The sequence below is a fragment of the Mixophyes fleayi genome, chromosome 1 (genome assembly GCF_038048845.1).
Source record: "Mixophyes fleayi isolate aMixFle1 chromosome 1, aMixFle1.hap1, whole genome shotgun sequence".
Lineage (NCBI taxonomy): Eukaryota > Metazoa > Chordata > Amphibia > Anura > Limnodynastidae > Mixophyes > Mixophyes fleayi.
This window is the reverse complement of record NC_134402.1, coordinates 215,508,937-215,653,115: the sequence shown is the minus strand read 5'-3', so window position 1 is coordinate 215,653,115 and position 144,179 is coordinate 215,508,937. Positions and strand designations below refer to the sequence as shown.

Here is a 144,179-nt window from a genome sequence, read left to right as displayed (position 1 = left end):
ATAAGGAGTTTCGATGGTGTTTATTAAATAACAAAAAACTTTTTTTTTTTTTTTTTTTTTTTTTTTTTTTAATTGTAGGGATACAGCTGGACAGGAAAGGTTTCGTACAATCACAACTGCATATTACAGAGGAGCAATGGTGAGTAGCAAGTACATCTTAATGTAGTGATATTTCAAAACCTGTTTATGGCCGGGTCCTGTGTGGCGATGTTAAAGATGTTAAATCTCTCTGGATTGTTTCACGTGCAGGCTGCATGAATCGACCCAGATTGGTTATAGAGACAGGAGGACAGATTACCTCCTGCTGAAACTATTCTCCATATATGTATAAAAACAGCACTGTTTTTTTTATTAAAGTTTGTTCTTCTTGTTTCATCTGACCTGATCACTGGTACCTACAACCAGTGTGAGCAAATAAGTATCACTTGCTCCAAAGACCTGCTTGGAAACTACTCTATGCTGATTCCTGTGACCTATAGATTACACCCAACTCTAATCTGTTCCTGGCTCTTCTGAGATTTGGACACAGCAATCAGTACCACCGCTCTGCCTGCTACCCAGCAGCTCTGGCCAGTGTGATAGGCCAAGGGGGATGCATCCACAGCAACCCTGATCCCTCTACCCTGATAGGATGAGGTCAGGGGTACCAGCCCATGTGCACCATTAACGGGGTACACTATCTGTGTCAGTTACCCAGAAGAAACCCGGTTGTGGATGCCAGTAAGGAGTCCAGTGGTGGCAGCATTTGTAATCCTCTCCTACTGCTGTTAGAGGGCGCATTTGGGATTCCAAAAGGGAACGGTGGCAAAGTAAGCCCAGTCGGTTCCCAACAACAACAGACAGGATGACGTAGGCGGTCCATCCTGTCACACTATTATATTTTACATTCATTTTGATTGTTAGGATGACCTCTTGGCTTCCAAATTGGACTTATCAGGGTGCCTAGAATTTTTAAATTTTGGAAATTAAGTGTCAGTTAAAAGATTAACAGACTTAAAATCTTACTCCCCTGAACAATTTTTTTTTTTTTTTGTTCCCTTTGGTTTAAAAAAAAAAAAAAAATAATGCACTCACCAACCTCTATTTTCCTTTGATAGGGTCTGTTAAGTTGCACGCCCTGTATGCTAATCTCTAATAGGCAACACTCTGTTGCTGCCCTCCACATCTGTTTATACACATAACAAGTCATGTTAAATTGGACTAGTTCTCTCTAATAAACCAGCCTGCTCCTGGGCAAAAAAAGAAGGAAAACTGACATAATTATGGCTCTATGCAGAAGGCAAAGTGTGTACTACATTAATTTTGGGTTATTCACATTGTAACTATTGCCTAATATTGAACTTTATTTGTCTAAATAAAACTTTTAATCATTCTACTGTTAATTGTGGTTATATTTTATTTTACAACCATACTGATCTAGGAGACCAGTATTATTTTTGGACGTTTATAAATATCTAAAGGAAGGTCAAGTAATCGGATTATATTAGGAGCACAAATCTTCAGTTGTGTGTTTTTTTGTTTTTTAAATCTACTGCAGAGATATTTTGGGTTTAAAATGTTTTTGTCACATGGATTTGTCAACGCACCACTTTAACTCCTCTGGTATGTTTTAATAAAAATACATGTTTGTTCATGGCATTTGGTAAGTCCATTATTAAGGTTTGTTTTTTTTGTCATTTCAGGGTATTATGTTGGTATATGATATCACCAATGAAAAATCATTTGACAATATAAAAAACTGGATACGAAATATTGAAGAGGTATGTATACCAATATTCTGTGACTGAATGGAGTCAATAGAGTAATATACTCAACCACTAAAAACATTTTAGGGAAAACCACAATATCTGTAACCACTGAATATTAAAATACCTTTTTATGTACTGTATTTGCAAAATCCCAACTAATTAATATTGTTATAAAAACATTTAACCCTTTCGATGTTGAGGCTTTGTCTAACCCCTATGCTTCTGGAACATATAGCAGTTTCCAGAAGGCAGTGCAGTAAGGGAGAGGAAGAGGGGTTTATACATCTGCCAAATTAAACATTTTTCAAACTTTTTAGAACAGAGATTGCCCAAAAAGTTTTGTTTTGTTTTCTTTGTATGTATTGGCGCTTTATTTTCTTTAGTGGGGTATGGATAAAGTACACAGTAGGCTGTGAAGTCATTGTGCTGCCCATGGCAAACTAGTGCCAGTGGTCGAAGTGGGTTGTATACAGTGGTATGCCATACTGCCAATTCCACTGCCTTCATTGTAAAACTATTAACTTCCATTCCCTTACATACTCACCTGCCTGCTGCTGATTGACCAATGAATGTTTCTTTTAACGCTTGAACTCCATCAACTGCTGAGGACGAGTAGGGCTTGCCATAAGCAGTCATGCAGTATATCTGCATGGTGAGTGTCACTCACCCTTAGCAGTGAAAAAAAGTTAACGGACTGCTAAATTACGAAGAACAGTATTTCCATAATGCAGTAGTAACACAAAAATACCCATGTGCTTAATTTCATATATTAAAAGGACGCCATGCATTTAAACAGTTGTTTAATATGTCCGTTATATTTTCCTGTTGGTCACTTCTTTAGTTTAATTTCAGTCAACTATTTCTTTTGATAGCATACATTAAAGCAGGCCTGTCCAACCTGCGGCCCTCCAGGTGTTGTGAAACTACAAGCCCCAGCATGCTTTGCCAGTAGACAACCTGTTGATAGCTGGAAGGGCATGCTGGGACTTGTGAAACTACAACATCTGGAGGGCCGCAGGTTGGACAGGCCTGCATTAAAGCACTGTCTAGCCTGAAGATGGCGTGCGTTAATAATTGAAATATATCTGAAATGTTCATTTTGAAACTGCTTGGACAGGAGCTAGGACTCAACAATCCTACAGCAGTTTGCAATGCATACCACAGTATTTACCCACATTTGTTCCTGCAGCATTATCATGTAGTTTCTCTAAAATGCTAAATTTTAAATAGTGGTTAGTGGTTCCTAGGCAAAACTAAAGCAATAGAAAAGAAAGTTTCCATTCTTATATTGCATTGGTTTGTTTTTGGTTATTTATCAGTGTTTGTTAAGCTGGGTACACACTACACGGTTTTCGTCCAATAATCGGCTCCATCAGCCGACATACGACCGCTCGTTCAAAAGTCGGGTCAGTGTGTGCAGTGACACGATGGTCGAAAGTCTGCCCAAATGGATGATTGTCGCCTCATTTGGTTGGTCGTACCGTTAATATTTTCGTTACAATCTCGTTTCTGTTGTGTAGTGTGTATAAACTTCCGACCGATCCACAACAGTGAGTACAAAATTAGTCATTGCTCATGACAACATAGCTGTAAAAAGTCGCTAACGGGACAGCTGCTCTTCCCTTTATAGTCTAAAACAAGGCTAGTGTGTATGCAGTCCAAGGACCGAGCGATAGGACCATCGATCACATGTAAAATCGATCGGCATAAAAAGTTGGTGGAAAATTCTGTAGTGTGTACCCAGCTTTACATATGGGTAATGAAACTGCCATTTAATGCAGTTAACCAATCGAGAAAAACAAACAAACAAGCTACAGCAGCCTAGAAAATACCTCCATTTATTTTTTCTGCAACAGAGTTAATTGGCAGTAGCCTGCATAAGAATATTGCCTTATACATTACATACCCCAATAGCTCACACAGACTTGTTCAAGTGTTGCAGAGATCATATTAATTGTATTTTGCCTTATACTCTGCTTGCTGTTTGGGTAATGTGTGTTGGTGTGTGATCTTGCAGCATGCATCAGCAGACGTTGAAAAAATGATTCTTGGGAACAAATGTGATGTCAATGAAAAACGACAGGTTTCTAAGGAGAAAGGGGAAAAGGTAAGAAGCAGAGTGTTGCTTTAAAAAAAAAAAACCAAAACCACTAAATACTTACACTTGTAGTACAACAAATGTTATATATTTCCTTTTTTTTTAAATGACCGTATACAACAAAATAAATGTAAGTACATAGTCAATAAAGAGTACTTGTGCCACAGAATTATAGAAAGGAGTCTGTAATTTTATTATAAAAGTCTTCGCTTTTATAAGGGATAACAAATGGGGGGAGGAAGGGAAGTAGGAAGGAAAAACATGGGTAGCAAAACAGGAAAATAATGCTGAAAACAAATAGCCTAAAAAGTTAATTAAGTTTGGACCCACTGAGAACTTGATATTAAAATGCTTTAAAATGGTAGATTGTGGAGTAGAGAAATCTCTATATATAGAATGTTTTCCATTATAACGGTGAACCAGATTTTATTAACATTTCGAGGTGGTGGTAAGGAAGCGTACCTGTATGGTTTGAGCACGTTATAGTACAATTATGGGTGTTCATGAGTTTAGAGAGCTTCACTTTTGGGGTCACCTTTTGAAGTGTCACAGTCCCTGTAATCTCCCAGTATTAATCTAGTAATAGAGTAATTTGTGGGCTGTAGACTCCCAAATAGGAAATATTATATTAGGTGTATCTAATATACTCTGTAGGTGTACCACATATTTAAATGTATAAAATAATTGAACATCCCTGATTTTGTAAGATTCGTTCCCTCTAACTTCACTTTAACTTACACCAAATTTCAGCAGCAACCCTTGCAATCCACACATGCAAAGAAATCAAACCATAGATGTCCATAAATTAAGTTCTGTGTAATAATGTGAAATGACACAGGGAAAAAGTATTGAACACATGAAGAGAGATGCAAAAAGGCCTGGAAAGACAAGACACCAGCTGAAATCTATCAGTAATTAGCAATCCTGCCAGGTGGTTCAGCCACAGCTGATGGCCTATTAAAAAGTGTCTCATTAGGAAGGTGTCGTACAAGAAACATCTAATTATAGGTAAAAGCAAAGAGATCTCTCAAGAGCTTCGCTACATTGTTGTTGCAAAACATACTGATGGCATTGGTAACAGAAGGATCTCTAAACTGCTGAATGTTCCAGTGAGCACTGTTGGGACCATAATCCGGAAGTGGAAAGAACATACTTTCACCAAAACCGGCCATGACCAGGTGCATCTCGCAAGATTTCTGACAGAGGAGTGAAAAAAATTATCAGAAGAGTTGTCCAAGAACCAAGGACCACTTGTGGAGACCTTCAAAAAGACCTGGAATTAGCAGTTATAATCGTTTCAAAGAAAACGATGAGTAATTCACTCAACTGCCATGACCTGTCTGCACGCTCACCATACAAGACTCCTTTGCTGAAGAAAAAACTTGTTGAAGCTCGTTTAACGTTTGCTGCACAACATTTGGACATGCCTGTGAAATACTAGGAGAATATAGTGTGGTCACATGAGAGCAAAATTGAACACTTTGGATGCCATAATACACACCATGTTTGGAGGAGAAATGGCACTGCACATCTCCCAAAAAACACCATACCAATGCTGAAATTTGGACGTGGGAACATCATGGTGTGGGGCTGTTTTTCTGCAGACATTACTAGCATACTGCATATATTTAAAGGAAGGATGAATGGAAAAATGTACCAAGACATTCTTGATAAAAATCTGCTGCCATCTATTAGGATTCAAGATGAAACGAGGGTGGACATTTCAGCAAGACAATGATCCCAAACACACAGCCAAGGACAATCTCAATTGGTTTCAGAGAAAGAAAATAAAGCTGCTAGAATGGCCCAGCCAATCACCTGACTTAAATCCAATTGAAAATCTATGGAAAGAACAGAATTCATAGAAGAAGCCCACGGAACCTTCAAGATTTGAAGACTATTTGCGTTGAAGAATGGGTCAAATTCACACCTGAGCAATGCATGCGACTAGTTTCTCCATACAGAAGGCGTCTGGAAGCTGTCATTACGAAGAAAGGCTTTTGTTCAAAGTATGACATACATTTCAGGAAGCTTGTTCAATACTTTTCCCTGTTCGTGTAAATTTCACTACAATAGCCACATTAAATATATATATATTTACTGAGGAAAATATTAATGTGTTCAATACTTCATCCAATATATATGTGTATGTATGTATATATTTTTATGATTGGTGTGTGTGTGGTTTTTGTTTTTATATATTCTACTGTATCTAGGCTTACTGGCATTCAAAAGCCACACTCGGGTAATCCAGATTATGGTCTGGGAGCTTCCTGTTTGCTATTTATTCAGATTCCAGATCAGTTGACTGCACATATTGTGCAGACTGTAAAGTAACACATAGAAAAAATTACAAGTGATTTTTTTTTAGAAATCTACGAATTTTATGTCTGGCTCTTGAATTCTACTTTTGTTTAATAGTAATGAGGTTAGTAATTAAACAAGTGATGTCCACATCAAGCAAAAATTATATAAAATGTACTGTTATTTGTAACCAGCCCTCCAGGCTGCACACCATCTGCCTTCAGTCCAAGGTGTCTCAAAATATTCTAATTTGAAAACCCCTTACGTCCCTGATCGGTGTATGGTGATCGGCAGAACTTGGTCAGTTCACTAAACAGAATATTTGATGAGCACCTTGCAGGACACAGATAAGTCATTCACTGTCACCTGGAACTCTTGGTTATTACTTTTTGATTCAACCTCCCCTACCCTGAGTTGCACACTTGAGCTAAGAGTATGGTTGAATATCCTTCTCCCTTATTAATAAGACGTACACGACCACATCCATACTGTGACCAGTGGTGGTTGGGGTGGCATGCCCTCCTGCACTCACTTGCCCTTTCCTTCCCCCACTTTTATTTTGTTGATATTGGTTGCAATAAGTTTGTAGATTTTTCAATATCTGTCTTTCTTTGATATGGATGTTTTCTCTGTGAATGTTTAATTGATAAGGGATGTGCACCAGCTCCTGCTGCTGTGTAAAAATTGTCTCAGTGAAAAAATAGTGCTACAACTAACATAGTTGTTCTTCAATAGAACGGTTTTGTGCATCACCAATGAATGATGCTTATCTTGCAGAGCCATTTTAATTATATATGCTTAGACAGTGATCCATGCTGGCTCATAGAAAAAATACGTATTTGTCAAGAAGTTTCTGGTTATCCTATAAGGTTTAATGCTAAAATTCCTTTAAATATTTCACTTTTACTTCAGGACACAAACTGGGCTAACTGACTTTCCTGTCTGTTTTGTTTTTCCTTTTTAGCTGGCTCTTGAATATGGAATTAAGTTCATGGAGACTAGTGCAAAGGCCAATATCAATGTGGAAAATGTAAGTAGATGTGTGCAGTGCTCTGAGCCCTCCCCCCCCCCCCCCCTATATCTGTGCTTTAATTTGTGTAATACATAATTTTATATAATGTACAGTATATCATTATGTAATAATACCACCTTATGTCCCTGTTGTTTTTATGCACAGTCTTCACCACTGTCCGGCTATGTGGAATATTACAAATCAGCAACAGTTGGGGGAGAATAAATAAAAAAATGCTGCATTCACTCTGTGCTGTATATTTTTCAGCATTTACTGCACAATAAAGGCATGAGAAACACCTGACAGCATTGTTATAAAACAGTAAAATATGAACCTCCTCAGATGTATGCTAAATCTGAAATTAGTGTTTTGCCTGCTGCTACATGGAAGCCCATACTAGAACATTGCCCATAGATTGTAAGCTTGCGTGCAGGGCTTTCTCACCTTTTTGTCTGTTTTACCCAGTTTGTTTATTACGCAATATGTTGGCGCTATATAAATTGATGATGATGATTGCTACATAATATACAGGTGTTGTACACAGGCCCGGCGCTCCCATTAGGCAACCTTAGGCAGTTGCCTAGGGCACCGGGTCCTGCAGGGCGCCGCTGACTAGGTTTTCTAATCCTAGTCAGCGGCTTGGGAGAGAAGTGCAGCGGCGGCGGTGTGCCGCCGCTGTTTGTCTGTGTCCGCGGTCCTTTTCTTTCCGATGCGCCCGGGCCGCCCGGCTCATCTCACAATTCGGACGGGGTAGCGGAGGTCCCAGACATAACTTCGTCCAGTTCCTGACCGTAGTAAAACTTTTGTCACGCTTGGTTCCCATCCCATCCGGCTCAGATCAGACACCTGACTATTCTCTGGGCGGGGCATGACCCGGAAGTGTGTGCTGGGCAGAGAGACCCCTGATTCCCACAGCCACTACCATTATTTTATTTTGTGACGCTATTGCTTGAGAGCCTGAGGTTTACAGCGGTTACTTTGGGAGAAGGGGAGTGGAAGGTGAGTGTATTATTTCGGGTGGTATGAGTGAGGGAGACAGCATTGCACTTGGGACTTCCATGTTTCCTATTGACATCCAGTCTTATTGTCTCAGCCATTCATCCACCGGAAACGCTGTGCTCCACCGTAGCCGGCGCTGTCTCTCATTAAGGAGACTGGCTGTTAATTGCTGTAAAATCCACTTTGTCGTTTAGCTTACAGATAACAGGCTGTTTGTGTCCCTAAAGCGTTGTATGTGTCTCTGCCACTCATTATGTATAAATGATGCCCTTCCTTCTCTCCCACACTCACACTCTTATTGTGTGTAAGGCATGGTGCGCCCCCTCCCTCTCCACTGCATTTAAACCACAGTGCTCTGCCCTCCTGCTCCACTAGTATTTAATATGTGGTGCCCCGCCTCTCAGTGTAGGTAACATAGTGTCCCCTGGGACCTACCCATTCATATATTGTGCCTAAGAAGCTCTGTTCCCCTGTCCATTCATATATTGTGCATATTTAGCACTGATTGTGCATAATTAGCACTGATTGTGCATATGTTGTGGGTAAGATGCAGTGTCCCCCTGTTCGTTCATACGTTGTGGGTAAGATGCAGTGTCCCCCTGCCCGTTCATACGTTGTGGGTAAGATGCGGTGTCCCCCTGCCCGTTCATACATTGTGGGTAAGATGCTATGTGCCCCAGAAAATTCATATATTGAATTAAGACAGACTAGACATCTGATCCATGATTACTTGCTTTTATTTTAGTCCCTTTTATATTGTCTGATATTAAGGCTCCAACATGCATTTGTTATGTGTGTTTTATTGTGTTTCATGATTAGGTAGGGGTATCCCCACCCGTCATGATGTATTTAAAGTATATTATGACACAGTGGTGTTTATTTTTGCTGCCTTGGGATATTGCACAATTGTGTCTTTGGATACAATTGTAGATGTTTTGCTAATAGAACTTCTATTGAGGTAGTCTTACTGCAGTGAAATGCATAACCTTGACACCTCTGTCTGTGTTACCATCACTTTGTATGGTCCAGTCCACCTTGGCTCAAGTTAAGATTTTCTGACACACATTTTTTTATATATACTACCCTGGCATATGGTGCAAACTACTGATTAATAGCAGGAATCTACCCTCTTTTGCTTCCATGGTGCACACAAGCTAGATATAGAAGTATATAACTCATGAACCCACCAGGCAGCTGTCTGTTTGGAAGTTATTGCCAAAACATCTTGATGTAGCATTTTTTTTGGCTCAGAGGCTTCATTTATTTTTGGAGTGTATTTAGGTCTTCTAATAGGGCTAGTGGGCATTTGGGCTGTATTGCAAACAAGTTATGTGTGCTATCCTAAGAGATCCCATAAAGGGCCACTGTCTTAGCAGAATTGTCGTCAAATTATTTCCTTTAGCTACATCGTCAGTGAGAGAAGTGTGAGCTCACACTTCCTTCATTGAATAAAACCAAAGGCATACTTGCAGTCAGTAAAGTTATAGTGTATTGACTAATGCAAGCTCTCATCCAAATGTTAGGGCTATAAGATATACATACCTGTGCTAAGTAGTCAGAGAGTAAATAACTCTCAACTGCCTAGTGCTGGGAACATTACTAGAGACAAGAGTACCAGCTTTATTTCTTGTTGCAGTATACGCCGATCAGGCACAAACATTAAAACATCTGCCTAATATTGTGTAGGCTCTGGTGGACGCCACAGAATTAAAATTACTTTAAAACTGTGCGGCGACCGCTGACCATGCCTTCCACGACCGCCGCACAGCTTCAGATAGATCCACGGGGAGGGGCTATGGATCACCACCGCAGCCCTCCCCTCCAACAGCTGATGGGGCGCTCCGTCTCCTCCCCTCCACTCACTGACTGTCAGGCGTGACATCATCATCACGGCCCGACAGTGTCCAGTGAGGGACGGAACCCGGCAGAGAGGACCAGCTTTATGGAGCCAAGTTAAGGTAAGGAAAGAAGGAGGGGGGGATTTTGAAAGTGTGCCTAGGGCGCCAAGGACCCTAGCACCGGCCCTGGTTGTACACAAGCAAATAAGATGGCATATGTTAGGTTGCATCTTCCACTAGGGGGCAGGGTTGGGCATAGCAATACTTGGTGCTTGCCCTGGAAAAACAGAAATGCATACAGAGGATACACACATTGTACCCTTCATCTTTGTGGCTTTATAACTAGTAACTGTTTTGTTAAACCAATACTAGTAGTTTTTAGAGGCAAAACTGGGAAAAATATCCACACTGTATAAAATAAACATCTGTATTAAAGAGGTTATTCATGTTGTCAGCAAGGTAGAAGACACTCCCATGCAAAGTCAATAAATACTGATATTTTTGTTTACAAGTGCAAGCAACATAAATCATCCTGCTTTTTATGTTTTATTCAGAAGCCGTAAAAAACGCATGTTATATTGAAGTTAAAAAAAAAAACCTGTCATGTTTAAATTGAGAAAATGAAAAGCATCTCAGACATCACTCAAACTTATATTTATGTTTTAGTCTATTAGGTTTCCTTATAATGTATTTGTCTACCGCATAATATATGTATTGATTATACACAACTGTTTTTTCTTTAATGTTTCCTAATTGTCTCTACGCCTTCCAGAGAACTTTTTACAGTCGATCAAGGCACTTATCTGTAACTGATCGGAAAAATAAACTCTGTTTGGACTTTTTGAGTGTAAACTCCTGTTAGCACAACTGATTCTTGTGATCACATAACATAAACTGGGAAACAACTGTTATGGATGTCGCAGTAGAAGATTCTTTCCAAATAATTTTCTGCCTCTCGTGCAAGGGTGGGGTAATCTTATATGTTGCAGTGAGAGTTCTTTGCTGGCACCTAATAAAAATAATTTGTGGAGATGAAAACCATGCATTTCCCCCCTCCTTTTGTTTGAATCCTAGGCATTACCTGGTTTTGCACAGGGCTGGATTACACTTCTTCTATATGTTGCAGAGTGCTTGTTGTCTTGATTGAGTGCCTGTGTTTAAGATTTGGGTGTATGTGCATGAGACAGGCCAGGGGGTATATTTACTAAACTGCGGGTTTGAAAAAGTGGAGATGTTGCCTATAGGAACTAATCAGATTCTAGCTGTCATTTTGTAGAATGTACTAAACATATGACAGCTAAAATCTGATTGGTTGCTATAGGCGACATCTCCACTTTTTCAAACCCGCAGTTTAGTAAATCTAGCCATAGGTGTCAGACAGTTAACTAACATTGATATGCCAGGGTATGTAGTGTTTAATGATTAATGTGGCTACTTACGGTAGTTTGAGTGAGGACGTATAATATTTAAAATGCATGTATACCTAAATAGTGTTACTATTTGTTAGCATCATGCAGTGGTGATGCTTGTCTGTCCTGAGATGGCATGGGCAGTGTATGGTGAAATTCTGTCAGCAGCAGTAATATAGCATTGTTCTTGTCAGTATTGGCATAATGTAGTTTGGGACTTGGAAAATTAATGTGTGCAGGGATAATGTTCTCCCCAGAAAATTGTGCTAGCCAGGTGGCATTAAGAACTAGCTAGGTAGGGGCAGTGTAATACATTTGCAATGATAATGACAAATTTTGGAACTTATTGCCCACACCTGTCGGGACTAGGCAGATTTGTGGTCAGTGGTCTAACACATACACTGCTGGATGTAGTGCTAAGATAGTGCCTCTTCTAATAGGGGAAACAATGGTTTATTCTATGATGATAGGACTCTGGCGGGCTCCAAGAGCCAGATGGCAAGTGAAATACAGCCGGATGGAGCTCCCTAAACATAGGTGCTGGGGAGAACACTAGGGGGTAAATGTATCAATCTGCGGGTTCTTCAACACCCGCGTGTACAGCCTCTTCCGCGATTAAATTTAAAGCGGCGCTGCATTGTAAAGGGTTAACTTCCCTTTACAATGCAGCGCCGCTTGAAATTTAATCGCGGAAGAGGCTGAACACGCGGGTGTTGAAGAACCCGCAGATTGATACATTTACCCCTAGATGTGAATAGCAGAGTTCAGCACAGGGATGGGAGGAACGGAGGTTAGGCTCCAAGCATTACAAGTGGTAAATGGCTTCTGAACAGAAACCGATATGTATCTACAAGTACAACAAGCATATGAAGGTGTAGATTTAAATGACCAGATGCTGAATCCATAGCTGGCTACCTGCTGATCATAATATTGGTATATAAAAGTATTCATTATAAATGTTAAAACAGGCCATCTACACTTTGTATGTAATGTACAACTTTTCAGGAAAGACGGGCATTAGGGTGATTCCATCTCCAATGGGCAATATTTTTTTTTTATTTTTTTTTTTCATACTTCTCAAACCCATTATTCGGTTCCACTTGGTATACTGACATTTGAATCATAAATATTTTTTTACTCAATGAATATTTTCAACTTGCGCAAGATGGTCAAAGTTTGATGTTATACGATTTTCCACAATATTAGACGTAGTGACTTTGCCAATACACAATTTATGTTAAGAATATGCATTATAAATATTTCTATTAATGCTGTATAATTGCAGGAACAAATAGAAGTTAACATTAATAACCTAATGCACTACAGTCATGTCAATAAGTGATAATATGGGAGATATTCAGTATTCATGATGTTTCTAAATCTCCAAACATGGAGCTTTTGTCCACTACTGAGACTTTTGGCCTAGAATCGATCAAGCTTCATTCAGCACAGCAATTGAAGATGAGATATCCGCTGTGGGTTTCTCCCTGGGAAGATGACATCATTAAGTTTGCAGTTGCTCATTTGGAGAAATTCCAACCGCGAGATGATTACCGTGAGCTATTGGGACTCGTCATAATTTTCATGGGAGGCATTCCTCCATGTGGAGTACATTTCATGTTTCCTGGATCTATCCACCGGGCTCGCTGGATGGCCCAGGTCATTTGCTCCATCAAAATGTGGCTGTTCCGCAACCCTTACAATCCGCAGCAGTTAGGGTTCAGCGAGTTAAGGAAGACTCGCGGGATATCGTACTGTGACAAAGTTTGGCATCATCTGTAGGACGTCTCTGTTCATTGCTGCCATTTATGTGAGATACTGGTTCCAGAGTTCATCACCAACTGCAGCTTCAAGGAATGACCTTGCCTTGTTACATGCACTGTCTGTGTATCCAAACAAAGAAGTTGCAACGGTAGCCAAAAAGGCATTTAACAACCATCAATGGTATCGTTCAGAAATACTGATTGGTTTCAGTTTCTTTGATGATGACGTGTAAACAGAAAAAAAAACAACTTATGGCTGCTGCTATCAAGCATTCATATGGATCTGACAATGCACTGAAATGTATTCCACCAGTTCTTCAGGCAGCAACAAAGGGTTTACAAGATCAATGCTGAGTTTGTTCAAAATTCTTGGTCTGTCTGAGGAATTCTTGGAGTATGACCCTGTGAAATGGCAAAACCTTGAATCATACCAAAACAGTCAGAAGATTGCAGACTCAGTGAAGGTAGTAAATGATCTTGCTGAGAGGTGTGGCGCTAATCCAAGAATTAAATGCTTCAATAACACGAAACGAGGAACAGAAGCAGTTCCTTTTGCAGGTCGTGGAGGAGCATCGCAGTAAGTTCTGCACGCCAACAAAAACTGTTGCCATCAAGAGATCGTTGTCAAAATGACTAACGTAAACTTGGTGATTGTTTAAAATATTTCATGAAAAAAACATTAAAATTTAATATATTATGAAACAAATTATCGTTCTACATTATCGCAATGTAATTGTCATATTATAAACTTTGGTTGAGTTGTGCAAGTTCTAAATAGAATATGATTTCAAAATAAAAATTACTCATTTTTTTTCACAATGGCACATTTTGGTGGTTGTCATTTTCAAACAAAGATTTTTTGGAATCTCCCTAATGAGCATCTTCCTACATGGAATATGTAATGCTGTCTCTGAGAGAAGGATCAGATGCAGCAAGCAAACTGCACAAGTGGCATTTTCCAGGTCTACTCCTTTCCCACCCTCCACTATAAATACTACAAAACTTCTTGCAGCATTTGTTTCAAAATGCAGTAAGACAAGATTCAAGACACTATTGCCCCAACTGTCCTTCACATCCTGGCCTCTGCATAAAACAATTCTTCACACTTAATTGCACATCTTCACGTTAATGGTTTGGATTTTTTCCTCACGTCCCACAGAGATGCGAGGGGAATTTTTGCCTTTGACTGCTGTTGCACTTAATTAACGTCTGTCGTCTTCATCCGCACAAAACTATAAGCTATATATATATATATATATATATATATATATATATATATATATATATATATATATATATATATATATATATATATATATAATTTAATCATCTGCAGATACAGCTAAATTGGTTTCAATCTGAACGTCCTACCACTTATCTGTCACTTAAAAAACCCTCTAGTCCGGTGGTTCCCAAAGTGTGCGCCGCGGCGCTGTCACAGGGGTGCCGCATTGAAAAAACAAACACAAAAATTTACCAATCCGCGCGGTGCCAGGACCCAGCATCCACCACTGTGTGAGAGAGGAGGTGCCGTGTGGGTCCTCCTTGCTGCCTGCTCCCCTTTGCCGATTATCTACCCTCCATTGGAGCCAGACACAGTCGGTGGTGGTTGGGGTCTGTCCTCCAGGTACAGAAAGCATGCTGTCTACACATACTGTGTCTGGAGGGTTGGCAGCAGGTAAGTAAACTCTCTCTCAGCATAGTGCTGTGAGAGAGATATTACAAATCGCAGTTGGTTCCCTGAGCTGGCTGTTTTTTTCCTAAAATCAGTCTAGTTAATTGGTAGAGATAAGAGTTCTATTTATAGCTCAGGGAACAGGGTCAGGCAAGGGTCACTGTCTCAGTGAGCCCTGCTAGGCTGTGGATTGGTTGAGTTGTTTGTCTGTCTTAGATGTTATCTAGTCCAGAGCTGGGCCCTGGAGGGGGGGGGGGTGTTTTACTCCTTGGCACTTCCCCCATGGTAGTCCTTCACTCCTCGTGTGTGGATACCTGAATAGGCAGCCATATCTAAAGCTCCTGCTTCTCCCCTTTTCTATCCTGTATACTGTAAGGTAAAGGGTTGGGGGTGGTGTGTTAAACCTTTTGTACCTTTACACAGTTAGGAGCTTTTAGCTGTATTGCAGGCTCACTTTCTCTTGTAGTTTGTGTTCTGCTTGTTATCTGTATTGTGTGCATTTTACTGTACTGTTTTGTCCCATCTTTAAACATGTCTGAGAGGGAAAAATCTACACGTGGCAGGGCTGGTGCTACTATGTTAAGTTTCACCTGTGCTGTATGTCATGTTAAGTTACCGTCTGGGGAGTCAGGAACACAGGCTCTGTGTGTGTCCTGTCGGCCCACGGAGACTACTCCTGGTGAAACAGTGGCTGTCTGTTCAAACACGGAGGAGCCTGCTTGGGCTCGGTCTCTATTTAATACAGTGGAACTGCTTGCTCAGAAGGTACAGTCTCAGGCAGCTCAATCTTCTGATTCTGCTTCCTTAGTTCAAGCTTTGCCTGTTGCTGCTTCAGTGCAGTCTGGAGAACCAGCCTGGGTGCAGGGTCTTGCATCCTCAGTACAGGGTTTGGTAGCGGTCTCTTCCTCCTTGGAGAGGATGATGCAGTCGGTCACTCCGCCTTCCTCAAGTAAGCGAGGCGGGTGGCCGCCTCTTTTCCGGAACATGAATCTGTTTCTGATTGTGGTTCCCAGGAAGAGGGTGAGTTACCGCTGGGTTCTGACATAGATGCTGCTTCGTTGGTGGAGGTCCCAGCAGATCGTCAGAGTCTGGAAGAGTTGATTCAGGCGGTGCGTCAGGTACTTGAGATTCCTGAGGACCAAGTGCCTGAAGTTTCTGCATCCTCTCTTTTTGAAAGACGCAAAAAGAAGTAGGTGGTTTTTCCGGCTTCTCCCGAATTGGAGAAGTTGCTGTTGAAATCTTGGTCTTCTCCAGACAAAAAGTTTCAGGTGACTAAGCGACTACAGTCATGTTATCCATTTCCCCCTGAGGTTCTCGCTAAATGGGAGACGCTTCCTCAGGTGGATGCTGCTGTGGCGAGGTTGGCAAAGGTAACTACTATTCCTCTGCCTCACCAGGCCACTCTTAAGGATGGTGCAGACCGGAAGGTTGAAACCGTTCTTAAGTCCATTTTTTTGGCAGCGGGTGCTTCTTTGAGGCCTGCTTTAGCATCAGCTTGGGTTAACAAAGCTGTTGATCGCTGGTCGGAACAATTGACTGAGGGTTTGTTGGCCGGCAGGCCATCCTCTGAATTGATTCTTTTAGTAGAACAGATTCAGAGGGCTACAGATTATTTAGGTGAAGCTGCTATGGAAGCAGGGATGATGGCAGCGCGCATTTCTGCTTCGGCAGTGGTAGCGCGTCAGACTCTCTGGTTAAAGTCCTGGGAGGCGGACATAGTCCAAAAAGGCTCTGGAGTCCATTCCCTTTTCAGGAGGTGTTCTGTTTGGTCCTCAGCTGGATTCCTTTATCAGTCAGGCATCAGGAGGTAAGAGCACTTTCCTCCCGGTTAGTGTTCCCAAGCAGAGGATGTCTAGATTTCAGGGCTTTCGGTCCTCATGGTAGGTCTAGAGGACAGTATTCCTCAGGACAATCCTCCAGAGGTCAGACATCCAACCCTAGAGGTGCTTTGCAGCGGGGATGTCGGGCCTGGTCGGCGCGTCGTCCAGCTGCTAGGCCAGCAGACAAACAGTCTGCATGACGGGGATTTTGCTCCTCCATTGTCGTCAGTGGTGAGAGCCCGTCTTCTGCGGTTCAGGGATCGGTGGTGTCATTCCACCACCGATGTCTGGATTCGGGGTGTGGTGAGTCAGGGTTACAGGATCAATCTGCTCGGTCTCCCTCCCAGACGGTTTTTCACCACGGGGCTTTCATCGTGTCCAAGGAAACGGTTGGCTTTAACAGAAGCGATTCAATTCCTTCTGTCGGCCGGAGTGGTTATTCCGGTTCCTCATTCTCAAAAAGGTTTGGGGTTTTATTCCAGTCTTTTTCTTGTGACAAAACCCGACGGCTCCTTCAGACCGATTCTCAATCTAAAGGCTTTGAACACTCAGATAAGAGTGCCCAGCTTCAAGATGGAATCTTTACGCTCTGTAATTCTCGGCATGGAACAGGGAGAATTTATGGTGGCCCTAGACATCAAGGATGCATATCTCCATGTGCCCTTTTGGAGGGGTCATCAGTCCCTGCTGAGGTTTGCGGTTCAGTCAGAGCACTTCCAGTTTCAGGCTCTTCCATTCGGTCTCGCCACGGCTCCACGAGTCTTTACCAAGATCATGGCGGTGATGGCTGCTTTGCTAAGAGCCAAGGGGATTACAATCATCCCCTACCTGGATGATCTGCTTCTAAAGGCAGACTCTTCGCAGAAGCTTCTGTTACACATTCAGATAGCAATCCATACCCTAGAGTTGCACGGTTGGATTATCAACTTCAAGAAATCCAAGTTGATCCCATCACAGCAGATGGTATTTCTGGGTCTTCTATTCGATACCCGTCGGAGGCGGGTATTTTTTCCTCAGGACAAGGTTTTAGCCTTACAGGGGATGGTGAAATCCCTGTTGATGGCAAGGAGACCCTCCATTCATTTTGCGATGAGGCTTCTGGGCAAGATGGTATCGTCATTCGAGGCGATCCAGTTTGCTCAGTTTCATGCGCGGCAGTTTCAGTTGGACCTTCTGTCCCAATAGAACAAATATTATCGAAATCTGGTGAGTCAGGTGTTTCGCCTATCTCCACAGACGCGCCAGTCGCTGATCTGGTGGTTACACAGGCAGAATCTCTCCAGGGGTCTATGTTCTCCATTTGGGATTGGATTCTAATTACAACAGACGCCAGCCTTCGGGGTGGGGGGGGGGCTGTATGTCTTCAGGCTCAGTTTCAGGGGCTTTGGACTCAGAAGGAGTCCAAGCTTCCAATCAATGTCTTGGAACTGCGCGCAGTGTTTCACGCTCTAAAAGGTGCAGGTAAAGCCAGTAAAGATCCAATCAGACAATTTCACAACAGTGGCATATCTAAATCATCAGGGAGGCACCAGGAGTCCTCTGGCCACGAGGGAGACTCACAGGATATTTCTGTGGGCAGAAGCTCACGTTTCGGCAATCATGGCCGTGTTCATTCCCGGAATAGAAAATTGGGAGGCAGACTTTCTAAGTTGGCAGACTCTACACCCAGGGGAATGGTCTCTCCATCCGGAGGTGTTTCAACAGTTGTTGGTGATGAAATGGGGTCAACTGGATGTCGACATGATGGCATCTCGGTTGAATCACAAAGTTCTCCACTACTGTTCCCGTGCAAGAGATCCCGGGGCAGTCGCGGTAGGCGCTATGTTGGTTCCTTGGAAGTACCGCTTAGTGTACCTTTTTCCTCCGATAGCGATGCTTCCTCGAGTACTGCAAAAGGTGAAGAGAGAGGGTGTTCCAGTGCTTCTGGTAGCGTCGGATTGGCCGCGCAGAGCTTGGTACACCAACGTGCTCTTCATGGCAGGAGGTCGGTCGTGGCGGTTGCCAATTCGCCCAGATCTTCTTACTCAGGATCCCTTTTGTCATCAGGGTTTGCATCGTCTGGCTTTAACGGCGTGGTTGTTGAAGCCAGGATCTTAAGAGCTAAGGGTTTTTCGAGACGGGTGGTTCAGACCATGCTTCGTGCTCGAAAGCCGGCTTCAGCCAAAATATATCATCGGGTTTGGAGGACATATATTGGTTGGTGCGAAAAGAAGGGGTAGTATCCTACATCTTATTTTCGTCTGGCCAGGTTACTGAGGTTCCTGCAGGACGGCTTGGATGCAGGTTTGCGTCTTAGTTCTCTTAAGGGTCAGGTGTCAGCTCTTTCAGAGAAAACTTGCTGTCATACCTGATGTGCAGACTTTCATTCAGGGTGTTCTTCATGTTCAGCCTCCTTATATTCCTCTGGTTTCACCATGGGATTTGAATTTGGTGTTGAGGGCTTTACAGCATCCTCCATTTGAGCCTTTGAATTCAGTAGATTTCAAATTTCTTACTTTGAAAACGTTTTTTCTTTTAACCAATTCAACGGCACGCAGAGTTTCAGAGCTTGCAGCTTTGTCTTGTAAGTCTCCTCTGCTAGTTTTTCATGAGGATAGGGCAGTTCTTCGAACTAAGCCATCTTTCCTTCCAAAGGTTGTTTCTAAGTTTCATCTGAATCAGGATATTGTCATCCCGGCTCTAACTGATTCCTCGTCTTCTGATCAAGATGACTATATTGACTATATTCGTTATCTTGATGTGGTTCGTGCCTTGAGAATTTATGTCAAAAGATCGCAGAAGTTTCGTAAAACTGAGGATCTTTTTATTCTTTACGATGCTCACAAAAGAGGCTGGCCAGCTTCTAAGGTGACCATTGCTAGGTGGATTACGGCTGTTATCCGCCAGGCTTACAACGGGGCTGGGGAGCCTGTCCCTGCTAATCTGCGGGCGCATTCTACAAGATCTGTAAGTGCTTCCTGGGCGGCACGCCATGGTGCCTCCAGTGAACAGTTGTGTAAAGCGGCCACGTGGTCTTCTGTACACACTTTCACAAAGTTTTACAGATTTAATGTGTTTGCCTCTAGGGATGCAAGTTTCGGGAGAAAGGTGCTTCGGGACGTTTCTTCTGAGCGTTCCCTCCCGTGATACAGCTTTGGGATGTCCCCAAGGTCCCGGTGTCCCCCAAGGATGTCAGAGAAAATGGGATTTTTATACTTACGTAAAATCCGTTTCTCTTAATCCATTGGACACCGGGCGCCCACCCTTAACGCTCTGGTTTTTGCTTCTGTTTGACATGTTTGATTGTTAAGAGAATGTTATGTGTTAAGTTTATTCTCTTTTCTTTGGTTCTCTCTATCTCCCTTTCTGCGGGCTTGGTTAAACATAGACTGGCCTCTAGCAGGAGGTGGGGTATAGAGGGGGTAGAGCCAGAGTTTTAGTTAACTAAAAGTTAAAGTGCCAGCATTCGCCTGCTCTACCCTATACCCCAAGGTCCCGGTGTCCCCCAACGGATTAAGAGAAACGGAATTTACGTAAATATAAAAATCCCAATTTTTTTTTATTTATTTTTTTGGTGCCTAATACAATTGAATTTGTATGGCGGAAATTAAGGAAAGTTGTACTTTTTTTAAAAAAAAAAAAATTAAAATTAAAAAACAATCTCTATCATATGTAATGTTCGTATTGTCGCTACCAATAAATATTGTCTGACTCGATTAATGTAGTTCCAGCGCAAAAAGAGATTTAATAACAAAAGATAGCAGGACAACAGCAAACCATGATTATGCATAAAAGGTATAACAGTATACAGGAAAGTATATCTGAATATATTACGCAAGCGCCTCCTGGGCCCAGTTCCAGATTCTCATGTAGTCTGCAGTCAAAGATCTAATCCTGGCCCAGGAGCTTGCTTATATACAGTTTGAATTAACATAACCAGTGATGATGTCACAATGTTCACAAAGATAAACTTGGGTCTTTCTTCATTGGTCCAGGGGTCAAGTCAGTCCAGTACAATGCAGATCATAGGTCAAATCAAAGGATTACTCTGATAAGGTGGGGCACCTTACTCCAACAGCTGAGCACGTCTTGCCTGAGGGAACTGACCTAATATAGTTTAAACCAACATATAAACATGTGCTGCCTATAGTATTATAGAGTGTCAATCTTATTTTATTCATAGCTAGCGATCTCTAGGTGTGATCGCTACTCTCTTAACACCGTATTTTTACTGGTGAAATGAGGAATGCTATAAGACTAAACACTATACATTTCTTAGGACCTGAACCATAAATATCTGTAATGTAAATTTTATCTTTGCATAAATAACGTTTAAGTTTTGCAAATTAATGTAAGTTGTAACTTTATTAAATGTGTACTATTTACAAATGTAAGTGTGTGTTTTCCTGTGCGATTGAGTTATTTAACCGTAGCGTACTAATCACAATCGCACGGTAAAACAATATTAATCAATTTACCCTACTTTATTCGATTATTTGGCTTCCACACATATAATGGTAAAAACTGAATAGCCTGTTTATTAATATTTGCTACCATAATCATCAACATTTATTTATATAGCGCCAGCAAATTCCGTAGCTCTTTACAATTGGAAACAAACATTGATAAGACAATACTGGGTAATACATACATACAGACAGAGAGGTAAGAGAACCCTGATGCAAGCTTACAATCTATAGGACAATGGGAGTTAGACACACAAGGGCATGTGCTACATCATATTGCACAATGGACCAGCTAGAACGCAAAGGTAAAAGTATTGAGTGGGCTGTGTGTGTTGCAATGTTGGTAGAGAGTTGTTGTCTTGCGTTAGCAGTGTAGAGGATGGTAATAGGGTAATCTAGGGAAATTAAGATGATAGTGGAGGAATATCATAACCTTGTCTGAAGAGGTGGGTTTTCAGTGAACGCTTGAAGGTTTGAAGACTAGAGGAAAGTCTTATTGTGCGTGGGAGGGAATTCCACAAAGTGGGTGCAGGCCGGAAAAAATCCTGTAACCGAAAATGGGATGATGTGATGAGTGGACTAGAGACGTAGATCTTGTGCAGAACGGAGGTGTCGAGTAGGGAGATATTTCGAGACCAGTGAGGAAATGTATGTCGGTGCAATTTTGTTGATGGCCTTGTATGTTAGTAGAAGAATTTTATATTGGATTCGTTGAAATACAGGCAGCCAATGTAGAGACTGACAGAGTGGCTCAGCAGAGGAATAACGGTTAGTAAGGAAAATCAAAATAGATTGTAGGGGTTCAAGTCTGACTTTGGGAAGATCAGTAAGGAGGGAATTGCAATAGCCGATGCGGGAGATGGTGAGTACATGAATTAATGTTTTTGCAGTGTCTTGTGTCAGATATGTGCGTATTCTGGAAATGTTCTTTAGGTGTATGTAACATGATTTAGATATAGAGTTGATGTGGGGAATAAACGACAGTTGTGAATCAAGGATTACACCTAGGCAACGAGCTTGTGGGGTGGGATTCATGGTCATGTTATCAACAGATATAGAAATGTCAGGCAGGAAGCTTCTGTTTTTGGGTGGGAATATTATTAATTCAGTTATTGAAAGATTGAGTTTGAGTTGGCGAGAAGACATCCAAGATGAAATGGCAGAAAGACCGTCAGTAACGCGAGACAACACAGATGGTGAAAGATCAGGAGAGGATAGATAAATGTATCATCCGCATAGAGATGATACTGAAAACTGAAGGAGCTTATTAGTTTTCCAAGAGAAGTGGTGTAGATAGAGAATAGCAGAGGACCTAGGACTGAGCCTTGTGGTACTCCAACTGTTAAAGGAAGTGGAGCAGAGGTGGATCCAAAGAAATTAACACTGAATGAGCGATTAGATAGGTAGGATGAGAACCAGGATAGGACTGTGCCTTCAAGACCTAGGGATTGTAGCGTTTGTATGAGGAGAGAGTGGTCAGCAGTGTCAAATGCAGCAGAGAGATCCAGGAGAATTAGAAGAGCGTAATGGTTATTATTTTTTTGCTGTGATCAAATCATTGACAACCTTGGTCAGCGCAGTCTCTGTGGAGTGTTGAGAGCGAAAGCCTGACTGAAGAGGATCCAACAGCTTGTTTGCTGTAAGAAAGTGTGTGAGGCGAGTGTAGGCAATTCTCTAGAGAAGCTTGGAGGGGCATGGGAGCTGGGAGATGGGGCGGTAATTTACGAGAGAGTTAGGGTCAGAATTCTGTTTTTTTTTTCTAAAATGGGAGTAATCACTGCATGCTTGAATAGTGATGGAAAAACACCAGTAGAAAGAGAGAGATTACAGATTTTAGTTAAAGGGGGAATGAGCACAGGAGACAGGGACATACCAATTTGGGAGGGAATGGGATCAAGAGGACAGGAGGTAGAGTAGGAACTTCTTCTTCATTTGTGGGATCAAATGAAGAGAGAGTGTCAGAGGGTGATACAAAGGAAGTGAGCCGATTGCTTGTTAAGGGAGATGATACCATTTCAAGCCTGATCTTATCAATTTTGTCCTTGAAATAGGAAGTAATATCCTGTGCACTGATGTTGGTTGGAGGATTTGGGGCAGGAGGAGTCAGAAAAGAGTTAAATGTGTTTTAAAGAGGCGTTTGGGGTTAGAAGCCTGAGCATAGATGAGAGATTGGAAGTATGCTTGTTTTGCAGTGTCTAGAGCATTTCTATAGGAGTGGTAGATATCAGTATATGTGATGAAATCATTAGAGGCACAAGATTTACGCCAGTGACGTTCTGCTTTACGAGAGAGTTTTTGTAGAGTTTGTGTTACTGTAGTGTGCCACGGTTGGCAACGAATTCTACGCGCAGTATTTAGTGTCGCTGGAGCCACTTGATCCAGGGCAGTTGCTAGGGTTTGATGAAAATATGGTACTGCCCGATCAGGGGAGGAGAATGTAGAAATTGGGGAGAGGAGGTGGAAAACTGTTGAAAATCAATAGAGTTGAAATTCCTGCGATTGTGAGGAGGCTTGGAAGAGTTTGACACTAAAGAGAGTAAAGAACTGGGGGTGAGTGAGTAGCTAATAAGGTGATGATCCGAGAGGGGGAAAGGCGTGCTAAGGAAATGAGAAACTGAGCATAGTCTAGAGAAAACAAGATCAAGACAGTGGCCATCCTGATGAGTAGTGGATTCAATCCACTGGGAGAGGTCAAGTGAGGAGGTTAGAGAGAGTAGATGGGAAGCAGCATTGGAACGTGGATTAGAAATAGGGATGTTGAAATCACCCATGATGATGGTGGGGATATCAGTAGATGAGAAGTGAGGGAGCCATGCAGAGAAGTGTTCAAGAAATTGTTGGTGTGGACCAGGGGGGCGATAGATGGCAGCAACACGCATAGAGAATGGGTTAAAAATCCTAACAGCATGTACTCTAAAAGATGTGAACGTGATGATGGGGACATTTGGGAGAAATGTGAACTTGCACTGTGGGAAGAGAAGTAGTCCAACCCCCCCCTCCTTGTCTGCCTCCCGGTCTGGGGATGTGGGTAAAATGGAGACCACCATGTGAAAGGGCCGCAGGTGAGGCAGTGTTTGATTGCATGAGCCATGTTTCTGTTATTGCTAGAAGGTTGAGGTTGTTTGAGAGGAAGAGATCATGAATGGAGGCAAGTTTGTTACAAACAGAACGTGTATTCCAAAGGGCATATTTAAAGGGCTTTGGAAGAGAGGGAAGACAGGTGATGCGTTTAAGGTTTGCTGGATTTCTGTAGTGTTCAGATATATGCATGTGGGAGAATTGAGGGGGACCTGGATTAGTTGATATATCACCAGCTAATAGAAGCAGGGATGAAGAAAGGTAGGTAAGATGATTGTAAGATGTGTTTTTTTTAGTTTCTGGTGGCAGGGTGTGGCTGTTAAAGTGATTAAATTTAAATAGGAAAACAGTTCATGAGTGTTCACTAGAGGTGAGTGAAGTAATGAAGGGGCAATGTGGACAGAGGTGTGTGTTGTAGGATGGGTGAGGGATGATATAGTCATAAAGATAATGCCATGAAAAGAGAGAAAAATATTTTGGCAAGCATTGGGATTTATGAGTCAAATAGCAAAAATGAGGGGATTAAGGAATTACCTAATTGCAGTGTCCAGGCTGCAGCAAATGTAGTTTATCCATGGATGTCTGGATAGTATAGAGTAATGAGGTGGGAGTCATGTGGGGGAATGTGTGGAAGTGTTGAATGGAGAGTAATAAAGAACAAGTGATGGAGTAGCTGAGTTTTTGCAGAGTCATGAGAGTGGTTCAAAATCCGTATCAATTCTTCCTACTTGTGATGGCAGACAAAGCATTAGGTAGAACTGAGAGCACAGTGAAAAGATAGGGGGCTGAAATAACTGTAGCATGTTAGGGAGTGGTTGAGCAAGTAGTACAGCAGGCTGATTTTAAACAGTGGATTTTGCAGTGAAAACAAACAAAGATCAAGTAAACTTTCATGAGATGAGAAGAAAATAAGATCAGAGTCCAAAACAGTCCTCATGCTGCATGGAGCTTATAGCCAGGGTGAGTTGAAGACATCAGAGGTAGAATATGGAGTTTCAAGTGAATACTGACTGTAGTCCTTGTGTAGCTGAGTTAATAGGCAGAATGTTCTTCTCCTGTTTCCTCCGGTATAACTCCGAATTATGCTGTTTACATTTTTTTTGTTTTACACTTGTATCTATACACTTAGAGCTATACACACTAACTATGCAGCCATTCTACTCTGAATATATCTGGTTAACAGACACATGTGATCAGTGTTCTTCAATCAAGCCCACAATAAACTCCCCCAACCAACACTAGCCATAAAAGGTTTAAACCTTGCTACGAAGGTAAAGTATAGTTGCTCTTTTTAGAAATACAGTGACTCCAAATTGCAAAAGGAGAGATGTTCACTTGAAATATATTTGTTGGAAAGTTGATAGTGGATGGTTTCCTATAGTTAACAAAACAAAGCAAGAACCTAAAGCATATGTTTCCACGATGATGTCCCTTTACTTTAATATTAAAAAAACAAAACAAAACATTGCTTTACAAATACTTTCAAAGTGCAGGAAACATGCTCGTGTTTTCCGTTGCAAAGTGGAAACTATGAAGCTGACAGGTGGAGAAAACCGTTTAACCTCTTACGAAGCCTTTTATATTTAAGTAGCAAGACTTTCTGATGCACTTACTTTGCAGCATGTTTCTATGTATAAAAGTTTGTGTATATAATTATTGTGGTTTGGATTTAGTGGTGCTTCACTCAGATGATATGAGAATGGGTAGGGAATATTACTTTGATTTCTTTAATGAAATGGGGCAGTCAAAACTAAACATAATCATGAATAGTATGCTGTAATGTCAGTTGTGACCCTTATTTACTTTAAAAAACAAAACAACAAAAAAAACAACACTTATTGGAAGGTTTAAATTGGGACGTCATAAAATTTTTGCCTTGAATATTCTGCTAAATTGATCTATTTACGCACTGTAAGATAGGGATTCTAACGAGGTTAAAATAAATTGAGACTTTATTTGTTTTGCTTTGTATACTCTACTCTAATGCAAAATATAGAGGAAACATTGTCTAATTAATACAAAGCCACGTCTCCCCAGTATCTTAGTGTGTAGGAAGTACATTGCAGGATATTGTGTGATCAGTGGGAAAGTCCTAGCTTCTCCATTGAGCTGTACATAATGCTTACTCTAAGTAATCATCATTCATCATCATCATCATCCCGTAGGAACAAACAGTAATAAGACAAGTACACAAAAAATGGTGGCGTGCTGGAACCAGATAAAGTTAAATACGAGTTGTTTTAATTAAAATAATGATATAGCAAAACAAGATGAAAATTGAATATTGGAAAACGCTCAAAATACTGATAACAATGCTTAAAACATCAGACAAATACATATGGTGGTATAAAGTTCATCCGGTGTAGCTTATTTGTTAAATGAAAATTACTCATACAATATCTCCAAAGGTGAGAGCAGGATAAATCAGACCTATGGGATACGGAGCAATATCAGTCCGTTAGAGACATAAGCTGTGTTTTATAGAACCCTTCCGGAGTAAGGGAGCAATGCACAGCAACAGTCTAAAGAAGATGTAAAAGTTACTGATCCTTCATGTGCTGTCTGGTCCTTTAGGAGATTTAGAGGAGATGGAGGTCCTTAGGTTGATAATCACCATAAGCATTAGCATATAGACAAACCCCAGGTCTGTGATGAATTTGAACCCAATAAGAAGTCACCTGACAAGGTTTCTCAGCTGTTATGGGCTGTTTCATCACAGGCAAGTAATCACATTCATGTTCAGCATTGTTTATACACAAGAAAATGCGGTCATGTGACTCGAATGTAACCAATCATGCGGATGCAGAAGATGCGGTCATTTGATGTTAAAATGTCCATTCGGATGAATTGAAACAAAAAGCTATTGTGTCAGTATGTATAGCCCAGTGGAGCGAGAATACCAATATGTTAGGCGTACATGTGACCGCCAGGTATCCAATCAGAGAATATTATTACTAACAAAACAGAAGTTTAAAGACCTAGACAAAAAACAGAATATTATTAGCCCCCCTAAAAGAAGTGCTGCAAGGATATATTTTTTTACCCTTTGCAGTGAAAGAGTTAACTGTTTTTTGTGTTTTAGAATGGTTATGTTTTTCAGTTTTTATGTCAACTGTAAGAACTAATGTTATATCCCTCTTCTATTTAGTGGGGGGGATATTCCAGTGAATGAATAATTGACTATATGCTAACAACTACAACACTGTGGTTTATTTCACAGGCATTTTTTACTTTGGCACGAGACATCAAAGCGAAAATGGACAAGAAAATGGTAAGTAAAGTTCTGTTTTGAAACCTGAAATATCAGTTTCCTTTTATAAAAGCGCTATTAATATTCTTCACAAATATGTATAAACAATTCCTACATCTTGGCAGAATCTTGTTTCTGTGCATATAAAATTGTGAATATAATATTGTTTTGGATTTAGTGGTTCTTTAAGAAGTACTTTACTCAGATTATCTGAGAATGGGTTGAGAATATTACTTTGGGTTCCTGAATGGAATGGTGCCCCTAAAACTAAATGTAATCATCAATAGTATGCTGTCATGTCAATTATTCCATGGTTTAAATGGGGACAGTCATACAATTTTGCCTTGAATGTTGTTTTAAACTGATCTATTTATGCACTGTTTGATAGGGATTATAAAGATGATAAAATAAATCCTTTTTTGTACCCCTGACCAATCCCATGGAGTCCTTAGGTTGTTGTGTGCTGATATGTTTTTGTGATATAGCTTGGTTGAGAAGGTTTCAGCAGTAATTTGTTTTGCACTTTATATGAGCAATCAACAATGGTAGCAATAAACCTCTGATGCAACGACCCACAATCCAAAGGCATTGTCCAGCAGAAAGGGTTGATTTTTATAATTTGCATTAAAGGAAACTTGTATGATTTTCATGCTTTGCCAGTGCCAGATTATTCACCTCTGCCATTTCATCAAGGAGACCTGTTGGGGAAAACCCCATGATAATTCAGAGGCATTCTTCTGTATAGGTGACTCTGAAATTACCACCACCTCCCTTTTCTAGTTACTACATCATGGGTACCTATCATGCTGCAAAAGTGCTTTTTATGCTGTTGTGCTGTGTTCTAATAATCTCGCATAGCAATATCATGAAGCAGCAGGTGCATGTGTCCATACTGTGGCATACAAGAGAGCATAGTGGAAGGAATTTACATGCATTGTAGAGCTGCAGTTGATATCGCTAACATTTTTCTTTTAGTGAGTCTTATTTAGCTGATGGTATTGTCTGCGGTCTGTCCCTAAACATTTGTTTTTACAAGAGCCTTGTACAACAGGAACGTTTTAAAGGGCAGAGAGGACCTGCACGCACAGGGATTCCAGATAAATAAAATGAGGGCACTATTGCCGTAACATTAATTACAGAACACACAGCTTCTTTTCAGACCGTGTTTTTCCTTTGTGTCAATAACCATTTCACTAAATTACAGATGAGTAAAGGGACAATATATTATTTGTCACTGATTTGCTGGCATGAAAAAATTACTAACAGCACAGGGCATTAAAGTGCACCTGCTTTTTGAAGTTCTGATTAATATATGGAAACCTTTACACACATTTTAAATGTTGCAATGTTATGGTTTACACAGGCCCAGATGTATCTTAGCTAGACTTTCTCTTGCAGATTGAGACATCCCATTTAACATGCTACATCCTATTTAACATGCTTGTTTCTTTATTTCAGGAGGGTAACAGTTCCCAAGGCAGTAACCAAGGAGTGAAAATTACCCCAGAGCAGCAAAAGAAGAGCAGCTTCTTTCGATGTGCCCTCCTGTGAGGGACACGGCCTTAAAGGAGTACTTTGCTCCATCAAAGGGACTGTGCCTGTTTCTGAATTTCCATCATCACAGACCTAGAACCTTAAAGCACCAGCTCTGCCAAACTGGCTACCTGAATGAGAGAGTGACAAGCTCTGTCTACCTTAGTAACTGTTTCATCTAGCAGTACTGGAACATGTTCTAAGTTTGTACTTTTCTTCATTTTTTGTTTGTTTTGTTTTGCTTTTGCCAGCGATGGAAACCTGATATATATATATATATATATATATATATATATATATATATATATATATATATATATATATATAATTTTTTTTTTTATTTTGTTCCAGGCCCAGGGTTTATAATTCTAGGCACTCTTACAGAGCCATATCTCCTTTTATGTCTTGTTGACTAACCACAAGATCTGTTATTCCTTTAAATTTGGGTATATACATATGATATATATACACACTGACACAAGTGTGTGTTAAGTATAAACACACACATGCACATATGTGTATGTATAGATGTGCACCTTTGCCTTGCATTCCAAAACTAGTCTTCCATTTCAGATGTGATGGTGGAACCCAAATAAGTTAATTTGCTTTAATTTAAAGAGTTCTAGATTTGTGTAATATATGTAGGCGCTAAAGGAAATTGTAAGCCAATATTGGATATGTTTAGTTATGCTCTTTGAAGTCTCTAAATATACTCCTCTTTCTAATGCAGACATGCTGTGGTGAACACTTTAGCATGGCTATATCAGATGTTTCTGCATGCTATTCCATATTGGTTCATTCATACATATTCTTTATTTTAATGGAAGCATCATCTGTTGAGTTTATCTTTTTTTAAAAAAACAAAATAAACAGCTTTTTCTTAAGTTAGTCAAAACCAAGTAGTAGCTCTGTTTAAAACACCATTTTAATGTTATCTGGAGACTTTCAACAAGCCTTCCCTACTAAGCAAGCTATATATCCACCTAGAAACTTGCTTGTAGCACAGAACTGATCTACAGAATGGTTGTGAACCCGAGCTATTCCATTTCAAAATGTGATGCCTCCAAGTTAAGGGTGTTACCTCTGCAGCTGAAAGCACATTATTAATGACTACATACACTGAATATGGTGGGATTTTGTTATTGTGCAATATTTTCTGCTACAGTACCCACAATTCAATGTTTTTATTTATTGACATTGTTACTAAACAAAAGCTGCAAGGCATTCTGCTTCATTCCATAACTAATTTGAGGGAGTTTAATGTTCTTATAAAACAATTAGTGTAAAAAAGTTTTCACGTGTTTTTTTTGTTTTTTGTTTTTTTTTTTAGTTTCAGTCTGTAGTTCTCAGCCATGTTTTTATTTCATAAGGCAGAAGTGATTATTATATTTTGTTCCCTTGGAATGGACACATGGCTGCTGTTTGTATTGAGTCATGTCCACTGGAGAGAGCACAGCAGACCAACTGTACTAGACAACTCTGCCTAATATAAATGTATTTCTGGTTAGTACAAAACGAAGCTAGAAAGGCAAGGCTATTAATTTAGTCAAAATTTCAACAAAACCTGTACAAGCCATTGTATCATCTGAAGGTAATCATTTATATGTGGATAATTCTTGTCATTTCTGTCTTCGTGGATAGAGCTTGTAGAAAGCCAGTCAAAACAAACGATTAGTGATTTCCCTGTTCATATTGCATTTTACACTTGGCAAGCTACCTCTTTTTGAAGTCTGCCATTAAGGAAAATGGTTGATTCTTGCAGCTTATTTGGTGATTTTGGTAAAGCATTACAGAAAATTGCATTTGGTCACTTTGAAAATCAAGAAAAGTTCATCTGCGGTTTCCACTTTAAAAATCTATTTTTACTAAATCCCTTTATTTGCTGTATTTAGCAGTGTCCCAGCACTTACATATACTAAGTGTTGTTATTGAGGAGGCAGTGGATTTAGTGAAATTGAAATCTAAAGTTTAAAGCCCCTTTTAATTAGAATGGTATAAATTTCCCTTGTTTAAAAAAAAAAGTTTCATAATATAATGGTAATTTCTGCTGGACAGCTCCTATTTCTGACATATTCTTTCTGCTTGATTCTGAATTGTCAGCATTACATATTGGTGATTCCTCAAGAACAGTGATGGCTAACCTGTGACCCTCCAGGTGTTGTGAAACTACAAGCTCCAGCATGCTTTGCCAGTAGATAACTAGCTGATAGCTGGCAAAGCATGCTGGGGCTTGTAGTTTCACAACACCTGGAGTGTCACAGGTTAGCCATCACTGCTCTAGAACATAACCTAAAAAATGTTCTCTTCTATACTCTGGAATACTTACATGTTTTATTTGAAGAGTTGAGAGGCATCTTGCATGTATGAATCGCAGTAATTACCAATTTTATGACCGTGATAATACGGTATCCATTAGTCCTAAATAACCAATTTTAAAAGCTTTATATTTGTATTTAATTTTCAGAGATATAATAGTGGCTATTAAAATGAGTCATGTCTGACCATGAGTGAGATGTAAACCATGTCCAATTTCAGCCAGATTGATTAATTTCCGTGCATGAGACCTTTTAAGTCCTCTTCTGATTCCATTAAGTAATTTTGTTTAAATTTAATCTTGGCCTTGATAGACTGTAAGTGAATATTTTAGTATAATCCGCTGTTTTACAAAAAGCAAAAAAACTAAAGACAAAACTATAATACATTGTGTATGAATTATGCCAAATTATACTGTTTAAGTGTATTTGTTCTTTTCATAACCAAAAAATGAATTTGATGAATTTACAGCTTCATATGACATAATTTCTCTTATAATTCATGGACCAATTCCTGTGTTACGACTGAGCAAACCTAGCTAGAAGACAATACTCCCTTAGAGCATATATAACTAAATAATGCAAAGCATTCCACCCCCAGCTCAGAGAATCTCTTAGAAGTCTGTGCTTATAGGCTTGTTCACTTGGGCAATATTCACAGACTACAATGACTAAATTTCATTGTGACGTGTTGTTTTTTGTTTTGTTTTTTACTCTAGTAATAAAACTGAACTTGACACACATAATATCCCACTTTTGTTTTTTGAAGATGCAATTTTAGTTCCATAATGCTTTGTAAGCACAAAAATTCTGTTGACTGTTAGAATCATTTGTTTAAAATCAGAATGATGCTAGCTGCAATACATGCTGTGATTCTGCTAGCCAGGTAGGTTGGGTATTTTTGCCTGCAAATTGCATTATAAATAAGCCAAAATTATCACTGATCCCGATCAACATCTGTTGAAAAACTTTCTAATGTTGATCAGGGAAAATTTGGTCATGCGATGGCTGCTGTCAGTATCTGACCACGCTAAATGGTCCCTATATATCGCCCAAATGTCAAGCAATACAGCCTGTCCAACTTGACCACAAGTGTGTCAAAAAGAAATTACAGTAGTTGTAGTACCTGTAGCTTTGACCTCTTACTGGACACCAATATGAACAGATATCTTTAGCTATTAAAATCGTTCATCTATGGAAGATTCCTTTACACTTTTATGAAGGCTTTAATTACAACTGACAAGATTTGTTTACAACTAGTGCAACGTGACCTTTTTTCATTAAATGTAATCTACCATTAGGACTGAAGTAGATAAAATATCTTAATATAAATACATTCCTTTTATGTATGATTAAACAGGTATTCCTATGTGCAATCATTGCTTTCCTGTTATGTTCATCATAAAAGCAAAGCCGATCAAATGTTGGTTATGGTGCGCTTATTATAGCTTTTTGATATTTATGAGCTTACAGGGTTCCACAGCCAGTGGCTTATACACTTATCAGACTAGACTCTTTAACGTTTACAACTATAAGAAAACATTCTGTGAATAACTAGAGGGAATAGTTCAGACCAGCAGAGTAGGATGCCTTCTGTAATTATTATTTTTTTCCATTCAATAATGCAAACACATCAAACATGTCCTGCTGGGTATCTGTAATAACTTGCTTTGTTTACAATGACAACTGCACTTCAGGAAAAAATAAAAATTAAAGCTTATTTTAAAGTTAATTATGACTGTTTGTTTTTTTGTTGTATAAATTTAGTTTACTCACCCTCCTGTACTATGACCAACAATATGGCTTAGATTAATATTTCTACTAGATTGAGCTATAATTCTGTACGTGTCCCTCAGTCCCAACTATTTATCACTTTACAATGTGCTGCATTACACTATAGCTTATGCTGGCCACACGCCAATAACGGGATACTTTATAGTGTGTGGCCTAAAAACTTTTATCAGAGTGCAGCTATTACCGGCAAAATATAAATGAAGCCATGTTGTGGGCTGACATGAAATTGGGATCCTAACAATTTACTGCTCCATCCTGTGACATCACGTATGCTTTTATAGGTCATGTTCTCATAAATGATGGTACAAAATAACAAAACCATAACAAAATGGTTGTTTGGGCTCTCAATCTGCGCATCCCTCTCTCTGTTGTCCAATGCTTCCTTTTTAGGGGTTTGGGCATTTCTATCCCACTAATTAGGAATATTATGTTGGAGCCTAATACACAATAGATATTTATTTTGTATATATGTGGCAAGTATTAAGATGGTTGTCTGGAAGGTAAATGATCACATGTAAAAATCACAATCAGCAAGTTAACATTTATTTTCGTAAAATCAATATAAAAGGGGAATAAACTCCCTAAGCTTTTAAATTTGATTACCATAAGCAACATAATTATTACAACTCTGTAAAGTGTAGTTTTTTGTTTTGCTGAATGCTTTCATCATATATGGTATGTTTGTTTATTCATCATGCAAGCAAACAAAAGTATGTGGGAATTAGCGTTCTGTTGGTAAGTGTAATCGTTTATTGATTATATCATACCGTGGTACATAATACAATGCAATTGCACAACACATTAAGTGTCTCTGTATGTTTTAAACTTGTGCACTTGATGCAAGAAATGGTAAAATATGCACAAATTAAGATTAATCATGGCAAGTGCAATATTAGTTTTGTTGAATTTGTAACGTTTGCAGTGTTTGGCATTGCTGGACAGTGGGGAAACCAGTGCATATATAATATATACGGACACAAAAGGTAGAAAAAGTAAATGTAGACCTGAGAGTTTGCAACCTTGTAGGAAGAGGACACAGTTGCAACAGGGGAGAGAGATTGGTCAGAGTGGGAACATGGACCCTGTGAAGGAGTACTAGTGTGTGTAGTATAGATTGGAGCATGGTAGGTTTTGATAACGAGTTGAGTTTTCTGAGAGCAGTTAAAGATTTGAAGCCTGGGGAGGAGTCTGATTGGCCGTGATAGGGAATTCAATAAAAGGCTAGCCGCAACGGAAGCAGTTTTTTGTAGGCAGGAGTGAAAGGTTGTTATTAGAGACAAGGTGAGATGCAGGTCAGATATCTGACGAGAGGGAGAGTATTTAGAGATGATTGATATATATTAAGGGGTGATGTGGTTGAGAGTTTTGTAGGTGAGATTAAGTCCTTTTGAATTTTAGTCTGGAGAACATGGGGAGCCAGTATAGGAGTTATACAGAATGGTGCATCAGATGTGGAGCAGTGACAACGAAAGATTCGTTTTTCCACAGCATTTAGGATGGATTGAAGTGGGTTTCGATGGATGAAGAGAATGTTGGATAGGAGGTTGCAGTAATTGAAAAGGCAGAGGATGAGAGACTGGATGAGTTTTTGTTGCATCTTGTGTAAAGAGGGCATATTTTAGCAATATTTAGACAGAACTAGGGGATAGACTGGATATGGGGAGTAAAGTAAACAGCGGGGTCACTGTTGAAATTGTAAATTACTGCTGGTAAGAGATGTAAGGCAAGTTGTTGCAGATGAGCTCTATTTTAGACAGGTTGAGCTTTAGGTATGGCATGAATGTAGTGATGGCAGAGAGACCGTTGGTCATACAAGATAGTAGAAGTGAAATCGGGAAGAGAGGTAGACTTGGATGTTGGCATAGAGGTGGTATTATGCATTTTATTTTTATTTTTTTTCTTAATGCACGTAATTCGGACATATTCACGTCCATATTCAACTAGAAGCGAATCTGAGCAATGTGTCGTGTTAAATATGGATCTAGGTATTCTGTGCTCTGACAGACAATACACTACAGGATATGTACAATACAGATGTGGAATATAAAGTCCCAGCAGAATGCACAGAATCTCCATGAAATGCATTTATCATGATATTAATGTTCACTGCAAAAATGAACATTTAAAATGCATGTTTACATTTGCTCTTGATTTTAAACGCATGTTCTAGCATGTGTACGCGACTGTCATCACGGTCTCAGCACTTACACAAGACCTGTAGGGGGTGCAACTTATACGACAGAAAAACACGTACCCTAGAGGTGCCCAAAGCTTAAATTGGGCGCTGCTGCATGCGCTTTAGCTTGACACACCCTTACTGTAAATTGACTGTACATACACTCTCCTTGTTCTGCCCATGAAATTGTAGGCTGTCGTAAGTCTCCTTTGCCCCTCGAAAAATGGCATACTTGCGTTCACTGACGTATTCTTATTTTATGGTCGTGCACAGAGCAAATTAGAATGAGCAAATTAGTTCACCAAGAAAATAAGTAGCGGTTCAATAAATAAGAAGTGAAAGAACCATGTCCCAGTCAATGGCAGAAGAAAGATGGTGATCTACGGTGTCAAAAGCAGCAGACAATTTAAGGAGATCATTGATAAATTTTATGACGGCAGTCTCAGTGGAAACCCATAGGCTGGTGGTTATTAGGGTTAAAATGTTGAACTAGAGTGGCTGCTCTTGTGGCACTACAAGTGCCAGCATGCACTGGTGCACCATTGTATACTTGTACTTGTAGTGTCACAAGAGCAGGCAATAGATGTAAGCCTTCCTAGGAGAAAAAAATAAACACATTTAGTGTAATTCAACTAAAATTGTGCCCCGTTGTTATAATAGATATATGAATTGAAATAATGTTCTGTGCCCCTTATGATTGAAAATAGATGTGTTGCCTGTTCTTTTTTTTTTTTTTTTTTAAAGTAAAGATGTACAGCCGTGGTAAAAATTATTATGTCCCATTTTGTATTTATAATATTATAATGCCCATCATCTCTTCTGTAGTGTAATGGCCATTATAAATACCTGGAATCTTCTTCTGTTCTTGATCCAATGTAATCCATATGGAATGAAAATAAAAAGCTCAGGAGCTCTCGATGCAAATTAAGTTAAGCCTACTTACTTAATAGATATGCAGTCCAATTAGGAGTGGTCTCATTTTTTTCACGGATGATCTTGCGTCATACTGATAAAGGAATCTTCATTTGCATACTTGCAATTTTAGTGTCACAAGAGAGGACACTATGGGCCTGAGTCATTAAGGAGAAAAAGGAGTTAATGTTCTCTGGGACAAACTTATAATGCAAGGGGTGAAAATTAGTTTATTATTTTGCACATAAGTTAAAATACTGGCTGTTTTTTCATTGAGCACACAAATACTTGATGGCTTTATTTTTACACTGAAATGTAAATTTATTCTAGGACAATGCAATATGATTTTGCCCAGGTACAAAGTTACTCTTCCTTTTTTTTTTTTTTCTTTTTTTTTTCTTTTCATACTTTGCTCTCATTAATGACTCGGGGCCTACAAGTATTGGCCCCCTTAGAAATGACTCGGAGCCTATAAATATTGGTCCCCTTAGGAGAAACAAATGTTGCGCAAATGTCTATCTTCTCTTGCTGTTCCACATCACCACTTTGCAAATCCCTACACACACTCCCTGTGTCCTCCACTATCCAATTCAAATGATTCACCCTTACCTACAAAGCCCTCAACAAGATCACCCCTTCTCATATCAAAATACTCGCCCTTTACCTCTGATTTACACCTTGCCTCATCTCTGGTAACCACCTCTCACTTCCGTCTATAAAACGTCCCCCGTGCTGCTGCCCACTTATGGAATTCCCTACCACATGCAATCAGGCTTTCCCCATCTGTCACATCTTTAGACACACTCTGAAAACCCATCTCTTTATTAGAGATTACCCTACTCCCACCAAAACTACTCGCTCAAATGCACATTCACAACTGTCCAAATCTCCACTGATCCACATGCTCTCCTCTTGACTATTGCATTTCCCTCCTACTAGTCTTCCCTGAATTAGACTCTCACCCTTACAATCTATTTTGCACGCAGCGGCTAGATTGATTTTCCTTGCAAACCATTCTTCCTCTGCTCAGCCCCTCTGGTGGTCTCTACATTGGTTGCCTGTTTTTCACTGAATACAATCTAAAACACTTCTAATAACATACAAGGCCATCAACAAAACTGCACCAACCTACATCCTCTCACTTGTCTCAAAATATATCCCAACTAAACAACTCCGTTCTGCACAAGATCTGTGTCTTTCAGCCACTCTCAATACCTGCTCCCATTCCCACCTCTTTGGACAAGATGATAAAATTCCTCAACCACCCTCTTAATCTCCCTAGCTTACCCTGTTCCCACCCTTTACACAGTTAATGCAAATCAACAACCCTCTGACCAACATTGCTATGTGACTGGATCATATACCCCACTTTAGCACTTGCTATTTTTGAACCAATATACAATATGTAGTACTTGTCCTATAGATTGTAAACTTGCGGCAGGGCATTCTTACCTCTCTGTCTATATTACTCAGTATTGTTTTATTGCCGTTTGTTCCTAACGGAATTTGCTGGAACTATATAAACCACTGTTGATGATCTGATGCTCCTGAAGATCAATAAGGGTTTTTTTCTGCCCATATGGATTATCCATTTTAACACTGAATTACGTTCGACCAGTGGATCCCAAACTTTCTTAGTTCAAGGCACCTTTAGGATATCCATAATGTTTTCAAGGCACCCTTAAACCAAAATAATTACCAAGCAGTCCCCCGCCTTGCTTACCACCGGCCTTGGCCATGGCACCCTGGGGAGCCATGGCGTTAGACCAAGACTGAATGAAGAAGTTAGGCACATATTTATGGGCACAATTTATTTTTATTTATATTTTTTTGGTGGCAAAAAGTAAATTCTAATTATGGGGACATTAACGACCTACCTACAGGGCCATTAATCAATAAACATATGGGGGAATTATATACAATCAGGAGCAGTACTTATTTAATTTATATTGTTTATTAGTGGGGTAACACTTGTAGTGCACACTCTTCTGGCATACTACTGTATGAACTGTAGTTCCACAATTGTGTGCTCTCAGTAATGAGTATTGCCCTGGTAGCTACTGCCCAGGAGTACCACTTAATATTGGGACAGGACAAACTTAGGATGGCAGTTTCAAACTGCAGTTTCACAACAGTTTAGATTTTATATGCAGTTTGGTCTTTAGTAGATCTCACGGTTTGCAAACGGCACATAAAATCGCTAAAACCATTTTTTTTTAGCAAACTTACCCCTCTGGCTGTAATCTTTTGAACTATTTATTTTCGCCCATATTTTAAAATGTTGTTTTTTTGTGTTTTTTTTTTTACATATATCCCATGTATAGAGGCAATATCCCACTCCTCCACTGGGTGGCAGCATTGCTCACTGCTTGTGAGATATTTAAATGGAAAAAATCTAATCCAAGTAAAAGAACTATAATATGCAGGCAATTGAGTCTGAATATCCAACATGTCATACATCCTCACAAGCAGATGGAAAACCTTAAGAAATGTGAAAACCTCAAATATAAATAAAATTGAAATGTCTGCAGTATTAGACCCACTATTAAGTAAGAAACCAGCAGGCATTAAAGTTAATTGACACAATACTCATCTACCCCAGAAAATCACTACTTCAGAGCAAATGCTCTCCACAAATGAAGATGATCTTCAACTAGCCAGGCACACTCTTATACAACATGACCTATTAATAAGTTCACTATTCGCCTAATATGTTTCAAGGAACTGCAACATAAGTGAATTAGAGAGTACAAGAATTTGTGAATTCTGGGCCTCCATGAAAGCATCAAAGACCAAGTGCTATTAACACTTTTGGCTTAACAAGGAATGAGAGATCACATACAATTGGTGCTACAAGCAGTCAGACCAATCATTCCCCAGACTATGAAAATCATGAACTTTTATGACAAATCATCATCAAATATTTGCATTTGCTCTATAGCAGGTGCCAAAGATACATCTCGTAACAAGTATATATGCCTTTTTCTGCATGTCTTCATGAGCTGTATTTGTGTAAACACATCTTTACTGTACTCAGCCAATGTTAAAGCGCTCCTTCCCTCTCATGTCCCGTCTCTCCAGGTACAGGCAAGCTTAAGTGCCAGAACTGAGCAAGTCTGCATTGGCACATATGTGTGCTCCACTGTCTTGGCATGCTCAGAGCAATTTCACACAAGATAAGCTAAGCAAAATGGCAGGCAACCCAGTATGTATCAGCCCCAAGTCTCAAGCTCTGTTAATTTATGCTTGAGATGATGTGATTGAAGGGCAATATGTGCCACTGGCCTAAAATAGCTCCTAACGGGTAGCAGGTACATCTTTTAATTACAGCAATAATGAGAGTTAAGCTACCAGCTTGCTCCTCCTACTCCCTTCTACCATGTCCCTTGTTGGAAACACCCAGGCCTGGCACTACCATTAGGCAGCCTAAAGGTGCTGGGATTTAGTGAGCTTCACTTGGTCTCCTTCCCACTGTGATCAACATAAATATCGCACCACCGAGCCAGTTACTAAGGTGTTGATTGAAGGCTGCAGAGCAATGACAATACTTTCTGCTGCTCTGTCCCTCAGCATGAATGTCGTATGACAGCTGCAGTCACATGGTACAAAGTAGAGATGGCTACTGCAAATGTTCTTACTGAAAACAATGGAGGAGAATCAGGTAAGAAGAAGGAGCAACGTGGAACACACTAGTGAAAAGATGGGCATGTGAGGGAAAAGCTGGAGGGCAGCAGGAGGTATGTGAGGGAAAAGCTGGGGGCAGCAGGGGTCATGTGAGAGAAAAGCTTGTGAATAGCAGGGGAGCATGTACAGGGAAAGCTGTAGGTAAGAAGGGTAGTGAGGGGTATGTGAGAAAAACTGGTACGTAGGGGAGCACATGGGAGAAAAGCTGGTGGACAGGGTTACATTTCATGGGCAGAGGGGGCATGTGAGGAAAAAGCTGGTGGGCAACAAGGGACATGTGAGGGAAACATTGGTGGTAAGTAGGGGGCATGTAAGGGAAAAGCTGGTGGTCAGGGGGGCATGTGAGAGGAAGACTAATGGACAGATTAACCACGCCACACCCAAGTTCTGCATTTAACCCTGGACAGCATTCTGCATCAGACATTAGTGCATCTAGACTGCTAAAGCCATGTGTATGAGGAGCTGGGAAGTGGGTAATAGGGGAATAGAGTCAGTATGCTGAAGCTTTGCCTGGTAAGCTGAGACCTTTATCTGGCCCTGGGAAAACCTGAACACACATTTAAGCTCATAGGAAACATCCTAAACTCAGTCAAATGCCAATTTGCTGCCAATTATAAAACCACAGATCCATCCTCTCCCCTGTCTATTATCAATAGATTATGGCAATCCTATCATATTGAACATATTACATATATGAAGCATAACTCATGACACTCCTAATAAATTCATAAGCACTTGGGTGGACTGAACCGCATTTTAATTAAAAAATGTAACTCATAGGAATGCTCACAGGCACACACAAACATAGCCATCAAACTCAAAATAACACACTAGTTTACTCTAATATAACAGGCTGTAGCTACTTCTTTGTAGGCATATTTCAAAGTATAACAAATTCTGTGATGCATTCAATGTATTGTATGAAATGGGTACCCTGCTGCTGGACCCATCTCCACTTCCCCTTTCAAAACTGTACCCATATTAATATAATCCTGAAAGTTCAATAGAATGTTTAAAAAAAAAAAAAAGCATAGAAACGAAGAAGAGGTAAGCTGCTCTCTGGTGTTGAGAGCTATACTTTCATATTGCTAACGCCATCCATAGAGGTTTATTGAGACTGTGTTAAACTGCATAAAATGGATTAAAGCAGCGTTAACCCCTTGATAAATTAAGAAAAGAACTGTGATAGACCTGTTTACGCCAGATTTATTGCAGTTTTATAAATAGAGCCCTCTCTCTGTCAGCTCTTCTGTCAATTTCCTCACCTGATGTTAACATAATTTTCCTTGTATCCACCAAGAGGTGCCCAGTTCTATTCTGCATTTCGCAGTTCAGCCTTAGATGTGGGAAATTGATCGCTTGATTTCACTTATGCTGAGTGGCCTGGGCTGTTAGAGAAGAGGGTTTCCTTTTAAACTTTATTTTTTATTTCACTTTCTGACTGATTCTGGAATTCCAATAACTTTTAAGTTGTTTAATCTGCTACAGTTTTCCAAATCATCAGTGTTGATCAACTTGGACTGAGCTGCTATGGTTCTTTTGATGTTCTGTTTTATAAACTTGCGGTTGCTGTAGATCAAGCTGTTACCGGTACACACACCATCTATTTTCAATTATCTGGACTTATGTACTTTTCTTCTCGCTTGGAAACCCCTGCGAGCAACACGTACTATTCCATCCTATATCTATATATATTCCACCGTTACAAATTCCATTTTAGCAGGAACAGACTTTATATATGGACATCGTGTTAAGTAGATCTTATACCATATCTGGACTGCCTCTTATATATTTGTATGCAATGCAGGATCTTCCATTTCTACTATAAGCCATTTGACCATTGATATTACTATCCATCACCGGTTTATGAATTGTGTTTTTTTAATGTTGTATATTTGTTCTGGCCAGAACTCTTGTTTGTTTTTAAAAACTACATGTCAATACATATCACCAATTCTTTCAATTGTTACATTCGCCCCTTCACTGACCCTGATCTTACTGCTACATTCTACAGAAAAACTTAACTATGCTCTGGATATAATTTCTTACCAAAGTCCAACTAAGTAGCAACAATTGATAATCCAACATTGGGCATCCGAGTGAAACCGAGTCGTGACTCAGTTTTCCCCGGATCTCAAAATGGAACGAAACGCCATTTCTGTGATTTTTGTATTGCAAAACTCTTGCACTTTTTGATTTAACATCTTTTGTACATATAGTCCTCCCTAGTTCTCTCAAGTACAATTTCAGAACGACAGCATGTAGGGAAGAGATTAGCTGCGGTGCTTTGCTCATAAAATAGTGCTTAGGGTGAACCAGGGACATAGGAAAGCAATAGAATCCTGTCATTATTGTAAAGCAGTTCTGTAGAGAATAGTCGGCTACAATTTAACAATCTTAAATACATTTTACATAGACTAGTGGCTTCTTGTTGTTAATGCATTGCATTGCATTGCATATATGTAATATTACTAGACCGTATATACAGACTGAGTTATTTAGATATCATTCTGAACTAGTATATTTATTTCTTCGAGCAAAACAGTCTGCTTTTGCTGTCAGACTATTAGCAAAATCAAAAAAGATTAACAGATTTCTTAATTTTAAAATTTTACATTTCTCTAGTGAAAGTAAACTTTGATGTCGGAAATAATTTAAAAAAGAACTGGGCGTTTGTGTGTGAGATTCAGCAGCAATTGCACACTCCAAAAAAGGCTATATATTATTATATTCTAATCTTTTCTATTTTTTTCAATATTTGTCTATTTTGGAAGTGTCATTCAGTGAAATCTATATTTAAAAGGGGGTGTTTGTGAGGGTCAGCACGCAACTGCACACCCCAAAAAATGCTATATATTCTATTCTTTTCTATTTTTCAATACTTGTCCATTTTGGAAGGGTTATTTAGTGACATCTATATTTAAAAGAGAGAGTTTGTATGTGAGGGTTTTTTCTGGGCATTTTCGACATTCAGTGACCACATGTAGAACATTGCAGCAGCTACAAAAAAAGGTCACCTGCCATGCCACCAATGAAAGCAAGTCCATTGGATAAATTAAACAACAATGAAAAATTAATGTAAGGATCAAGAGATAAAAATGTTGAAACACTATGCACACACTAAATTTGAAACTTTATACAACAGGCAATATGGAGAGTGAAGAGGCAGTAACAATCCAATGTCATTAGATGGACAGGGGCATCAGTAGGTGTTTAGACAAGTAGATACCTAATTGTAAATGGCTACCTAATTTGCTGCTGTTATATTAATGAATGAGTATGCTGAGAGATGCCCATGCTACAAAAATTCAAAGATTAGGCACACAATACATTGCCAGAGTATTCAACGGTTGCCAAGAGCATGGCTTTAATTACCTTATTTTACTTATATGCTCTGTGCCATAATGCTTCCCTTCTGAATTAAACCAGGGACTCGTGTATATAGTTATGTAGAGGGAGGGCAGAAAATTCATTTTCCCCCAGTGGAAATTTCAACCCCAAAGTGAAGGGGACTGCCTGAGAATAGCAGTGGAGCTGGTCCTCAAGACCCATGTATATAATTATGGAATGTATATCAATAATATTTATATGTTCTATTAGGGTCGTGTAAGAAATATGTAAAAGAGACAGTACAGATAGGCCAATAGTTGCTCTTCCCACATATGTAAGTATGTATAATACTTACATTGCAGATTTGCTTGTCCAAAACATGTCTTGACAATGTAATCGAAAGTCCACATTCTAGGAAATTAACAGGACAAATTTTGGAACTGGCAAAGAATACACGTATAAATGGAAAATGATGGATAATGATTTATGCTATGTGATAGAGTTATAGAACTGTAAAGTATGGTTAATTATATTTTTAATTGAATCGAAGAAAGCAAATGTATTGGTGGCAGATTTGCAAAATCCTTCATTAAGACAACTGTGGACAACTACAGACAGCGGCATTATTAGACATTTAAACGATAAATGAGAGGGCACAATGTTAAATGGTGGAATTCAAGATGGCATTGTCCTTGGAGTGAGATAGATCTGTGCCGTAATGCTGCCCTACTGAATCAAACCAGGGGTCTCGTAAATATTTATGTGGGAGGGAGGGTGGAAAAATCATTGCTACGGGGTACACTTCATCCAACCCGGGGGTAATGTGGACTGCCCAAGACTTGCAGCAGAGGCAGTCCTCAAGAAGGGATGAGCTCACTCTGACGACAAGGCGACCGGGTTGCCTCACACTGCCACTGCGTCTTAGCTAGTGACAGGTAGCCAGTGCGCACGACTGTAATTAAATTATTGCTGCCCCAACATCTGGAATGGATGTGGGGGTCATGCTCTTGGCCCCATTTACCTTATCTCCGTTCTACTGGTGCCTGCTCTTAAGCCGTTACTACGTTGAGTTAAGTACTGGGGGCATCTGAGTACCTGTGAATGCATTCAACTCTACGGGAAAGGCGGCTGCTATAGGTGAAGACCTCTCATGCTGCTTCTAAAACCTTATGACATTTAATACGAAGCCGTAACAACGTAATGGATAATATCCTGTGACCAGTGGAGTAATAGCAATCTGACCTTACACTGTTTGGGTTTGCTACTAGTTGTTAGCTGACTCTCATTGCTCTCTCCGCCAACATTTTAGTTTAAATAAAAACTGTGACCTTTTGCCAAATTTACATTGGTGTCAATACGGTTATTAATTTATTCAATTATAGTAATACTAAGTGTAAACATGCAATGGATGTTTGGGTGCAATGAAAGGGAGATATCAACATTATGCAGTTTATTATTTTTTTAATTGAACCAGTGAAAGCAAATGTAATGATGCATCCTTCCTAAAGACACCTCGCTGGAGACTTTGGCCTAAATTGGTGAAAATTGGGACCGATGTGAAGGGATCATTAGAAAATAGACTGGAAATGAATATTACTGAGCAGTAATGGGAGCAAAAAACAGCTCAAAATTATATTATTTTACCTATTTTTTATAATTTTTAATTAAATCCAGATCCAAAACCAAAAGCTTTCGCATTTGTTTGACAAATCTGGTAGCAAAGCTGGTGTCTGTTCTAAACCGACCATCGGTTTAGAACCGACACCCGTTTTGAAATCGAAACATGAGGGTCAGCACAGATCTCTAATAATTGGCAAGCTTGGCATACAGAACTAGTGCCGTAACTAGACATTTTAGTGCCCTGGGCGAGACAGGGCACCGGCGTCCCCCATCTAAGTGGGAGTGTCAATAGTCGAGTGGGCGTGGTCAACCTTCTGTGTGGGTGTGGCTAGCGCTTTACAAGTTCTGAACCGCACTGAAACCCCTCCCTCCCCACCCATTCTTCACGGTCTGGCTTTGTAAGGATCTTTACGTAATAAGCCTCCATAGAATCAAAGTACTTTAAATGCAGCTGTCACATGCTAGCTGTATAAAAAATGAATTGTTTTTTTTAAATAAAACTCACTGAAACAAATTAAAACATAATTGTAATGGTACGATCTGTATCACACTGCTACTTCAGCCCACTGTGCCCTCCATCACAGTTTCTCCTTTATCACACCGTGCCATGGAGCCATCTTTATCACATTGTGCCCCCTTATCACCATCGCACGAAATTAATAATTATATATATATATATATATATATATATATATATACACACACACACACACACACACACACACACACACACAATATAAAGAGCCTCCTAGTGTCCGCCATACAATACAGAGAGCATTCCTGTGACCTCCATACTATACAGAGAGCATTCCTGTGACCACCATACTATATGGAGAGCGTTCCTATGACCGCCATACTATACAGAGAGCATTCCTATGACCGCCATACTATACGGAGAGCATTCCTGTGACCTCCATACCATACAGAGAGCATTCCTGTGACCGCCATACCATACAGAGAGCATTCCTGTGACCGCCATACTATACAGAGAGCATTCCTGTGACCTCCATACTATACAGAGGGCATTCCTGTGATGGAGAGGGTGCAGAGATTACAGCTGTATTTCGGGGGTCCAGGAGTCAGAATTGACAGGTGTCAGGGATCAGAAGGAAGGGAAACATATCTGGATAGAAACAGAGGGAACTGATATGCAGGGTAAGGAAAGGTCAATGATGGGTGCTCTGTACTGTACCGAGAGTTGGAAGGGGCACTGGAGTCATAGTTATCAGCAGCAGAGGTGAGAGTGTTGGTGGAACGCAGGGCTGTCAGGAGGAGCTGGGGATGCTGGGAGGGGCAGTCCTGGAAGCAGAGAGCTGCTAACACACAGCATGTGATATAACAGACCAGTGCTTAGGGAGAGCTGACAGATCCCCCTCCCCCTCACTTACTTAAGGTCTGTTCTCAGCTCCCCGCAGTGTTGGCTCTTCTGCACTGACAGCATGGTGACATCATCAGTGATGCTGCAGTGACAGGAGCCGGCGTTTTTTTTCATAGTCCTTTCATGGACCAGCCACCACACTAGCCCCTCCCCCCCTCTCACGGCCCCCCCCCCTCCCCCGACTCACGGGGGGGGGGGGGGCACAAATTTTTTTTTGATATTTTTTTTTTTTTGTTTTAGATTTTTTTTTTACTATGTAACACAGAGGGGAAGGTAGCGAGCGGCTGCTGCGCCCCCTCGGGCTTACGCCCGGGGTGACGGCACCGCCCGCACACACCCTAGTTATGGCTCTGCACAGAACACACTGGAAATGTGCTCCCAGGTGACTGAAAGCTAATGGAAGAAAACGGATGTTTCCAAAGGGGACATTATACACTACAAACTTGTCCTGGCTTCATGGATATTATGTCTTATGGAAAGCAATTCCAGTTCTTCTCTCTTATATCCGTATAGTCCTATAACCCCCAAACAGGGGTTTTCAACATTCCCAACTACCTTCCCAGTCCCCCTTTCCCACATCCTACTTCATTCGAATGACACCAAATGACTTTACTACGGACTTCAAAGAGAAAATTGAGAAAAATAAAAATGGGTTTGATATATATCGCCACTTTCTGCCCAGTCTTGTTCTATCTAACAACAATAGTTTAAGCACTCTCGCTGATCAAAGGGAACAGGTGCTAAATTTATTCATAAAGTTAATCTTTACTGATAGCAAGTATCAAAGGTGACAGGTAAAAAAGGGAAGTGGTTTGAACAAAGCCTTACTATTTCCCTGTCAAGGATAATGCTTCCTCACAGGCACTTTGTTTATACTATGTGTTTATCTACAGTTGAGGAGCTGCAATTAGTGTCCTGTACCAAAACCCAGTGTAATTTATTAGATGAAGTCTAAGAGCACTGAACAAAACTGATCCCTGAGAAGGCTGGTGCTGCTCCACACTTTTAGATACCAGTACTTTGTACTTTTAACTTTTAACTTTTGGTTTCATTCTATCCTAAACTCTGTAACAGAACATACTCTCTCTTCTCCTCATTAATTCTCACCTTGCATGTTTACTTGACCCTGTTCCTTCTCATCTCATTCCACCTCTTTCAGGGGCTGGTTGGCAGACTGTAGCCTGGGGGACAAAAAACACAGCACTGGCCCATAAGCAGCGGCCCATCCTTAAACGGTGGTTTTTGGTACAACATATATTGATCAATATAAACAGAGGCTATTTTAGTGTTACTTAACCCAGAGATACTTTATTATTAGAAATGATAAATATTAAGTAATGAAAATAAATAAATACCTTTTTTTTTAACACATACCTGGCTATTTATAATAAGATTTTTCAAAATGCAAAAAACCTGTTTGCTTTAAAAACCTAATGTTTTGTTCAGCAAAAGGGCGTGTTTTTGCTTCTCCCTATATACCAATAGGGTTATTATTTGTTTTAGGTTTAACCTAAAACAAATAATATTAGGGGTGTTATTGGGAGGAGGAGCAGAATACTGGGTGTCAATCTGACATCCTGGTCCAGAGCTGGATTAAGCTCTTGGGGGCCTGGGGGACTTTAGACAGGGTAACCCCTATGATGTAACATGGTTATCATTTTAGACATATACACAGGCAATACTGTGTGCACTACTGTTAGGTGCATGCAGCTCTGCATTCACAAGCAGTATAGTGTGAAGCAGGACATACAGGCCCGGCGTTAGCGTGAGGCAGCTGGCTAGGGCGCCGGGCTCTGGAGGGCGCCACTGGTGTCTGGCACTACTATGTCATGTTGTGCAGCGGCATCTGAGCTTAACTGCTACAGCGCCTGCACAGCTTCAGATCCATGGGGGGGGGGGGAGTGAACACCCCCCCTGCACACTGCCGCTGGGACTCACTGTCCCATCTCTCAGCCCCATTCACCCTCCTTTCCCCTCACTGCCTGTCGGGCGTGACGTCATCACGTCCCGATAGTGTCAGTGAGAAGCATGGCATAGAGGAGCAGCTGCTGAAGAAGAGATGTCAGGTAAGTAAAGGATGCTTGGGGGAAGGGCATTGTGAAGGAGAGGGGAAAGTGTGATACAGGGGAGGGGGCTGTGTGATACAAGAGGGGCAGTGTGAAGCAGATGGGGGAGAAGTGTGAAGCAGAAGGGGGGCAGTGATGGAGTGGGGACAGTAGTGTGATTCAAGGGGAGAACAGTGAAGCAGGGGGGGGGGCAGTGTGCTGGATGTGGGACATTGTGAAGCAAGGGGGCAGTAATGTTATGCTGGGGGGGACAGGCTGCTGGACATGGGACATTGTGATGCAAGGGGGGGCAGTAGTGTGATGCACGGGACATATGTGTGATGAAGGGACATCTGTTTGGATTACCTGCCATTCCATTTGGACCAATAAAGGAAAAAAGATGCCCATTACTTTTAACAAGTGCATAATACATAGGCTTATTGTGTCAAGTTTTTTATGTTCCGAAATCTAACACCTGGACACCTCCCCTCTAGAAATCCTGTGTTTGACCCAGGGCAACAGTGGAGTCTGGACAGCGTTCTGCATCAAATATCACTGCATCTGGACTGCAGGAGGAGGTAAGGCTTATTTATTTTTTTACAAAAGTCAAGTGTATTATAGTCTTGGAAATGTGTATGGTATTTGATGTGTGTGTTGGGGGGGTGGGGGTGACGGGTTGAAATTTTGCCTAGGGCGCGCAGAGACCTTGCACCGGCTCTGAGGACATACCTCCCAACTGTCCTTGTTGTCGGATCAAATCCTGACTAAGTGATACAGTCACCCACATTTGGGACTGCCCCAACAGATTCAGAACAGTTGGCAGACTGTCCTGCTCTCTCCTTCCTGTTTTGTCACTTTCACCATCTGTGGCTGCTGGTGTCTTTAGATCAGTTGCTGTTTGTCTGGATCCTGTTGGATGTCCCATTTGGGGAAAAAAATGGGTACATTAAATTTAGAAAACTCCAACTAGCCCCGTTGTTATATCAGGAGCACACATATTTTATAATTAGACCTCCGTCCAGCCCCAACATTATTATCATAATATTCACATTTGATAAATAGATCTATTTCCCTCCAACCAGCTCTGATATTAAATTAATAGCAAACACATTTAACAAAAAGACCTGTTTCCCTCCAACCAGCCCCAACATTAATTAAGTGTTCTCATTTAATATATAAACCTATTTCCCTCCCTCCAAACAGCACTAGTAATAAATTAAATAGCATTTATGTTTAATAAATATAACAATTTCCCACAACCATCCCTGGCATTAAATAATTCATGCAATCGTTTCTGCCTGGACCGAATACAGGTGCTCACCCGCAAGACACATGACCGCTTCACCATCGGGACTGACTGCTCGTGATTCAGCGGAGTATCCGTCAGTTCATCACTTATTCAATCTAGTGCAGAGTCCCTCAGTGGAGTGTCTGGATATCAAGAGCACCAATTTTAGTGCATTTTCACAGGTACTTTATTATATATCCTACAGTTCCATATCCTATTGGGAAACATCTCCCTTATTACTTTATTTGGATTGGCACTTTCAGGTCTAGATCTGGCTTATTCATACTGATATATTCATTGTACACATTGGAATTTGAGACCTTTTTGGATTTTTTGTTTCAGCTGCATGTTATTTGCATGAAATTAGGCCACTAACATTCGAATATCTGCCACTTGGTTTTCTCATATTCAGTGTGCATTTGGCTGTCAATTTATGGTGGCTATGTCTCCGATCTTTTGCTTTGATTAGTTTTATACAAATGTATTCAATTATTTTATATTTCATTTTTATATGCCGGTTTGTTTTTTCTATTTTTATAACTATTTCCTGGTTGTATATTTACACTGGTTTTCTATTCTATTAAATAATTAACATTTAATAAATAGCCCTCCTTCCCAAACTCAGCCCCACATTCAATTAATAGCACCAAACTACTCCAGCATTAAATTAAAGGTCCTGTCACCTTACATGAATAGACCCCACTATTAAATTAAATTAAATTGAATGGCCCCACCAATAAATTACATTTCCCCACCATCACCCCACAAATAGAATAGCACCCATTAAATAATTAGCCCCCACCTACACTCCACCATTGAATAGCCTACCTCCAACACTATATTAAGACCCCCCCTTCCCTCACATATTATATTAACATACTGCCCCCCCTCATACACACATTACATTAACATAATTACCCCCCTCCCTTTACACACACATTATATTAACGTACTTCCCTCCTCCCATCATACACACACACTATATTAACATACTCTTACCATCCCCTCATACACACACACACACACTATATTAACATACTCCTCCCATCCCCTTATACACCCACACTATATTAACATACTCCTCCCATCCCCTTATACACACACACTATATTAACATACTCCTCCCATCCCCTTATACACACACACTATATTAACATACTCCTCCCATCCCCTTATACACACACACTATATTAACATTCCCTCCCCCTTACCTTTTTCCATCCATCAGCGCTGTGTAGGAGAGCTGCTGTTTACACAGCACCTGTCACATGGTGCATGTCCCATGTGACACTGGAACTCTTGGGGATAGGAAACATAGGGAGGGGAGAGAGGGGAAGACGGATCTTAAATATCTGCGGCCAATGATTTAAGGTGGCTGGTCCCAGAGGAGAGGCCACCAAGTAATAGAGACTTTTTGCATTTTCATAAAGCTTGTGCAGGGACCGGCCAAAATAGTGTATTTTCTGTCCGGCCGGGGGGCATGTGTTCACCTGCCTCCCTGCCCAGCCCACCCCTGGCCTCTTTGCTCAATGCTTAATTCCAACCACAAACCCAACCTTAACATATCTCTTTAATTTAACTCTTTCTGCTAGCACATTCCCATCTTCTTTTAAACATGCTATCATGAAACCCATCATTCTAAACCCTCTCTGAACCCTTTGTTTCTCTCCAACACTTGAACACTCTCACTTATTACTTTCTCATCTTAACTACTTGAGTATCATGTTGATTTGAAATTGTCAACCCACCTTTCTGTAATCCCTTTCTATATCCTCTGCAATTGTTTCCACTGCTATCATTCATCAGAAACAGCCAATACAACCATTACAATAAAATTAAACTCTATAATATTTTTATTGGTGTATCTGTAGACCTTGGTTAACCAAGCTCTGCTAATCTGAATGCTCTCCTTTCTGGGAATACAAGGTCTCACACCACTTTGGATTTCTTATCTTTCTGACTGTGCTTTTATTTTCTTCCAATTCAGCTCTACTTCCTCACCTCATCCTCTCGCAAGGCTCTGTTCTCTTCTCTATCTATAAATATGGTATTTGGCACCTTATTCACTTATTTGTGTGTCAAAATTATCTATATGCTGATTACACCCAAGTCTATCTCTCAGATCCTAGTTTTTCATGTCGACTGGCTAGTGTTCCTGACTGTCTTGCAGCTGTCTCCAATCTCATTTCCTCTTGCTGCTTAAAACTCTGCCTGGATAAATGCGAATTTGTCATTTGTCCTTTTTCTAGATCTATTCCCCTTACTGCAATGATCCTATTGCTCCACTCAGTGGTGGAAGCGCGGGTGTATATGGTGGTATGCCATACCCCTACTTCTTCTACTGCCTTCATTATTAAACTATCCAATTCCATTCACTTAAATTCCCATTACATTTTCATACCACCTCGGCTAAATTTCAACTTGGACCATTGGCTTCACTCCAATCTCTTATGCATTCTGTACCCCGACTACACTTATACTCCCACTACACAAGTACTCCTCCAGCCTTTATGCTGGTTGCCTATTACATACAGGATTCAGTTCTCAATTCTAATCCTAAACTTATAAAGCCCTCTGCAATGTTTCACCTCTCTAAACCTCCACATATTCCCCAACTGATCCTCCTACTCTCATAACCTTTTCTCACTCAAGGCTCTAAGATTTTGCTCATGTTGTACCTATTCTATAGCACTCTTTACCACAAGCCACCAGACACTCAAATATCTCCATGCATTTAAACATTCCCTTAAAAGTCAACTCTTCAAACAAGCATGTAACTCAGTTTACTCACTGTGCCTCTTTATATGTTCCCTCTCGTCTTATGTATATTCCTCATTTACATTTCAAGCTCTTTTCAGCAGGGTTGTCATTCCTACTGTGTCAACATGTTTGTATAAATTTTAAGATTTATATAATAGTTCTAATGTCCTGTATGTACTATTTACTATGTTGAGCACATCTTATTTCCATTCTCTACTACAGACCAGCAGTCATAAGTGTTGATTTTGATTACAGTTATTGATTTAAAAGTCAGGCTCACTTTAGCTGTGACAGCAAAGCTAGTGACTTATAGAGCATGGCCACACAGCATGTGAGAATTGGACAGTGAGTTCATCTCAGCCTTCAACTCGGACCTTCAGCTCCTCGAGCCCAGGACATTATTGGCCAGTAAAAGTCAGCCAGTTAAAACCTCGGGTAAAACACTTTATTAAAACATATCTAAGACACACCAGCTTGCTGAGAATATTGTATCAAATAAACAACAGAGACGTATACATTAAAATACAATTATTTCAATATATTATCTGTGTGTGTCAATTTAAAACAACCTCCCAAAATTGTTACAACACTCAAATTAAGTCTTTATCCTTTATTATTAGCAAGTGTATCTGGTATCTCATTTCTAAAATCATTTAGAATATCAGAATAAATTCTAATCTTTAGAGTATTCATTTATTGCTGTTGTGATTAGTAAAAATAGAAAAGTAGTCATGAATCATTTAGGTTTATGAACATACCAATAAAATCCATAAGCCGTTTAACTAGTATAGCGGTAAGAACACTATGTCAGTCAATTGAACTGTACCAGTATGTAATTAGAGACCTTAGGATACCACAACCCCTTAGTGACTAATAGCTGCCTTAACCGCAGTGATGAATATTGGACACAACTTATCAAGAATAAATAATGTGTTTATCTTCTCTGTCACTCTGTAGTTTACACTGACTTCAACTTCAAATCTAACGCCAGCTCCCAGACATCCAGTAGTTCATGATAGTGACTTGCTTAAGGGTCTATTTATTTATTGGTGTACAGTGGGCAGCTGTACTTAAGGATCTGCATTGCTGCTAAGCGCAGCGATGCAGAGACATGTACAATGCAACAATTCTTACCTGCCCTGCAATCCTCCGGGACAAACCTCTGCAATGAGACTCCTGTTTCGTTGCATGGAGGAGCATTGGAGGAGCTCCATTCTGCTGCTAAATCCTTTAGGCAGGGTAGGACTCCAGGCAGTGATGGTTTTGCTGCTGAGGGAGGGAACAATCACTATCCTGTATGAGAGGAGGGTAAGAGATGCAACCTTAAAAGTTGGTGTCCAATCTCTCTGCTGAACATGGACTACAAGATCCTTGCCAAGGTACTTGCCAACCTAGTTATTGCACAGATTTTTCACCAGAATGAAACCTGTGGCATACCTGGCCACATAATTGGAGATGGCTCTGCTCTACTCAGGGACACGGTCCACTAAATCATAGATCAAAGCGTATTTGTGTCCCTGCTGAGCCTTGTTCGAGACGTCCTTTATTAATGAGTCCATGCGTAGGGAATTGCAGAGATTGGGGAGAAATGTTTTGTTCATATATTAACTTGATGTACCTTAACATTGACTCCTTTCCTGTTCTGTCTGGGGTCATACAAGGCTTCCCTCTTTTACTTCAACTTTTTTGTTTATTTTATAGAGCTCTTCATGATGTGCATCAGACAGAATCCAGAGATCCTGAACGACAACAGGCCAAGTGCCTGCTCTATTTAGACGACATCACTGTATTCTCTCTTATCAGCTTTTAGTGACATCGCTGGTCCGGACCTGAATATGAACTTACAGACAGTGGGCTTGATTCATGAAGGAACGTAAGTCCCGCTACGTGTCATATTTTGCCCTGCGTATGCTCAGAAATGGACTATACATCAGTGAACGCAAGTGCATGCAATTCATCTTCGTACGCAAATGACACTTCCGACAGCCTAAGATTTGAAGAACGAAACGGGGGAGGGGGGAAGAGGCCTGTGCAGAGGTTAGTGATGCAATTCATGCATCGTGCAATCGGCTAAAATGGTGGTGTATATTAGGGAGCGCCCATCTCCCCCAGGATCGGAGGCAGACAAACAAAAGTTGGCAAGTAGGTGTAAAGTGTAGCAGAAGGTGTGCTCAGTTGTACTGTTGTTGTTTTCCCCAGAAATAATGTATATATGTTGCCACTTGTTTCTTCCCTCAGGGCAGCAGGAGTATAACAAGTCCATGATACTTTATAAATATCCCTGCAAAACAAAATTACCTGCCTGAAAAATGCTAAATACACAAACGACCTGCTTTTTTTTTATAAATGTAAATATAAGGCCTCATTTCTATTTGAGTTCAAGTTTGATATGACATTTGAATTTGGCCAAGCAGGCACCATGGCAGCTTTCACTTAATATTGAGAATATGCAGAGATAAATGGTTCTCTGAACAGATTAACCTGTGCTCAAGTGTTTTGATCATTTCTAGATATAGACCTGATTCATTAAGGAAAGGAAGGCACATAAATGAGTAAGTTTTCTCCTGGACAAAAAAATAGTTTTTTATTTTGCACATAAGTTAAATACTGTCTGTGTTTCATGTAGCACACAAATACTTGATAGATTATCTGTACACTGAAATTTAAAGTTGATTTAGCCCAAATATAAATCTGCCATCACATTTTAAATTTACCCTCCAATGCAACATGGGTTTGCCAAGGAGCAAAGTTACTAATTTTTTTGCTTTACTTTTCTTAATGAATCAGCCCCATAGAGTCAAAATAAACCAGTTAGAGAAGGAGTGGGTAACATTTATGAAAAACTTGTATAAAAGTACTGTATCCTGTAACCAGATTCTGTCATTTACTGTAGCAGTTTAAAAACTTCAAGCAAAATTTTCATAAATGTCACCAAATAGTTTTTCTCCCATGTAACAAGTAATCATCGAAAGAACAAGATTAGCAGGTTTTTACTGCAACAGAAAATACAAGTCTGACAATAACAAAGCATATCTTTCTTTTCCTCATTATATACGTATACGTAGAGCTACTTGTCTCATTTTATTTTAACCTCTATTTTGTCATTTGCGCACACACTTTTTGCCCAGTTCTACATTTCAAGATTCCAAGGTACTTGGAATTATATATTTATTAGTTCTTACGTTATTGTTTTATTACCCACAATAAAGTTAATGTGACTTACTTTATCTGTAAGTTATATTACATACAAACTCAATTTTTTTCAAAAGAAATTAAGTTGCATAATTTTAAGTGTATACTGATGAGGAAAAATGGAGGTGGTTTTGATTAACCAATAAGTCATTTTTACAGAACAATCTTGTAGGCTAATTGGGAAAAAAAATCCATGCCAAAACTGATGGTTAACAATGAAAATGCCGTTCACCATTGAAAGTTGTTACTCCTGTCCTTTCTTGTAAAAAATGCTAAAAATGTTAACAAGATGGGGTTTTAAATGTTTTATGTTTGGAGTGGAAAAACTTTAAAAAACATTTTTAAATTATTAGCACACAATTTATTTTTTTGTAATTCAATTTAAAGGCACTTTTTCCTCCTGTGTACTCCCCTGCCAACACACTTCTTATTTTGGGTAGTGTCATGTCTGCTTTTATTTTGTCTACCCTATATGTCACTGTTTTATGTATGTATTGTTTTCCCTACTGTACAGCGCTGTGGAGCTCTGTGGCACCTTACAAATCTACCATAATAGTGATGATAATAATAATAATAATAATAATTGTGTAGAGCAGGGTGGGGCATCTTCTGCTTATGTCAGACTGGCGGTTGTCCCTAACATTTACGCGGCCGGTGGTCAGTGTGGCGGAGCCACTGGGAAAAACTAAAAACATTAAATGAGTGTCATTGTGTAGTAACATAACTCTTCTTGTTTACACTTGGAGTTTCAAACAATAGCTTTCTCGCTGGGTGCTTCCCCAATTAGGAGAATGATGTAGTGATGGACGGGGGTTGCATATACCAATTCCTTCACTGTTCAAATGATATATATATATATATATATATATATATATATATATATATATATATATATATATACACAAGTTAACCCGTGCATGATACTCATGCATTTTTTTGTCAAATAATGTCAGTATACCATATTTCAGGTCATTCGGATGAGCCCTTTCTGAGAAAATAGTTTTTTCCACAGACACACACACACTAACACACACCGCTACACATGCAGGGGCGGATCTAGAAAATGTTTGTTCCCCGGGGGATGTTAGGGCGGGGCGATTTAGGCCCCACCCCCTTTCCGACTTCTGAGGCTGCCGGGGGCTGCACAGTATGTGCAGGTCCGCTCGGCAGTGACAGGCAGGGACAGTGTGCTGCGCGGCTGCTCTGATTGTGTTTAAAACACAATCAGAGCAGCCGGGCAGCACACTGTCTCTGCCAAACGGACCTGCACATACTGTGCAGTCGTCGGCAGCAAACCCCTGCCAGCTTGTTTTGTTTTTTTCCACACGCCACTAGGCATTTATATAGTAGATATATATATATATATATATATATATATATATACACGCACACAATATTTATGTCTTATTTGTGATGCTAATATCATATTAAGAGTAATGGGGCCAGCAAGTAAATGTTTTGTTATGCAACACAATAGTGCCCCAGTTCAAATTATGCAACACAGTAGTGCCCCTAATTTGAATTATGCCACCTACTTGGGCCCCAAATTCATATATTTCCTCATAATGGTGCCTTCAATTCATACTATGGCTCATAGTTGTGCCCACAATTCATATCATGCCACACAGTTGCCCCCCCAATTCATAGCATGCCACAGTTGTCCCCCCTGTTCATAGTATGCCACAGTTGTCCCCCCAATTCATAGTATGCCACAGTTGTCCCCCCTGTTCATAGTATGTCACAGTTGTCCCCCCTGTTCATAGTATGTCACAGTTGTCCCCCCAATTCATAGTATACCACAGTTGTCCCCCCAATTCATAGTATGCCACAGTTGTCCCCCCAATTCATAGTATGTCACAGTTGTCCCCCTGTTTATAGTATGTCACAGTTGTCCCCCCAATTCATAGTATGCCACATAGTTGTCCCCCTGTTCATAGTATACTACAGTTGTCCCCCCAATTCATAGTATGCCACAGTTGTCCCCCCAAATCATAGTATGCCACATAGTTGTCTCCCTGTTCATAGTATGCCACAGTTGTCCCACCTGTTCATAGTATGCCACATTGTTCTCCCCCCAATTCATAGTATGCCACATAGTTGTTCCCCTGTTCATAGTATGCCACAGTTGTCCCACCTGTTCATAGTATGCCACATTGTTCTCCCCCCAATTCATAGTATGCCACATAGTTGTCCCCCTGTTCAAAGTATGCCACAGTTGTCTCCCCAATTCATAGTATGCCACAGTTGTCCCACCTGTTCATAGTATGCCACATTGTTCTCCCCCCAATTCATAGTATGCCACATAGTTGTCTCCCCTATTCATAGTATGCCACATAGTTGTCCCCCTGTTCAAAGTATGCCACAGTTGTCTCCCCAATTCATAGTATGCCAAAGTTGTCCCCCCAATTCACAATATGCAACATAGTTGTCTCCCCTATTCATAGTATGCCACATAGTTGTCCCCCTGTTCATAGTATGCCACAGTTGTCCCCACAATTCATAGTATGCCACATAGTTGTCTCCCGGTTCATAGTATGCCACAGTTGCCCCCCCTGTTCATAGTATGCCACATAGTTCTCCCCCGTAATTCATAGTATGCCACAGTTGTCCCCCCAATTCCTAGTATGCCACATAGTAGTCCCCCTGTTCATAATATGCCACATAGTTGCCCCCCCAATTCATAGTATGCCACATAGTTCTCCCCCCTATTCATAGTATGTCAATTAGTTGTGTCCCTAAATTTTTAGTGCTGCTCTTACTTACCTTTGGAGACACGTCTTACATTCCAGAAACTGGAAGTTCCGTTTTGGCCGTCATCGGCTGTTTTACTGAAGCAGCTGTACCACCGGTGTGCCAGACAGCTGCCGGGGGTTGCCGACTCCAGTTATAGAGCAAATCTAAAAAAAGATTCCTCACAAATAGGTTTTTTCAATGGGACATATTTTGTATATGCCAGGCACAGTTTATGTTGGAAAGGGCATTTTAAGGTGAATTTCAATAAAAACATTAAGAGCCTCATTTAGAGTAGGACACAAAGTCCGTTTAAGAAGTGCAGGAGTGGGAGTGCGCCGCAGCTTGGTAGGGTATTACGAGTGGCATGCAACCCCACTCTTAATACCCTATGGAGCTGCGAGCAGTTCCTGCAGCTAGCTAAGCTTGCTCCACCTCATTCCTGCCGCACAGCTTTAGCCCTGTTTTGACGTGTGTTGCGCCTGCGCCTCACTGCGACTAGGATGTATTTACATGGTCACGCCTTCACAATTCCGTGTTCCTCCCATTCTCTCGTAGTGAGTCGCAAGCTGTCGCAAGTGTTAATTGTGTCCAAGATGCAGGCGGATTTGGTGCTTTCTGCACATGCGTGGTAGTGTGTTTTTGTTGGATGCGCCTAAAACAGACTTTGCATTCGACTCTAAATGAGGTCCTAAATGTGCAATAATGGCATGGAATAAAAACTTGTTGTTTCCTTACTCTCACAATTAATTAAAGGGATATATGAGACTGGAACAAGCCATTTTTTAGGGGAAAAAGTTGGTTATTTTGAAATGAATGAAGGGGATGATCTTAAAGTGGTACCAGGCTGGACTTTCAAGTGACTTTTTTTATTTTTTCACAATGCTTGTTTTTAGCTCTACCCATTATCTTGCAAAAGAAGGCGCAGAATGACTTTTAGGAAGCCATTCCAAAAACAAAATGTATGTGTGCTCCTATTTATGTGCATGGGGATAAGCACATAATGATTGCTAATGATAGCTGTATACTAGCTAAATCAGCAAACATTTTGTACTTCCATGAAATATACCATTTTACCAGACACTATAGAGCAGGCCTGGGCAACCTGTGGCTCTTCAGGTGTTGTGAAACTAGAAGTCCCAACTTGTTTTTCAAAACACCTGGAGAGTCAGTTGTCCAGGCCTGCTATAAAGAATGTAGGTATTTAATACAAAACAGGAATACATATGCCTTTCACAGACTGTTTGTTTTTCTATCCTTAAAAAAAATTGGAAATATTATTTGAATTCATTTTAATATGTAAATGTTGATGCTTCATACGTAGGTAGTTATTATTAGAGATGTGTGCAGAACTCAGTGTTTTGGTTTTTCTACTAAAATTATCTTCGTGTTTTGGTTTTGGTTCTGCTTTTGCTCAAAGATCCTTATGTGTTTCGGCTTTGGTTTTGGATCTGGATTTTATTAACAATTGTGAAAAACAGGTAAAATCATGTGATTTTGAGCTGTTTTTGTTCCTATAATTACTATTTATAACATTCACATTCATTTACAGTCTATTTTCTAATGATCTCTTCACAGATGTTAAAATTTTCATCAAATTTTGATCAGGGCTTCAGTGAAATGGCTGGCTAAAATTAGTGACAGAGCAGTGGCACAAATAGATGGCAGTTTAATAAAAGATACAATCCCTATGAAACATGGTGGCACAGCAGTGTCCATAAAGTATCTACATGCAGTCGATGAATGCCAAAAGGACATTACTGAGTTTTTCCAACAGATTGACACCGATATGTTTCTTAGTGAAAGCAACATTTCGACAAGTAGACATTTTGACAAGTAGATAGACTAAGATTGGCTGCACACTATATTTTGAATGTTAAACATCATGCCACATGAAAGTGAAGAGGCAGTAAGAATAAGAGGTCATTAGATGGACAGCGGCATCAGTAATCATTTAGCAGATTATGATAGATCAAGGCCATTATGTTAAATAGTGCAAGATGGAATTATCCATGGGAACACACGCCCACCAAACAATATGTTAAAAAGGACATGCACGTACAATAAATATGAAAAGTTTTGGTACAGGTGCAGAATATCTTCCTTGTTCTGGAGTAGCTGCAAGAGTTGGAGTGCTCACTATAATTTGTATTGGGCATACACCCAGTCACTCCCCATGTCGTTTCCTTTTGTTTCTATCAAATATTTGCATTGCTCATTGTAATGTATAACCTTGCTTGCACACTGTATGCTACTTTGTTTGTTTTCTCTTTTGACTTCCTGCTGTACATGTGCTTTTATTTTGAAGGGATGGATGCTTTGTTTGTAATGCTCTGTTTGTACAGCATTTGATTATATGACACATGTTAAGTGTGTCACTGCGTAGATTTAGTTTTGTTGTTTGTTTGTTCACATAAAAAGTATAAGAAAACCCAAAAACTTGTTTGATTTAAAAAAAAAAAAAAAGACATGCAATTAGTTTATAGTGGCTGAAATGCTTTATATGTTTGGACCCCCACAAAAGCGAACCTTGTCGTTGTTGAACTGAAGAAAAGATATAAGTAGACATTTAGACAAGTAGATAGACGAAGGTGGGCTACAACCAGAAGAAAAATGGAGAAGGACCAGGCACACTATATTTTGAATGTTAGACAGCATGCATCATGGAAAGTGGTACTCAGATTGCACTGCTGCAACCTAAACCTCTCAACTGCAATAGCCAACTAATGCCACCGATAAGCAGCCCATATCCCCAGTACCCAGGATCTGCTAATCCTTGGTACTATTCATTATACTTATGGTATAAAAAATGGCAGTAAAATTAGTATAATGTCTCAGGGAATGCATAGCAGATCAATCCTTACAACCAATCATCTGCATTTCCTGGACTCCAGAATTCTTACACTACAAACCAGCCACATGCCAACTTCACCAATCAGATTCAGATTCAGATGTATCCACCATCTGGTCCTTTTGGAGCCACAAAAAAAGCAGAATCCTGTACCAGGTTTATACAATTATAGTTCCACAGCGAGTTTACCTGTGCTGATGGCGACACACCAACCCAGTGGGTTGTCACGGTCATGTACTCTTTTATTTTACCAGTATCACTTGTCCAAATATCCATAGTTAAGAGGACAGTCAGTACATTGGCATTTTCTAGGAAATGGATTACTTTTGTTTAACTTCCCTGTACAGCTGAGGAATTACTGTTTGGGAGAAACGGAATCGAGATGGAATTTGGTTGCGTGGACATATTGCCTCAACTAACCTGGTGAAACCTGATGCATTGTTGGCGGAAATTGGATGTACATCAAATGCTAACATAGCAGTCATGTCTTTAGTGATCTTCTGTGCAACAGGATGCTGGCTATCATACTTGATTCCTCTTGCAAACGCTTGCTTCACAGACAATTGTGTAAAAGTATGCTGCCTACACTTCTTGGTCCCTGCTTGTATAGATGTATCACCCCCCAGCAGCAGCAGCTGTAGCGCGCACAGATGTCTCTTTGGAATCAGGGTTTGCATTAGAGTAGTCAGTTGGAATTGGAAAATTGGATGCTAGACTACGCACTAAAAATGAGGAGGTTGATGATGAAGCTGTTGACGCTGGTGAGTATTGCATGAAATGTCTATATTTGGCTGCTACCTGATGCTGGGCTGTTTGCTACTATACACAATTTTCCACCTTTTTTGAAAACTGACATGAATGAACTCTCTGCAAATGACATAACAGGGAGTAGGTGCCTAGATGATTAATGTCCCTACCTTTACTTATTTTGGCATCACAAAGGCTACAGATGCCTTGACAAATGTCGTCTGGGTTTGAATAAAAGTATTTTCACAAGAGGTGGTTTTTTGGTCTTATGACCTGGCTTATCATGAGCATAAAGTGGTACCACTGCGGGCTGCCTTAGTTCAACCCAATCATTCTTCTCCTCATTATCTTGATCAAGAACAGCACATTCATTTTCAGATCCACAGTTATACACCTCATCCTCTTGCACTTTTGCAAGTTCCAAAGAATCTGAAACGTCAGACTAACATAGAGCATTCATGGATACCCTTAGACTGTACTCAGAATTCTGTAGGATAGAAAAGCAAACAGTCTGTGAAAGTTGTTCTTCAGCCTCAGTGTTCCGAGTTAGGCACTTATTTTTGCAATGGGCATTCTAGTATGCAGGGACGGGCTGGGCCGGGGGGCAGGGGGGCATCTGCCCCCCGGGCCTCTCAATCTGCTATCTGTTTGGGCCTCTGCCCCATGCGCCTGTTGATTATACTACCCAGCGCACAGGCGGCCGCATCACATGACACCGGATGCGACCGTGTCATTCATTGAATGACACTGCTGCATCGAGTGTCATGTGATTCGGTCGCCTGTGCGCTGGATAGTATTCTGTATATGCGGACAGCACCGCATATACAGTATTGAAATTGATTCTGAACACTGCTACAGGGCTCCTCCCATAGCCTCCGGGAGTAGTGTAGCAGCAAATAACTGAGGGTCAGACTGAAACTCTGTGCCCTGCCTCTCCTCCCCCATTTAGTACAGCCCTACAGATATGATTGGGGCAGCCCCAATCAATCATATCCATGGGAACTTCAATCTCACCAGGAGGCTCCCATGAAGTAAGCAAAAATAAATTAATAAATATATAAATAAATATAAATAAATAAATCAATATAAATTAATGTATATACAAATGTGTGTGTGTGTATATATATATATATATATATATATATATATATATATATATATATATATATATATATATATATACTGGTGGCTTGCCCACCAATACAATGGGAGCTTCCACTACAGTAGGAGGCTCCCATTTAGGCAGGACAGGACAACCCCCCTCCCTCCCCTGCAGCCTTTATTGAAGAGAAGAACAAAGCACAGCAAGAAAAAAGAAAAAGAGAAAGAAAGAAAGAAATTGCAATCACTTTTATTTAGGTAAGTATATATTTGGTTTTTTAATATTATCTTTTTAATTGTTTATTGTTAAAAAAAAGATTTTTTTTGTGTATGTGTGCAAATAGATAATCATACAAATAGTATAGTGCTATTTGTATGATGATCTATTGATAGTGCTTGATAAATAGGTGGCAAGCTGCTGGTGTTGACGCGACTGAGCAGGGAGGCGCGGAGTCTAACCCACCTTTGGTATTCACCAGGGACCCCCGCACGGAGGTATGGACTTGGCTGCAGAGTGTGCGCAGGTCGCGGTTCTCCAAGACAGTCACCAGCGAGATAGGTGAACAGCAGATAGTCAGACAGGCCGATGTCGTAACCAGGAGGACAATGCAGTACCAACTGAGGATCCAAAGAGTAGTCAGGGGAGCCGAGTAGTACCAGAAGAGCAGAGTCAGTGCCAAATTAGGATCCAGAAAGTAGTCTGTAACAAGGCGAGTAAGCAGGATACTAGAAAAGAAGACTGGAACAAACGCTGGAGATCAGGTGAGAGCCTAATACTCTGGCACCCTAGTGGATTAAATAGAGTTGGGGCGCTCCTGATTGGAGCATGAGAAAGCCTGCTCTGGACAGGCAGATGAGTACTGAACAGCCCGCCGATTCAGACAGGAAGCGTCCCCACTGCTAGGCAACAGGACAGCCTAGCGTATGCATGCAGATGCCTGGAAACACTGTGTCCTGTTGCTAGACAATGTAACGCTTGTGGCTGGAAGGAGTCGGGCTTCCGTCTCCAGCAACAGCAGCACTGTGGGGATGGCGTCTGACAGTACCCCCCTCCTCTCTATTTGCCAAGGAGACCAGACCTCTCTTAAATCTAGACAAAAGGCGGGGAGCATGGAGATCCTCCTCAGAGACCCAAAATCGCTCCTCTGGTCCGTAACCTTTCCAATGAACCAGGTACTGAGTCCTGCGTCGAGAGACTCGAGATTTCAGAATACGTTCTTCCTCAAACTCCTCCGCGGAGCAGAGGGTTGTGTAAAATATTTGTTGAGGACCAATGGTTTCAGAAGGGAAATGTGGAAAGAATTGTGGATCTTGAGGTACGGAGGAAGTTGGAGCTTATAGGTGTCAGGCCCGAATAGAGAGGAACACTAACCGGTATTGGCGCTACTGAGCAGATAGGTGCGGAGTCTAACGTACCCCTGGTTTTCACCAGGGACCCTTGCAAGGAGGTATGGACTTTGCTGCACAGGGTAAGCAGGTCGCGGTCCTATTAGTCAGTTACCGGTGTAGTGAAGAGGAGTCAGACAGTCCGGGTCAAGCCAATCGGTATGCGAGGTACAGAGGGAGAATCAAGAAGAAATGTCAAACAAGCCAAGGTCGCAGGAACACGGTGGGTCACACAGAATAGAGAATGGTCAGCAAGCCAGGTCACAAGAGGAAGGCAGAGACTGGAGAATGGTCGTGGATGCCGGGTCAAAACACGGAGCACAAACACAGTGGGAGATAGAGGCAGGAATCTGTTACTCTGGCACCCTAATGGCGCCAGAGCCAGGTTTAAATAGATGCAGGAGGCAGATGATAGGTTCCGTGAAACAGGCACAGGAAGTGCCGAAGAAAGCGTCCCGTTGCCTAGCAACGGGACGGGCCACTGCGCATGCGCCCGACAGGGCTGGGGGGGCGCGGCTATCCTGTTGCCCGGCAACCATCCGGGCAGAGCAGCGGTGACAGGCGTCCGTCTCCGCCGAGTGGAAGTACAGCGGGGACGGCGCCTGACAATAGGATACAGCATTGATGACCTGAGAAATCGGAAATGGCCCGATGAAACATGGTGCCAGTTTCATAGAGGGAACACAAAGTCTTAAATTGTGAGATGACAGCCATACCCTATCACCCACGTAGAGAACAGGAAAATATCTACGCCGACGATCTACAGAGTTCTTGTAACATGCGACAGATCTGGCAAGGTTGGTTCTGGTTTGGGTCCAAATCTCGGAGAAGGACCGGACAGCAGAGTTGATGGCAGGAAAAGGGGACGCAGGAATCTCAGAAAAAGTGGGAATGATAGGATGTCTTCCTAAGACAGCATAGAAGGGGGATTCTCCGGAGGAGCTGTGGAGGTGGGTATTGTGGGTGAATTTAGCCCAAGGTAAAAACTCACTTCAGGCCGCTTGGTGTTCAGAGTTATACAACTGGAGGAAAGACTCAAGGTCTTGATTAACACGTTCCGTTTGCCTGTTGGTCTGGGGATGGTAGCCGGAAGAAAATGTAAGTTCAATACCAAGGCTTTTACAGAAATATTTCCAAAATTTGGAGACAAATTGAACTCCTCTGAGCGAAATGATCTCTTTAGAACAGCCATGGAGGCAAAAAATATTCTGGATGAATAGAGGAGCGAGTTGGGCGGCAGAGGGTAAGCCCTTGAGAGGTGTAAGATGGGCCATCTTTGAAAAATGGTCCACCACACCCTAGATGATGTTGAATCCATGACTTTTCGGCAGTTCTTTAAAGAAATCCATGGATATAGTGAGCCATGGAGAGTCAGCAATAGAATGAGGATGGAGCAGCCCTCCAAGAAGATTTCTGGGTGTCTTGTGCCAGGCATAAACATCGCAGGCTGCAACGAAATCTTGGACATCAGCAGGGAGAGAAGGCCACCAATAATAGCGTGACAATAAAGCTACTGTTCTTTCAAAGCCAGCATGACCTGCAAAGTTAGAAACATGAGTCCATTGGAGAATTTTGTGACGGAGATGAGGATCAACAAAGGAACGACCAAAAGGCGGAGTCCTGACTGAGGAGCAGGTGAGAGCAACATTGCTTGAAAGATTGAAGGTAAGTTTAGGTTCAATTGACGAAATGGTATTGGAATTCTCACAGGATCTGGAGAGAGAGCGTCAGCTCTGACATTTTTAGAACCAGGATGGAAGGTCAGATTCATCTGAAAATGGGAAAAAAATAAAAACCAACGGGCCTGACAAGGCTTAAGACATTGAGCAGTCTGTATATAACCCAGATTCTTTTGATCCGTAAAAATAGGGTAGTAACAGGGTGAAGTGCTCCTTCAAGGGAATGTCTTTACTCCTCCAGAGCAGACTTGATGGCCAACAACTCCTTATCAACGATGCCACAAGGAGAGAATTTCTTGGACAGGAGGTGACATGGAAGCAGGGCACCATAAGAAGTTTTTTGGGATAAAACAGCTCCAATCCCAAATGTGGAAGCATCAATCTCCAGGAAAAAAGTTTTGCTCTAGTCAGGTCGATTGAGGACTGGCGCAGAGGAAAAGACCTTTTTCAATGTTTTCAAAGCAGCAACTGCAGACGGAGGCCAGGATCTAGTATGAGCGATGATGGTGGAGAATTTCTTTATAAATTGACGATAATAATTGGCAAAGCCAATAAAATGTTGAGTGGCTTTGAGACCCAAGAGCAAAGGCCAGGATAGAATTGCATGAACTTTTTTAGGATCCAATTGAAGACTGGAGCTAGAGATTAAAAAGGCACTTGTGGCAATTCGAAGAGACATTTTTCAAGTTTGCAAAAAAGATGATTTTCGCAAAAGCGAGAATGGACTTCACAAACGTGGCTTCGATGGATAGAGATATCCTGGGAGAAGATGAGAATGTCATCCAAGTAAATGACAACAAACCGATAGAGCAGGTCGAACAAGATTTCATTGATAAGCTCCTGGAGTACAGCTGGGACATTGCAAAGCCCAAAGGGCATGACAAGATACTCGTAATGACCATCACGAGTATTGAACGCTCATTCACTCATCTCCCTGTCGAGTGCGAATCAAATTATATGCTCCTCTGAGATCCAGCTTGGTGAAAATTTGGGCACCACGAATTCTGTCAAATAATTCAGAGATCGGGGGGATAGGATAGCGATTGTTGATGGTTATAGCATTGAGTTGGCAATAGTCAATGCAAAGTCTATTCTTCTTTTTGATGAAAAAAAATCCCATCCCTGCAGGAGAGGAAGACTTCATCATCATCATCATCAACATTTATTTATATAGCGCCAGCAAATTCCGTAGCGCTTTACAATTGGGAACAAACATTAATAATACAATACTGGGTAATACATACAGACAGAGAGGTAAGAGAACCCTGCTCGAAAGCTTACAAGCTATAGGACAATGGGAGTTAGAAACACAAGGGCATGTGCTACATCATATTGCACAATGGACCAGCCAGACTGCAAAGGTAAAAGTACTGAGTGGGCTGTGTGTGTTGCAATGTTGGTCAGAAGGTTGTTGTCTTGCGTTAGCAGTGTAGAGGATGGTAATAGGGTAATCTAGGGAAATTAAGATGATGGTTGAGGAATATCCTAACCTTGTCTGAAGAGGTGGGTTTTCAGTGAATGCTTGAAGGTTTGAAGACTAGAGGAAAGTCTTACTGTGCGTGGGAGGGAATTCCACAAAGTGGGTGCAGCACGGAAAAAATCCTGTAACCGAGAATGGGAGGATGTGATGAGAGTGGACTAGAGACGTAGATCTTGTGCAGAACGGAGGTGTCGAGTAGGGAGATATTTCGAGACAAGTGAGGAAATGTATGTCGGTGCAATTTTGTTGATGGCCTTGTATGTTAGTAGAAGAATTTTATATTGGATTCGTTGAAATACAGGCAGCCAATGTAGAGACTGACAGAGTGGCTCAGCAGAGGAATAACGGTTTGTAAGGAAAATCAGTCTAGCCGCTGCGTGCAAAATAGATTGTAGGGGTTCAAGTCTGACTTTGTGAAGACCAGTAAGGAGGGAATTGCAATAGTCGATGCGGGAGATGATGAGTGCATGAATTAATGTTTTTGCGGTGTCTTGTGTCAGATATGTGCGTATTCTGGAAATGTTCTTTAGGTGTATGTAACATGATTTAGATATAGAGTTGATGTGGGGAATAAACGACAGTTGTGAATCAAAGATTACACCTAGGCAACGAGCTTGTGGGGTGGGATTTATGGTCATGTTATCGACAGAAATAGAAATGTCAGGCAGGAAGCTTCTGTTGCAAATAAATCCTTGTTGAAGGTTCTCAGTGATGTACTCCACCATGGCCTGAGCCACAGGAAGAGATAACGGATACACTCTGTCTCTAGGAATCTTCTTGCCAGTGATAAGGTCAATGGGACAATCCCAAGGCCGATGAGGAGGTAAAACACCTGAGGCAGATTAGCTAAAAAACGTCTGGGAAGGCAGAATAAGGCTTGGGTAGACCAGAGATGGTAGCAAGGGGCAGACTTATAATGTTAGGTCTGGCCCGAATGATGCGGGTGAGACAGTGCTTATTACAAAAGGACCCCAAAGAAACAACTTGGGCACTATGTCAATCAAACTGGGGGGAAAGTGTTCTCAAGCATGGTAACCCCAAGATCACAGAGTTGACAGATTGTGGTAAATCTAGGAACTTGATCCACTCCGAATGGCAGACTACTACCTGCAACTGAATGGGGTCGGTGACGGATGAGATAGAGCCATTAGAGACCCGATTGCCATCAACTGCCGTCAGGGACAAAGGCTGTGGTAATGGAAACAAAGGAAGATGGAGTTCACTTGCCAGAGAGAAAGAATTGAAGTTCCTAGCGGATCTGGAATCCACAAAGGCAGACAGATTTTGAGAACCCTATGTGGAGAGGAGGGTAACAGGCATCAAAAATTTGGGGTTCCTGATCTGGATCCTAGGGCAACCCCCCTGCTATTGTCTAGGAAAGAGCATTTCCCGTTCTCTTTGGAAAAGCAGAGAGAACATGCCCAGCCTCGCAGCAGTATAGACAGAGATGATTCTTGATCCTGCACTCTCTCTCTTCAGGTGTGAGACAAGAACGGCCCAGCTGCATAGGTTCCTCCAGTGGCATGGTGGAGGGCAGAATAGGAAGCGAGGAGCTAGCTGGCATCAGGCGCCGTCTCCACACTTGGTGCAGGAAACGGGCGCCTGCGCATTTCCGACAGTCGCATCCTGTTGCCTAGCAACGGGACGCTCCCTTGTTTCCTTGGACACTATGTGTGCACAGGCTCAGTTCACTCACGTCCCATTGCTAGGCAACAGGACGCTATCTCTGCTCACCTGTCGGCGGTTAGCGTGTCTGAGCACCAAATCTCCGTAACCTAATCAGGGTGCACATTACTATATATATATATATATATATATATATAGCATCCTCTGATACCACTCCCTACTCCAGCGTCTCCTGAAACTTCTGATCCAGTGTTCTCCAGTTCTGACTCGGCTTGATTCCTACTACTCTCCTGTGTTACGCATTGGTACCTTGTTGCCCGGCTGATTTGATTATTTGGCTTGACCTGACTACTCTTTGGATCCTCCCTGAGTGCCCCTCTGCTCGTTTGACCTGGACCGTCTGACTATGCCTGTCTACTACTGTCGCTACATCTGTGACTGTCTTGGAGAACCGCGACCTGCGTACCCTCAGCAGCAAAGTCTAAACTCCCTTGCGGGGGTCCCTGGTGAATACCGGGGGTACGTTAGACTCCGCACCTCCCTGTTCAGTTAACTGCCATCTCTGCAATTCCATGACAGCCAGGGAGAAATGAGGCGAGAATGATCCCGTTCCTGAGAATGTTCCCTGTGACGAATGTCCACCTTCACATAGAGCTGGATTGCATATTGACCAGCGGAAAGGACTCCCTGACGTAAGGCCAACAGACTGGAAGCAGCGGAGGACACCTTACCAGGCTCGTTAAAAACATTACAGAAAGTCTCAATGAAGGGAGTGGATTTGGAGAGTAGGATGTCATTGTGTTCCCACAGGGGGGATGCCCAGGCTAAAGCCTGACCGGTGAGGAGAGAAATGATGAAGTCGACCATAGCTCTCTCAGAAGGAAAGTTCTCAGAAGCAACTTCAAAATGGGTCGAGCACTGATTCAGAAACCCACGGCACTTCTTTGGATCTCCACCATATTTGTCAAGTGTGGGAATGCAAAGACCCTTGGAACTTGAATTCCTTTAAGCAGAAACCAGCACAGCAGAAACAGTAGAAGATGCAGTGGCTGCCTGAGAAGGGAGGGATACCTGTATAGTGTTCAGGAGTGAAACTACCCCTTGAATGAACTGCAGTAGTTGAGTCTGGTTATTCTCCTGTTGTTCAACATGCTGTGCTAGGTGTAACAACAAATCCCGGGTGGAGGGTTCACCTTGTCCATCCATGGCCAGAGTATACTGTCACAACGGAAGTGTGATGGAGGCTATCTGCTGGTGTTGACGTGACTGAGCAGGGAGGCGCGGAGTCTAACCCACCTTTGGTATTCACCAAGGACCCCCGCAAGGAGGTATGGACTTGGCTGCAGAGGGTGCGCAGGTAGCGGTTCTCCAATACAGTCACCAGCGATATAGGTGAAGAGCAGATAGTCAGACAAGTTGAGATCATAACCAGGAGGACGATGCAGTACCGAGTCAGGAGCCAAAGAATATTCAGGGGAGCCAAGTAGTACTAGGAGACCAAAGTCAGTGCTAAATCAGGATCCAGAGAATAGTCAGTAACAAGGCGAGTCAGCAGGATTCTAGAAACGGAAGACTGAAACAAACGCTGGAGATCAGGTGTGAGCCTAATAATCTGGCACCCCAGTAGTGTCAGAGGCAGGTTTAAATAGAGGCAGGGCACTCCTGATTGGAGCATGAGAAAGCCTGCATTGGATATACAGATGCGCACCGAACAGCTAGCCGATTCAGACAGGCAGTGTCCCCGCTGCTAGGCAATGGGACAGCCTAGTGTATGCATGCAGATTGCGGGAAACACTGTGTCCCGTTGTCTAGAATGCTTGCGGCCGAAAGGGGTTGAGCATCCGTCCCCAGCAGCAGCACTGCGGGGACGGCGGCTGACATCCTCATTGCAGAGGGCGAATTCCAATGTTCAGTCCCAAAAAGGGTTTGGGGTCGTGGGAGAAGCTAGCAGTGTTGCTTTGGAAAGTGGGTATAATTGGGAGGATTAGGGTGAGTTTTATTTAAAATGCAGCCGAGTTTCTTTTATTAAGCTTTTTTCTTGCATAAATGTTGGGAGGTATGGGAACAAGTTACAAGGGGGAACAAATTTGAGTGAGGGAGACAGTAGACAAAATGTTATAAGCATTAGAGAGGGAGGAAAGGTAAGGGGACAAATTTTAGCCACCAGAAAGGCATGAAGTGCCATCAAAACGTCTGTTGGTGAGGCTGATTTGATATATGTAGAAGGTGCTATTAATGGTAGAAGGTGTCCCAGCTCAGATTTTGCACCAGGAGTTTAGGCTACACCATTGACTGCATTTATAGTGACAGTATTATTTTAGGTAGTGAAATATCTAATCAAATTTGAGTAGGTGAAGTAAAGAGGGTGCATTGTAACATGTTTAAAACAGACTGCTTGACGTCAAACGAGTGAGAAATTTGGACCCGCTAAACTAACATTTTAAACAAATAATACTAATTACAAAAAGTAAATAGTCTGCAAAAACCTTTAAACAGTGCTTTGTCTAATAGAGAAAAGAAGATGGTAAAGGGAAGATAACCAATTTCCTTACATAACATCAGGCAATAACAATGGAAGAAAACTGGAATATATCTGATACATTTAATAGACTATGCCGGCCAACATATTGCAACAAAATATACATTCATCAGCCTTGTCTGTTTTTATTTCCAATTAGAATGAAATTTTCACTTAGCCCCTTCTCTCCTAAAAATACTCCATTTCCATATGAGAAGTGACGCTTTATCGTGGAAGAGGAATTACTATGGCGTCCATATGATGACCGCTTTCAAGTAAGCTCGGTAGCCAACCCTGCCTCTTGACTGGTTTTTACAGATATAGAAATAAAGTTGTTTCTGATGCTGAAAGTATAAGAATACATGTAGATGTAGTAAGAGCAAAATCCCATTTAACTCATGGTGAGGTTAGCATTGATGACTTTGAAATGAGTCACCGTGCTTACTGTCATTGAGACAGTCTCCCACTTCAAGGGGGGGGGGGGGGGGCTTGGCATACCTCACCATGGGTTATTTCCTCACTTCCTTCCTATCAAACAACTCCTTCAGTGTTTCTGCCTCTGACACATCCTCACTTCTCTCTGTTGGGGTCCCACTAGACATGTTCTTAGCCCTTTACTTTTTTCATTGTACACCTCTTCTCCTGGGGCACTGATTCGCTCATTCAGCCTCCAAAACCAACTCTACGCTAATGACACCCAAATCTATATCTCTTCCCCTGACCTCTCCCTTTCTGTACTATCTTGTGTAACCAACTGGCTTTCAGCTTTCTCCATATGGATGTCCCAATGCTACCTAAAACTCAATATGTCCAAAACAGAGCTTATTATCTCCCCCCTGCCAGAATCACCACCTCCCCTGAAATCTCCCTCACAGTTAATAACAGTAGAATTTCCTCAGACTCCCAAAACCCATTCTTACATCATCTCCTGTCTTGACAACTGCAACCTCTGCTATCTGTAATTCCCGACACCCATATATCCACACTTCTATCCATCCTAAATGCTGCTGCTAGATGGATTTTCCTTTCTCACCACACCACTTTGCAAATCCCTACACTGGCTCCCTGTGTCCTCCAGCATTCAATTCAAATTACTCACCCTTACCTACAAAGCCCTCAACAACACCACTCCTTCATACATTTCCAAACTCATATCATAATACTCTCCCTCCCTCCCTCTTAGTTCTACCTCTGACCTGCACTTTGTCTAGGTTCTGGTAACCAGCTCTCACTCACGCCTACAAGACTTGTCCTGTGCTGCTCCCCACTTATGGAATTCCCTTCCATTCCCAATCAGACATTCCCACAGCCTTCAAATCTTTAGACGTTCTCTAAAAACCCTTTCTCTTTTTTAAATCTTACCTTATGCCTGATGATACTAGTCACACTCAGGGCCTGATTAAGGGTTCTGGCCGCCCTAGGCTAATACAGCCGCAGCGCCCCCCTCCTCCGAATATATAGGTGTATAGGAAAACTCCTGAATATGAATGTTCAGGTGTATTCTCCAGCATTCAAATTTAGACAGATTGTGCCATCTCTTACCTGTTCTTGCTCTTCTCTCTTGCAACTTTGTTATCCTCTCGCTGGCTTCTGGAAAGTTGGAGTCCTGTTTTGAAAATGCAAAAATGTATTATAATGCAAACCCTGAATGATTAGGCCCTTTAGTTAAAACAAAACACTCCATTATGGCCAGCTAAAAGTACCCCATTGGACAGGCATATATAAGCAATATCTGAATATTTGTTGTCAATCAAATACAAACCTCTACCAGCCCCATCTCACTAATATTTAGTATTTAGTATTCTAGTGATTGCTGAGACCACTCATGTGACCACCACACAATCATGAGATTCTGCCCCCCAAAGCTGCTCTATTTTTTAAATACCCCCTGCAGCCATTTTCCTTAACCACAACCCCCCCCCCAGCCATTTTCTTTAACCCCTGCTGCAGCCATTTTCTTTACCTCCCACCCTGCATCCATCCCCCTTGCAGCTATTTTCCTTACCTCCACTCTGTAGCTATCCCCCCCGTCACATCAAAACTCCCCCAGTCACATATATCAGCCCCCCTCCTCTGCCCTCCTTCACACATATCAACCTCTCCCTCCCTATAGATTTTCATGGCAGCCCCCCCTCCTACCCTATAGATTTGTATGACAGTCCCCCTCTCCCTCCCTATACATATGCATGACAGTCCCCCCTCTCCCTCCCTATAGATATGCAGGGTAGTCCCCCCCCTCCCTATAGATATGCAGGGTAGTTCCCCCCCTCCCTATAGATATGCAGTGTAGTTCCCCCCCTCCCTATAGATATGCAGGGTAGTTCCCCCCCTCCCTATAGATATGCAGGGTAGTTCCCCCCTCCCTATAGATATGCAGGGCAGTTCCCCCCCCCCCCTCCCTATAGATATACAGGGCAGTTCCCCCCCTCCCTATAGATATGCAGGGCAGTTCCCCCCCCCCCCTCCCTATAGATAGGCAGGGCAGTCCCCCCCCCTCCCTATAGATATGCAGGGCAGTTCCCCCCCTCCCTATAGATTTGCAGGGCAGTTCCCCCCCCCTCCCTATAGATATGCAGGGCAGTCCCCCCCCTCCCTATAGATATGCAGGGCAGTTCCCCCCCTCCCTATAGATATGCAGGGCAGTTCCCCCCCCTATAGATATGCAGGGCAGTTCCCCCCCTCCCTATAGATATGCAGGGCAGTTCCCCCCTCCCTATAGATATGCAGGGCAGTTCCCCCCCTCCCTATAGATATGCAGGGTAGTTCCCCCCTCCCTATAGATATACAGGGCAGTTCCCCCCCTCCCTATAGATATGCAGGGCAGTTCCCCCCCCCCCTCCCTATAGATAGGCAGGGCAGTCCCCCCCCCCTCCCTATAGATATGCAGGGCAGTTCCCCCCCTCCCTATAGATTTGCAGGGCAGTTCCCCCCCCCCTCCCTATAGATATGCAGGGCAGTCCCCCCCCTCCCTATAGATATGCAGGGCAGTTCCCCCCCTCCCTATAGATATGCAGGGCAGTTCCCCCCCCTATAGATATGCAGGGCAGTTCCCCCCCTCCCTATAGATATGCAGGGCAGTTCCCCCCTCCCTATAGATATGCAGGGCAGTTCCCCCCCTCCCTATAGATATGCAGGGCAGTTCCCCCCTTCACTTACCTGTAGTTGTGCCAGCGTCGCTCCTCTCCTCAGATCAGCAGATAGGAAGTGAAGACGTCCTGCTTCCTGTCTGCTGCACAGCAACAGGCAGCCTGGCGATTGGCTGTGTGTTGCTAACCACTGACCACCAATGCTTTTGATCGTCGAGCCCTCCACCCCCCCCCCGCGGCGACCCCCCCCCCACCCCGAAAAAAAAAATGAATGAAAAAAATAAATAAATACCCGCAGCGCCGCGCCCCCCGGGACCCAGCGCCCCAGGCTGCAGCCTGGTCAGCCTAGTGGTTGATCAGGGCCTGGTCACACTAATAGACCCTCACAGCTGTCCCAATCTCCACTCTAAGCCACACTTGCTCCTCTTGTTTCAGCTGTGCCCTCTTCCAGTTAGAATGTAAGCTCTCCAATGAGCAGGGTCCTCCATACCCTTGGTTTTCATGTCTACATTTATTTTGTCTGCCTTGTATTTCCTTGTTTTATGTATGTCCTGTTTTCCCTACTGTACAGTGCTGCGGAGCACCGTGGTGTCTTAGAAATCTAAAATAATAATAATAATAATAATAGAAAAAGGATGACCGGCTTATTATGAGAACCCGTGACTCAGTGTCTCACTCTTTACAGGGCGTACCCAGTCGACAAGTCTGACTGTTGCTGGTTCTCTTAACTAGTATAATTAGATTTATCATCAAATTTATAAGCCAGTGAGTGCCATATTCAGTTCCCCCATTGGGCTTTACAATCAATGTTTTCCTGTTCGGCCCAATCTAATTTTACCTAGCTTGTCCCTTTTTTCTTAAATTTGTGTCAACCAATCTAAGAACTCACGGTGGAAATGGCTTTGTGATTTTGAGCATTATGTCAGCTTGTTCAGTAAATATGGAGGCCTTATCTCGGCTATAAGTCCCTGATAGTCTAATTCTAGCCTGGGAAGCATATTATGCCATACTATTTAGACAAAGCTATAACAGCATGAGCATGCCCAAGTATAGGGCTTCACTCACTACACTTGACACTTGTTAATACTTTATGTGAAACACTCACTTCATACGGCTGTAAGGTGTCCATGTCTTACTGAGCGGAAGGCCTGGTGCTTTCAATCGATTTAGTTAATGTTATATACAGCTCGTGCCCTACACTAAATTCTAATCATAACACATTATAACAATATTTTAGACTGTAGCAACAAAGAGATCATTCCAGGGTCTTATCTTTTACACACTACACTTTGCACTTTCTCTACTCTTGCTTTTCATGCGCCACAGGGCAACACATGTCTTATCTTTTGCTTTGTGTTATACATGTTAGTATTCCCTTGTGAATATATATACTGATAAAATAAGCATCAAAGAGATGTTAGCCTGGGGAGCACTGACAGTCATTGTCTCTTTAAATTTCTCTATGGCAGAGACACCCACAATTCAGAGGTCTGAGAAGTACCATTTAGGTAACAGGCTTCGGTTGCTATTGCTTCACCTGCAGACCCGACCATTTGTCTGGTTAATTTCGCACGGATTACATAGTCTTTGGATAGTAGGGTGGCACACATTAAATTTGCTCCTTGACAAACCTTTTCACCATCCATTGATTGTATCGGCATCGCTCACAGAAACTCAGCACCCATGCAATTAGGAGTGGGGCAGCTACCACTGTGGCTTTGGGGCCTGCAATTGAGGACATAATACAGTTAGGAGGGGGGAAGTCTGAAAGCTACAAGGCCTCGCAGCCTACACACATTGATTACCACACGTTGCTCACTAAGCACGTTACTCGGCAGCACACATATTGGACCTGATTCATTAAGGAAAGTTAAGTAAAAGAAAGGGGGAGGTGGGAAGGTAAATTTAAAATGGGATGTCAGATTTCTATTTGTGGAAGGGCGTCTCATAGATCAACTTCAAATATCAATGTACAAATAAGCTATAAATATTTGTGTGCTACATTAAAAAACAGACAGTATTTTCTTTATGTGAAAAATACTAAACTAATTTTCACCCCTTGCATTGCAACATGGTTATTATGTCTAGAAGACTTGAGTTACAAAACTTACTCAATTTTTTGCTTAACTTTCCTTAATGAATCAGGCCCACTGTGTGTAATACTGGGAGGTTCTTGACACACCATGTATATAAGGACGCTGTGGTAACATAACTTCTCCGGCTGATCCAATCATAAGTCAGACAACCTTCTGTACATTGGAAAGCTAGCAGTCTGCAAGGGGCTGTCACATGTCTATTGCATAGGGAGGAAGCACATTACATACATTTTGATTTGGCATAATTACGCGGAACATCACCATTGCGGCTGTGACCCAAAACACCATTAGGTTTGGGTCAGCTACAGCCGTGGCTGTCAACGTATTCCCCATTGCAGCGTTCAAGCACTTAGGGGACAGTAGTAGTATATAGAATACAGTGTTCTTAAGCACTATAATGACTAAAAAAGGGCTGGTGTTTACAGAGATACAAAATAGTGATGTCAATAATGTAAATGTCATAAAGTGTCTCCGAATGTCACAATGGCACTTGTGTGTTCAATGATTGTCCTGTGAGGTCTTGCTCCTTAGGGTATGAATGTCAGGATTACAACAACGGCCAAATCAAGAACATCAAAATATGAGTGTAATTTCATATCAAATTTGCCTGTAATCATATGCTTGAACCTACATCACCATGCATATTTTCTCTGTGTTTCGGTTTCCACGCATGTATCACAAGACTATATAGTACACCATCTGGAAGGACACCAAGTATACAGTCTGGGACACATACCCTAAGGAGCTAGACCACCTCACAGGACAATCATTGAACATACAAGTGCCATTGTGACATTCAGAGACACTTTATGACATTTACATTACTGGGTGCAGACAACGACATGAGGAGTCCGACTGAATAGTACACCGACCTGCAAAATAAACTACTTACCGGAATGCAGATTACTTCAGATCACGACTTGCTGTGTTGTCGGCTGGAGAAAATGACATCATTACCAACCGCGACTTGGCTTAAAGCGGCAATGGATGGACCCGCCTGTCATTTATGTCATGTAAGTACTATTTTAGGGGTTAGGGGTATTAGGGATATTAGGGTTAGGATTAGGGTTAACCTAGTCAGTACCGTGAAACTGACTACAACCGACATATTGATAACACTATTTTGTATCTCTGTAAAAGCAAGCCTTTTTTTTAGTGATTGTAGTGCATGAGAATACAATATTCTATATACTACTATTGATTCATGAAATGAAATACGAAGTTATTTTTATTTTTATTTTAATCATCTTTATTTTTCATTATTATCTATATTTTTCAGTTACTTCGTATTTCATTTCATTTGTGCATATTTATTTTTAATTAATTTTACCATTATTTTTATTATTTTTTATATTTTAATTTTTATTTTATATTATTTTATTTTATTTTATTTTTGTATAACTTTATTATTTCATTATTCATTTATTATTTTTATGTTATTATTTCATTATTTTCTATATTTCTCCATGTATTTCCACATTTATATTTATTTAACTGTTACTTTCTATTTATTATTTATTTTTCTTCCTCCATTCATTTGTAATCCATAATGTGTAGTTTACCATTTAGGACAATAATACAGCTATGCTGGTTTATGGGTTGTTCTATATTTGTACGATATATTGCAATGATATATAATTGTTGAAATTTGAATCCTCCTTGGTAGAACTTGCCTCTTTTTGAGCAGACACATATATTCATATATGTGTGTTGCTGGATGGGATCACATGTTGTCACAAATGTGTGTTACATAGGGCTAGATTTACTAAGCTGCGGGTTTGAAAAAGTGGGGATGTTGCCTATAGCAACCAATCAGATTCTAGCTTTCATTTTGTAGAATGTACTAAATAAATGAAAGCTAGAATCTGATTGGTTGCTATAGGCAACATCCCCACTTTTTCAAACCCGCAGCTTAGTAAATCTAGCCCATAATGTTTATTCAGCTAGTTGATTGAAACTGCAGTGTATATAAAGGCTTCTATAAGCCTCTAATGATCTCGGTCATTCCCTCTGATGAAGTTACGTTCCGTAATGAAACGCTTTAGTAGCATAGAATCAACTATTTAGTTGGTCTCTTATTACACTTTTTTACCTATTTGTGCCATTTTATTTCACTTGGCTACATACTATAATTGCCGGCTCTACTCCGCTTAACACACACAGGAGCTGATATTATCGGACCTATTTGGAAGTGAATGAACATATATTTTTTTTTCTCCGTTGGATCTTTGTGTTTTTTTCCCCATACCCCTCTCTCCATCTGGAGCTCATTCTCATCACAGAGAGTCGTGTTGAGGCGGTTACACACACAGCTGTGAACCGCGGATTATACAAGTTTCATTCACTCGATTCAGCGCTCAAAGCTACATGTGTCAGCATCCCGCTAAAGCCTAAAAGGTTTTATCATCATCCACTTTTGATTTCAGTCCGTATTACAAAGGATGGCTATTCCTATTTACAACTAGCGGACACACAGTGATTTCAAGGAGACGATTCTCTAATGTTGTAACCTAAACGGGTACGTGGAGCGACGCATTACAGTTACAATCAGAGACAGTGAGTACTACAGCATATCTTACTCACATATGTGTTTTTCCATCTAATGGGGTATGAAGTGGAACATTCAATTTGTGTGGAATATATACTACAAAGTTAATTTGAGCTGATGCTCTAGATCAGGCCTGTCCAACCTGCGGCCCTCCAGGTGTTGTGAAACTACAAGTCCCAGCATGCCCTTCCAGCTATCAACTGGTTGTCTACTGGCAAAGCATGCTGGGGCTTGTAGTTTCACAACACCTGGAGGGCCGCAGGTTGGACAGGCCTGCTCTAGATCATCTTTGCTCTATACGGAGTTATATATGCGGCCACATAGACATTATCACTCATCGGAAAAAGTTCACTACCATGTGTGGATTGATGATTATGGCAACTATCAGCATCAATTTTTTGGGGAAACTATAGAGCAATGCTCATGTCAATAGAAAACATTTTTTGACCACATTATTGGCTACATGGTTAACAGCTGTCATATATTTTTTCAACTGGTAGCGCTGTGGCTCAACATTTTAGACCCACAAGCAATATTTATTTTTATTTTTTGTTTTTATTCATTTATTCTATGTCACAGTGCACAGTGATATAGTTATTGCATATCTTTCCTCATATATATATTTATTGTAAGCAGTAATAGGTATTTACATGTATGTTTATTATTATACTATATTAAATATTATTATATTTTATATTTATCTGACAACTCGTGATCTTTATTTTATGCCTTATAATCCTATATTTGGAGACAGCTAGAATTGAGCGCTGCATATGGTTTTGTTTGGTTTTCTCTGCATGTTGGTGGGCGCAGCCACCTTAGTTTATGCAGCAACTTGTCTTCTGTATAATATTATTTTTGGTAATTTGTATTTTATTTATTATTTCCAATTATCCTATTTTTACCTTGATTGGTTTATTATATTGGCGCCACATAAGGGGCATTTTTCTGTTTTTTGCCCCTTGGTGAGGAGTCTCCATGAGAAAAGCTAATTGACTATAATTGGGACCGATAATACGGTTGTTAGGACTTGCGAAGGCGTTGGTAACTAAACATCCCTTGAATAATGTAGTCCGGGATCCCTTGTTTAGACAGAATGGGGTTCACCTCATTAGCGTTGGTTTGTAACTGTTCCTAGAAAGGACCCTTTGGGGGGTAGGTGTTTTGAGTTAAATTGGTGGTTGGCTGTTTGTCCATTAAAGGACCACAGTGGTGGTAGGAAAGCATTGCAATCAGTAATTGATACATACGGTGCTGTCGATGGCTGTCCACTTCGAGGTAAAGGTGGCTCTTGGTTCTTTCGTGTGGAGGACCCCTTGACATACTTTGCATTGGGCCCGTCATTGTGAGTCTAGAAGGGGTGTAGTCAGTCTGACGCCAGATTTAGTGCAGGCCATTCAGTAAGGGAGTTTCTCTTTGGTCTAGAGGATTCACAGCCATTTGATCATCCACTTGTTTGGTTTAGTATTCAGTTGTTTTAGCTGTTTCGCATTGTGCTTTCTCTGCCACCAATGGGGATATCTGATACATTGGATATAATTTTGTTGACTTATTTGGAGAACTGGGGAGGCATTTACAAAAGTTGCAGGAGTGGTGACCACCTTTGATGTTTTTCACATCGGCTTCAGAGCAAATATGCTGGAGGGACATTGAATTGTTCCAAATTTACACTATACTATACACCAGTATCGAACTAGTGATTATTTGGGCTCTCAGTCATGGTCATGGATAGGGTCTGCAATATAAGCAGTAGCAGACTTGGGTGCTCCATTGTATCTCAGAGCATTTTAATTGATTGTATGGACATGCCCTCACTCAGATGTTGCACCTTGCTTATCAGTCTGTGAGAACTGGACGGATTTCATGTTTCGATTTATCACTGGGGGGTTATTATGCTGTCAGTGTCATTGTTCTGCACCTATAATAGCGTTCGCAAGCCTAGGTATCTGTGGTCTGCTTCATGCTCCTGTCTGCTCGTTACAGATCTTGGACACATTTGACCATACTATTTGTCTGCTGCCTGCCCTGATATCTGCTAGTTACTGACAACAAAAACTGACCTTAGCCTGTTCCATTGATTCTGTCAGTTGCTAGCCCCGAACATGGTTAGCTGTGATTATCCTGTGTGCTGCCCGGACTGAACTCTGCTTGAAAGAGTTCATCCTGACTGCAGCATGGTTTGACCTCTACTTGTTACAGATCTTCCTTGTAAGCTGATGCTATACGTTCGGCTGGTGTTTTCCACAATGCTGTCAGTTGCCTGTCCCATTTATACATTGTATACCACTGTCAACACTTTTTGTAGAATTACAGTTGCATAACTTTTGGTCTGGGATTTAGTCTCCTCTATATCTTTGTTTGCATCAGACCACCAATCAATCAATACTATTGCACTCAAGACCTGGGGGCAAATTAGTACCAGTGAGCAAAAAGCGCTTTATGGGAAATAAGGGCTGCTATAGGTGAAGACTAAATTGTGGTTCTATAGGCTTCTTAGGGCACTGGTAGCATACATTATAATTTCCTAATTACTGGTATTATTCTGGGACAGTGTATTCCATATTGTATTTTAAAAATTTATACATAGTGTATATTTATTTAAGCTCTCAATTTATGGTGCTTTATTTGTTATAAGTTATTCATGATTTTCCATTTGCTTCTAAACCTTTTACTGAATCATTATATAAGAATAAATATCAAATTAATGTTTATTATTGCTTTTTTATATAGGTTTCTGTGGTTAAGACATTATAATACTATGTTATGTATGTTATAATACTATTTTTTTCTGTACCATTGTGTCTGGCTTTATGCAGATGATTTCTCTAGCCATTCTGTATTTAGTAAATAAAAAGCTCTACATTGTGAGAATGATTTGATTTTGATAAATATTTTAAAAAGAAAAATGCATGTTTAGCTGTATCATGTTGTATATAAGTTGACACTGAAAGAATCAAAGAGTTTAGAAGTACCACACCTTATGGGTTCTCCAACTAAAACCTGTTTTATATGTGGTGTGTTCAGAAGTTATTTAAACACAAAAAAAGCAAATAGAAACCTGACAATAATATGGTGATCTCCTGCTCCCTATCCTGCATTCGTAAGCTGCAGGATGTACATTGGATGGAGAATATGCTTCTCACAAGTGATTTATTTTTAATATAACTCTTTATTTAGAGTGCATCTGATTTTAAGTGTATTTTAATGGTGTTTAAAGCATACAGGTCAAGGTAGGACCTGCATATAATGCAGTGCCCTTGAAACTGGCATGTAGGCTTAAATGTTTTTGATCAAAATATAAACTAATACCTCATGCTTTAATTTTGCTAGATACACACAGAATTGCGGTGTTAAGGTTAAGCGCTGACAACGACTGTCTTTTTGTTTTGTATACATAGATGGGCATTTATATTGCCATGCAGCTGGTACCATATGTAATATGGGATTTACCAAGTGCAGGCTTATTTTTTCTCTTTATTTAGAAGCTTATTTTTTTTCATTTTCAGCAGAGTAAAGGAATACACAAATAGAATAAAGAATCACTCACTCACTCTTCATATGATAATAAAGTTACAAACACTATTTGGAAAGAAAACAAACTATTTTATGGTATTTCAGGGACATCTGCTGCTGCCTGCTATTAAACTTTGCTAGTAAGCCTTGAAAAACATTCATACGGGGAACAAGAGCAGTGAATAGGTGTATCAATTGGAACTTCCACCTATGCTTGTTGGATTTAAAGATATTTGAAGTCTGGACTTAAGGAAGGGATAGGCAAGTATCCAGTGTATCTTCATGGAGAAAGTTGTGTGATAGAGCATCCGATCATCTCGCCTTACTTGGACTCTTTCTGTTTTGCTGCGCAGCGGGGATCTCATAAGAGTGCCGCAGCCAGGGCCAATGGTAAGCAGTGTAAGAAAGGTGGAGGACTACTCTGCAATTATTTTGGCTAAGGGTGCCTTGAAAAAATTATGGAGACCTTAAGGGTCCCTCAAACTGAGATAGTTTGGGATCCACAGACTTAAATGTATTCCAAGTTCTTACGATCTGTATACACAGTAGCAGAGTGTGCAGTGCCCTCTAATCAGTGAAGATAGACTAGGTACACACTACAGTGTTTTCAGACAATTATCGTGTCAATCACCCAATAAATGACCGTTCAGCACGATATTTCATTAGTGTGTAAATTTAGACGATGAATGATAGTCGTTCCAAAGCATCGACCATCATCTGCTTTGATTGCTCAGCAAAACTATAAATCTCATTCAGCTATGGAACGACATCCTACCAATTATGCAGTGTCCAGACACTCATGATCAGGATGTCCATAGAGTTTACAGTCATGATGACCGTTGAATAGCACAGATCTGAGGGTAAATCTTTTAAAACATGTATAGTGTGTACCTTTTTTTTTTCAATCGTTAGTAAAATCGTTATAGATATCGTTATATACACATTGGTAGTAAAATTCTATAGGGTATACTCAGCCTAAGTGACAAAATTGACACCCATAGACTCAATGTAATTTTACTACCTGATCGTATTACCTGATTAAACAGTAATGGAATCCACAATATATTACAATACAAGCAGCCAGGATTTCAAACTGGCCCTATCTCCCAGCACCTCCCTGTCATGAATAAGTAATAGATACCAGAAAAGCAGCTAAACACAGATGGGCAGCCAACTGAATTTTGCTTGTTCTTTTAAACTACCCCACACAAACACCATGTGAAATACATTTCTAGCGGAGGGCATCATTCACTGTCTCATTGAGATTAGAAAAAAGGTTTTGTCCATTTTTGTCCCATTCCCTAATGTTAATTTTATCTAATATGAAATTGCCATTAATAGTAGTTAAATTGTACTTGTTACAGAAACCACTAAATCTGGCAATAGACAGTTGAAGTAAACATTGTTGGAGAGAATGAATATCATACTCCATCAGGGTAAAACTATCTACTCTCTCTGATATGCTTGATCCAATCAATCTATCCCTATTAACTAAATTGCTTTGGGAGGACTGGATCATATAGAAGGAGTACAAATATCTGTTTAGTGAGATGGATCTGGCCTAGACAGATTACTTGTATTATTACAAGACAATGTCATGTAATATGAATGTAGAGATGCTCACTGACCCCCGTGTTTTGGTTTTGGATCTGGATTACCGGCGTGTTTTGGTTTTGGTTTTGCCAAACCGCCCTTGCGTGTTTTGGTTTTGGTTTTGGTTTTGTTTGGTTTTGTTTTGATATTTTTGAAAAAATACCATTTTTTGGTCTAAAATAACCTAATTTAGTGCTCCACCAGTTTCTTGGATAAGTGAGGTAATTCTAAAGCTAATAAATTATGAAAAAACAGTTTAATCCCTGGTAGGCCGTCCTTAATTCTAACACTTGCCTGCAAATTATACAGACAAACCTGGTTGTCTTCCCCCTCCATCTTTGATTATTGGCAATGTAGCCATCATCTTTGGGTGTATATTACACCCTCCACTTGTAGTTGAATAGAAAAAAAGCAGCCTGCATAGACTGTAGAATTAGAAAGTAAAATAAATAGACCAAGGTAGTTTGGTATCTGTCTGCATCAGACCCCCTCTCCACTAGGAGTAAAATAGAAAACTATTCAGCCGTTATAGAGTCTAGAATATAAATAGAAATTGAGAAAGGCAATTTGGTATCTGTCTGCATCATAATCATCAACATCATCATTAGTGCCCTCGTCGCCTACACAAATCTCCCCCTCATCCTCTTCTATTTCCAAAGTGGCATCCTCAATTTGTGTATCACCGGCTACACTCGGGCTGTTCAGGCACACATCAGCAGAACTGGTGAAAGGGTCCCTCTTTATGGGTACACTAACAGAAGGTTCACGATTAGACATCCCACTGTTGGATGGACTCTCCGCAGGGATTGGTGTCATTTGTGATTCAGAGCAAACATTATCCTCTAATCCCTTACTCTTATCTTGCAGCTCGGCTTTGACGCGTAACAGTAGTTGTGCACCACTTGTAGGCTCGGTAACATTTTTTGATCTGCCACTAATAGACAAAGGTGAATGCCTCATTCTCTCTTTGCCACTGCATGTGTAGAATGGCATGTTGGCAATTTTTTCTTATCGGCACTTAACATTTCCTCAGTTACACTTCTTTTTCGCGTCAACGCGGTAAAAAAAAATTTGGTGTGTGTTTTTTTGACTGATTTCAAAAGACTGTGTAGTTTGACATCGCCTTTCCCAGATGACGTACTGGGAACACTACCATCAGGACTGGTGACAGAACCTGGTTGCTCATTCTGCTCATATGTGGACTGCTTTGAATCCATTCTGAGCCCAAAGCACTTGTAGTGCTACAAATTGTTTTAGATACTGCTGACAAACAGAACTTTTGACAGCCAGAAATATTAATGCAAAAGAATGGGGGACACCCCAAAAGCACTTGGGAGTGCTAAATATAATTTTTTTAGACTGCTGACAAACAGGACTTTTGACAGCCAGAAATATTAATGCAAAAGAATGGGGAACACCCCAAAAGCACTTGGAATGCCAGAAACTGGAAAAAAAACCCCTTCCTCTATCCTCCTCCTACTGCTGTAACAACTGGTATTAAGATTACAATGGTATTGCATACAAACAATAATGTGTCCAATTACTGCTCTGTCCCTGCACTGATATAGCCAGTGTGACCTAACCCTGCTTTCTCCCTCTGTCAAATGGCGATGGATTGCTGTGGAGGCTGGTATTTATGCTTTTCAAATCTCGCGAGAACCGAGCTCAGAAATAGGAATGCGTCACAATAACGTTTTGCCTTGATTTCGAATCTGAATGGGCGGGAGAGTACCGAGCGTGCTCGGCTCGGTACTTGGATAGGCTAAATTCGGATGAATTCGGATCTCGGGGAACCGAGCCCGCCCATCTCTATATGAATGTAACTAAAAACACCAGTTTACTTTCCTCAATCAAACAAAAATAATGTAAAAAAAGTGTTCATTTCTCCTTATGGGAGACCTCTTGACCTCAGACCCTTTGAAGTCCTTTTCATTTCATAAAATGGGATAAAGAGACTGTATGGTGTAGTATTTTTTACATCCAATTTAATAATGAACCACATAAAATACACTCACATTTATGACAATAAAGTAAGGCTTATCTGGGTTTCTTTAGGACCTCTGTGTGAAGTGATATACCCATGCAGTCCTGCGAAATAGAGTCCACAATGAAAAGGGTCCAAACAGTCCAGAACCCAGGGTTCTGGACTTTCCATTGTGTACTCTATTCTGCAGGACTGCATGGGTATATCACTACACACAGAGGTCCTAAAGAAACCCAGACACTATTAAATTGGATGTAAAAAATACTACACGACATAGTTTCTTTATCTCATTTTATGAGGTGAAAAGCACTTCAAGAGGTCTGAGATCTGAATATCACTGCAGATAAGCGATACCTATCTACAATCTGGTACGCATAAACACATTCACGGGGTGTTTGGTGCTGGGAACTACTTTGAAGCAAGATTACACTATTGTGTATTTTATATGTTTTCTACATATGGTGTGGAGTTCTGGATAGTATCCAAGTGCAGTTTGTGAAGGTTATTACTGCTATACACCCAACCAAGAATCTATCTGATAAAAAGGACATCAAGAGGTCCTACATTTGTACATCATTACGGATAAGCGATATTTATATTTAATCTGGTACGCATAAACATAATCACAAGGTGTTTTATTACTGGGATTTACTCCTAAGCAATACTACACAATTGTTGTCTTTCACATGTATTTTGCATATGATGTGGAGTCCTGGACTATATCCAGGTACAGTCTGTGAAGATCACAACTTTACTACACTTTATCAAGAAAATATCCGGTACGCATATATCATATCACCTCTTTTTTTTGGCTATAGTTCCAGAAATACTACACTATCAGGCACTTTGCTTTCTTCTCATTTTTAGAATGTCCGTGACGGACCCTCCATCCGAATGATTGCAATACAGCTGCCGCTTGTACACTACAAGTGTTTGGGTGCAATTTATGAACTACATTGGGACTTTATTGGAATTTGGCGCCACCTTTGTTTGTGTATATATATATATACATATATACACACATACACACATACACACTCTCACTCACACATATTTGGTAGGATTTTAAAATAATTTTCAGGATTGCTTTGCTACTATGCAGGTGCATTTCAGCATTTCACATACGATATAATCGAGAGAGCCAACGCCAACACTACAATTGATGTTATGCCATGTTTAGTGAACAGAATTTTATATATTATATTTAAAAATCCTCTTGCATAAATATTATTTTTGAAGGTCCAGGGAATAATAATTATTAGTGATAAATGCATCCAGTTATTTCCAATATACAGAACAAGAGATATTGCACAGTGTAATTAGTCAATATTAAAAAACAGGGACATTTCCAGGGGTACTAAATTTCAAGGGCAAAGCTTTACAACCTGTCACTGTCCCTGAAAATTTGGGACAGGTGGCATCTGTTATATATAATGTTGGCAGCTATTTTAAATTTCTTGAAGATTAATATAACACAGTGTTGTGAATCATTTATTTACAAATGGACAAATTGTATGACAAGAAATTGGCACGCTGTAACATGCTAACATAATTGAACTCCGTCATATTCAGTTTTCAACCAGTGATTCTGCAACAGCACTCACCTTGCTTCCTGCTCCACCTGTTTGTTCAGTGCATTATCATTCAGGATGAAAAGAGGCGTGAACCTCTCCCCTTCCAGGTGCGAGAATAGAAACTTACTCATTCACCTGGAAGAGAACTTGGCAGGATATAGCAGCACACTCTTCCACCAAGGTAAAAGTACATTTTAACAATTAAATCAGTATACATATACTAATATACATATTATTTTCATACAGTGTATGTTTTTCCATAATAGTTGTAAATATAAACTCCTGTATTATCTAGAAGTTGTGAGCTCTGATGTCAGCATTTATAAGTGATTATTTCACATGTCATGTAGTATACGTTATGAAAACGTGTATTACAAGGAATAATGCACTGTCTATTATAAATCAATATGGCCTTGTGTCTTTGTATGGTCACAGAACTCTTCTGTCACTTATAATATCTGTATAATTTACAATTACAGTAAAGGGTGTCTACCTACATGAGGATAATGTAACTTTATTTGCATCTTTAAATAATATACATGAGAGGAATAGGCAGGGTACACAAATAACAATACATGTCAACAGTTCTAAATACCTGATTTATTTTTTTTATTATCCATTATTTACAGCACACCAACATATTTCGCAGCATTTTACAGAGAACATTCACATCAGTCCCTACCTCAGTGGAGTTGTTTTCTAAATTCTTGCCACGTAAGCACGCACAAACATTATGGTCATTATAAACATTAAAGTATGCAGTTAAATGATGTTATACATGATTATACTTCTAACAAAATAATACAAACATGTTACCCTATAAGTTTATTATATTTTATTTCATTCAATTTATGTGCTGGTGATGAGCGCTTTTGTGTTTTGACTGATCTTTTGGTGTTACTTGTGGTATTTTGAGGATCGTGGGTGGAATCGTCACAGTCATTATATTAGCTGCTATCTTTATCTAGCGCGGCAAGTATCTGTCTATTTTTGTTTGATTTATGTTACCCTGCTTGTTGCTCAGGGTCAGTGCAATCCATGGTGGCACTCAAGGTGGCAAAACATGGAAGTTGTGCCCTTCTTACTTTAGCAGGCGGGAGGTGGGGCAGCATCCTCTGCTGTTCCTATGATATTATAAGCAAGCCTTATACTCCTAGCGTAAAACGAATGTGGAAGAGCAGGAGCCGGCATTTTCACATGTAAGAAGCAGCTGACTGCCTCTTTAACATGTCAGCTGCCAGCGGTACATGTGGGGGTGCCACAGGGGCATAAAAGACACTTGATGAGTGCTATGTCACTCATTCCGTGTTTTAGTTTTGCTTTAACAATTATACTCTGCAATTCTGTACATTATTGGGAAAAGTACAACAAATGTGTTAGGAACCCCTCCAGCCGGCACAACTCAACCCGGAGTCTACTCTGTCAGTCAGGTGTTCACTGGAGCCCCTGATGGTGGGGACAGACTGGGCCGCAGACTGACAGAGGGTCGTGAAGTGTGTACCGGCTGGGGAGAACCCAGGCAAGCGTAGTGGGGTCCAAGCAGAGGTCAGGGGTCATGAGCAGACAGGGAGTACGGTATACAAGCCAGAGGTCATGGGTCACGAGAAGACAGGGAGATCGGTATTCAAGCCAGAGGTCAGGGGTCACAAGAAGCACAAGCAAAGTCCAAATCCAAGCCAAGGGTCATACACGGGAAATCAGCAGCGAGTCCAAAAAACAGGAACAAGGCAGGGAGCAGGTTAAGCTGACTGGACACAGGAACTATAACCGGCAGTGAGGCTGCAGACCTCACTGCCTTAAGTACTGAAGACCACCAATCAGAGCCTAGCTCTGAATCAAGCACAGCCCCTGTAGATTAATCAGCCCACAGGCTGGCCTGTCACACATGCGCCCGGCTACTCAGCCTGCCGGAGCGCCTACAGCCTACAGCCTATTTTCAGCGTCTGGCTGTTGCCCTGAAGTGACGTCCCGGTCGTCATGGCGACGGAGGGACGTCGGAGAGAGGTAATGTGTGTCGCGGCAGTGCCCGCGGCCGCCGCGACTGTCTAACAAAATGTAGGCAACCGTGCCCATGAGAGACTACGATTTTTAGTAATTCATAATTCAATTCAGCAGTTGTTTTAGTTCATATTTCAATTGAACATTGTTTCAAACAAAAATCTTGTTTCCTGGCGCAATGGAACAAGAATGATAACTAAGTGTCTTTTGATGCATTTCATTACTAATGTCTGGGACCCAAAGCAAAATTGTGATAGAGCCCTCTATGCACCATCATAAAGTCATACTCACCATAATGGCTGCTCAATCCCCAATCAGCTCCGTCAGCCTCTGTGTAGAGAACAGAACCCCCCTTCCGGTATGCGTGGAGGGCACTTAACTGACAAAAATATTGCCTTATTACAGACAGATATCCCTACTCTATTCATGAACAAAAAACTACTTTACTTATCTTGGCGTTAGACACTGAGAAAGTGTATGATTGCATTTTGTGGCAGTTCATGTTTAAATTGATGCTTTTCGGGGAGGTTTGTGGACAGGATATCGACCCTATATCGCTTACCCTCTGCAACAGTCTTTACAAATTGGTTGACTTCACTTTCTTTTGGGATCACTAATCGCACAAGGCATGTTTGCCACCTCTCTCCACTCATAGAGCGCCTAGCTGCAAGAAAACGATCCAATTGGAAAATAGCAGGGTTAAATGTGGGAACCACTGAGCACAAAGTTAGTGGACCCTTCATCATCATCACCATTTATTTATATAGCGGCACTAATTCTGCAGCGCTGTACAGAGAACTCACTCACATCAATCCCTGCCCCATTGGAGCTTACAGTCTAAATTCCCTAACATACACACACACACAGACAGACAGACAGACTAGGGTCAATTTTGATACCAGCCAATTAACCTACCAGTATGTTTTTGGCGTGTGGGAGGAAATCGGAGCACCCGGAGGAAACCCACCCAAACACGGGGAGAACATACAAACTCCACACAAATAAGGCCATGGTCGGGAATTGTACTCATGACCCCAGTGCTGTAAGGTACACTTGGCTACTGTACTGCCCCTTCCCTCCCACATTTTCTAAAGGAAATTAACTTATATGGTTAGTTCTTTGGTTACAAAAGCAATCCTCAGAAAGAGGAGGTTATCTACCTGATACAATGAGGCCTATCTAGAATAAACATTAAAGTGGCACCAACAGAAAATGAAGTATCTCTGCATCACTAGACAATACCATCAGCTTTTTCAGGCAAACTTCCTGCGCTTACTCACTCAGATTAAATCAGATCACAACATTTGGTCCCATCACCTTATTTCCTGTATAGGCTGCATTAACGCTATAAAAATGATTGTACTCAAATTTATTCCACCGTATTCTCAGTATGAAAAATGGCCATGGATCTGTAGTATTTTCACAATAACAATTTTATAACTCATACATTTGTCACTATATATCTCCTTGTTTCCCTTTTTTGTTATTATCTCACTATCGTCTTGATTCTTCTGCTGCCTCAAAGTTTTATTGGTGTTTGCATATAATTGTTCCTTTAATGTTTTCCTTCTGCTAATATTTAAACATCTTTAACAAAAAGTTAAATAAAAAGAAATTAATGTACTTCCTATATTCTTGCACTTTTTCCAACCCTTTCCCACCTGTATTCCTCCCTTATGCTTACAAATTTCTACACCACAATACCTCACATTTTATTTGGGCAGTCAAATGCCCTACAGAAAGACTTGGGGTCCTGCAAAAGTCCTCACAAGGCAGAGGTCTGAGCATTCCTAAATTTAAATAATACTAAGTGGCAGCACAGCTTACTAGTACATTATATAGAACAACCCTAGGCTTACAAGAGTATGGAAGCTACTAGAGGCTGAAGGTTTAGGAAAGTCCTCTCCTTCCTCCCTCCTGTGATCACAGTGCCCAAAAGTCACTCTACAACTCCCACTAGTCTCCCATTTCATGGCAATCTGGGACTATGCTAACGATTTTCATGCATTATCCCTTCAACCCTCTTCAATTATATCACTCTATAAAAATACATTCCCAAACTCACTTTGTCCATGGATGACAAGTGACATTAGATATATGAACAATATAGCCCAAGAGTCTTATTTTCCTCTGTTTGATATCCGATCTAAATTTGTTATTCAGAATAAGAACTCCAGTACATATAACTTAGGCACTTCCATAGTAAAATCAAAATCCACAGATCCCTAACAGCTGTTGAATCGCTTTGTTTTAGACAAGCATCCACAATGGGGCTGTTTTCCTCTACATACTCAAAACTAGTGACCCCAAGTCCAATTCCCCACAACCCTCAAGAACAAGCATGGGAGGCTGAACTTGAAGAGACCCTTGATAATGTGGACTGAGCAGAGATTAGAAGGAATGCCACCTTCAGCTCCATTTGTGTACAGATCAAAGTAATTGTATATAAATTACTTTATACATGGTACTATGTACTGACCAGGCTCAAAAAGATACATCTGAATGCATCTGACATATGATGAAGGTTTCTTCATATTTTGGGTGGATGCAATATAATATTTTTTAATATTCCAATTATCATCCCTGTGGATCCCAAGTTCTTCCTCCTCCCATTGAGATTACCATCTGCAACCCATTATCAAAACAAATTAATAAAACATAAAATCTCTGCTGTCACTTTTCAGATAGCTGCAGACTGGAAACAACCCAATCCCACTTCAATCCAATCTATTATTAACAGGCTATAGCAGACACATGGCATGGAATACATAACAAGTATAATTAAAAACTCTGCCAGATCCTTTGACAAAAGATGTGATCTGCGGACATCATTTTTTGATTTTTGTTGTCCATTTGAATCACCACAAAGCTTCCTTGCAGCACCTCTCCATTTGGTATAACCCCCCCCCTCCCCCACCACCCCTGCCCCCCTTCCAGTCTGCTACTTCTCCCCTTCCTCCTTTACATATTCCTACTCATAGTTAAAATTTGTCAGCTGAAAAAGTTCTTTATGACATAGGTATGGCTTGTTATTGCACATTACCACCCGATCTGCACTTCTCAAATAGTTATTACAGGAGGAAGTGTATGGATATACGCACCAATCACAGCACTTCCATCTAAAATCCTTCTTCTGTACCACATCTACTCTGCTTATTAGTCATTAGCTCGATCCTTGTCTCTTCAGGTAACCTAGTTTGTGTATCACCATATGCTTCCTCCTGCAGTCACTGCATGAGGAGTGTAAGCATTGAAGCCCCAGGGAGTTTTAAAATGCTGCAGTTTGGGAGGTGATAGCTGTCACTTAAATTTTGCCTGAAACTACACTCTCAGCTTACCCTGCTCATTTTCTTTGCTATAGATGTAGGTGAATCCAAGTTATTGTTCATTTTAGTCTTCAAAGATCTTGCGAAGATACCGGGTATATCTGGCCCAGTGCTACCCAGTACCTTCTAGGATTCGTATGGTCACTCAGGCAAAATGCAGTTATAAAAATACAACCGTATATTTATTGTCATACAAACAACACTAGAATATTATATACACACAGTAAATAAATGCCAGGCATATTTACCACATCATCTGTCCTTTACCCCAATAGCTTCAGGAATTATAGTCACCTGCTGTCCAGACTTCATGACCCATGGATCCCTCTCAGCTGCATATATAGACTCGAGTTAGAAAACGACAATTCAAAACTCCATCTTGCACCTTCCTGAATGAAATCCAAGCATGAACACCCTTCCCCCCTGGAGTTGTTCCTTATATATCACAGGTCTAATTTCCCCAGTCTTTCCCCTCCCTGGGCAAACCCCTGTGTCTATTCTACTTAACCATTGGTCAGTGCTGGACTAGGGGAGTTGGACAGGGGAGTGAAGATGAGCTGTACTTCCAGAGAACCTCCCCTGTTAGATGGCCTCTCTCTGGACTAGCCTGGTGAGAACAATGGACACTAATTAGTTTTTCTGCTCCAGCACTTGGCAACCTGATCCCTACCCACAATCCCCCTGGCTTCGGCTTAAGGACAATGAATAGCAACCTTACTTCAAGTTATCAATATACAATAAACAATATACATATGTACACTGAACTACAATGTCCCCTTAGCCACATGTTATTGGACAATGCAGTTGTAGTCTGGTGAGCTGGGGAACAAACAGCATGGGCTATAAAAAGTACTATAATCCACATTATGTGAGAAATGAGACATGCTCACAGGGTTATCAAACTCATTTCGTCACATATACCTCACCTACTTTTTTAGCCCTTGTTCCCCAGTGGCTCCCTTGCTCCAAGTAAACCTTTCTCCCCCAAGTCCAAAATCTCTGGCCTGCTGTGGGTTCTCCTGGGTCTGATGGCAAGGTAGACAGCAGTACACAGTTCCTCAATCTCCCACCAGGGTCCCATGGCTGCAGGCATATCTTCCCACCCAGCTGGAGTAGGGGTTTATGCTGCCCTGTGTCATAAGATGAGACAACAAAAAAAACTGGGCCACTCCTGTGCACACATCCATGGTAGGAGAGTTGTAGTCCAACATCCCTTGTGTGCCTTATCCACCCTTAATTGCCCAACTGCAAATAGTCCCTTGGCCTGTCCTCTGTTACTGGAGACCATGCTCCCCTCCCCCACATATTCGAGTGAAAACTGCCAAGTGGCAGGCAAACTTTCTGGCTCCTTGTCCGTTTGTTTCTGGCAAAGATCCAATCCCCACTCCCCCAAACACTCAAGGGACAACTGCCCAGTGGCAGGCAAGCGTGGGGGCTCCATTAATTCTTTACTTATGGGGAATCCTCTGTCCCCCTACCAAACCACATGTGGGTGCCCCTGTAAGTATGTTGGTGTGTATCTGCCCTCCCCTGCTACCACATCCAACTGTTACACTACTGCCCTCGCCTCTGGCGCATCGGGGTAGTGTGAATCCTCATTGGACACAGACTTGTCCTCCTGGTAGCAAAACAAAGTGGATAGTCCAGTGCAGGCCTCTGGTATTGGGTCTTGGATTCCCAGATTTGGAACTGGAGTGCGATGGTTGAATGCTTGTGGGGCTGGTGAATCTTGCTGTTCTGGAGCCCTCTCAGACACCCACTCTGTCAACATCTCCTCATCTGCCAATTTTGGTAGCTCTTTTCCATCCAAGTCACCAAATGGGAGGATTTCTCCTAATCCTTTTTGAGTAGTCAGAGGTACAACATCCTCACCAAGCAGTTCTTCTCCAGTCTCCCCCAAGATAGTATCTTGGGCAACTGTGTATAATCCACTGGGATGGACCTCCCCCTGATTAACAGTCTGAGCAGCCATTTTTTTAGAGTGTGACAAAAGATATTGCAATTGGCATTTTTCAGTATTCACTCGATAACACTGATCCTGCCACATTTCAGTGTCCGTAAGTCCTTGTCGCCATACCTCATCCTCTGCTTCTTCAAAACTCTGTTGCAGACATTGCATTTGTTCCCAGAGAGGTATGTGGGGACCCAAAGTGAGCATCCATTTCCTATAGACACTGAAGGCATTGATGGGATTCTCCTGATCTTTTAAAAGTCGTTTGAGGAAATCCCTGTGCGTGCAGTACAGGTAAGGTACACTCCGGATCTGGCATTCCACTATCAGCTCCTCCATACTCATTGTCTCTAGTGGATCTGTAGAATCTGCTAATGGGACAGATTCTATTAGTACATTTGCAGGGGATTCATCAGGATGTCACTGTGATGTAATAGTCCATTTCCATCTGGTTTGTACCGCTGAATATTGTTGTATCTGGATTCTCCCTTGGCCAGATTCTGCATAGTACAAATAACTTCATGTGTAAAATCATCCCATTCTGGTTCATCCTGAAAATTACAGGCACGTGCCTCCTCTTTCAACATTAGGAACACATCCAACAGGTTCTCCAATTTCTCCTGTAGACTGGCTCCTTCCCACATAATAATCTTTGGGCACTCCTCATCCCAATAATCCAAAATGTGCTGCATTGTGGTGGGGGGTGCAACACATCCATATCCCCATCCTGCAGACACTCCCACTGTCCTTCATCCCAGTACACCTTTCTCCTGGGTGTACTAGACTGCTTCATCCCTTCCTTTGGGAACTTTTTCGACACTGGGCTGTGATCTGCTCTCTTGTTCCTAGAGCTCACACCCATTTTACTTCCAGGGATCACCTCACTGTGATTTCCTCTCTTTGAGACACGGTTCCATCTTCCGCTCTCCTCTGGCGGGGTGCGCTTCCCCTTATCAAATCGGCACTTAGGCGGCATCTTCCCTCGCCTAAAGCCCACAACGCTTTTCGTGACATTCTCTACCTTAAAGTCTTTAGGAGTAAGTTCAGGATAATGTGGTAACTGGTTTCTAGTGCTAACTGCTTTGCAGAGCCCTGGAATGTATCACGATACAGTTCCCCTGCAGCTCTACCCAGAGAGAACCTGGGACTGAGTGACCCCACTGCTTGCCACCAAAAATGTGAAGATACCGGGTATATCTGGCCCAGTGCTACCCAGTACCTTCTAGGATTCGTATGGTCACTCAGGCAAAATGCAGTTATAAAAATACAACAGTATATTTATTGTCATACAAACAACACTAGAATATTATATTCACACAGTAAATAAATGCCAGGCAGATTTACCACATCATCTGTCCCTTACCCCAATAGCTTCAGGAATTATAGTCACCTGCTGTCCAGACTTCATGACCCATGGATCCCTCTCAGCTGCATATATAGACTCGAGTTAGAAAACGACAATTCAAAACTCCATCTTGCACCTTCCTGAATGAAATCCAAGCATGAACACCCTTCCCCCCTGGAGTTGTTCCTTATATATCACAGGTCTAATTTCCCCAGTCTTTCCCCTCCCTGGGCAAACCCCTGTGTCTATTCTACTTAACCATTGGTCAGTGCTGGACTAGGGGAGTTGGACAGGGGAGTGAAGATGAGCTGTACTTCCAGAGAACCTCCCCTGTTAGATAGCCTCTCTCTGGACTAGCCTGGTGAGAACAATGGACACTATTTAGTTTTTCTACTCCAGCACTTGGCAACCTGATCCCTACCCACAATCCCCCTGGCTTCGGCTTAAGGACAATGAATAGCAACCTTACTTCAAGTTATCAATATACAATAAACAATATACATATGTACACTGAACTACAATGTCCCCTTAGCCACATGTTATTGGACAATGCAGTTGTAGTCTGGTGAGCTGGGGAACAAACAGCATGGGCTATAAAAAGTACTATAATCCACATTATGTGAGAAATGAGACATGCTCACAGGGTTATCAAACTCATTTCGTCACATATACCTCACCTACTTTTTTAGCCCTTGTTCCCCAGTGGCTCCCTTGCTCCAAGTAAACCTTTCTCCCCCAAGTCCAAAATCTCTGGCCTGCTGTGGGTTCTCCTGGGTCTGATGGCAAGGTAGACAGCAGTACACAGTTCCTCAATCTCCCACCAGGGTCCCATGGCTGCAGGCATATCTTCCCACCCAGCTGGAGTAGGGGTTTATGCTGCCCTGTGTCATAAGATGAGACAACAAAAAAAACTGGGCCACTCCTGTGCACACATCCATGGTAGGAGAGTTGTAGTCCAACATCCCTTGTGTGCCTTATCCACCCTTAATTGCCCAACTGCAAATAGTCCCTTGGCCTGTCCTCTGTTACTGGAGACCATGCTCCCCTCCCCCACATATTCGAGTGAAAACTGCCAAGTGGCAGGCAAACTTTCTGGCTCCTTGTCCGTTTGTTTCTGGCAAAGATCCAATCCCCACTCCCCCAAACACTCAAGGGACAACTGCCCAGTGGCAGGCAAGCGTGGGGGCTCCATTAATTCTTTACTTATGGGGAATCCTCTGTCCCCCTCCCAAACCACATGTGGGTGCCCCTGTAAGTATGTTGGTGTGTATCTGCCCTCCCCTGCTACCACATCCAACTGTTACACTACTGCCCTCGCCTCTGGCGCATCGGGGTAGTGTGAATCCTCATTGGACACAGACTTGTCCTCCTGGTAGCAAAACAAAGTGGATGGTCCAGTGCAGGCCTCTGGTATTGGGTCTTGGATTCCCAGATTTGGAACTGGAGTGCGATGGTTGAATGCTTGTGGGGCTGGTGAATCTTGCTGTTCTGGAGCCCTCTCAGATACCCACTCTGTCAACATCTCCTCATCTGCCAATTTTGGTAGCTCTTTTCCATCCAAGTCACCAAATGGGAGGATTTCTCCTAATCCTTTTTGAGTAGTCAGAGGTACAACATCCTCACCAAGCAGTTCTTCTCCAGTCTCCCCCAAGATAGTATCTTGGGCAACTGTGTATAATCCACTGGGATGGACCTCCCCCTGATTAACAGACTGAGCAGCCATTTTTTTAGAGTGTGACAAAAGATATTGCAATTGGCATTTTTCAGTATTCACTCGATAACACTGATCCTGCCACATTTCAGTGTCCCTAAGTCCTTGTCGCCATACCTCATCCTCTGCTTCTTCAAAACTCTGTTGCAGACATTGCATTTGTTCCCAGAGAGGTATGTGGGGACCCAAAGTGAGCATCCATTTCCTATAGACACTGAAGGCATTGATGGGATTCTCCTGATCTTTTAAAAGTCGTTTGAGGAAATCCCTGTGCGTGCAGTACAGGTAAGGTACACTCCGGATCTGGCATTCCACTATCAGCTCCTCCATACTCATTGTCTCTAGTGGATCTGTAGAATCTGCTAATGGGACAGATTCTATTAGTACATTTGCAGGGGATTCATCAGGATGTCACTGTGATGTAATAGTCCATTTCCATCTGGTTTGTACCGCTGAATATTGTTGTATCTGGATTCTCCCTTGGCCAGATTCTGCATAGTACAAATAACTTCATGTGTAAAATCATCCCATTCTGGTTCATCCTGAAAATTACAGGCACGTGCCTCCTCTTTCAACATTAGGAACACATCCAACAGGTTCTCAGGGCCGGTGCTAGGGTCCTTGGCGCCCTAGGCACACTTTCACATCTGCGCCCTCCCCCCCAGGCACACTTTCACAATCTGCGCCCCCCCAGGCACACTTTCACAATCCACCCCCCCAGGCACACTTTCATAATCCGCGCCCCCCCCTCCCCACGTCTTTCCTTACCTTTACTTGCTGCCATAAAGCTGCTCCTCTCTGCTCCTCCCCTCTCCTCGGGCCGTGATGATGATGTCACGCCCGACAGTCAGTGAGTGCAGGGGAGGAGACGGAGCAGAGAGGCTGCGGTGGTGATCCATAGCCACTTTCCCCTCCCCGTGGATTTATCGGAAGCTGTGCGGTGACCGTGAAAGGTATGGTCAGCGGTCGCCGCACAGTTTTTAAGTAATTTTAATTCTGTGGCGCCCTCCAGAGCCCGGCGCCCTAGGCAACTGCCTAACCTTGCCTAATGGGAGCACCGGGCCTGCAGGTTCTCCAATTTCTCCTGTAGACTGGCTCCTTCCCACATAATAATCTTTGGGCACTCCTCATCCCAATAATCCAAAATGTGCTGCATTGTGGTGGGGGGTGCAACACATCCATATCCCCATCCTGCAGACACTCCCACTGTCCTTCATCCCAGTACACCTTTCTCCTGGGTGTACTAGACTGCTTCATCCCTTCCTTTGGGAACTTTTTCGACACTGGGCTGTGATCTGCTCTCTTGTTCCTAGAGCTCACACCCATTTTACTTCCAGGGATCACCTCACTGTGATTTCCTCTCTTTGAGACACGGTTCCATCTTCCGCTCTCCTCTGGCGGGGTGCGCTTCCCCTTATCAAATCGGCACTTAGGCGGCATCTTCCCTCGCCTAAAGCCCACAACGCTTTTCGTGACATTCTCTACCTTAAAGTCTTTAGGAGTAAGTTCAGGATAATGTGGTAACTGGTTTCTAGTGCTAACTGCTTTGCAGAGCCCTGGAATGTATCACGATACAGTTCCCCTGCAGCTCTACCCAGAGAGAACCTGGGACTGAGTGACCCCACTGCTTGCCACCAAAAATGTGAAGATACCGGGTATATCTGGCCCAGTGCTACCCAGTACCTTCTAGGATTCGTATGGTCACTCAGGCAAAATGCAGTTATAAAAATACAACAGTATATTTATTGTCATACAAACAACACTAGAATATTATATTCACACAGTAAATAAATGCCAGGCAGATTTACCACATCATCTGTCCCTTACCCCAATAGCTTCAGGAATTATAGTCACCTGCTGTCCAGACTTCATGACCCATGGATCCCTCTCAGCTGCATATATAGACTCGAGTTAGAAAACGACAATTCAAAACTCCATCTTGCACCTTCCTGAATGAAATCCAAGCATGAACACCCTTCCCCCCTGGAGTTGTTCCTTATATATCACAGGTCTAATTTACACAGTCTTTCCCCTCCCTGGGCAAACCCCTGTGTCTATTCTACTTAACCATTGGTCAGTGCTGGACTAGGGGAGTTGGACAGGGGAGTGAAGATGAGCTGTCCTTCCAGAGAACCTCCCCTGTTAGATAGCCTCTCTCTGGACTAGCCTGGTGAGAACAATGGACACTATTTAGTTTTTCTACTCCAGCACTTGGCAACCTGATCCCTACCCACAATCCCCCTGGCTTCGGCTTAAGGACAATGAATAGCAACCTTACTTCAAGTTATCAATATACAATAAACAATATACATATGTACACTGAACTACAATGTCCCCTTAGCCACATGTTATTGGACAATGCAGTTGTAGTCTGGTGAGCTGGGGAACAAACAGCATGGGCTATAAAAAGTACTATAATCCACATTATGTGAGAAATGAGACATGCTCACAGGGTTATCAAACTCATTTCGTCACAGATCTCCTTTGATATGCTTCAAGAACGGAAAAGAAACACCCTTATACCATCTCTCAATTCAAACACCTTTAGTTTTGGATAAGCTCTTCAAACACTCTCACTCATATAAAGCAACATTGATTATATAACTAGCAAGCCTTTCATTTTCAGGGTCTCAGACAAGCTGTTATCCTTAGAAAAATTACGATTTTACCCTTCTGATGGCTGTCCTAATAATAAGGCAATATGAACAATAAAACCAACATTTCATTAAGAAAATCAAGATAAGTAATGTAAAGCTTTTAGTCATTTAAAATAATACAGCTTTCTTATCAGTACATCACTTATGTTGATCTAGAGTGGCTGTCATAAATACAAGTTGTGCATATATACAGCAAGCAGGTGACATATATCAGAAATATCACTTAATCATGATATTTCACAACTTCCTAGTTCCATGACATGCTTTTAATAGCTGGTATGTACTAACCACTATCACATACTGACAAAAATCATAGGTGTATAATGCCCCAGGCTTGAAGGAATGCTGGGTCATTCCACTTCAAATCAACACAATTTTAGTAAAAATTCTACCTTACATTCTCTAATTTCAATAAAATGTTTAATTAAAGCTCCTGTAACAGATGATCCCATCATGCTTCCAATATAAAACTTTGGGGATTTATTAACAACAGTATGAACAATTTTTGAGATGTTTTTCAAAAATGTAAAAATATGGCTTTTTGAGAAATTAAAATTTTGAAAATGTAACATTTTTCATTTTTATTGAAACATAATGCTGTATTAAATATGTTATGTAAGCCCATAAAAAGAGGTTTAAAATGAGACCTTGCCCAACTCTCTAGCTCAATTAAGTGAGCTACAAATACAATTAAAAAAAACATTAAAAGCAAGTTTTTTCTTAAAACATTGCAGCTTTAAAGGCATCTGACTTCAAAACCAGTATACTTATCAGCCTAAGATTTTCATTATAATCTGAGATGGTCAGTTTGAAACCCTATGTTGATTTAATGTGAAATGACCCTGCAACCAAATTTGAAAAGCATGGTCACTGCGATTGCTGACCTTTTATCCAGGCTGTCCCATGTATTAAAAATGTACCCTATAACTCCACATATTTAGCAATATATAATATTTAAAAGGATTAACGCTTTTTATCCTTTTATGCTTATGAGTTCTGGAAAACAAAACATGTACATGCTGTATTTAAACATATATTGGTGGATTTCAATACATAAAATAGTATACAGTACAGGTTGTTATAAAAAGTCACGAACCACAAAGCCACACATTACTATGGAAAATTCATATTCATTTTAATGAGAGGTAGCTACAAGATAAACATACAAATATTGAAACAACTGAAGAGGTATATTCCAAAATATCTAAGACTACATAAGAGTATATAAATACATTTGTAGATTAGCTTGTGGAAATGTTGAGTAACATATAGTAAGTTAAAATAACAAGCCAAATGACATACAAATAACATTTAATGAGATGAGCGGTTATGATATCAAAGCCTTTTATTATCTTGCTAAATGTTCCCATCTCACCACATACCCTTACCAATCCTTGTTCACAAATGTTCCAAAAATACGGAATGACTCGCCCTCATTCACCTGAGCTCACATGAACCTACACGTGCAGCAATTCCTTGAACACAAGAAGATAAAAAATAGCTCTGGGACAGATAAAGGTGATCACACAACAGTAACCATAATAGAACACGAGATGGACACTTGTAATGATTGAAAACTACAAAGGATGCTGCTGATAGAATATATATATATATATATATATATATATATATATATACAGGGCCGCCGAGAGGGGGGGGGAGCGGGTACTAATTACCCGGGCCCGGCATGTCAGGGGGCCCGGCCCGGGCCCTTGCGCTGCTGATTTTTTTAAATTTTTTTTTTTTTTGGCGGGGGGGGGGGGGGGGGTGGGGGGGGGCTCGGTCGTTGGTGGGGGGAGCAGGCTAGTTTAAAAAAAAAAAAAAACATACTCACCTGATCGCGGAGCCGGCATCCCTCCTCTCTGCTGCTCTGTGCTCTATTCAGACTGTCTGAATGCTGGGTGTGATGTCATCATGTCATGCCCAGCATTCAGTCAGTCTGGAGCAATGGAGCACAGAGCAGCAGAGAAGACCAAGAGAGGAGAAAAGGTAAGTGAAGGGAGGAAAACGAGGGGGGCACAGAGGGGTTAAAAAACGGGGGGGGGGGCAGCATGACAGAGGGGTTAAAAAATGAGGGGGAGCACAAGGGTTAAAAAACGGGGGGGCAGCATGACAAAGGGGTTAATAAATGAGGGGGCACAAAGGGGTTAAAAAACGGGGGGGCAGCATGACAGAGGGGTTAAAAAATAAGGGGGGGCACAGAGGGGTTAAAAAACGGGAAAGCAGCATGTCAAAGGGGTTAAAAACGGGGAAGCAGCATGTCAGAGGGGTTAAAAACGGGAAAGCAGCATGTCAGAGGGGTTAAAAAATGAGTGGGGGCACAGAGGAGTTAAAAAATGGGAAAGCAGCATGTCAGAGGGGTTAAAAATTGAGGGGGGAGCACAGAGGGGTTAAAAAACGGGAAAGCAGCATGTCAGAGGGGTTAAAAAATGAGGGGGAGCACAGAGGGGTTAAAAAATGGGAAAGCAGCATGTCAGAGGGGTTAAAAAATGAGTGGGGGCACAGAGGGGTTAAAAAATGGGAAAGCAGCATGTCAGAGGGGTTAAAAATTGAGGGGGGAGCACAGAGGGGTTAAAAAACGGGAAAGCAGCATGTCAGAGGGGTTAAAAAATGAGGGGGAGCACAGAGGGGTTAAAAAATGGGAAAGCAGCATGTCAGAGGGGTTAAAAAATGAGTGGGGGCACAGAGGGGTTAAAAAATGGGAAAGCAGCATGTCAGAGGGGTTAAAAATTGAGGGGGGAGCACAGAGGGGTTAAAAAACGGGAAAGCAGCATGTCAGAGGGGTTAAAAAATGAGAGGGGCACAGATGGGTTAAAAAATGGGAAAGCAGCATGTCAGAGGGGTTAAAAATTGAGGGGGAAGCACAGAGGGGTTAAAAAATGGGAAAGCAGCATGACAGAGGGGGTGAAAAAATGAGAGGGGCACAGATGGGTTAAAAAACGGGGCAGTATGGCACAGTGGGGTTAATAAACAGGGGTCAGCATGGCACAGTGGGGTTAAAAAATGGTGGGCAGCATGACACAGTGGGGTTACAAAGGGGGGGGGGAGGCATGGCACAGTGGGATTGAAAAAGGGGGGGAGCAGCATAGTATAGTCTGATGAAGGGGAGCCAGATGAAGGGGGCAAAAACAGCATGGAGGGCACAGTGTGATCATAAGGCATGGCGATGATGAAGGGGCACATTATTGTAATATTGGAGCTGGAGGAAGGCCTAATTATTAATCGTGGGTGCTATTGATTTAACGCTGGGGCTGGCTGTAATTTTCTAAATGTAGCCATTTTTTTTTCAAAATAGGTCCTTCAACATTTCTGGATCCGGACAAGCCACAACTAAAGAAAGCAGCAGCCACAGGTGGAGAAAGTGAGAAGAACAGGTAGGAGAGAGCAGCACAGTGTGTGAAATGTTGTGATTCTAGTAGGGACAATACCAATTTTTGGTGAATGTTGTGTCCAATGTAAGGTGTAGGCCAAGACTGAACTGTTTGTGTACACACTGCATTGTTTGTATACTACCCTGTGGTGGTAGATGTCCTGAAAGTCAGGAGTGCTTAAACATATGTGACGCTCCGGCGAATTGAGAGCCTAGTGGTTTTTATGTTAGCCACGCCCCAATGGCACGTTTGCCACGCCCCCAAATGCATGACCGCACCTCCCAAAATTTTTGCACTGCCGTTTGGCTAGCCACGCCCCTGAATATATGACCATATACCTAATCTTTTTTGCGCCGCCGTAAGGCGGCGCAAAAAAATTTTGGGGCTTACTTCACTATGAGGGGGGCCCCATGAATTTGTTGTACCCGGGCCCTGAATTCTTCTTGGCAGCCCTGTATATATATATATATATATATATATATATATATATATATAAAAACCGAGTAAGCTTTGAAGTATACTGCATGTGCTCCCTCCACAGTGGGTGCATGGGACATAGTATATCTCCAGCACATTTTACAATTTTACACCACTGGAGTGAACACAATGTTTATGTATGTTTATGTCAGAAAGGTACTTTCTTAATTAAGTGTGTTTTGTGAGTGCAGCTTGTAAGTGTCATAAATTTAGGGTCTGATTCATTAAGGAACGTAAATCCTGAAAAATACCATATTTTGCATTAAATTGCACTGTGCATGCTCTATGCCAATGAACACGAGTGCATTCAAGTCACCTTCGAACGCAAACAACACTTCCGATTGCCTACAATTTCAAAGGCGGAACGAGGGAGAGAAGGGGCCTATGCACATAGTGAATGTACACTAAGGGCGTGCCAAGGTTGAATGCATGCAGCAGCGTCTGATTCAAGCTTTGGGCATCTCTAAGGTCTGGTGTACTATAAGTGCCGAGTGATAGTGATCATGGTCGAGTATGCATGCCAGAATGTATTTTTGCTATTAAGAACAACAGTAGAAATGCATTTTATGTAGAGTAGGCATTAAGAACATCCTGATATATGTATTTCTTGTAACAAAAAGTAAAAATAAACACTTTTTTTCATATATTTTTATTAATGATTATATTATTAACAGGTGTTAATGTATTTAATAATTTTTCTTCTGTCTGTACTTTCTTATGGGACTTTATATTGCACATATGTATTGTGCGTATCCTGCAGTGTGTTGTGTCTGCCTGCATATGGCAAATGACATATAAGCAGAGCGTACTTATACCCAGTTTCAACTAGAAATGTTTCTTGAGATCTTCTTGTGCTTGAATAGGGATGTAACTGTATGCTATTTCCGTCCAATTTAAAAAAACGCAAATTGTGTTTATTTTGCTTTCCTTGATGAATCAGGCCCTTAGTGTCTAGTATAGATTTGTTCAGGTGGCTGTTAAAACAAACCTTTTCAATACTCTTCCAGAAGCTACAGTCTCATGTACCATCTTTCTGTACATGAATATAATGCCTGCTGAAACTTTCTCAAATCTCTTTTTGTGCACTATATGTCAGTGTCAAAAGGAGATAAGGCTCATGCACATAACATTCATTGTGCTCCATTAAGCATCGGATGTATTGTTGGAATTCCAATTCCTGTTCAAATGCTCCTGATCTTTGAACTCATACCTTGATATGTCCATGAAACTCCTCTGTCATGTGTAATAGGATGCACAGGTCAATTAGTCTGGCGTAGTAAAGATAAGTAAGAGTATCTCCGTTTCCCTTGATATTGTCTCTACTTTGAGCATTGTTGGTTGTAAAAATAGACTATTCCTGGAAATAATAGACATTTACCTATTGCCTAGTCAGTGGATTTGACAAAGATGACATCTCATGGCTCTTATCACGAACAGACTCGCTACATTTGTGATGTGTTACAGCAAGAGGTTAAACAGGATTTCAGCACTCAACCTCACCCTCCCCTTTCACACAGGTTACAGATCTAGCTTAAACGCTCTCTAAAACAGGTTTCTCTCATTCATACACATATAATTGCTCTGCCCTGTATTTCTATATTAGGGAAATACAACCTTAAGTCTCTGTTACACAAATGTACATGCTGGCACTCTCTATGCTCTTTGTTAGCTAAACAAGTTACCACTTCATACTAGCATTGAACGAGTTAACATGGCCAAGTAATCAAAGGATTAACACATATAAGCAATCAAAGGGTTAACACAGCATACCCTAGCATTCAAGAGGTTAAACCCAGCCAAACATTCTTCTTTTCTTAGATGGATTTGTTAGCGTAACAAGGACAAACTTATTAAGCTTTAGATATAATATAAAAAGGTACAAATCATTGCATGTAATAAAAAGAGTATAATAAATGACAAACAAAATAAAAGCAACTAGAGAAGCCCGGTGGTAGCCGCCTTAAATGAAATGTAATTACTAAATTATTTTACTAACAGAATAACTTTTTACTACACTTCATTACATGTAGAAATTGTAACAACGAAGTATAATGAATAAATAACTATATTATCAATCACTTTATTAAAGGAAGTAAAAAATTTCTTTATACTCTACAATACATGTATAACTTCTTCCATCGAAGTTACATTGCTAGGTTTTGTCCCCGCAAAATGCGCTGATATATGTGGCTGCACATACCTGTCACAGTTTGTAGACCACCCAGCAGCTCTCATGTTCCAGATCAACTGGTAGAGCTGCAAATAACTGTCACAGTTTCCTTACCACCCAGTAGGTCACATGTTCCAGGTCACCTGGCAGAGCTGAAAATATATGTCACAGTTTCCAGGCATTTATATACATTCATATTTTTTTATTGCACCTCCACCATGATAATTCATATTTTATTTTAACTCTATCACCACAACACTCTAAACTACTTATATAAGCATTGATTTGTGGAAGAAATGCTCAAGATGAACTGATAATGGTGTGTAAAATTCAACAATAACATGTGTTAGAATTAGTAGAAAAGACTGGCCTGTCATGGAATTATTTGCCATATGTAATCGATGTCAGTAGACAGAGTGAATAGGTTCTCTGTGCAGAATGACTTACAGTCTTTTATTTTACTTGGTTTGTCCAAGCAATTGAAAGTAGTCTATTAGAAACTCATCGTAATTTGGCACAAATTATATTTTTTTGTGATTTGAAATATACATAGTCTATGTACAAATGAAAATAGCAGGCAATGGTTCATTTTAGCATCTAAAAACTAACCAGCAGCACTATCTAGCCGCTTCTGATTGGCTTTCTTTTCGTATTGACCACTCCAGCTGATAGTACTTCATTCATTAGTGTTGTGGTGCAGCTATAAAATTCAATTACATAGTTTGTCTCATTTATGTCTTTGTAAACAAGTAAAGTCGTATATGAAAATCTGATGTGTCATTGACACCCCTCCCCCAGGATTAATCTGTGAATATAAAACTTAAAGGCCCTTTTACAGAAATTCAGTAACAATGAAGAAATTACTCCAAAATTCTGTTTATTATATTACGTTTTATGAAAATTATGTATGGTGTAAAAATCTACTTTTTTCCTGATAGGGTAAAATAGTTGCTTAATTACAGCGCCTTAATATAGCCCATCATCCAGCTATAAAGCAGCTTAGTTCAACCTAATCCATTTTCCATATCATGTAAAAAGATTATATGCGATGGAATTTTTTCATTTTGTTATTTTGTACATTCTTTTAGGCTAAAGTGCTACTGGTAGGAGCTTAGAGTTGCTCTATTTTGGAAAAAAATGCATTATATGAATATTGTTCTGTATTTCTAGTTGGTGGTGCGATCCTAAGTGTTTCAAGAAGAAATGGAAGAAAACAAACCATCGGTAAAATGGTTCGTTGAAACACAATCACAATGGTTTTTACAAAATGGAATCCCTGAATGGTTTCATGGTGTCATCACAAGAAAGTAAGAATCTCAAATACATTTTGCGATTGCATTGGTCACATAATATAGGTACAAAGTAGTGAAATATTAAATGTGGTCTTGGAACTAATCAACATTGAAACAAATATGTATATTGAAAGCGGAGAGGTGTATGAAATTTTTTCCCTAATTAAAAGGGGTGGATCAAAACATAAAACTATTTTTAAAATGCATTTTTAAAAATGATGTTCCAAGTAGGTGAGAAATTGCAAACATAGGAGCATAAATCATTGTCATTGTCTCCCACTTTTAAAATCACCAACACCAACCATTCTGAAGGCTATGGGCTGCCAGTATAGGGATTTGCAAAGTGGTGCAGCGAATGTGAAGTGGTAAGAAAGGAAAATCAGTCTTATTTTAACACTTAGTACAGTATAGACAGATTGGTAAGGAAAATGCCATGTAGGAGGAGATTGCAGTAGTTGATGTAGAAGATAGAGAGAACGGATAAAAGTTTGGTTGCATCTTGCGTAACAAAAATGCACATTCGAGCAATATTTTGAAGGTGCAGATGACAGGACTGTGTGAGTGATGACTAGTTCACTAAAAGGAGATGTGTCCACCGAGAACACCAAAGGGCCCAGAAAAGAGCTTTGTGGAACCCAACAGATAATGGGAGTGGAGGTGAAAATGTACTGTGGAGTGGAGGTAGAGATTCTGAAGGAATGGTTGAATAGGTAGAAGGAGAAGAGAACCGTATTACAAAGGCTAATGGAGTGAAGGTGGTACAATAGAAGAGGTTGATCAACATTTTTGAAAGCTACTGAGAGGTCCAGGAGGATGAGTATGGAAAAATAACACTAAGACTTGGCTCTAAGTAGATTGTTGATAACTTTTGTGAGAGCAGTCTCAGTTGAATGTTGGGGAAATACATTTCAATGAAGCCTGATTGCAGAGAATCAAGAAGGGAGTGAGATAGGCAATTGTACACAAGCAGCTCAAGTAGTTTGCAGGCAAAGGTTAGGAAAGAAATAGCGTGGTAGCTGTAGAGAGAGTTTGGGACGAGAGTTGGTTTCTTTAGGATTGGCAAGAGGAGCGCATGTTTAATGAGGAATGGGAATGTGTGAGTGCATAGAGATAGGCTGAAGATGTGATTTAGAGGCAGGCATTCAGTACCTAAGTAATATTTATACAAAATAATAGCAAACTAAGCCCTGTTTCAAAGTAGCCTTAATCTAAACAACTAAAATATTTATGACTGAATGAACACTAAATTACAGTTTAAAATGGTACTGTTTTTTTTGTAAACACAATCTGCAAATAGCCAGTTACCCTTGGCCATCGATCAAAAACCATTCGCACAGGAAACATGTGCAAGCATAATACAGCAGGAAATAGATAAGCAACATACCGTATTTCCCCATGTATAAGACGCACCTTTTTCCCCAAAATTTTGGGTCTAAAAACTGGGTGCGTCTTATACAGGGGTAGTAGCACTTACCCTGTCAGATGATTCCTCTGTCCTTGTCGAGGTCCTTTCAGGACCTTGACAAGATCCTGAAAGGACATCCGGTCATCACGAAGTGGACCTTAAGCGGCTTTCAGGATCAGACGGACAGAAGAAAGACGACTTTACCGGACAGAGGAATCATCTGACAGGGTAAGGCAGAATTGACTATAGCGTTGTCTCTCCTTTGTATATGCTGCACAATTACTCTGAAAAAATTGAGGATAATGCTTATCCTCAATTTTTTCACATGATTTATATAGGTGCGTCTTATACAGTGGAGCGTCATATACATGGGGAAATATGGTACCTTACATTTAGTAAGCAAATATACTGACAGTCTTTAGAAATGTCCACCAAACATCGCCTTGTGTTTCTACTACTCCATTGGTTGCTATGGATTCCTGCAGTTAGTAAATGATAAAGTCATAAACCAGTCCTAATGGGAAGAGATGGTTGTAAATGTAAAATGGTGTAGAAATATGTATGCAAAAAAGAAGGTGACAGTGTTTTATTATACACCCAGTAGTGAACAGAAATGAATGGAGTATTTGTAGACTGCCATTGAGAAACAAAGCTCCTCACTGCTATATTTCCCAGTGGCCATCTGCCAAATTAAAAAAAACAGACATGGTCACAACTAGCCAGACTTGGTACAGCTGCCTGTCCTCATACATCATGATTAATTCACTAACAATTAACATTATCATATGTGTCAACACTCCTTCAAACGTGCGCTGAAAACCCACCTCTTCCTTAAAGCCTACCAACCATCCGCATAACCCCTTCATCTCCTCCACTCGCTCTCTCCCTTGCCTCATCTGGCTCCCCTTGTGCCTGTTCTGTTTTCCCTCCCTTAGGATGTAAGCTCACTTGAGCAGGGCCCTCTTTCCTCCTGTCTCCTCACCTGTTCTTCTGCTCCGTGTTTATTGCTTTAACCTGCCTGGAGTTCCTGAAGTACTGGTATCTCTGTTTATTGTTTTGTACTGTTTCACCCTGTATAGTGTACTGTTTGTATGGTGTACGGCGCTGCGGAAATCTTGTGGCGCCTAACAAATAAAGGATAATAATAATAATAATATGCTGGGGTCACAAGTTTTACCTGAGATTGCAGCATGTGTTTGATAACATATTTCCTTTGCCATCTCTGTTGTGATGAATTAGAAAGACTATTATTAACATTCTTTCCCTCATTAACATTTAAGTGGGAATTTTAGAGAAACGTAATTAGGGAACTATAGTCACATCCATGAGACAGCTTTTGGATCAGGTGCAGTAAGCACAGAAATTGAAAAATGGGTTGCAAAGGAGTTGATACACGTATGCTGTACCTTTACTATTCAGCACTAACTTTTGTTACTAAAATAATTTACATACACACTTCCATGGACATAAATTATATATGTGTTCTTATTAGAAGTGTAAAGCATCCCTAATAGTTTGTAATTGAAATAGACAAATGTCAAATGACTAAAATAAAGAGTTAATTTATCATGCGTTATGATGCATTTTCCTGGATAGCCAATGACATACCAGATGGATTTCTGAGACTTGTGTCCTGCCCTCTTGCGCACTAAATTCACTCATTGGACATGTCTATACCTAATTGTAAAAATGTATTTCTGTAATTTAACTAATGTATGTATGTAAGATATTCACTTGGCATACACTGAAAATAATATTCAGCCTTATCTGATACTCCACGTGTTTACCTTTTTTCTTGGCTGTTACATTAAGTGCAAGCTTGTATTTCTTAAAAAAAAAAAATTACTGAAAAAAGACACCCTAAGAAGAATGATAATGTTTATTTCAATTTATTTTCAAATAATTTGAATATTTTATTAAATGTTGATCTTTTTTTGCATAAGTAACCAAACTATCATTAAACATGTTACATTTGTGGGTATATGAGCATACTTTATTTACTCAGCAAGAACCATATAAAATGACATTTAAAAATGTTAAATATAATTTGTGATATCTCTTCCTTCCCTTCTCATGTCAAGCTACACCCAAGCTTTTCATTCTGCCCCCTGTACATTGATACAGTTTTGTCAATCTAAATATGTATAACAGCTATCTTGTTAAGCATGTTTTTTTTGTAATTATAGGGATGCAGAGGATTTACTAAAGGGTAAGACTCCTGGATGTTTTCTTGTCAGAGTTGGTGAAAGCAGGATTGGGTACAGTTTATCATACAGGTAATGTGGTTTTTATTATCTAGCACTATAACTTACAATATGACGAAGGGTTAAATTACAATAAGTTATAGCAAAATCAACAGTCGAAGTGGAAATTTAGAAGTGGTAGTATGGAAATTTAGATATGGTGGTATGGTAAATATAATAGGAATATAACTGAATGACATTGATAATTTTACACTCAAAGCATTAGGAGAAGTGGCGATATAGCACATCACCACATACCAGCCCACTTCAACCATTGAGCAAAATCATAACCATACATTTATAATGGTGGTTTTGATAGTCTTATATGCACTGCAAAGTTTTTATGTTTGTAATTTCAACATCTTAGAGCAATACTGCACTTTTAAGACCAACCGTTAGCAGGTTATAACTTTATTTTGTAAACTGGAATAAATGTGACTTTGCAGCAAATTATTTTTGTGTAAATGAGCCTATAAAACCTTGGTCTATGCATGACCACATTCTGTTTTTGAAAGTGCCTCCATTCAGACACTTTGCCGGACTATTTGTAGAATTGTAGACTAAGGTATGATCATGCTTATTATCACTCCTGGGGGTATTCTTCTGCGCTTTCTGTAACTCGCTGATATTCAGCGTCTTTGACAGCTAGATTTAAACGGCAATATCTTTAAGGGCAAAACTTGCACTTAATGACATTGCCGTATTAAATTTACCGGCGAGTTGTAGAAAACGCAGCGAAATACATTTACCCCCTGGACTATACCTTTAATAATGTAAATATATATTTTTTTCTCAATAAATGATGAAGCCTCCTTTATGGCATCAATAAGCCATGACATTAAGCAGACATTAGAACTTTCTTTCTTTCTTTTATACATTAGTATTTATGTACCGTAATGCACTTTCCCATACATAGTGCAGTTAAATGATGCAATGGGTGTCCCATTGAAAAAATTGAAGGTTATGGAGCTAAAAGACTCTGTAGCCTCCAGATAATCAGCCGAAAATGTACAAACATGGAATCCCTGCAGTTGCTGTTATCTTAATGCGCTTAATTCAAGTGTTTAACTTACAAATGCTGGATAGATATATAGCTCATAGCACAGGAACCATTTGTGTATTTTTGCAGCTTTGTAAATGAGAGGGAAGAATACATACCTAACTAACTTGTAAAAAAAACAGTGGCAGCATGTAATAAGACGTATGAACTATGGTTGTGATAAAGCAGTATTTCATATATTTTCTGATGGGTCATGTTACCTGTGACACTGTTTAAAAAGGAAAATCAAATAAAAGAAGATAAGGTGTCTACCCTTGGATTAATTGTTATGCCAATTAAATATACTGTACAACCCTGTAAGTAATACAGTTCGATCAATACTCAATAGAGGGTAATTCCAAAAGGTGGGAGCCCTTGAGAAATGTCCTTTTTAAACAGCATGAATAATAGCCCCTATAATCCCTCCACTATAACCCTCTAAATTATTAAAGCTCAGAAATAATGCAGAATATAAACTAGGGCAGAGCTATACAAGTGACTCACTGTGTATTAAGTCTGCGTTTGCTATGTAGATTTTTACATTTAAATAGCAGCATAAAATATATTCTTAATTTTCATTAAAGCCCTAAGGCAAAATGAAAGGTGTGTATTTTGTAAAGACAGTAGCCCAATTATACTGTATGTATTGTTTTTACCTTTATAGAGCTGCAGATCGCTACAGACATTTTATGATCGATGTTTTGAAGGATCAGCAATGCAAACTTTCAGGAGATACAAGAATTTATGGGACACTTGAGGATCTAGTAATGTTTCATAAACAATGTCCCTTGTACCCTTATAATGAATTTTTAACTCATCCTTGTGGTCAGGTATGTTTCAAAGTCAGTCTGTTTATACTGTTTAAAAGACATATCTCCGCAGTCATCAGAGGTTTAATAATAGTTGATTGACACTATTATGTTTGTTACATGTGTTAGATTACAATCATTGTATAGAACATAGCTGCCAACAGTCAGTAAGAAAAAATAATAATGAAATCTTGCTGGTGCTATTAAACTACTCGTAGCATGCATCACACCATTGATCTATGGTTTGAACTATGAACCCCTTATTTCCAAGCCTCTTATATATGTATTTGGTACATTATTCAGTATTCAGACATTGGTACTAATAAACCTGTCAACTTTCCACTTAACTCCCTTGTCCCGGCACCCCCACTCCCCAAGTCGATACCACGCTATTTGTGTCTCCCTCTTTCCTTAAGGATGTAAGCTCTCACAAGCAGGGCCCTCTTTCCTTGTGTTCTCGTTCTAATATTCCATCACCCTCTGTACCTCTTGGCCTGTTTCCCTAGCCCTGTTTTTATAAACTTGGGCCTACTTCTCGCTGGTCACTACCATCACTCTTACTCAATGTCCCACAAATAATTTTATCTACATTCACATGTTACCTGTATATTTATTCATTCAGTATGTCCGGTCTGTGTATTTTGTTCTTCATATATCATGTAATATGTAATGGATCTCTGCTTTTTGCATATGTCCTGTGGCGCCTTATAGACAAAATATAATAATAATACATTTTAGAAGCCCGTTAATATGACTATAAAATTAATTAGGCGATGGTAGTTTTTCATAAAATTGTGAATAAAAAGTATGTTCAAAAATTGACTGCATTGAATTGTAAGGTTTATCAGTATGATACTTCCTACTGCTCACTACACTATTTAGCAGCCATGCAGCCACAATATAGTTTGTGGTAACATTTTAAAATAGGTTGGTATAAAGAGTGAGCTCTTGTACACGCCATAGTCATTTGCTATATTAGTGTTTATTTTCTGTACTCAGGAAAATCAGTACAACTATTGATTACGTAACCATTCAAGTTACGATATAACCTGAATAAACACCATAATGTTTTGCTTTTTTAAAGAAACTATTACTTTACAAGACAACTAAAACTACACCAAAAAGTTACATATTACATACACTGGGTATACTGACATTGTCAATGTATACCCACCAAAATCATTTGCCAATTGAAAATGTCTAAACAGATTGTTAGATCAGTGGAAAGTATTTCAATTTAATTAAGTACTGTGTCTGGCTTCTGAGTACCACTCTTACAAATTGTCTCAAATGGGATGAAGAACATGTGCTCTTTGTATTGGAAGACAATGCTACTTAATAGATGTATTACAAAAATAACACATAAACATTTAAATAACGTAATATTTTATTACATTTAAATAATGTAATACTCCTCTATATGTGTTCTATGGGGCATATTCAATTGTTCCCATTTTCTGCCGCAGAAAAAGTATTCTCGTTATTACGGTAATACTAAACCGGATTTCAGCTCGCAGCTCCCTGAGCCGCGAGCTGAAATCCAGCGTGAAAGGTACCGTAATAACGGTATTTACACGCACTATTACCATAATGACGATAATAGTGCACGCGCCGCGTTACTTTAGGCAGTAACGCCAACAATTGACTATGCCCCTATATATTGTATCTCTATTAATATGCCGCTGGGATATGAAGTTTCTCTGGCCTCTTAAAGCAACACGTTCTTCCATCTTGGTCTCTTTAGGTGGGACAAGAGCACTTGTCCAATTAAAACAAGCAAAGAAGTAAACATATGATTGGAGTGTGGTGATTCACACTCAACTTGACGCAATCTTACATGATGCAATTTGTTACAGAAAACAACATCTGCTACTGATTATGAAGAATTATTTGAACACACAAAGACATTTGCAACGCCATTTCAAAATCCCGTGAATACCTTCCTCAGCACAACAGGGACATCTGGAGTAATATTGAAACCAAGTTGTCCCCCTGTACCACCCAGAAGATTTCAATCTTCAGATGCCATCAATTCCCAAATGACTAACATCTCACACAGTCTGCCTCCAACAGGAAACAGACTCTACCCTTTATTGCCTACACAAATCCAGGTGTCAAACAACACTGTAAGTATATCTGCTTTAGGTAACTATTTAGTATAGTACAATGTGGATGGTTTCAAAATCATCCGCTAAATATCTCCATATTGCTGATTACTGTACATCATCTACTGTCGAATATAAGGGGTGATGATTATAATTGTTAGGACCATTATTATGAGCAGTGAAATCTAAGATGGAGGAAGAGAGAAATAAAGCAGAAAAGCAGAATCATTGCTCTAACCAAGCACATCATTTACTATACGTGCTGGGTACACAGCACAAAATGTTTTGGTTTTGCACCCGTGTGCCTAGATTGTCCACCCTGTGCCCATTAAGGAATTGGGGAAGAGCCAGATGCAGAGCTGGTCCTTTTTCTATTGTAAGTTGTGTATTGTTTGTTTGAATGAAAATTGATGAAGGAAGAGAGGAATTAAATTATGAGAAGCTGTAAGTATTGTTGAAACACAGTGAAGTAAGTTTACGAAGTAATAAAAAAATTCAGGTCTGCAGATCAGCAAATAGTTTTGCACCAATGTGTCTGTTTTTGTGGAAATCCCATAGGTTTGTGTATCAAGATGGCCTGTGCTGGGGGAAAAAAAAAATAGCATTTTCAGATGGTAGGAGCTGGGTGGATAGAGGCATTTCTGTGGGCTAGGTGTTCTCGTGTTCCTTGCTGTGTGACCACATGTAAAAACAATATTTTGTTTTGTGTGACTGCAAAATTTAAATAAGATTCAAGAGGTGTGGAAGGTACATTTAGTTGGACATTCTCATGTTAGATGGAGCGCTACGGAGCATTTTCTACCCAAAAAAACATGGTAGAAATCAAGCCTCAAAATATGCTTTCAATGGGAAACCTTTTGCACCTTCCAGGCATACTTATTATACCAGACCTGGCCAACCTGTGGCTCTCCAGGTGTTGTGAAAGTACAAGCCCCAGCATGCTTTTCCAGTAAATAGCCAGCTGAAAGCTGGCAGGTTATGCTGGGACTTGTAGTTTCACAACACATGAGAAAACCCGGTCATTAAATGACATTAGACTAATAACTCCTGTCTGCCCCAGGGGTGAACGCAGGACTTAGAAGGGGAAGTTTCCCCAGAAAAAAATAAATAAATATTGCGATTGGGAGCTGCTGCGCATGCGCAGCAGCTCCATTTCGGTGAGTCTAAAATCTACAGCAGCCGCGGCGCTGTCAAGCAGCATCCGCGGCAGTGCTGTATTATACTACAATACAGCACTGCCGCGGACGCTTCTTTGACAGCGCTGCGGCTGCTGTACAGTACCGTTGGTTCGCTGGTTCGCGGAGGGGAGAACCAGAAACCCCCCTTGCGTGCGCCACTGTGCCCCATATCATCCTGACACTCCTCTTCATTAAATGGTTTAGCATTGCTTCTCACAGCACTTGGTGCTCATGTCTGTATCAATGACTTAACCAGCAAACACCAGCAATTAGTAAAAATGTTTCATTTCTGTTTTTGTGAAATTATCTGCATAATGGGTTTACTACTCTTTGAGACACACATTGTTTACCAACATTCACACTCAACTCTATTAGCAAAAAAGACAAACACTGTCTACATAAACTCACATACTACGGAATTACTCACGCAGGTGCTTCACTGCACTCACCAATCTCTACTGTTCAGCCCGAGGTCAACTATCCATAAGTAGTCACTCTCCCACTGTGGGGCAGTATGTAGATATGCATCGCCACCCACAGCCCTCACATTCTATTATGAAGCCTGTTGATTGCTAGTTATGCCATCATCTAGTGGTGGTTTTGAAACCATAGGGCACCTCCAAAGTGCACGTCAGAAGGGAAGGACATTTGCATGTATGATGTGTGCACGGCGGACCGTCTAGCTGCATTTATGCAAAACCAAGGCATTTTGAGATGCCTTGGCCTATTGAACGCACTTTTTGAATTTGACCCACTGACTGCATTTTCAGTCACAAACAAATAAAATTCTAATGGATTTTATTCATGTTCAGCCATGATTGCTGGACTCAATGATATTGGTACAATTTGATATATATTGACCAAACTGTCACATATGTGACAAGCTTAACATAAACTTGCTATTTCACCTTAGACATCTGTCCATTTTCTCCCAACATATTTTCTGACCAAATTTACCACTCAACTCCAATAAGGATTTGCAAACTCCTCATGTATTAAATGCTTTTTGCTGGTTTGTAATGGGCCAGAAGAAATTGAAAATACGGCAACATTCAGTGCTGGAGAGGAAGGCATCTGATTGGTTGTGAGCTAGAGAAGGAAATACAAAGCGCAATGATTCACATTCCCTCAGGTACCTTCAACTCTGGCACTGGATGATTTCCCTCTTCCAAATTTTTCCCAGTCAACATCTGTCTAAACCCGTGATCAGTGAGCACTTCTTTATTTGGTATTAAAAAGTAGCTACTAAATGCAGATGCAGGCACCTGTTGTCCAGGTTATTAACACTTATAATGACACATAGTAAGATAGATGCATATACATAAAACATAGGTCAAAAGCAAAGTTACCTACATGCATTTTCAAAATTAATATGCAGGAACAACATTTTTAGTAGAGATGGGCGTGCTCGGTTTCCTTGAAACCAAACCCGCCCGAATTTCCAGAATCCGAGTACCAAGCCGAGTCGGTACTCTCGCGCCTATTCAGATTCCAAAACGAGGCAAAACGTCATTGTGACGTCGTCTGATCTCAGATCTTGCGAGTTTTAGAATGAATAAATAGCCGCCTCCATGGCGATCCAGCGCCATTTGAGAGAGGGACAGAGAAGGGTTAGGTAGCAGTAATTGAGCAGTAATAGAGCAGGAAGAGAGGAGTATAGAGGAGGCATTTTTCCTAATTCACACTACAAAGTGTTTGGGGTGTCATATTCCCCCCTTGGAAAAAAGCTATTTGCTGACTTGTGAAATAGTAAAATATCCTCAAAGTATATATCTGAATTTGCACTACAAAGTGTTTGGGGTGTCATATTCCCCCCTTTGGAAAAAACTATTATCTTGACTGCAGAAATTCTTTTTTTATACAACATCTTTTTATTGAATCCAGATTCAGAGAATACAATCGTAAAGACCAAGGGCAATCACATGAGATGACATTTACCAAAGTACATGGAATTCAAAACCACGTTAGATATTGCCAGTAGTAGAGTTATGTTGTCAAGTATGCAACTATCGAAATTACACAGTCTCGCATTTCCATGGGTAAATGCCCTTGTAAGTTAAACATTAGTATTGCATAAAAGAATTGAGAAAAAAAAGATTATAAAACAGAATGGAAGGGAAAGGAGGAGAGGGAAAGGAGGGGGAGGGAGGGGAAGGGAAGGGACCTAAGAGCAAAGATCCAAAGATGAAAGCTAGATAATATTCAATAGAATAATGGGAGGAGGATTACTTAGATAAGGCAGCATATCTTTCTGACTCTTGAAATTCTAACCAACCAAGCCATATGGAACAATAGTCATTAAACTTATCGGATGAACTAAGAATCAAGTCATCCATATATCTATAGGATTCGATGCGAGTGAGCCATTCCTTCAGGGTTGAAGGAGAGGAGGATCTCCAATGAATGGGGATAACTGCTTTTGCGGCACTATTTAAGTTTTTTAGCAAGGATTTCTTGTATATTGATATTGGAGTCTTTGTCTGGTTTAATAACCAAAAACCTGGATCGTCTGGAACTTCTGCTTTCAAAATTAAATCTGAGTTTGCAATGACACCTTCCCAGAAGGGTCTCAAGGATGGATACTCCCACCAGATATGTAACGGTGTCCCAAAACCCCAGCCACATCTCCAACATAAATTTGAGTTCCCAGGGTACATTTTAGCAAGGACATTAGGACAACGATACCACCTGGAGAGGACCTTATACTGTAACTCAAACACAATTACACTAAGGAAGCTAGCCTTGGTAGCCTGAAAGATATTATTCCAATGTCTCTCTTGTACCCGATTCCCCAGGTCTTTTTCCCAATCTTTCGTAAATTTTGGCATAGAGGAGAAGCGGTTCTCAACCAGGATTGTATAGATCCCGGAAAGGATATACGTAGGGTTTGAAGGGGAGATACACATAGTTTCAAATTATGTCAATTCCCTATTAACACCCAAACGCATCTATTCAGTATTTAAAAAGAGTCTAAGTTGCAAGTAATGCCAAAACTCCGAATTAGGCAGGCTCCATTTGGCCTGTAGATTCTCAAAGGTATGCACACCAAACGGACCCACCAGCTGGCCAGCGCGAACAATTCCTGCCTGGGACCAATTTTTAAACTCTTTTTGCCTGATCCCAGGAGGAAAGGCCTGATTTTCAAACAATGGAGTCAAAGGCGAAAAAAACGAGGAGATATATCTAAATTTACGGAGTTTAGTCCAACACCTCATACTAGGCTTTATTACCAGGTGTTGTAGATTTGGAAGACTCGAAATCCAGGGACAGGTGCTCAAACAGTTTTCGAGAGACCATTCCTCTATTGAGACCCATTGCTTGTCTGCTTTAACTCTTGTCCAATCAAGTATTCTACTGAGCATAACAGCATCGTAATAAGACTCAAAATGAGGGAGTTGGAGCCCGCCAAGTTGTTTCCGCCTAAATAAAATATCATGCTTAAAGCGAGGTTTCCATTTCCCCCACACAAAGTTCTTGATTAAACAGTTCAGATTTGAGAACCATTTGTATGTTATGTGTATCGGCAGGGTCTGCAAAAGGTACAAGACACGTGGTAGAACTTTCATCTTGACAATATTAATTCTACCTACCCATGAAAACTTCTTCCCCTGCCACTCTCTCAGATCTTTTCGAAGTCCATTATATATGGGTTGAAAATTAATCTCAAATAGTTGGGAAGGGTCTTTGGTGATGTTTACTCCCAAATATTTAATGTGGTTCGGGTGCCAAGTAAAGGCAAATGCACTTTGAAGTCTTTCAACTACCTCTGGGGGAATGATAAGATTAAGTGCAACAGATTTAGAATAATTAATCTTAAAGTTCGATAAAACTCCAAATCTATGGAACTCTAAAACCAGATTAGGAACTGAGATCACTGGGTTAGTAATATTTCCTAACAAATCATCAGCAAAAACAGCAAGTTTGTAGGTTGAGTTACCCAATCAGATTCCAGAGATATCAGGGTTTAATCTGATTGCCCTCGCCAGTGCTTCCATGCATAGAACAAAAATGAGTGGTGATAAAGGGCAGCCTTGCCGTTAGCCATTATAACAGGGTCAGAAAGATAACCATTTATCTGTATTCTAGCCGTGGATCGGTGATAAAGCGCAAGTATTCTGTGAACACTCGTTTGACCTAGGCCCATATGGGTAAGAACACCTCTTAAAAAAGTCCAGTCTATTCTGTCAAATGCTTTTTCAGCATCAGTTGACAGCAGTATAGACTGGGTGGTGGAATTGGCAGTCAAGTGAATTAGATCAAGAACTTTGGTGGTATTGTCCCTAGCCTCACGGCCAGGCACAAACCCCACTTCATCAGAGTGAATGATTCTTGGTAATATGGATTTCAACCTATTGGCAATGAGTTTAGCATAAAGATTGACATCCACATTAAGGAGCGAGATTGGCCTGTAGTTTGGACATCTAGAAGGGTCTTTCCCATCTTTAGGAATAACCGAGATATGGGCTTCTAAAGCATGCGCCGTAAATTTTTCCTTTTCAGAGACCGCATTAAAGGCCTGAAGCATTAGGGGAACTAAGATGTTTTTAAAAGTTTGTAATATGCAATAGTGAATCCGTTTGGACCCGGGCTTTTTCCAGATGGCGTGGATTTGATGGCCTCCAATAATTCCAAAGAGGTAAAAGGGGCATCAAGCATAGCCTTCTCTGGATCTGAGAGAGTGGAAAAGCCAATATCAGCTAAATAGGAAGCAGTATTTGCTTGCTTCTCAAGAAGAGTGCCCTTAACATCCTGTGAGAGGTTATAGAATTAGGAATAGTACATATGAAATGCTTTTGCAATGTCTTGACTAGTGTTGTGTTTAGTCCCCTTTTCATCAGAAATTGTCTGAATAAACGTGGTAGCTCTTTGTGCTCGAAGAGCCTTGGCAACATCCTTCCCGGTTTATTACCCCATTGGAAGAAGCGACTTCGGCATTTACGCATATCTAGTTTAATTCTATCTGACAAAAGAATGTTAACGTCACACATCGGGATGCAGCATTCCTTTCCTCCACATCTCCGTTTCTAAACAAACACATACTGTTTGTTCTGCTGCATGGGCACGGCCATCTTGGATGCAGTCAGGTGATCTTTCCAGACCAACCAGATTCAATAGCTGTAATCACATGACATGTACAGCCAATAGTTGTTTGTGACACACTATTTAAACCTGCTTCTGTGATCTGTTCATTGCCAGAACAACACACTTCTCTCCAGAGGATAGTTCTTGGCTCCAGTGTTTCTGCCAGCATTACCAAGTGCTCTGTTCCTGCCAGCATTTCCAATTGCTCTGTTCCTGCCAGCATTACCAAGTGCTCTGTTCCTGCTAGCATTACCAAGTGCTCTGTTCCTGCCATCATTACCAAGTGCTCTGTTCCTGCCAGCATTTCGAGACTGCTATATTCTACATTTAGCAAGAACATGAGCAGGAAGTTCATCCAGGCTGCTAGGTTCTGTTTCAGTCCTGCTCCAGCTAGTCCCAAGGGTCTCGAATCGGATCAAGAAATACAGATGACGTGACAGTTTGTTCTGGCCATATGGATCCGCTAGGGGAGCATACCCCAAGGGAGGACTCTGTCCAAATATTAGCTGAACGCATTGAGAGACAAGTTACTAACCAGGGGGAACTTTTGAGACTCTTGCAGGATGTTTCTACGCCTATGGATATCTTGCAGGTATTCCGCAGTCAACCATCCCATACTCCGTCCGAGCCAGTAAGACTTCACTACCTACTCCATCCGGACTCCACCTTCCCACGTCAGCTAAATACGATGGCGATCTGAAGAATTGCCGCGGGTTTATCAACCAGTGTAGTATACACTTTGAATTACAACCTGGGAATTTCCCTACTGCACGTACCAAAACTGCTTATATTATTTCGCTACTATCAGGGCAAGCTCTGGCATGGGCATCACCGCTCTGGGAAAAATCTGACCCAATTTTATCTGATATTGATAGCTTCCTGTCTACCTTCCGCAGAATATTTGACAAGCCTGGAAGAGCAATGTCAGCCGCTTTAGATATTCTACGGCTTCAGTAAGGTCAGCAGTCCGTGGGCCAATATGCCGTTCAATTTCAAACACTTTCCTCTGAGCTGTCTTGGAATAATGATGCTCTTGTTGCGGTTTTCTGGCAGGGTCTGTCTGAACCCATTAAGGATGTATTAGCGACTCGGGACTTACCTACAACGCTAGACCAATTGATTACCATCTGCAATCGGGTTGATCTTCAGTTCAGAAAGAGAGCTCTAGAAAGGAGGAGGCTGAAACACCCCAAGTTCCGCCCTACTCGACGGGTCCGTGCACTGTCTCCTTTTTCTGAAGGACCCATGCAACTAGGCAAAGCACGCCTTTCGCCCACTGAGCGAGAACGGCAAGTTAAAGAGAAACTTTGCTTATACTGTGTTCCGGACATCTGCTACATTATTGCCCTCGCAAGTCGGGTAGACGCACCCTCCTAGCTGACAATGAGGAGGTGAGCCTAGGAGTGGCTCTTCGCTCTCCACAAGCCAAGGACTGTATTATCCCAGTCACCCTGAAACACGCTTAAGGTGCCCAAATATTTCTGAAGTTAGATCTCCGCGTGGCCTACAATTTGATTCGCATCAGGCGTGGCAACGAATGGAAAACCGACTTTAACACCAGGGATGGGCACTATGTATATCTTGTCATGCCATTCGGTCTGAGCAATGCCCCTAGCGTTTTTTTCAGAATTTTGTAAACAAAATCTTTCGGGACTTACTGTACCATACTACTGTGGTATATTTGGATAATATCCTCATTTTCTCCTCTGATATCCAGTCCCATCGCAGACATGTTAAAGAGGTCCTCAGCCATCTCAGAAGGAACAAACTGTATTGCAAGCTAGAAAAATGCACCTTCGAAGTTGAATCCATTCCATTCTTGGGGTATATCATCTCGGGGACTGGTTTTCGTATGGACCCAGAGAAGGTGCAAGCTATTCTTAACTGGCCTCAACCATCTACACTAAAGGCAGTACAGCGATTTCTGGGATTCGCTAACTATTATCGAAAATTTATTCGTGGCTAATATACTGTGGTAGCACCACTTACTGCCCTCACCAGGAAAGGAGCTAATCCTGCCAATCGGTCTGAAGAAGCCCAAACTGGTTTTCAGCTTCTGAAACAAGCATTTATTTCTGCTCCCATACTCAGGCAACCAGATTTCACCTGTCAATTCTACTTGTAAGTTGATACCTCATCTGTCGGAATAGGGGCAGTTCTTTCCCAAAAGCCAGTTGATGAGCAATGGCATCCCTGTGGGTTCTTCTACCGAAAATTTTTACCAGCTGAACGAAATTATGCCATAGGGGACAAAGAACTGCTTGCCATCAAATTGGCGCTCGAAGAATGGAGGCATTTACTTGAGGGAGCTCGTTATCCTGTCACAATACGCACGGATTACAAGAATCTGCTGTACCTTAAAACTGCACAATGCATGAACCCACGTCAGGCCCGATAGGCACTATTCTTTTCTTGATTTCATATCCGTGTCACCTTCCGTCCTGGTTCCAAAAATCGCAAGGCCGATGCTCTGTCAAATTCTGTGGTAAAAGAGGAAGATTCCATCACTGTGGATCCGCGCCCTATTATCAGCCCACTCAGCATCGCAGTCAGTAGACCTGACAATACACCTCCCCAGAAAAAAATTTTGTTTCTTAGAATCTGCGTAAAAAATTGCTCCAATAGGCACATTGTTCCAGATTTGCCGGTCATTGGTGCATCCGCAAAACTCAATCTTTCATATCGAGAAGTTACTGGTGGCCCACGCTTCGTCAGGATGTTCAGCAATTTGTTTTCAAGACAGTCTTCAGCTGGCCAAATTTTGCCTCTGCCTATTCCCACCAAACCCTGGACCCATATTTCTATGGACTTTGTTTCTGATTTGCCTAATTCTAACAATTTCAATACCATCTGGGTCATCGTTGACCAATTCTCTAAAATGGCACATTTTGTTCCTCTCCGTGGCCTCCCATCAGCACCTATACTGGCTCAGCTATTTATAAAGGAGATCTTCCATTTGCATGGTTGTCCTGAAGAAATTGTCTCTGATAGAGGAGTTCAGTTTGTGGCGAAATTCTGGAGATCCTTGTACAAAGCACTACAGATCAAACTAAACTTCTCTTCAGCCTATCATCCCCAATCCAACGGGCAAAGAGTCAATCAGGACCTAGAAACATTCCTCCATTTGTACATATAATCTTCTCAAGATGACTGGGTGGATCTGCTTCCTTGGGCAGAATTTGCTCATAATAATCTTTATCACAAATCCTCTGCTTCCACTCCATTTCTTACTGTCTATGGCCTACATCCCAGGGTACCCTTGTTTACTCCATTTCCTACAGTCTCAGTACCAGCCTCTGAAGTCTTCCTAAAGAACTTTGCAGACCACTGGCGCCAGGTACGGGAATCTCTACTTAAAGCGTCCCAACGCTACAAAATTCAGGCTGACAAAAAGCGACGAGCCATTCCAATCTTGAAACCAGGAGATAGAGTCTGGCTGTCTACTCGCAATCTACGCCTCAGAGTTCCATCTATGAAATTCGCTCCTCGCTTTATTGGACCATTTAACATCTCCCGGGTCATCAATCCAGTGTCCTACAAATTACATTTACAATCTTACCTCAAGGTACCCAACTCCTTCCATATTTCTCTCTTAAAACCACCTGTACTAAATCAGTTTTATACACCCAAACTGTTTTTTCCTGAAGTGCAGACTGAACATGGTGACGAATATGAAATTAAAGAGATCTTGGACTCTCGGTTTCGACATAAGACCTTACAATATCTAGTCGACTGGAAGGGCTATGGTCCAGAAGAGAGGGCCTGGATCAAAGCTTCTGATGTTCACGCTCCATCTCTCATCAAAAAATGTCATCGCAAGTTTCCAACTAAGCCCCGATTTAAGTGTCCAGTGGCTACTCTTAAGGGAGGGGGTACTGTAACACATCGGGATCTTAGCCGCACTTACCTCATCCGCCGCTGTCATATCACGGTTACCTGGGTCCCTTATGGTCGTCTGCAGCATTCCCGTCCTCCACATCTCCGTTTGTAATTAAACACATACTGTTTGTTCTGCTGCATGGGCGCGGCCATCTTGGATGCACAGAGGTGATCTTTCCAGACCAACCAGATTCAATAGCTGTAATCACATGACATGTACAGCCAATAGTTGTTTGTGACACACTATTTAAACCTGCTGCTGTGATCTGTTCATTGCCAGAACAACACACTTCTCTCCAGAGGATAGTTCTTGGCTCCAGTGTTTCTGCCATCATTTCCAATTGCTCTGTTCCTGCCAGCATTACCAAGTGCTCTGTTCCTGCCAGCATTACCAAGTGCTCTGTTCCTGCCAGCAATTCGAGACTGCTTATTCCCCTGCTATATTCTACATTCAGCAAGAACATGAGCAGGAAGATCATCCAGGCTGCTAGGTTCTGTTTCATTCCTGCTCCAGCTAGTCCGAATCGGATCAAGAAATACAGATGATCGTGACAGTTAAGAGCTATTCTAGAGGAAAAGTTAACTGCCGATAAAAAAATAATTGCCAATATGCCATTCTACACACGCAGTGGCAAAGAAAGAATGAGGCCTTCGCCTTTCTCTATTAGTGCGAGATCTAAAAATGTTACTGAGGCTTCTTCTTGTAAGGTCACTCGTGACCAAGCAAGACCAAGTAATTCGGAGTCCAAAAGTGGTGCACAACTACTGTTACATGTGAAAGCCGAGCTGCAAGAAAACAGTAAGGCATTAGAGGAAAATGTATGCTCAGAATCAGAAATGACTCCAATCCCTGAAGAGAGTCCAACCACGAGTGGTATGTGTAATCGTGACCATTCTGATAGTGTACCCATAAAGAAGGGCCCTTTCAGCATTTCTGCTGATGTGTGCCTGAACAGCCCAAGTGTAGCCGGTGATACACCAATTGAGGATGCCACTTTGGAATTGGAAGAGGATGAGGGGGATATTTGTGTAGCTGATGAGGGCGCTAATGAGGATGTTGATGAGGATGAGGTTTTTTTGTGTAAGTCCTGCACCAGTGGAAGCAGTTCTAGCATGTGACAAGAAGAAGGCCATTGTCATGCCTGGGCATAAGACCACTTCTTATGTGTGGAATTATTTCTACCCAAATCCTGACAACAGTTGTATAGCCATTTGTAGTGTATGTAAAGCCACAGTCAGTCGTGGGAGTGACCTTAATCATCTTGGAACCTCATCCATGTTACGTCATTTGACGAGAGTTCATGGCAAGGTATTGGGAAAAGCTGAAAGTTATGGCACAAAAATAACAACAAGCACTCCATCATCAGCTAGGACCCTTCTCTCACCTACATCCCGACGCCTGCAATCTACACCCACAACACCGTCCTCATCAATATCCTCAGTAGCGATCGGAGTTAGCCCTGCATCCAACTTGGTAAGGCTCGATGACTCCTGCACTATTATTGATTCCTCTGAAGAATGTTGAGCGTTAGTCCCACTGCTGTTGCTGCTGCTGGGGGTGAATCTTCCTCCCATAAGAAGCCCAAAAAGAAGAGCACTAGTACTTTACAACAATTAACTGTGAAACAATCTTTTGCTAGAGGAAGCAAATATGACAGCAGTCACCCAGTCGCAAAGCGGATCACAGACACCATGGTGACTATGCTAGTGTTAGATCTGCGTCCAATATCCACTATAAACGCAGCAGGTTTTTCACAGTTAATAGATGTTTTGTATCCCTGTTACAAAATTCCATTGCGACACCATTTTTCAAGAAAAGCTATTCCGCAACTGTAGCAAAACGTTCGTAAAAATGTACTAATTGGGCTCAACAATGCCATTCTACCCACTATACACTTAACCACAGATATGTGGACAAGTGGAAGTGGCCAAACCAAAGATTATATGACTGTGACAGCCCACTGGGTTGGTCAATCACCTTCACAAGCAGGAACAACAGCAGCATGTACACCACTACGTAACATTTCTCACAGGCAGGCTACTCTTTGTATAACCGGTTTCACTAACAGGCATACAGCTGATAATTTGTTACGAAAACTTAGGGATGTCATTGATACATGGCTTATACCACTTGGACTCTCCCCAGGATATGTTATTTCTGATAACGCCAACAATATTGTGCGAGCATTACAGCTGGGTGAATTCCATCACATTCCCTGATTTGCTCACACAATAAACTTGGTGGTGCAGAGCTTCTTGAAAAATAACCGTGGGGTGCAGGAAATGCTTTCGGTGGCCCGTAAAATTTCGGGACATTTCCGGCAGAAAAGGTGCTTTGGGCATTTTAATTTATCGTACAGTCTTTGCAGGCTGCATTTTTTAAACTTGCACTAATAAGTGTAGGGTGTAATATGCACCCAACTGGCTTTTTACTTTGAATTTCAATAGCTCTTTTTAGTGCGTTGTGTCGCACCCTGGATTGGTGTCTGTCTGATAAAAGCACACATGCCGGGGGGGTCAGCGCTCATTGACATTTATTAGCTGTAGAATTACCTCACTTATCCAAGAAACAGGTGGAGCGCTCGTTGCAATGTTTCCTAGATGTGGTAGGAACTGTCCTGTGTTTGAGTCATTGCTCTGTTGCTTACCATCCAGCCAGATCGCTGCAGTATTTGGCTGAAAGTGTATGAAAAGCATATTGTGACCTGTGAAATGGTCAAAATTGAATGAAAATGACTGCAAATTAGTGTTAGTGAGGTTAATAATAATGTAGGTACAAAATATAACTTAAATTATGTTATTTTAGCCCAAAAAATTGAATTTTTAAAAAATTGCAAAACAAAACCAAACAAAACCAAAACCAAAACACGCAAGGGCGGTTTTGGCAAAACCAAAACCAAAACATGAAGGTAATCCAGATCCAAAACCAAAACATGGGGGTCAGTGAGCATCTCTAATTTTTAGTGAACTTGGAATATTTTTTTTTTTTATGTTTAGATGATAGTAACAGCACTAATTGAATACACAGCAAATCTACACACATGTATTTACAAAGGTTGCTATTGTACAAATACAAAGCATGCACAATGAAATAACTCATGTTTACAGGGACAGACGTACATATGCAGGCAGTTGAAAACACACTTGCATAAAACCAGAGCCGCAACTAGAAATTTTAGTGGCCACTGGTGCACTGCCCCCCTGCCCCCCAAGCTTGGTGGGAATAGATGCTGCTTTCCAATGGACGCACTGCTGATGGACAAGTAGCCATCCTACTATGGGGATGTGCCTAGCCCTTTACACAATGGATGGTTCTCCAAATCTGCTCTTTCCTACCTGTTCTTCTAACTTTGACTACCTGGTGCTGCTGCTGGTGTCTCAAGCTCACCTGCTGCTTGGCTGGATCCTGTTGTGCACTATTCGGAAAATAGATAGTTATTATTCGCCACAAGGAAAACAAAGCTACTAGTGAATACTCCAGGCATCTCTCCTCTAACCAGTTCTGACATTAAATCAAAGTTCTCATGTTTATTTAATCAGACCCCCTTCCCTATATTCAGTTAATATTATTCACATTTAACCATCTACCCCAACTCGGTCCCACATTCAAGCATTTAAACCTCCCTCATCCCACAATTAAAAGAATAGCCTTAACCAATAAATTAATATCTCCTACCCCCATTAAATAATAAATGTCAACAAATAAATTAATAGCCCCTACACCCATTAAATTAATTATCATCACCAATATATTAATAGACCCTACCACATTACATTGATAGCCAGCGGAGATGGTGGGAGATACTCACAGATTGGGGGTGAGACAGAGAGGAGGGGCAGACTCAAATGTTGAAGGGGACAGAAGGGATGGAGGGAGACTCATAGACTGAGGGGAAGACAGGAGGGAGACCGAAGCTCACCAACTGAGGGATAGATACTATTAAATTGAGGGGGATACAGAGGAGTTGTAGAGAGAGACTTACAGGCTGAAGGGAAGACAGAGGAAAGGGAAGAGGAGACAGACTCACAGACTGAGGGGGAGACAGAGGGGCGGGAGAGACATTGACTTACAGGTTGACGGGGAGACAAATGGAGAAAATCTTATGCTACAGGGTATGAAAAGATTATTTACTTAAATTGCTGGAGTACAGGCAGCTTTAAAATCGAGGAGATACTGATTGGATGTTCAGTGCGCAGAGCGTCTTCTTCTGAGCGTTTCACGTCACATGCAGATGGGTGGGCTGGAGAAGATGGTGGGGCCCCAGGCAGTTGAACAGTACAAAGCTGAACAGTGGGCAGTCTGGCCTCAGGCAGGAGCATCCTGTTCTGTGCTGCACTGCAGAGGCACTCCACATTCAACCTTCAGGCATGGTATGGCGGGTGGTGTGCCATACTGCTCATATATCAACTTTAAATTTCAGTGTACAAATAAGCTATCAAGTATTTGTGTGCTACATGAAAAAGCAGACAGTATTTAACTTATGTACAAAACAAAATACTAATTTGCACCCCTTGCATTTTAACATGGTTTTGTCCAGGAGACTGAAATAATAAGTTTCTCAAGTTAAGATCCTTAATGAATCAGGTCTGAGGTGCTTAGAAATGGTTTCCTTCTTCTAAACCCGAGAACTGTCGTAATTCGAGTGTAGGGGGGTTTCTGGGCAAATGGTGCCTGTGTGTTTCTTGTGCCCCATGTCTGTGTGTACTGCACTGGATCTTCCCACATATGTGTATATATTGTGCCTAGCTCTACAATAGGGACTATCCTGCTGAAACCAGGACAGTTGGGAAGTATGGTACTTTGTGTTCCCCAATGTCTCTCTATGTAATATACTATGTGTCCCACTGTCTGTCTCTGTATTATGTGTTCCTCCATGTCTGTGTCTGTACAGAGATCCTCAACACGTGTGTCTCATCCTAATCTTTACTGTACTGTGCCCCCATCCTATTGTTTACACTGTGAACCCTCCCATATCTGTGTCTGAATTGTGCACCTTGCTATGTGCATCTCTCTGTCATGTGTTTAATCACATCTGTCTGTACTGGTACCCACCCTACTGTTTTAATACCAACCTTACAAAAGGCAATGACCAAGTTACTTTTGCTAATTTTGTCTGCAACACAATAGTTTTATATTTTCAAAGGCAATTACAAAGTACAAATGTAAACAACAAAAAAAGCTATAAAAACAAATTAAAAAAAACTTTGCAAGAAAGAAACCCAAAGTGTTCTAAAGCAATGAAGCACTTTAGAGAGTATGTAACAAGTAGATAGGCTGAGATATAAGTGTTGTAACCAAAAGCTACAATACAAAATAATATTAATAAAAATAACAGTGATAGCAAAGGCTACAAATATACTGATGTTTATATTTTCCTACAGCTTTTGTTCTTGAAAAGTACTTATGTTTTCTATTTGCAGGTGCCTGTTTTACCAATACAGCAAAGATGTACCGGTATGTCAAAGTCAAATAGTGTAGATTCATCAGTACCGAACATGGCTCATAACTCAAATGGGCAAATTAAAAATGGAGAGACACATTCCAACACATCAAAGAAACCCTTGAAAGCTTGCCGCGGTGCAATGACCAAAGCAGTGTCTTTAGTGACAGAAGGAGAAATAGCTCATGATTTTAAGAAAATGGAAACTGCAATGGTGGCACATATGAAAAATGTGAAGGAAAATTTGGGCCGCTTTGGACAAACAGTACAGAAGAACACACATCCAACATCACAGCAGAACAATCACCAAGCAAATATTCCAGAGGAATATAAAAAACCTCCCCCTTTTGCACCAGGATTTTGCTAAATAAAAGGTGTTGGACTGAAGATAGAGCAGCAGCTTTGTGGTATAATTGTACAGATGTGTGTACAGTATATTTTATCCTATTGACTGAACACAATAATTGTCACTGATGTCTGCTCTTGTGGGATGAATATTGGACATGAGCAATGTCTCTTAATCAATTAAGTCATGTAAATATGATATTATTTAAGCAGAGGAAAACAACTGTGAAAATGTGGACTGTAACAAAAATATATGTGTACAACTGTGCGATTATGGTCCCTAATCTACAAGACAAATATACAGAATGCAAACCCATGAAACCATCACAGTTGAAAGCAATAATGGGCAACAGGCAGCCCTCTGAGCCTTCACCTGTGATTCCCAGCTCCTTCCTGCTTTATTGTCATATTTATTTGTTATAGTTTATAGTTTATAATGCATGATAATATGTTATTACAGATAGGTGTCTCATTCTTTGAGTAAATATATTGTTTTAACTTATTACTGAGATTAAGGAAACACCTGATATATAAGGAAGCGGAAAAACAATTGTAGTAGCTGGACAGGAAGGTATGTTACAAGACAGCAGCATTATTATTCGCTAATAACAAAGCAGTCCTTGGTGGATGGTATTTCTGTGCAGCTGCCAGTGATGGGTAAAACAAGGAGAGATAGGTGGAGACACAAAACAAGGAACCTATCACTGTAGAAACCTTAGGGGGAAATCAATTCCCCCTCGCAGTACCGCCGCATAAAAACTAATACCGTTATTACAGTAATATTAACCCGGCTTTCTGCTCGCAGCTCAGCTGAGAGCAAAAAAGCCAGCATTAAAAGTACCGTAATAACCGTATTTACGTGCACTATTACCATAATAACGGTAATAGTGCGCAGGCAGCGTTACTTTTTCAAGAAATGCGTCCAATTGAATTCCCCCCTTAAAATAGGCAGCTATAGTCAAGCATAATTGTCCATTAACAGTTCTAATACTGAACCTCTCTTATCTTCTGATTGTGGAGAAGGCTTTTGCTCTCATGCTGCAAGGGTACAAGTGACAACTTGGAGTAGCTATGAGTAGCCTGGTGTCTTTAGTATCATGCTTGCTTGCTGCTGGAAACAGAGCCAGGATCTATGTACCCCATGTGTGGCAGCAGCTTCTGTCCCCAAGAGGGCAGTGAAGATCACCAAAGGTGGAACCGAGGTGGCAAAAACAAAGACAGTTAACAGCAATCGCAATTTAACTGAGATGGTATTAGATCTTCTAAACAACCCGGTCCTTGATGTAATGTCACCCCTCGGCTCCACTTTGTAATTTCCCACTACATTCACAAAATGTAACTGATTTTAGATTTGTGACAATATGAACATGTGGGAGGCAGGGCACAGGGCTGATTTAAACTGCTAAATTTAGTGTGCTGAAAAGCACAATGAGAGAATATTACATAAATAGTTTCTTTGTTACACATAGACATTTCCTGAAACAAATCTTTAAAACTTGCGGTCACTGTATATGTGTTTTTCTAACTATTACTGACTCTCAAAGTTGGGCCAAGTATGTCCGGTTATGTAGCTGTTGCTCTGGCATGACACAAACTCATATGAGGCTGCAGCATACTCCCAACATGCCTCCTGATATCCAGTCTCATACATAAGGCATCCCTGATATGTAATGGGAAATCATATTCCGGCTGTTTTGTTACAGTTTCAGGTTTGTACTAATTATCTTGTGAATAAAGTGTACTGTAATGTATACATTACATTTTGAAATGCAAATAAATGTATTTTCTCATGGCACTACACCATTAGTTTGTGGGTACATTAGGGTAACATGATGATTAGCAGTCATAAGTGTCCCAGTTTTTAACTCTCAATTCTTCTTTTCCTAAATTGGATTGTTATAATATGTTTTAGTAACAGTACTAGTTTGAAAAGATTGGAGCTTTTATTATGACCTTTCACTTCCTCCTCAGTCATACTGATCTTCTAGACTTTTTTTGAAAGTGGATTATGAGAAAATAAAAAAAAGGGAAACCAATATTAAAAAATCAGGAAGTGTATATCATACTTGCCAACTCTCCCGGAATGTCCGGGAGACTCGCGCATTTTGCGAGAGTCTCCTGGACTCCCGGACGAATGTGGCAAAAATCCCGGATCTTCCTAGTGAAGTGGGCAGAATCAGGTCACAAACGCCGCGATTCCTGGTGAATTGCAGTGTTTGGCCCCGCCCTCCGCTGTCAAATGACGCGTTTTGCGTCATGCCGTCACGCGAGGCGGGTCCAAAATTATGCGGATTTTGGAGGCCCGCCCCCCATGGCGCCCACCTCACCTGCAGGCTCCCGGATACCAACATTGTAAAGTTGGTAAATATGGTGTATATTTGTAAATGTCTTGTTTCTGCATTTCTGAAGCCATGTGTTTCGAAAAGATTCCACACGACAAATTTATAAATCATTTTATGAATACTTGCTTTCTAATATGATTTAATTGATCCTGGAACGGATATCTGTATTCTGTTTGCTTATTTAAATTTGTTACAAGCTGCAGAGCGTATAACTGAACTTGACAGATATTTTCCAATTTGTTTAATGTGAGTATTTGCATTCAATACAATACAGACAACTGTGCAGGGATATTATTATTCTCATAGTGAAATATGCATCTCAATATATCTGCATGGGATATGAAGGAATTATTACTCTGTGTATGTGTTGGGGGGTGGGGTTGATGTTATATGGGGACTGGTATTTGGAGATTAATATTTTGTCGCGACTGTGTGTTTGTGTGTTTGTTTGTGTGGGGGTTGTTAATAATATAATGGAGGGTAATGTCATGTGTGGATTGGTGTATGTTTGTGGGGTTAATATTGTTGGTGGACTAGTGTGTGTAGGGTGGTTACTGTTATGTGAAGACTAGTGTTTGGGGGGAGGTGGGGTTTAGTAGTATGTGCGAACTTGTGTGTGAGCTAAATGTTTTGTGAATGAAGGGTAATGTTATGTGGGGACATTTGTGTGTGGAAATAATGTCTTGGGGGGACTGGTGTGTGTGGGATTAATGCTTTGTGGGGACCGGTGTATTGATTGTGTGTGTGTGTGTGTGGGGGGGGGGGGGTCTTATGGTACTAGAATGGAAAACAAGCTAAGTTGCTTTTATGATGCAGAGTGACAGTCCACCACCAGCCATATGTATGTGAAGTTTTTTTTTAAGTTATATCAATTATGTGTATGTAACATTAGTAACTAATATTAACTGTGATTGTAAAATTGTAAGTTTACACTATTTGCTCTGAGTGCTCAAACACACTAGGTAATTGTAGAACTATAGTATTTTACCTACAGTCCAGTAAGCGCATCAACTACACAGGAGCTACAGCAAGAACTCCTGTATCTATGGTAAGTGTGTCTTACTGTATACTTACTGCAGCATAGTATGTACCAGAGATAAACACTGAGGGATGCAACAAACTTCACCACAGTTAAAATGGTATTGTACAGTGTGTAAAAACCATTTTACCCTTATTAATATATTAGTCTCAATCTTGTTATTAGATAACACTTTGAATGTAGATAATGCACAGGTAGGCATATAGCTGGACTCAAGATTGCAGACTAAGGTCAGTGTCGTGAACATAGAGAGCTTGCAGTTATTTATAAGGGATAATTCATAATTGCAGTGTAAATATGTTATATCAAATGAATCCATTGATAAGATAAGTTAAAGTGTAAAGTGTGAAGACAGAGGGCTAGATTTACTAAGCTGCGGGTTTGAAAAAGTGGGGATGTTGCCTATAGCAACCAATCGGATTCTAGCTGTCATTTTGTAGAAGGTACTAAATAAATGAAAGCTAGAATCTGATTGGATGCTATAGGCAACATCCCCACTTTTTCAAACCCGCAGCTTAGTAAATCTAGCCCAGAGAGTCTGATGTAAATGTTGTTGATGGTTTTGCACATCCAGTGTGAGAAGATAGAAGTGTCACCTGGGGGCAGCTTCAAAGAGCTTCTGGGGTGTGATATAGTCTGATTGTGACACCTGAATAGACGTTTAGGTACCGCTCAGCATGTGGTCTGGCTCAAAGAGGCCATGTGCTGACATAGGCTATATGCAATATAGACAAAAGGAAAATTCCTTCATAGTTCATATTTTGGGGAATCTGGGTGTCACTCGTTACTGAGGAGCAGAAATCACACCAGGGTTGTGAATGACAGGTATCCCGGACAAGCTAAAATCACATATCTTTAGAAAAGGTATGTCACATTGTCAAAAGGTCATCAAAAGGTCATCCCCTAGAGTCATAGGGGATTTATGAATGATAAAATTGGATCGATGTAACGCTCTACAGAAAAAATAGATCACATAGTAGAATTGGTTAGTAAATCAGGCAACATGCAAATGGTGATTGAAAAAGTGTCACAGGCCACAACCCCCGATTAGCATTAAACTCTGTCCCTGTGAAGACCATCCCATTTCATGTTGCTTAAAAACCTGTGTTTTGAAGGGACAAACGGTCAGCTTCTTGTGGATCAATCTAATTGAAGGACTGTCCATCTTTTTTGCCTGCCCCAAGCATACAGATATGTAAGTGATGCTCTGTCCTTTCATCCCATTTGTTTTTATAACTGTTTGCAATTTTTTACTTGTATGTCAAATCTTTATCTAACTGTTTTTTTTACTCTCTGTAAGCATTGTACTTTTGGTATATTAAATCTAAAATTGAATAGTTCTGTCCTTATTGCTCTAAACGAATTAATTGCCTGTTTGGAAAAGACAGATTGCTTGGCTAGATTAACTCTTTAGAAATCAGTGTGTGAAAGGTTAACTGTTTAGCTACCAGGGCACAGAGTGTGCACAATTGAGTGATTAAGTCATAGGTTTGCTACGGGCCTTTTATGTAGCTGGTGGCAGTTGCTGAGAAGTGTGAAGCGTGTGTCTGTGTTGGGAAGGGACCAGCGAAATCTGTAGCCTTAAAGGACAAGGTGAGTGTGAGATTTGTGTTGGTATCCTGTGTGTTCCCTTACAGTAGGCTTCCAAGTCACAAGTGCACAGAGGGCAGTTTGTGATAGATAAAGGGGTAGCTAGAGGGGCTTATCCCTGACAGTCAGGTACACAGGTAAAAACTAGGCGGTGATCAATGGCAAGCTAGAGTTTGGTATACAGGTAGGAGATAAGCAGTGGTTAAAGTTCAAGGCCAGGGTCTGGTATAAAGGTATCGATAAGCAATGGTAAATGTTCAAAGTAGGGGATGGCAATAAGAAGTGGTTGAAGTTCAAAGCCAAGATTTGATACACAGGTAGCAATAAGCAGTGGTAAAACACAAGCAGTGCATAAATGCTGGTTTAAAGTAAAGTCAGGTATATGGCAATCACACATTACAAAATGTTGGATACTGTTTTAAATGAGACTCAATAATCTAGCAAATGCATGCCCACATGGTCAGATATTTATAGCCGCAGGTATGTGTCCAACACCTGACCATTCAGGAAATTACCATCTCTTTGTTCCATTATAAGCCTCCGATCATTGCAGACTGTGTTAATCACACTCCACATTACACTTGCATGTTTTATTTCTTAGAAAGCCTTTTGTATGAAGTAGCCCTTAACACATAAGGACTACTAATAGGAGCCACTAATGCCATAGTTTGTGACAATAGTTTAAATACCTAACAGTTTGAATAACCAATAGTTTTGAATATGTTTGTAGAGCTAATTACTCCCGTCTCCTTGCCACTATCAAATTGTATCTATTATCCTGGAATACATTGTATATCTCCTGGATTGGCTGCATTACATCAGTTAAAATGGACATCCTATCAATACTCCTTTCAGACATTGACCATCAATTTTATCTCCTAGTCCTTTTTGTCCTTCCAGTGGATGATTTCTGCATTTATATGGTCTAAGAAGAATCCTAGAATTAAAATTGGCATTCATCATTGTCCAGTATTGGTGAATAGGCTAGAAGTTCCCAACTTCAAAAAATATTTATTGACTATACAATTAGTGGTATTCTCCATGTGGGTGGCAGGTCTTGGTGGAAATTGAATTGGTTGCAAACTTGTCATATTTAAATCTATTTTCCCCTTTCTCCTCTATGTCAGCATACACTATGGGGTTAATCCCCCTTGCACAGGAAAGAAGACACACCCAGAGGGTATAGAAGGCTACGCCTCCCTCCTTCCTGTTTCTTCTTTCCTGTCCATGTAGTCAGGCAGTTCAGCAGGGGCGCACAGAGCATTTTTAAGGGGGGGTTTCCCCTCCACCGGAAAAAAAAGCGAGAGAGCTGCCGCACATGCGCAGCAGCTCAGTTTTGGCAGCACTGTACTGTTACAATACAGCACCGCCGCGGACGCTGTATTGTACAGTGCCGCTATATAGGGCTTTTTTTTAGTGGAGGGGAGGGGTTTCTGGAGACCCAGAAACCCCCCCTGCGTGCACCACTGTTCAGGTTTATTGTTTTTCTCTCTTACCTACTTCCATGGGCAGAAGGAGCAGGAGGATAGTGGTTTTCGCCTCATAAAAATCTGTCACTTGCACATAAGTTTAACAGCGCATAGGTGGCGGGACTGGCCTACTCATGGACTGAATGCTTCAAGCTCCCTATCCTCCGGGCAGCCATATGAGCCTGCATGCACCAAATCGGAGTGACACCTTCCATATGGGAGTGTGAATCCACTGGCAGCCATATGAGCCTGCATGGCACCAATTTCGGAGTGACGCCCTCCATATAGGAGCTTGCATCCTCCGGCAGCTAGGAGAGTTGCATAGCATAGGGCATCTTCTCTGCCCTTTGGTGCCTCCTCCCACAGCAGTGGTGACTGGTTTTTATGCCTCTGTGTCTTAAGGAAAACATTCTGGTAATTGATATTGTGACATCCTACACACGCGATGAATGATAGAAGTAAAAAAACACGAATATATTGCCAAAAGCAAGAGTGAAATATTGTATATAACAGAAGAACCACACGCTGTAAACCAAAGAACCTAAACGAGAGGGAGGAAAAACGGTCCCAAGGTCGCAAGTCAGGATCAGAAACCCAGACTGGAAATGAGAAGGTTGTGGAGAAAACTGCAAAAAACTGAAGATTCTTTGTTGTGGGATCGTGACAAAAAATTGCCAGAGAGTTTTTTCCTGGAAGGATTAATGTTTAAGCTTCAGTTTAGAAGGAAAGTGCAGTAAAATAAAAAAATCAAATATAAAAATAAATTAAATATAAAAATAAACGGGTATACATATATATATATATATATATATATATATATATATATATATATATATATATATATATATATATATATACATAGTTGTTAGGTGTTCAAGTTGAACCCATTAAACTTCAGTTAAATTATATGATTGGGGTCGCCCTCTGCGAAATGTAGCTTTGGCATCACCCCATAGTTTATGCTGACATGGAGGAGGAAGAGGAAACGGCAGGTTATTACCTGTTATCCTGGTTTCCTTTACTCCTCACCATCTCCTGATCAGCTAGCTCAATACCACCGCTGCCTCTCCATTAGGACTGCCGCTGTACCAGAAACTTACCCGTTGCTCTGAATCACTGTGCATGGATCAGATAAGTTCTATTCCTCCGTTACTTCCATATATTGAACTGTTGCTAATGAACTGCCTGTTGCACCTGTACTCATCGCTGCTGCTCAGAATCACCATCTACGGATCAACTAGTTCAATACCTCTGTTGCTTCCACACTAGAACTGACGCTATGCCAGTTACTCACCCGTTGTTCTGAATCACCATTCACGGATCAGCTAAGTTCTATTCCTCCGTTACCTCTATATATTTAACTGCCGTTGTACCAGTAACTCACCTGTTGCTTTGAATCATCATCTGCGGATCAGCTAAGTTCTATTCCATTACTGCCTCTGTTTGAACTGCCGCTGTGTCAATGATTCTCCTGTTATGCTCTGAGTTATTATCTACGGATTAGCTAAGTTCTACTTTACCACTACCTTTGTCTGAACTGCCGCTGTATCAGTGATTCACCTACTATGCTTTGAGTTACCATTTTCGGACTTACTAAGTTCTATCTCCGTTACTGCTATTGCTGAACTGTTGCTGTATTAGTAATTCCTTGCAGTCACCTTGAGTTACCAATTGCGGATCAGCTAGTTGTACCTCATCATCACTTCTATCTGAACTGTTGCCGTTTTAGTAATTATCTGCTGTTGCTCTGAGTTACCAACTATCGATCATCCAGTCGTAAACCGTTATTTCTTTCATTCAACTGTACTGTATCAGCAGGAGCGGATTGGGAACTTAAAGTGGCCCTGGAAAAAAAATGTTAAGTGGCCTCATGTAGGCGGAACCAAGTCAATTGTAGGTGGGATAAACATAAAAGTAGGTGGGATTAACCCTTTCCACATCGGTGGTAGGCGAAGCAAATGCAACATGTAGTGGGCACATCAGTGGGTGGAGTACACGCATTGGTTACATTTAGCGGTGCAGTTTAATCCAGCATCAGGAGGTTCCCAGGGTTAGCATTAACATGATGATAGTTGTGTCTGTGAAGCCTATTGCATGAATCCTGACCACTATCATATGGATCATTCCAACTGGGGCCTCATCCCTCTAAATCTCCCACTGATTCTAAACTCTACCTAGTGGTATAACAAAAAAAAAAAGGAAAAATCACATTGCCTCTGCCTACCTATATGGTTAACTGTGATTACTTGAAAACACTAGCATCAGTAATTCACCAAATGCTTTTTATGTTTGACTTAAACAAATATACGCCATGCAAAATGTATTGCAAGACATATCAGGTATTATATTGCTTTGAATGATAATTTAATTTGCCCAGTATTAGTGATATAAGTACAATACAGAATGCATGCTAGTGAGCGCCATACAAGACAGAGAGCATACTAGTGAGCGCCATAAAAGACAGAGAGCATGCTAGTGAGCGCCATACAAGAAAGAGAGCATGCTAGTGAGCGTCATACAAGACAGAGAGCATGCTAGTGAGAGCCATACAAGACAGAGAGCATGCTAGTGAGCGCCATACAAGACAGGCAGCATGCTAGTGAGCGCCATACAAGACAGGCAGCATGCTAGTGAGCGCCATACAATACTGGAAGCATGCTAGTGAGCGCCATACAATACAGGCAGCATGCTAGTGAGAGCCATGCAATAAAGGCAGCATACAAGTGACCGTCATACAATACAGCAGCATGCTAGTGAGCACCATACAATATCATCCTCATGGTCATTAATTAACCCCTTCTCAAAATCATTAACTATTTCAGCAACCCCATTCAACATCAGTAACTCAATTATAATAAACTCCCTCATCCACATTATTAATTAACCCCTACATCAATTAATTTAATTCATATTAATTAACCCCATCATTACCTCCCTCACCATAATTACCTCCATTAGGGGTCCATTAACTCCTTCACCCTCATAATCAAACCAAATTGTCACGGGCACTAGGAGTCTTTACCCAGGATATCACCAGATGATGGACTTACCAGAGTAGTACAGTTGGTAATATGGTACTCTGGTAGCAGGCTGACAACGGAACAGGAGAAACAGCAGATGGTGAGAGAATGCTCGAGGAAAGTCTATGACTAGCAGCACTGGTAATGAGTAGATGACTGTACACAAGGAAGTAGATGGACAAGCAAACGTGAGGATAGTCAGTGGTCTGCGTATAGCAAGTTGTACCACTGCTATAGTGAGGAAGAATGTCCAGGAGTAGCGAGGAGGTGGTGAGAGTCAGCGGTCTGCGTATAGCAAGTTGTACCGCTGTCTAGGTGAAGGAATGGAATCCAGGTGAAAGTAGGAACAGGGAAGTCAGTGGTCTGCGTTAGCAAGTTGTACCACTGCAATATATAAGTGAGGAGGGGCACGAGGAGATGAATGCAATGCAGAGTATACACGGGGCACACAGAACTTGATCCCACGATGATATCCACAATACAATGATAACTGAGCAGCACTGCTTAAATATACAAAGTCACAATAACTATCCAGGCAAATAGGAAACAAAGTCAATGATAGCAATAGTCTCAGTGGATAGGGGACTCCGGAGGAGAACACAACTCAGTCCAGCTAGATATGCAATAAACAAGCAAAGTCAATGAGAAGTATGCATACCGCGGTTCAGGAGAGCAGGCTGTCAGAGAGACGTGCAGGGATACCTGAACGGCTGAAGGCCGGCAGGAAGAGAGACCACTGGAAGGTGGAAGCGGTAATTAGGTTGGTGCAGCGCACGGTAGGTAAACCAGCAAGAACGAGGCAATACTCAGGAAGCAGTAGTATGTGGAACTGGAAACCTGAAGAACACGGGAGAGTTGAGGCGGTCTGATATCCAGTCGTAGAGATGGAAGCAGCGGAGCGCTGACCCGATGAACACAGGAGAGTTGAAGTAAGCAGGAACTCTGTAGAAGCAACGGAGGCAGCGGGTAGGAATCAGCTGGTGCAGACACGATGAACACAGGAGAGTTGAAGTGGGCAGGAACTCTGTAGAAGCAACGGAGGCAGCGGATAGGAATCAGCTGGTCGCAGACACGATGAACACAGGAGAGTTGAAGTGAGCAGGAACTCTGTAGAAGCAACGGAGGCAGCGGATAGGAATCAGCTGGTGCAGACACGATGAACACAGGAGAGTTGAAGTGAGTAGGAACTCTGTAGAAACAACGGAGGCAGCGGATAGGAATCAGCTGGTGCAGACACGATGAACACAGGAGAGTTGAAGTGAGCAGGAACTCTGTAGAAGCAACGGAGGCAGCGGATAGGAATCAGCTGGTGCAGACACGATGAACACAGGAGAGTTGAAGTGAATAGGAACTCTGTAGAAGCAACGGAGGCAGCGGATAGGAATCGGCTGGTTGCAGACACGATGAACACAGGAGAGTTGAAGTGGTCTGGAAACCACAATAGAATAAACAGGAATCAGCAGGAGCTGAATACACGAGGAAACACAGGAACACCTTCAGAGGCTCATGGGAATGAGACTCCAAGATCAGGCAACGAGGTATAGACCACAGGTGCTTTAAATAGGGAGTGTTGTCTGATCAGCCAATTAATGAAAAGCAACAGATACTGAAGGCTTGAAAGGACTGCACATGCGCAGACCCTCAGGATGGCGGACGGCCACGGTTCCTAAATACACGAGAAGTAGCACTCACAGTCCGGTGAGTGACAGTACCCCCCCCTTTTAAAGGTGGGCACAGAACACCTGGAACCGGGTTTGTCAGGAAACTTGGAATAGAACTCCTTAAGAAGAGCTGGAGCGTAGAGATCTTCTGCTTTGATCCATGAACGCTCGTCAGGACCAAAGCCCTTCCAATGAACGAGGAAACGAAGAACTCCTCGCAAAATTTTTGCATCCAATATGTGAGTAATCTCAAAGTCCTCCTCTTGATGAATTTGAACTGGCCGAGGTGCTGAAGGAGGGACCGAGAAACGGTTGATGATAAGAGGTTTGAGCAAAGACACATGGAAAGCATTGGAAATACGAAGGTTCTTAGGAAGTAGAAGTTTGAAACAAACTGGATTTATCACTTGAATGATCCTATACGGACCAATAAAGCGGGGAGCAAACTTCATAGATGGGACCTTCAAACGAATATTTTTGGTTGATAACCAAACACGATCTCCGATTTTAGCCCGTCTCTTTTTATCTGCAAAAGACTTATATCTGGCAGATGTCTTCTTTAAACAGGTTTTGACCTGAGACCAAATATTCTTGAAGGTTTGACAAACAGTCTCTAGAGCAGGCACTTGGGTGGGAGGGAGGGCTGGAAATTCCGGAAAAGACGGATGGTGACCGTAAACCACAAAGAATGGAGTTTTAGAAGATGACTCATGGTACATGTTGTTATGAGCGAATTCAGCCCATGGAAGCAATTCTACCCAGTTGTCTTGGTTGGCTGAGGAGAACATCCTTATAAAAGTCTCAAGATCTTGATTGACTCTTTCGGTTTGTCCATTTGATTGAGGATGGTAGGAGGATGAGAGTGATAATCGGATGCCCAAGGTCTTACATAGGGCCCGCCAGAATCTGGAAACGAATTGTACTCCTCTATCTGAAACAATCTCGGACGGACATCCATGAATACGGAAGATTTCTTTGATGAAATACTCAGCCAGAGTTGAAGAAGAAGGCAAACCAGTCAAAGGAACGAAATGCGCCATCTTCGAAAATCTGTCCACCACTACCCAAATAGTATTGCAGTTTTTACTAGGAGGAAGATCAGTAACAAAGTCCATACTAATATGGGTCCACGGCTTGGACGGAATGGGTAGTGGTTGAAGCAAACCCGCTGGAGTTCTGCGGGAAGTCTGGAACTGGGAACACAATTCACATGCAGCTACAAAATCTTTGACATCTCTCCTCATAGAAGGCCACCAGTA

General features: G+C 41.1%; 2 protein-coding genes across 6 annotated transcripts in view; both read left to right on the top strand.

Annotated features, from left to right (window-relative positions):
* The window catches only part of RAB8A (RAB8A, member RAS oncogene family), a 50,128-nt gene extending 20,875 nt beyond the window's left edge, over positions 1-29,253 (top strand). The window contains exons 3-8 of the mRNA XM_075205098.1: positions 79-139; positions 1,683-1,760; positions 3,766-3,855; positions 7,115-7,180; positions 27,410-27,460; positions 28,898-29,253. Coding sequence (XP_075061199.1) covers positions 79-139; positions 1,683-1,760; positions 3,766-3,855; positions 7,115-7,180; positions 27,410-27,460; positions 28,898-28,990 — 439 coding nt within the window. The 3' untranslated portion in view covers positions 28,991-29,253. The remainder of the gene's footprint in view (positions 1-78; positions 140-1,682; positions 1,761-3,765; positions 3,856-7,114; positions 7,181-27,409; positions 27,461-28,897) is intronic.
* A 58,806-nt stretch (positions 29,254-88,059) lies between these two features.
* Positions 88,060-132,310, top strand: LOC142149753 (hematopoietic SH2 domain-containing protein homolog). 5 transcript variants are annotated; one of them, XM_075205080.1, is made up of 7 exons: positions 88,117-88,156; positions 104,259-104,337; positions 108,152-108,288; positions 111,865-111,954; positions 113,625-113,790; positions 115,626-115,895; positions 131,435-132,310. In XM_075205080.1, exons 3-7 carry the CDS (start codon positions 108,185-108,187, stop codon positions 131,819-131,821), a joined length of 1,017 nt encoding a protein of 338 aa, XP_075061181.1. In that variant the 5' UTR covers positions 88,117-88,156; positions 104,259-104,337; positions 108,152-108,184; the 3' UTR covers positions 131,822-132,310. The 5 variants fall into 5 exon arrangements, with proteins under 5 accessions (XP_075061158.1, XP_075061181.1, XP_075061189.1 ...); XM_075205088.1 differs by lacking the exon at positions 104,259-104,337 and adding an exon at positions 88,605-88,689 and having other exon boundaries at positions 88,127-88,156; XM_075205073.1 differs by lacking the exon at positions 88,117-88,156 and adding an exon at positions 102,897-102,952.
* Positions 132,311-144,179: the final 11,869 nt, after the last annotated feature.

Coding starts and splice junctions, on each gene's coding strand:
- LOC142149753 (XM_075205057.1), top strand. CDS start 108,185: ATGGAAGAAAACAAACCATCGGTAAAATGGTTCGTTGAAACACAATCA. Junction 108,289..111,864: donor CATGGTGTCATCACAAGAAA/GTAAGAATCTCA, acceptor TTGTAATTATAG/GGATGCAGAGGATTTACTAA. Junction 115,896..131,434: donor TCCAGGTGTCAAACAACACT/GTAAGTATATCT, acceptor TTCTATTTGCAG/GTGCCTGTTTTACCAATACA.